At 35.3% G+C, this 144,179-nt stretch overlaps 2 protein-coding genes across 3 annotated transcripts; one reads left to right on the forward strand and one right to left on the reverse strand.

The window, feature by feature from the left end:
• Positions 1-30,749: 30,749 nt before the first annotated feature.
• Positions 30,750-109,012, forward strand: Nts (neurotensin). 2 transcript variants are annotated; one of them, XM_090357484.1, is made up of 4 exons: positions 30,750-30,861; positions 103,882-103,943; positions 106,233-106,457; positions 108,684-109,012. In XM_090357484.1, the coding sequence occupies exons 1-4, from the start codon at positions 30,852-30,854 to the stop codon at positions 108,834-108,836; spliced, it is 450 nt and encodes a 149-aa protein (XP_090213610.1). In that variant the 5' UTR covers positions 30,750-30,851; the 3' UTR covers positions 108,837-109,012. The 2 variants fall into 2 exon arrangements, with proteins under 2 accessions (XP_090213610.1, XP_090213601.1); XM_090357475.1 differs by lacking the exon at positions 30,750-30,861 and adding an exon at positions 101,810-102,003.
• Positions 57,144-83,512, reverse strand: Rassf9 (Ras association domain family member 9). The gene is made up of 3 exons (XM_090357461.1): positions 83,420-83,512; positions 83,301-83,357; positions 57,144-58,788 (listed from the first exon to the last, which is right to left on the reverse strand). Exons 2-3 carry the CDS (start codon positions 83,345-83,347, stop codon positions 57,534-57,536), a joined length of 1,302 nt encoding a protein of 433 aa, XP_090213587.1. The 5' UTR covers positions 83,348-83,357; positions 83,420-83,512; the 3' UTR covers positions 57,144-57,533.
• Positions 109,013-144,179: the final 35,167 nt, after the last annotated feature.

Genomic DNA, 144,179 nt, shown 5'->3' on the forward strand with positions numbered 1-144,179 from the left:
CCATTCAAAGCAAGGCAATGGGAGATATCATAAATTTTAAAACCAAAAAAATGTATTTTCTTACTTATTTGATTAGCCTGTGCTGTCAAAATTTAGATTATGTTAAGTTGATAAGACTCTGATTCCTTGTGCAGATTTCACTCAAAACTCTGTGTGTGTGTGTGTGTGTGTGTGTGTGTGTGTGTGTGTGTGTGTACTTGCATGTGTTTGTATTTGTATTCATCTTACTTTATATCCCTATCTCAAGGTCAAATAATCAAGGTAATTTTCAGGCATAATGCCTTTTTTTGAGAATACCTGACAAGCGATTCACAAAGCAAGTCTACTTAACTACAAATTGTTGTTCTTTTCTCCACTGGATATGAAATCAATTTTCTTTTAAAATTACCATAACCATTTGAGAATAAAAGTGCAGAGTAATGACACAGGCAAAATAATGAAGCAAATAAGTTCTCTAGTTGAATGCAAACATTTTCTTTTCTTTACTTTTTCCTTTTTTCTTTCTTTTTTTTTTTTTTTTTTTTTTGCCAGTCCTGGGCTTGAGCTCAGGGCCTGAGCACTGTCCTTGGACTTTCTCAAGGCCAAAGTTCTACCACTTGAGCATCAGCACTACTTCCGGCTTTTTTCTATGTGTGTGGTACCGCGGAAAGGAACCCGGGTCTTCCTGTATGCTAGGCAAGTACTTGCAAACATTTTCTAAAGAGAGCCCTATGTGTACAAAGAATTAAGGCTGAGGCCAGTACATTTTGAGGGGGAAATTTCTTAATGACCATCTAAATATTCAAAGAGTAATTTTTTTCAAAAATGTAACATCTGTAAGAATAGTGACACTTTCCTTCAGGAAAATACTTACTAAAGTGAAGATCTAACTCAGTATTTCTCAGCGGTGCTACTATTGCTATTTTTGAAGTAGATAGTAATTTCTTTGTTGTTGTGGTACAAAAGTTTCCTATGATTTGGAACTTCCCGGCATACTTAGTCCCTATCCACTGGAAGCCAGTAAAAACAACCCTGTGCTGAGTTGTGACAATCTAACATATATCCTGACATTGTCATAGGGATAAATGTATAATGCCCCCACTCCTGCTCAAAAGGTGTAAGTGTGCATCCTTTGCTACTTTGAGCCTGACTTATTTCATTTAACATGATTTTTTTATCCAGCTCTTTCCACTAATGGTACAATATCATTGTCATGTATGAGTAAATTTTCGTTGTGTGAACATAGTACATTTTCTTGATCTAGTCATCATTGAGACTTAGCTTATAAATGTATAAGCAATATGTTGGGTTACATGCAAGTTGATGTAAATGTATTAACTAAAATATGATAGATTCAAGGAAGTACTTCAAAAAGTATAATTCCTTGAAAGTGATAAGTTGAAAGTACAGCAAAATGAACACCAGGAATTGGAGACTTGAAAGGGGTGCCCGAGGAGTCAAGGGCAAAGTGGTAGACAAATGGGAAGTGGGAGGCTGCTAGTGGAGGCTTGCAATCAAGAATTCAGTCATACACAATTAAGAAGAGTTAGGGAAGGAAGGGAGGTATAGGAAAGGGATAGGTGAAAATGTTATATGCTTATATGCTTATAAACTACTTTGTTAGATGATAAGTAAATAAAGTATTAGTAATTTAGTAATTTTGTTTCTTCTCTTGGTACCAAAGTCAAACATTTTCTGAAAGTCTGCATAATTTCTAAAAATTAAAATTGCACAGTTATAAATGAACTAACACAAGTAGGCATTAAAGGGAGTATGCATTATCATAAAGCATAATGGCAAATGTAATACATTTCTTTAATTCATAAAAAGTTTATACTAGAGCCTTTTTTTCCTTATCAGTACCAATTGTAATTTCTTATACCACAGGATGGCTGTGCAAGAGAATTTACCACCCAGCCAAGCTGCCACCAATACATACATAGTTAGTGAAGTATGATATACAATTATTCCAGCTTCCTTATGCCTTAAGTAGGGTAATTAAAGTATATCAACATTGTCTACCCAGTTGCTAGTATATTTTAACTTTGGTAGCATACTTAAGTCTAATGTACTATACTCAAAGGAAACTCGACTGACAAAAGATTTATTTTTTTTTTATCATTCTTCACTAGATATTTTTCTTGAGTAACACAGTATAGTTCATGTACTCCTAAATTCAAATCTGCCTCTGGATCTGCTTCTTAGAAAACTCAAATTAAAATAAGATCTAAAATTGATAGAGGTTAATAGAAGATATTGTTGATTCAAGAAAGCCCTGAAAAGTCAGGGGCAGTTCAGCTGAGGTAAGAAAGCTCATAATGAGATTGTTCAGAAAAGGCAGGTAATTTGTAGTTATATGGAAGAAAGTTGAGAAAAGGACAGTCCTGTCCAAAGTAAAATTTACTGTCTAGAGTGCAGTGAAAAAGATTCTGAGGATTTGGATAAAAGGAGGCAAAAATTATTAGGTTACTTGTATAACATACAAATCTAACAATCAGGGTTAAGCATTTTTTTGCCAGTCCTGGGCCTTGAACTCAGGTCCTGGGCACTGTCCTTGGGTTTTCTCAGTGCTAGAGCTCTACCACATGAGCCATAGCACCACTTTTAGCTTTGTCTATGTATGTGGTATCAAGGAATTGACCCTTGGTCTTTGGGCATGCTAAGCAAGCACTCTACCAAACTCCCAGCCCTGAGTTAAAATATTTCAAAACAATATCCAATAACAAAGAGTTTTATTTTTTTAATCAGATAGATCTGCATGGGAAATATGGCTTTATCTTACTATGTGTATATCAAAATGATATTGAAGATCTCTAGCCTAATTTTCTGTATCTGTGAAAATAGATATGGTAAGATTCATGAATCAAGTATCCAAAGATGAAATGAAACACATAGGGCTACCTGATGCATGATAAAAAAGAATGAAGAGGATCTGTTGTCTTATTTAAGGGAATCGAGTTAAAATGTTATTGCAAGTGTATATAATGGCAATATTCAACTTAGTATTATGTAAGTTAAAAAAAATGAGAATGATCTTTGTTACCAACATTGTGGAAAAAGAATCATCTCATTCTTCCCAGTTCTTTTCATTTTTTTTTCCTTTCTCAGGAGTTCTACTACACAGGTTCTCTTTCTGTTATCCTACTACATTTTTCTGGACAGGCATTTATAAAAGGTAACAAAAACACAAGTTATTTCACCTTCCATTGTGTGTATGCTTTGCTTGGGTATCATTTCTCATACAATGAATGATATCTGATTAAATCTGAGAAATAATATGTTTGAGATTTCGTTTTTAGTATTTACTTATCAATCCAAACAACACATCAAATAACAAGTTGAGAGGAATTTTTTGAGCACATAACATTTTTATGTAGACAAAAGCTCTAGTCTCAGGTGAACTTTCCTGTTTTTAATACATATTCTAATTTATTTTAATTTTTTAGAACAGGTAGATTTGTCTTGAAACTTTCACATCCTTTCAAAGTGCATTTAAATGTCATTGCTCCAGAAAATGCTACTTTAATGTTATTTCTATAGTTCCTCATTAACAAATCATGTAATTTTTCTGTACATTTTGTACTTTCAACATCATGGGTAAATATTAGCAGAAGAATCTTCAAAGTTTATGAGTCTATTCTACATAGTAGGCACCTACAGAAAATAAGTTATGATGCCTGTAGACATTTAGAATGATCTTTCTTGTATTCTACTTTCAGAATGAAAGTTTCATACCTTTGCAAACCCAGATTAAGGCAATTTCAGTAAAGAACAAAATTAAAAGATTATAAGAAAGCATTTTTGCTTCATTGAATTACATGGAAAATTATATAAAATATGCCAAGATGGCTCTCATATTGGCAATCATAATCGAATCCTTGCCTTCAAGCACTTGTGCTCTTTTAAAATTATTCAGTATTGACTTTTGAAATGTACTCTTTCATATGCTCTGTTTTGGACACAAAAGACATAGAAATTAATAACTGGTATCACTTTCTTTGCCTCAAGGATTTCACCATCCAAGGAGACTATTAATTTATTTCCCTCTAGGGCATGTAATTACAAAGATGAGATTTCTTTGGCAAAGAATTTATTCCTCATTTAAAACCAGGCTGTTTCTTCCTTTGATTGTATCATTTTCACATTTTGGACATCAACCTACTGTTTTTTTTTTCCTCTTTTCTTTTTTTTTCTCTTTTCTGTTTTTGTTGTTGTTGTTGTTGTCGTTGCTTTGTTTTTTTTGTGTGTCCTGGCATTGTCCCTGAGCTCTTCAGCTCAAGGCTACCAAACTACCCTTGAGCCAAGTCCCACTTTTCATTTCTAGAGGTTAATTGGAGATAAGACTCTCAGATCCTTTTGTGCCCAGGCTGGCTTTGAAACTTGACACTCAGATCTCAGCCTCCTGAGAAGCTAAGATTACAGGTGTGAGCTACTGTGCCCAGTTTCAACCTACTGTTTTTGGCTTTCATTGTGTGTATTTCAGAACACCAAATTAAACCTAATTGATCCCCTTAAGGACAAAATTCCAACCATTTTAACTTAACATCATTTTTCCAAAATCTGTTACCCAAGATTTTTTCTACTCAACTAACCAATATGATAAGGATAAAACCTCAGAAGTTATCCTTTGCCTTTCTTTTTTACATTCATCTCACTCAATATTCCAGAAAATCTTAGTTCTGTGATACTATGGTAGATCCATTGCTAGTCTTATTATCACTGCTACATTTGTTTTCTAGAGGTCTTATCTCCATCTTCATTTCCTACATTCACTCAATCACTGCAGTAACTCTCTTCAAACACTCATAGAATTACACACATATTCTGTATATATGCATGTGTATATGTGTATGTATGTGCATTCATATGCATACATATGTATATATACTTGTAAGGTTATATCTGAATACTAATTGTCCCTGAAAATGATTCCAAAGCTTAAATTATAGTAAATTCCTGAAACAAAAATTAGCATGTATATTGAAACTTCTCTGTCAGATGCTTGCTAACAATTTAGTTTAGAAAAAAGAAGCAGAACAACTTCCTCAGACCATCAGTGTATAAAAGTTTGGAACGACACACAAAATGACGCAGAAGCATTGAAGAAGTATCTCAAAATATTCTGATGATTTTCATAAAAATTGTTCTGTTTCCAACATTAAAAAAATAAACTGGCTTATATTAAATAGAAAATACAGTTTAAATTCTGAAATTCTTTGAGATGCTCGAAAATTACATCGTTATTCAAGATGCAAATAATTTCAAGATCATAAGCACAGATTATCAAAGTTGTTTGTCAGTTGATGGAAAATATATTGCTAAGATAAATTCATAAGATTACTTAGACTGATTAAAGTGGGGGAAATGATATAAATTTGGTGACACTATAGATTAAAGTGGTCCATGCTTACAATGGCAAAATTTTTGCAGTTGTATTGTTAAGTGTAGTGATTTGCTTTCCTGCTTCCAGGAAACAGGTTATTATGTCTACAAAAGAAAGGCATATCTATACGTCATAAAACAAAATTCCTGTCTAGTTGCATTTTAGTTTTCAATGTCCTTTAAAAATATGTGAAATCATAATTTCTATTTATAAAGAAGAAAAATTTTCATATCAATATACTACATCTATTTACTTAAGATAACACAAGTAATTATCATGGACAAATCACAGGTAAACTTTTACTGATCTTCATCATTCCCTTATCTTACTAATTCAATAAGGTATTTTATTCACCTACTTTTTCAAATTTGTCTATGTATCTCTAAAGTGATAAGATCTATGTAAAATATTTTCGAGTACTCTATATTATTATTGTGGTAAGGGTAACATTATATTTATTCTAAGCATTTAACTCTAGTAACTTATCCTATGACATGTCACAACATTCATTGCCCTATGCACTACAGATGTATAGTGTTGTCTGTGATTTGAACCCATAAAATGCCAGTAGCAATTTGCCTTCCTCTAACTATGACAAAAAAAAGTCTTTTCAGATATTGGCAAATATTCTCTGGAGAGAAAAATTATACATTTAAAAACTTGTGGCCTATATAGTACTTGAAATTTCTTGAAGAAGCTTACATATAAACCTGCAACTTGAAATACAGTATTCATGAATCAAAGATCACACAAAGTCATACATTGATATAATTGAGGTAAATTGTTGTAGAATAATAGATTTATTTAGAAGACTAATTTATATTTTCTGTATGAAAGAGTTGAATGCAGAATTCAGGGACATATAAGAAAAAGGCCATGTTGAAATATATGTATGTATGTATGCATTATCAATTGAAATAGTCAAGTCATTGTTTACATGTTTTCTTTTCTCTCGTATCTTGCTCATTTCATTCATATTTTAGGCCTAATATACTGCATGGGGACAGAATATTTAGTAATTCTTCATTATTATATATTTGCACATATAAATGGACTTTATGAATCGTACATCCCACCATAATTACACTCAAATTATGTCTATTAGTTTTTGCTTTCATTAGCCATCTTAATTATTATTATTTCCTTTTAACATAATGTATTTCTCTTCATGAACTGACAAATCAAACTTGTTTCTATTTCAGTAGGAAACTAGGTATAGTTTGCATTTTATCATGAAGTAGTCAGAATAACTTAATCCAATCTCTAGTTGTTACTCTCATTAGTCATGAATATCACTCAGTCTTCAATGGCCAGATTTGATTTAAATGCCATGAAATGCTGAGAGCAAGGAAAGTTTATGAATAGGCTACTTCAGTGATCAGAAAACCAGAGCTGAAGGCCTATCTAAATTATGCCTGGATTTTTGTCCCTGTCCATAGGAAAAAGAAGAAATTTCTATAATACTTTTAAAGAAACATTGCAATCAAATGAGCTGCTTTTTATAAATCATTCAATTCTTATTATGATGTTCTTGTCTGCCTACATATCATATAATGGCAATAATTTGATTTTATATTATTTTTATAGTATTAATCCATAGCATGGTATTATATTATATAGTGAGAAAAGATAAATATCTTAGAATTAGTGAAATGTTTAAAAATGCAGTTTGTTACTAATGCAAAGATACTTTATTGTGCAATTTCATTAAATGAAAATAATCATTTAAAAGCTTTGGCTAAGTATATTTTGTCAGTTGTGTGGCTTGAACTCAGGAACTGAGCACTGTCCTTGGACTTTTCTCAAGGCTAGAGCTCTAAAACTTGAGCCACAACACCACTTCCATCTTTTTGCTATGTATGTGGTATCAAGGAATCGAACCTGAGTCTTCATGCAAGCTAGACAAGTACTCTCCCACTAGGCCAAACTCCCGGCCCCAAGTTCTATTTTTTTTTTTTACTGGTGAAAGTAATCAATACAAGGGGCCGGGAATTTGGCCTAGTGGGAGAGTGCTTGCCTAGCATGCACGAACCCAGGTTCAATTCCTTGGTACCACATACATAGAAAAAAGCCAGAAGTGATGCTGAGGCTTCAGTGGTAGAGCTCTGGCCTTGAGAAAGTCCAAGGACAGTGCTCAGGCCCTGAGCTAAAGCCCAGGACTGGCAAAAAAAGAAAAAGAAAGACATCAATACAAGTAAAAATATATGAAGGTGGTTAATTTAATTTGATTCATATAGAAGGATGTGAAATGTCACACTATGAGACATAAAAAGACCGCATAAAAGAGAGCTGTAAGTGCTCACATTGCATAAACCTCATTGCTTCTATTAATAGAAAGTTAAAAATTGGGTCCGTGAGTTTGGCTTAGTGGTAGAGTGCCTACCTAACATGCCTGAAGACCCAGGTTCAATTCATCAGTACCACATACATAGAAAAAAGCTGGAAGTGGTGCTGTCGTTCAAGTGGTAGAGCGCTAGCCTTGAGAAAAACCATGGACACTGCCCAGACCCTGAGTTCAAGTCCCAGGACTGGGGAAAAAAACTAAAAATGACATGACAGAGGAAATGTATTTCATATGTCTCTTTTTTCTCTTGCAAAACAAAACTGAGAGAATGATGTTTTTCAATAGAAACTGACATTATAGTCTTCAAGTGCAAATGCTGTTGTTAAACCATCTTTTTCAACAGCACAGTGATTTATTCCTCATAATTTCACTATAATTATGTAGCTTTCACAAAGTCATGGTCTATGAAGTATGACTATTACTGTACCAATATATACTTAAGAGTACTGTGTCATCATCTTGCCATTAACATTCACACAATGACTGATATATTTTTTCACAGAACACTTACTCACTTTTCCAAAATTTAAAAGTTTTTAAGATTTACTTAGAGACTTTCATGATTGTATAATCCCAATGCTACAAGGATTGATTTCTAGAATTGGAGTAAAAGCTTTGATTTGATAAATGCACAAAACTATATATGTATATGTACATACAACATAACAATGTGTGTAAATACACTTGGTTGTCAAATGTCTATTTGTGGATCAAAATCAAATTTTTAGTAATATACAAAACATTTGGGTTGTTCTAATCATCAAAGAGTTTATTAAAATGTAAATGCATCTGCCCTGGCTATACTTGATTCTGATGACTTTCTAATTTGACAAGTTATGGAAGTCTCACAGAACATATACTGCAGATTCTGCTATTTTTATCAACATTAATCCCAATTCATAGCTCATATTCTATACCACATACCTCATATTAATTATTAATCTAAAATTTATGAGATCAAGATGTCACCCAGGTTACATTCTTACATCTCAAAAAAATCCACGTTCACTCTAGATGATGGCACACGTTATGTCCTTCCTTCTATGAGTATGGATATTAGTGTTTTGTGGACTAATTATTTGTGGAAGCTCTTAAATTCAGAGCCTATCCATAGCTTTTACAGAAGACCTATATAGTTTGCCTGTGGAGTTCTTTATCATGGTTGCAATGAGATTTTTACCAGCTTCAGGTTCTAAGATGGAGTATTTTGTGATAAATGCTCTTATATGTCGTTTTTTTTGCTCTTTACTTACCTTGGAATATTGTTCTTTCTTCATATATTTTTTATTGTAATTAATAGAAAGGTTACATTACATTCCCCAGATAGAAAGCACATCACTTCACATACATTGATACCCTTTCTCATGTCTTGGTCCCCATTTCCTTCCTGCCCACCCCCACCCTTATCTTGTTTTCTCCCCTTTCCTATCCAATTTCAAATAACCAAATACACATGTATCCAATATATCAGATAACAAAGAGAAATCTCCAAAACTAATCTCCAAAGTAACAACCATCCCATTAAAAGATGGGCCAAAGACTTAATCTTCTCTGAAGAAGAAACAAAAAAGGCCTATAGACACATGAAGAAATGCTCGACATCTCTGATCATAAAAGAAATGCAAATCAAAACAACTTTAAGATTCCACCTCACTCCAGTTAGAATGGCCAGGATCAGGAAAACGAATAACAACAGATGCTGGAGGGGATGTGGCCAGGAGGGATCACTACCACACTGTTGGTGGGAGTGCAAACTCGTTCAACCACTATGGAAAGCAGTATGGCAGTTCCTCAAAAGACTAAACATAGAACTCCCCTATGACCCAGCAATTCCACTACTTGGCATTTACCCAATCATCCAGAAACAAGGACATACTAAATCCACTAGCACAACGATGTTCATTGCAGCACTATTTACCATAGCAAAGATATGGAACCAACCCAGATGTCCATCAGTTGATGAGTGGATCAACAAGATGTGGTATTTATACACAATGGAATTCTATGCTGCTGTCAGAAAGAATGACATCTCCCCATTTGTAAGGAAATGGAAATACTTAGAAATAAATCATATTAAGTAAAGTAAGCCACACTCAAAAGAACATAGGCTCAATGGTTTCCCTCATTTGTCATCATCAGTAGAAACCTTAGGTTCTTCTAGCAGAGATTTGCAATAGAGCAAAACCTAGATACATAAGGCCATACAGTCTGATGCTAAATGAAAGGACCTCTAGCATAAGGAAACAAAAGCCATATAATGAGTGATTGTTGTCCTTAATGTTCTATGTTACTCTCATCTCTTTTGCTGTCCCTGGGTTATCCCATATTTTTACGGAATATTGTTCTTATGTTATATTTTTTGGTAATAGAAAATCATTGGCTCCAACAATATTCAAGGAAACTTTCATACAAAAGTACAAGTATCATGAGAAGAAGACTTAGGGCCTCATCTTAGAGCATCTGAAAATATAATGTAAATTGGTTTAATAAAAGAATTTGAGATAAGATAGAATCAAGTAAAAGAATTATTCCAAACCTTAGACTCTATTACAGAGCTATAGTAACCAAAACATCTTGGTACTGGCACAAGAACAGGCCTGAGGACCAATGGAATAGAACTGAAGACCCAGAAATCAACCCACAGACTTATGGCCACCTTAATCTTTGATAAGAGAACAAAAAAATAGGATGTAAGAAAGACAGCCTCTTCAACAAGTGGTGCTGGCAGAACTGGTTAATCACCTGCAGAAAACTAAAGTTGGATCCTTTTTTGTCACCCTGCACCAGAATTAACTCCAAATGGATCAAAGACCTCGAGGTAAAAGCAGAAACCATAAAAGCTTTTTAAGAAGGAATAGGAGATACACTAGGCCTCCTTGGCACAGGTCAAAACTTTCTTAATAAAGACCCAGAAACAGGAAAGGAAGATGGCGCCGAGACAATAGGGATGCGGCCTAGCTCTCTCTGACAAAAAGAGAGAACCAGGGAGTCCCACGAGCCAACTACCTTAAGAAATCCACAACAACAAACTCAAAAAGCAATGGAGAAGGACTCAAACCGGAAAAGAAGGCCAAGTAAAGCTCACATCCAACTTTCTCAAATAATTTGGAACGCGAGGACCCCTCCCCCACCTTTGCCCAAAGCCGCAGAAAGCCTCGAAAAGCAGCAGCTGGCGCCTGACCAAGCCGCGAAAAGCGGCTGCAGGTGCCGGCTCCACGCGGGGAAAGCGGCGGCAGGCTCCGGCTCTAATCCACGAAAAGCGGCGGCAGTGGAGGGCACCAGGCTGGGAGCCCAACGGCTGCAGAAACCAGCACAGAACCGGGCCAGCGAACGGCGGAAGCAGCGGAACCCAGATGCGGAACCAGAACAGCAAGCAGCGGAACCCAGACGCAGAACACAGGCGGTGGCGGAGACCCGAGGGGAGTGAAAGACTCCCCACCACCGTGGAGCACCCACAGACAGACTCAGAGGCGTGAGTAATACAGCGCGTCCCAAACACATCCGGAAAGCGGAGTGGGTGCCAAGCAATAGAAGTTAACTCAGACCCCAACACCCTGCCCGAGAAAGACTGGCGGGAGCAGGGGGGCAAGGAATTTAGAATCCTGTCCCTTCCCTCAACAGCCCCCTCCCTCAGGCCACTGACTGGAGATTGACAGGCGGGCTACCCATAAGACCCAGCACCCCACCAAGGGAGGCGGGCCTGTCCCAACTCCCACCCGCCCAACGGGCTCAACCCCCAGCCCTCTGACTGGAGACTGACAAGCGGGCAGACCCTAAGACTCAGCACCCCACCAGGGGAGGCGGAGCTGTCCCAGCTCCCACCCGCCCACCAGGCTCCTCTCCCAGGCCACTGGATCTGGAGAGTGGAGGGCGTTGGGACCCTGCCTTACAACAGTGGGGAGGGGGTGCGGGTAAATAGGAGCCAGCATCTGCCCCCCCTCAATTCTTGAGCGGGGCATCCTCCAGCTGGGAATCCTGAGCAAGACAGCACCGAGGGGCCCCCCACAGTCACAGACTCTGACAAAGCAGTGGAAACACAGCAGGGATCTGAAGGGCCGACCAGCAGCCAAGTTCCCCTTCTGAGAACCAAAAAGGCAAGGTTGCGCGCTTGGAGCCCACGTCCCCAGCTGGGCCCTGCCCCTGGGAACAGAGGGGTCTCCTGCTGGTCCTGCTGAGAGCCCCTGAAACTCTCAGTCCTCAGACCCTTGGCTTGGGGCCGCCCCTGGAAGCAGCACAGGAAAACGTCCGTAAACCGCGCTCAGACGGAAGCTCGCAGAGCCATCCCATGGTCCACTGTGAGACCACTGGTTGGGCTAAGAGCTAGTCGTGCAGCAACACATAGGTTTTATTCTAATACTTTCCAAACTTTGTACTCAAATACGCTACCTACTTACCCCCTGACCTCTCTCATTCTATTTTTCTATCTCTAGACCTCTGTTCGTCTTTCAACCCTTATACTGCATGGATCTACACTTGATTGCTGTTGAGCAACACTGTATATCTAGGTGTTTAATTATTCTCTAGGCTCAGAGGGACTTAAAGACAATAGAGATTGGATTGAGAGGCTTATTGTTTTGGGTATAAATCGTTTATCAGTGGATTATTAGACTGGTCGGTAACTGCACAAAAAGAAAGAGTGATAACACCAATCAAAACTTGTGAACATCTAGAGTCTGCCAGCTACAGAGGTTTAGGTTGGTTATATCTGAAAAACTATAATCGTGTTTAGTATTAATCTTGCTCCCATTTTCAAATGGGCAGAACAAGAAACTCAAGAAAAATGTCAAATCAAGAAACAACATCCCCTACCCCCCCACCCAATGTAAACAGCCAATGGAACAGTCACTGGCAAATCTAGAGGAGAGTCTTCCAAGTGCTATACAAATGCAATTGATAAACATCATTAATGAAAAATGTGAAAATATAAAGAAAGAGATAAGGGAGGAAGCCATAGCTGAACAAGAGGAAACCATAAACAAGGTGATAAGTGAAAAAGAAGAAGCCGTAAAGGAGGCCATAATAAAGGTTTTTCAAAGAAAGATGGATGAATTCATAGAATCCACAAATAAAAAGGTGACCAAACTCCAGCAAATGTTCAAAGAAAATAAAGCTACTGAGCTAACCACTCAAATGGAAATCAAGGAGCTAAAGAAATCCATACATGATCTAAAAGAAGAGATGCAAGGCATCAAAAATGAGCAATTAGTAGCAAGGGAGATGAAAAATAAAGTAGATAGCTTTGATAGCAGGTTAGACAATGCAGAGGAGAGAATTTCCGGGGCTGAAGATAATTTAGTTATTATAGAGAAAGAACAGAAAATGAGTCAATCCAAATCTAGGAAAAATGAGAGAGCGCTTCAGGAGGTCCAAGATACAATTAGGAAACCTAATTTAAGGCTAATTGGTATTGAGGAGGGCGTGGAGAAAGAGGTCAATGGTATTGGAAATATACTTCAGGGAATCATCTCAGAGAATTTCCCAAATATCCAGAAGGGCAGACCCATCCAAACAGACCCCAAACAGACCTGACCAGAAAAGAACATCCCACCGCCACATTGTAATCCGAACTGGATCAATAGAAACCAAAAAAAGGATCCTAAAGGCAGCCAGGGAAAAGGGTTCAGTAACCTATAAAGGAAAACCAATCAGAATAACGCCAGATTTCTCAGCAGAGACCATGCAAGCAAGAAGTGACTGGAAGCATATATGTCATGCCCTTAAGTCAAATAACTACCAACCAAGAATACTGTACCCAGCTAAGCTCTCATTCATAACTGAGGGAACAATAAAAACATTCCATTCCAGGGAAAAGCTGCAACAATATGTCGCAACAAAACCAACACTACAGAGAATTCTCAAAGATGTTCTATACATAGAAAACCAAAATAAATGCAATATAGGGAAAGAAATGGCACCTAAACAGCATACCATCTAAGGACCACAAGAACTGTCAAGACACAGGCCCAAACAAAAGCTTTTAAAAATGGTAGGACATAATAAATATCTCTCAATCCTAACTCTCAGTATCAATGGACTTAACTCTCCAATTAAACGGCATAGGCTGTCTAGTTGGATCAAAAAGCAAGAGCCATCGTTCTGCTGTCTTCAAGAGACACATCTTACCCAAAAAACAATCATCTTTTGAAAGTGAGAGGTTGGAATACACTCTATCAAGCTAACGGCCCCCATAAACAGGCTGGAGTTGCCATCCTCATATCAGATAAAATAGACTTCAAACTAAAATTAGTAAGAAAAGACAAAGAAGGTTACTACATACTACTAAAGGGATCTTTCCTCCAGGAAGACATAACGATCCTAAATATTTACACACCCAATCCCGGAGCTCCAAACTTCATCAAGCAAACTTTACTTACACTGAAACCATACATAGATCGAAATACAGTGATTGTCAGTGACTTTAACACACCACTCTCACCTATGGACAGATCAACAAGGCAAAAACTCAACAGAGAAACCTGAGAACTGAACAACTATATAGACTAACTAGATTTAACAGACATCTGCAGAATATTCCACCCAGCAACAACACAATATACGTTTTTCTCAGCAGCACATGGAACGTTTTCCAAAATAGATCACATCTTAGGCCATAAAACAAACCTGAACAGTTTCAGAAACACTGAAATTATTCCATGCACACTCTCAGACCACAAAGGCATCAAACTGGAACTGAACACACATCTCCACCAACGAAAACCCTGTAACTCATGGAGACTGAACAACACATTGTTGAATCACCAATGGGTCATTGAAGAGATCAAAACAGAAATCCAACAGTTTATGAAATTTAACAGTAAGGAGCACACAAAATACCAACTCCTTTGGGACACAACAAAGGCAGTACGCAGAGGAAAATTTATAGCGCTGAGTGCCTACAACAACAAGTTGGAAAAATTGCAAACCAACAAGTTTATATCTCACTTTAAGATCCTGGAAAAAGAGCAACAAACCAACCCTAATCCCAATAGAAGAAAGCAAATAATTAAAATCAAAGCAGAATTAAATGATTTGGAATCCAAAAAACTATAGAAAGAATCAACAAAACAAGGAGTTGGTTCTTTGAAAGAATTAACAAAATTGACAAGCCCTTAGCAAATCTTACCAAAAAAAGAAGAGAGCATATCGAAATAAACAAAATCGCAGATGGAAATGGTAATATAACGACAGAAATTACCAAGATCCAGAATATCATGAGGGAATACTTCTCAAATCTTTACGCCAACAAATTTGAGAATCTAGATGAAATGGATGAATTCCTAGCCAATATTAACATACCCACACTGAACCAAGAAGAACTAAGCCAATTCAACAGGCCTATTTCAAGCTCTGCAATAGAAATGGCAATTAGAGAAATTCCACCTAAGAAAAGCCCAGGGCCAGATGGATTCACAGCTGAATTCTATAAGGTCTTCAAAGCAGAGCTTACACCAATACTCCTCAAGCTCTTCAACGAAATTGAAAATGAGGGTTCCTTACCAAACTCATTCTATGAAGCCAGTATAACCCTCATCCCCAAACCAGACAGAGATTCATCAAAGAAACAGAACTATAGACCTATATCTTTGATGAACATCGATGCAAAACTTCTCAACAAAATACTGGCCAACCGTCTACAACAACTCATCAAAAAATTATACATTATGATCAAACTGGATTCATCACAGGGAGGCAAAGCTGGTTCAACATATACGAATCAATTAATATAATTCAACGCATCAACAGGAGCAAGGACAAAAATCACATGATTGTCTCAATAGACGCGGAAAAGGCATTTGACAAGATCCAACACCCCTTTATGTTAAAAGCTCTGGAAAAACTAGGAATCCATGGAACATTCCTCAATGTAATAAAGGCTGTGTATGAGAAACCCACTGCTAGTATTACACTTAATGGTGAAAATCTAAAGCCATTCCCTCTAAAATCAGGAATGAGACAAGGATGCCCACTCTCCCCACTCCTCTTTAACATAGTACTAGAATTCCTAGCCAGTGCAATAAGGCAAGAAGCAAGCATAAAGGGGATCCAAGTAGGGAAAGAGGAAATAAAACTATCCCTCTTTGCAGATGACATGATTCTGTATTTAAAGAATCCTATAGACTCTACTCCCAAGCTCCTTGAGCTGATTCAAAACTTTGGAAGAGTAGCAGGCTATAAAATCAACCCTCAAATATCACCTGCCTTCCTTTAAGCCAACAGTGAGAGGAACGAGGCAATAATCAGGAAAGCAACTCCTTTCACAATAGCCTCAAAGAAAATAAAGTACCTAGGAATTAGCTTAACTAAGAATGTAAAGGACCTTTTTGAGGAAAACTTTAAAACCCTAAAATAAGAAATTAAATCAGAACTAAGGAAATGGAAAAACCTCCCATGCTCCTGGATTGGAAGAATCAACATCGTGAAAATGACAATCTTCCCAAGGGCTATCTAAAAATTCAATGCAATACCCATGAAAATCCCAATGTCATTCTTTAAAGAAATAGAAGAGTCAATCCAAAATTACATATGGAATAATAAAAGACCCCGTATAGCAAAAACACTTCTTAGCAGAAAGAACAACGCTGGAGGAATTTCAATTCCAAACTTTAGACTCTATTACAGAGCTATAATTATCAAAACAGCTTGGTACTGGCACAGGAACAGGCCTGAAGACCAATGGAATAGAACTGAGGACCCAGATATTAAACCACAGACCTATGGCCACCTAATCTTTGACAAGGGAGCCAAAAATATAGAATGGAAGAAAGATAGCCTCTTCAACAAGTTGTGCTGGCAGAACTGGTTAATCACCTGCAGAAAACTAAAGCTGGAACCTTCTCTGTCACCTTGCACTAGAATTAACTCCAAATGGATCAAAGACCTGGAGGTAAAAGCTGACACACTGATAACTTTACAGGAAGGAATAGGAGATACACTAGGCCTCCTTGGCACAGGTTGAAACTTTCTTTATAAGGACCAAGAATCACAACAAATCAGAGAAAGGCTGGATAAGTGGGACTGCATTAAACTGCAGAGCTTTTTTATGGCAAAGGACATAGCTAGTAAATTAATTAGGAAGCCTACAGAGTGGGAGATCTTCAGCAACCATACAACGGACAAAGGCCTCATATGTAAAATATATCAACAACTGAAAAAATTGAATCACTCCAAAACTACTCCCCAAAGTAACAAACATCCCATTCAAAAATGGGCCAAAGACTTAAAGAGAGTCTTCTCTGAATAAGAAACAAAAATGGTCTATAGACACGTGAAGAAATGCTCAACATCTCTGGTCATAAAAGTAATGCAAATCAAAACAACTCTAAGATTCCACTTCACTCCAGTTAGAATGGCCAGGATCAGGAAAACGAATAACAACAGATGCTGGAGGGGATGTGGCCAGGAGGAATCACTACTACACTGTTGGTGGGAGTGCAAACTCAGTCAACCACTATGAAAAGCAGTGTGGCAGTGCCTCAAAAGGCTAAACACAGAACTCCCCTATGACCCAGCAATTCCACTACTTGGCATTTACCCAACCATCCAGAAACAAGGACATACTAAATCCACTAGCACAACAATGTTCACTGCAGCACTATTCACCATAGCAAAGATATGGAACCAACCCAGATGTCCCTCAGTTGATGAGTGGATCAACAAGTTGTGGTATTTGTACACAATGGAATTCTATGCTGCTGTCAGAAAGAATGACATCGCCCCATTTGTTAGGAAATGGAAAGACTTAGAAAAAATCATAATAAGTGAAGTAAGCCAGTCTCAAAGGAAGTTAGGCTCAATGGTTTCCCTCATTCGTCATAATCAGTAGAAACCTTGGGCTCTACTAGCAGAGACCTGCAATAGAGCAAAATCTTGATACAAAAGGCCATATAATGTGAAGCTAATTGAAAGGACCTCCAGGATATTGAAACAAAAGCCATATAATGAATGATTGTTGTCCTTAATGTACTATGTTGTCTCTCCTCTCCTTTGGTATCCCTTGATTATCTCATATTGGTATAGTATCTCACTTTGTTATCTGATATATTGAATTTATTTGTATTTGGATATTTGAAATTTGATAGGGAAGGGGGGAAAATCAAGACAGGTGGGAGGTGGGGGGGGGGAGGGAAATGGGTACCAAGACATGTGAAAGGGTATCAATGTATGTGAATTAATGCACCTTCTATCTGTCAAATATCATGTAACCCTTATACTAATTACAATAAAAAAAAAGAAAAAAAAAGACCCAGAAACACAACAAATTAAAGAAAATTTGGACAAATGGGACTGCATTAAACTGCAGAGCTTCTATATTGCAAAGGACACAGCTAACAAGCTAAAAAGAAAGCCCACAGAATGGGAGATTTTCACTAGCCATACAACAGACAAAACCCTCATATCTAAATATATATCTACAGCTAAATAAAATTGAATCCTTCCAAAACAAATCTTCAAAGAACAACCATCTCATTAAAAGATGGGCCAAAGACTTAGAGAGATTTCTCTGAAGAAGTAAGAATGGCCTATAGACACTTGAAGATATACTCAACATCTCTGGCCATAAAAGAAATGCAAATCAAAAGAATTTGAGATTCCACCTCACTCCAGTTAGAATGGCCATTATCAAGAAATCTAATAACAACAGGTGCTGGTGGGGATGTGGCCAGGAGGGATCACTATTACACTGTTGGTGGGAGTTTAAACACTTCCAACTACTATGGAAAGCAGTATGGTGGTTCCTCAAAAGACTAAACAAGCTGGGAATTTGGCCTAGTGGTAAAGTACTTGCCTAGCATGCACGAAGACCTGGGTTCGATTCCTTGGTACCACATACATAAAAAAAAAAAGCCAAAAGTGTTACTGTGGCTCAAGTGGTAGAGCTCTAGCCTTGAGAAAAACCTAAGGACAATACTCAGGCCCTGAGTTCAAAGCCCAGGACTGGCAAAAAAAAAAAAAAAAAAGAAAACTAAACATAGAGCTCCCCTATGACTCAGCAATTCCACTCCTTGGCATATACCCAATTGTCCAGAAACAAGGACATACCAAAGCCATTATCACAACGATGTTCATTGCAGAACTACTTACCATTGCAAAGATATGGACCCAACCCAGATCCTCTCAGTAGATGACTGGATCAAGAAGATGTGATATTTACAGACAACGAAATTCTATGCTGCCATCAGAAAGAATGACAATTGCCCCATTTGGAAGGAAATGGAAAGACTTGGAAAAAAATCATATGAAGTGAAGAAAGCCAGACCCAGTAGAGCATGGGCTCAATGTTTTCCTTCATTTTTCATAATTAGTACACACCCAGGATTCTCCTAGAAGAGAATTACAAAAGCTCAAAACCTAGATATAGGATGAGGCTAAATGAAAAGATTGCCAGGATATGAAAACAAAAGCTTTGTCCTGTGTGATTCTTGTTCTTTATGTGCTATGTTATTTCTCTTCTCTTTTGTTGCCCTTTGGCTAACCTCATACTGTTACAGTATCTGACTTTGTTACTGGCATATTGTATATACATTTATTTATTTATTTGAAATAGAAAAGGGAAGGGGAGAAAATAAGGTGATGGGGAGGAGAAATGGAGACAAAAACAAGAAGAGGTATCAATGTGTGAGAAGTAATGCACCTATTCTCTGGCAAATATAACTTTCACTCCTCTATACATTACAATAAAAAATTAAAGAAAATAATTAAGTATAATAGTAATGGGACTATGTTGGGGTCCTATACCATGGCTCAAGTAGTAGCTCACTTGCTTAAGAATTATATTCCAAGTTCAAGCCCACTGCTACAAAATAAATCAAATACATGAGACACTTTTTATTTTCTTTTCTTTTTCTCCTCTTGCACTGAGTTTTAAATGCAATATCTCTTGCTTGATAGAAAGGTGTTTTATAATTTGAGACACTCCACTAGCTTTTAGTGTTGTTATTGCTTATAAGATGCAGTTATGAGTTTTTGTAAGGACAGGCCTCAGAACACAGTTCTTCTGTTTTCACCTTTAAGTACCTGGGATTAAAAATACATATCTCCATCCCCAAATTGTTTCTGAGACATAATTTCACTGAGTTTTCACTGGGCTGGCTTTAAATCATAATACTCCAGTGTGTTGCACTTAAATATTTAAGATTTTTAAGAATGAGCTACCAAAAGGACATTTTTACCTTTGTGGAATACTGTATTTCCTGCTGTTTAATTTTCTAATAAAGCCTGTTTACTTAGAAAGTTTACTAACAATTCAAATACGATATCATTCTACTTAAAAAAAAGTACTTTGAAAAAGCCCTGTTCCTCGAGTTACTAATTCAGAAGGGATTTTCAAATTAATTTTGTGACATCAGCCTTTTAAATATCACTCTAACCCATGCAATGCTTTTCATCTAGACTCTCTTGCAACTCTAAGAGTCAGAATTTTTAGAATTTTCCAAACTACTTCACCATAGCTAATATGTTTTTATCTTTGAAACCACCTACTCTTCCCTACATATTTGTAGTAGTCACACAATGTCTTTCTACTTTAACCATCATTGAAATATGTCTTAATATATTATCTCTGAAACAGGCATATCAGAAAATTTTATGACCTTTTATTTCTATGTGAATGTAGGCTTATCTCTGTTTGATAGCTTAATTGGACATGTGACTTGTGTTCCTAATATGTTAGAATCTTGTCAAAATCAATAAAATAAAACCAGTCAAACTTTATATCAAATAATTTTGTATTTTAATGTACTTCCCTTAAGATGATGCAATCTTAATTTTCATGCCTTCAACATTTTCATGTTAGCATTTTTTGTCAGTTGTGGGACTGTCCTTGAGCTCTTCAGCTAAAAGCTAGCACTCTACCACTTGAGCCATAGTGCCACTTCTGGTTTTTGGTGGTTAATTGAAGATAAGAGTCTCATGGAATTTGTGTGTGGGCTGGCTTTGAACACAATCCTCATATCTCAGCCTCCTGAGTAGCTCAGTGTAAGCCCAGCTCAGGAAACATTCATGACTCTTTTTTTAATTAATTTTTTATTGTAATGTATAGAGGGGTTGCAGTTATATTCACTAGGTAATAGGTGCATTAGTTCTCTCACATCGATACTCTTTCTCATGTTTTTTTCGCCATTTCCCATTCCCCATCCTTTCCCAATCATCTTGTTTTCCCCCCTTCCATTAACATTCATGACTCTCTTGTTGTTTCTTCCGAAAATTAAATTTTTCTTGGAGACTTTACTTCAAGTCATAACATTTGCCTTACCCACTATTCTTCTCACTAGTTGGTTTACAATTCCTAATTTGTTTTTAGCCTGGACTATTTTCTTGAATTTCTTTCTGATCTTCCTGATTTTTCTTTCTTGTAACTCCAACTCATCCTACTCATCAAAGTCAAATGACTGCAGCTACACTGGAAAATGACTATATTTAGTTTTAAAATTTGAATTAGAGTTTGTCACTATTCAAAAACAAGACTTATTGGATGCTTGAGTCATTCCCTCAATATTAAGTAGGAAAGAAGCAACTTTCTATTTTATAAAAGTAATTTAATTGGTAGTAGGAATGAGAATTAGACACGTAGATAGTTGGTAGATAGATGATTATATGATGAAACAAAATAACATTCATCCTAAGATGTCATTATAACTCATAGAAGAGAGATGCCATTTGAAGGAAATTCAATGATATTGCAAAAAGAAGGTGCAAAAGAAGAAAAAGAAAAATGATACAGAGAAACAAAAACATATAAAAGGCCCTAGATAGATATATGTCTTATGCATCTATGATACTCAGTAATGGTAAAAGTTTGATTCTTCTAAGAAAATGCATATAAATCTGAATAGTTGGAAACACATCGATAAAGCTTCTAAGATGAAAAAAATGATCTAATGATCTTAATGATCTTATTTATCTCTTTTTCACTTCTTTTTATATCCCACTGTAGGATTCACCAGAGAAACAGAATCATGAGTTGGATGTAGTTAAATATGATTTTTCAGGAACTGGTTCTTCACATGATTACAAAAGTCGGCCAATTCTCTGGCATCTTGTGAAAAAAATCCCTAAAAACTTAATATGTAATGGGCCAAAACTCTGATGAATGGTAGAATTTCTTCCTTTATGTGTGTATTAAATGGTGAAAAGGAATAAGAACGAACTTTCAAAACATACTTCTACTCTTATATCTTTAGCTGTATAAAAATATGTGGTTAACTCCAGTAGAAAATTTCTATGAAATAGACTCCAGCTAAGTCATAATGTATATAAAAATATATTTTCCAAAGAAGAAAAACTTTGTGTAAATACAAGCAACTTTTACCACATTTTCCCTCATTGAAATATGCATATGATAATCTTTATTGAATATTATGAAGTCTTTTAAATCATGGATGAAAGTAGTTTTTTAGAGAGAATGCCCATATTTTGTAAAATGATAAAGAAAAGAGAAACAACAGAGATAAAGGAAGAGAATAAAATGATAACATACAGATGCATGTAAGGGGGAAACATATAAACAGTTAAAATTTAATTGTATTGTAAAGGTGTTGTATAGAGGGTTACATTTGCATATATAAGGCAATGACCATGTTTCTTGTCAAACATTGTTACTCCCTCTCTCAAATTTTTCCCATTTTCCCAACCTCTTGAACATTTCCCCAAATTTCTAAAGTTCATTTCAAACCTAGTGTTTTGTTAGTGTCACTACTGCATTGGTTCAACATTTTTCCTTTGTCTCATAATTTTTTTATTTGCCTTCCCTTCCCTCAATCAGACAAATGTGTATACAAGACACAGGGTACCAAACTCATCAATAGTGACAACAGGGGAAAAGCCAAAGAGAGAAAAAAGACCAAAGAAAAAAGAAATAACTTCACACAGTACACTAAAAAAACAGCAACAAGAAGAAAAATAAACTTTTGTTTCTATATCTTGGATTTCATTTCAATTAGCTTTTTTTACTTCTTAAAATTTAAATTTATTGTTATTTACAGAGGTGATGTACAGAGAGATTACAATGACAAATCACGTAATGAGTACCCTTTTATTTTTTTGTACAGTGTTAGTTGCTTCAAACTCTTCCTTTCCCTCCCTCCCATCTCTCTCCCCACAAGTTCTGTCGTTCACTTTCATCCATGTCCAGTGAGCTCCACTATAGTACTTTTTCACTCTTTTATTTTATTGTATAATAAAATGAAGAAAAGAATCAAGAACTTGCATCCTTACTTCTAAGATATCAATTAGCATGATTTTATATAGTTATATAGCTATAGAGCTATTAATCCTCTAATAGGACTATCCTAGACATATACTAATTATTACAAAGGAAGGAAACCATGGAGCCAATGTTCCTTTGGTTCTGGCATACTTAAGATGATGTTTTTCCAAATTTTTACATTTCCTTACAAATGTGGCAATGTCATTCTTTCGGATGGCAACATAGATTTTCATTGTCTCTAAATACCACATCTTCTTGATCCATTCATTAACTGTGGGGCCTCTGGGTTGACTCCATATCTTAGCTCCAGTAAATAATGCTGTAATGAACACAGTTGTACTTGTAGCTTTAGTATGGCCCTATTTGTGGTCATTTGGATAAATGTCCCTCTCCCAAAATGGGATTGCTGGGTCATAGGGGAGCTCTATGTTTAGTCTTCTTCATTGGGGGGGGGGCAGGGGCATGGAGCTTGAACTCTGGGCCTCGGTGCTGTCCCTGAGCTCTTCAAGGCTATTACCATACTCCTTGAGCCACAGCCCCACCTCCCTTTTTTCTAGTGTCCAGGCTGGCTTTGAATTGCAATCCTCAGATTTCAGTCTCCTGAGTAGCTAGGATTACAGGTATGAGCCACCTTTCCCCGTCATTTAGTCTTTAAAGGAACATCCATACTACTTTCCAGAGTGGTTGAACAAGTTTACACTTCTACCAACAGTGTGGTAGCATTTCCTTTGGACATATTCTTGCCAGCAAATTTCTTGATAATGGCCATTCTAACTGGGGTGAGGTGAAATCTCATTGTTATGTTGGTTCTATGGCCAGAGTTGTTGAGTATTTCTTCATGTGTTCATCAGCCATTCTTATTTCCTTTTCATAAGTCTTTCTTTATGTCTTTGTAGCTATGTACATATGACCATATAAGATGATGCTAAGCAAAATGTACTCCAAGATATTGAAAAAAAAGAGGTTTTCCTTTGTGATGGTTGTTTTTAATGTACTTTGTGAAGTTATTTCTTTTTTCTTTCATTTTCCCCTATGGTTTATTTCCTGTTGTCACTGTATTTGATTCTGTTACCCTGTACAATGTGTACATAATTATTGTAATTAGGGAAGAGAAGGGGAACAACAAATTGAGATAAAGGACAAAGAGTGAACCAATGCAACAAAATACAAAACAAAATGTTGGAAATGAACTGTACAGTTTGAGGGGGTTGTTAGAAAGGAAAGTGGTGGAAAGATAAGGGAGGTTTAACAATGTTCCTATGTAACTGTAATGCCTTTGTATATCACCTAGACAATAAAATTAATTTAAAAACAGAAATAAGAGGTTGACAATGAAAAGAATATTGTATAAATTGATTCCTTGCAATTAAATAACTAATTTTATTGTGTTTTTTTATAACTGGGTTGAAAATATGACTGACATTTCAAGACACACTGATTGAAGTCCATTCAGAATGAAATGTATAAAGATTTCAAAGCTTTGGGCTGGGAATTTGGCCTACAGATAAGAGTACTTGCCTAGCATTCACAAAGACGTGGGTTCAATGCCCTAGTATTACATACATAGAAAAAACAAAAGCCAAAAAAATTCAAAACTTCTATTGTGCCACATAGATTTATGTATGTTCCTTTCTTATTTCCAGTATTTTAATTTGCAATAGTCATACATGAACAAAAGATGAAGAATGAATTATATGAACTTTCAGACTCTTGTACAGAAAGCAAATCTGTAATATACACAAGCATATATTTTCTTATAAGCAGAAGTTGACATTACAAAATAACAAGTAATTGAGAACAGATGGTGTGCTTGGAATACTAACAATCCTTAAAGGAGGGTTAGCACTCAACTGAGAGAGCAGATTTTCTTTTCTGTTAGAGTATCCTGGGTTTGAACATTCCAGATTTTTTCTCAATGGCTCTTTACAAAAGAAATGTTCTGAACCAGGTGAGATAGCAATATATCCATTATTAATGATCAACATAAAAATAATTATTCCCTAAATTGATACTAAAGCCATGTCACCTAATGAAAGTATAATAATTATCATTGGTAATAAGTACAGACTACATGAATGTTGAACCTTTTATATCTTTGTATTACACTTTATATTTTATTCTTGTTTGGAAATTTGTATTCATTTCTGTTACTGAGGAAGCTGAGCATAGCCTTGGTGTGATGATTGCTCAGTATTTCTGATAATTGTAGTGAATCAGATCTGCAAAAGAATAACATTGTGTCTTCATTCTTTTAGTGGTAGTTCCTTCTCAAAGTGTGTGTAAGTACTTATTCAAATTGCTAAAGATGACAACTGAGGGTGGGAAAGAGGAAAGAAGAAAACTCTTAAATCTAACCAGGCAATAGATAATTTTTTTGGATTATCATTTTACATAGTGAACTAATGTCATGTACATTTAAAATGTAACACCAAGACTGCATTTTTCTGTTCCCAGATTGCTTGGACTTTTTTTCCCTTATAAATGAAGAGAAAGTACAACTTATCTCAAATTCTTGGAATGTGCTTAGTTATTTTATGTACAAATGAAAAAAGATTTAAATTATTTTATCTGCAAAAGGCATCTTTGATTTTTTTTAAAGGCTTTCTCATGAATTCAATGTGGAGACCAAGGAGTGTGTATTAACAATGGAATGGATGGAAAATACATGAAAATGTTGAATGAGCATAGCAAATGGGAAGGCAGCTAGGAGAAATCATCAGTAGACCACTCAGGCTGACAGATGATTTTAATCTCTGTTATATTAAAGTCTAATGGAAAGTTAATTTTTTGGTAGGTGATGGGGGGCTTGAACTCTGCCTGGGGACTGTCCCTGAGCTCGTCAGATCAAGGCTACTGCTCAACCCTAGAGACACAGCCACTCTTCCCATTTTCTAGAGGTTAATTGGAGATAAGAGTCTTAGGTCCTTTTGTGCCCAGGCTGGCTTTGCTACTTGATCCTCAGATCTCAGCCTCTTGTGTAGCTAGGATTACAGGCATGAGTTACCACGCCCAGCTTAAAGTGAAAAGTTTTGGACTGTGGAAATTCCAGGACAGATGAAAAAAGAAGTATTGAATTTTGTATCATATTAACAATTTCAGGATATAAGAGATTTCAGGAAAATTAATCTTGCGGGTAGTCAGTAATCATTGGCTGAGAGTAGACTTTGCATCGATTTTTTAGAAGTCCTATTCTTAAGAAGATTTTCCAGGGCTGAGAGAATGGCCTAATGGTAGAGTGCTCACCTAGCATGCAGGAAGCCCTGGGTGCTATTCCCTGGCACTACATACACAGAAAAAGCCAGAAATGGTGCTACAGCTCAAGTGGTAGAATGCTTGCAAGCTTTTAAGGATAATGCCCAGGCTCTGAGTTCAAGCCCCATGACTGGAAAAAGAAAGATTTTTCATAGTAAACAGTATTCTAAGATCTCAGAGATCAGAGGTGTCTAGAAAAAAATCTCTCTGAAAAGGTATTTATAGGTGATGTTGATGAAGCTGCATTGTATTCCTAAACTGACATGTTGAAATCCTTGTGCACAGCCACATAAAATTTTTTTAAATTGTATTAATAATAAAGAATGTATTTAAGGTTGGGTAGGAAAGAGCACCTCAGTGGATTGTTATTGTTACAATAAAGGGAAAAAACTGCCATATCTTAGTTACTTCTGCCTTAACAATAAATTTTTAGTGCCAGTAATTTCTAATAATTCTCATAGAGGAATATTTCTTTCTTTCCTTTTTTAAAAAAAATTTGGTAGGGAGTGGAATGGGATGGTGAAAGTTGTAAATAAAGTTTTTCACATACATAACTCCAATATTCCAGTATTCTGTAGGGGTTATCTTCGGAGAGGTATATTCTATTAAAAAATTCTTCAAAGGGAAGAAACTGGGAATGATTGTTAGGGAGAACTTTGCTTAAAGTTCTAGGGTAAGGGATTACTGATCAAATGGAATCATAATACATGCTTGAAGAGGTTAAAGGAGTACATTATTAATTGTGGAAGAATCAAAAGAAAAAATACTCAATGAAGTATCAGATCATTTCATTATTAGAGAATATATAGAAAACAAAAGTTTGAAAATGCCTACAATGTTACCTGGTGAAACTGGATGAATTCTTAAATCAGAGCAGAACAATTCATAACAGATGAGTTCAAAAAGAGTGGAGATTTACAAATAAAGTGTTAGATGGGCTCTGTCATTACTTACAGATTATACTCAGGAGTACTGTTAGTATCAGTCCACATTGGGCTATGGTGAGATTGTCTCAAAAAGAGTTATAAAATAATAATCAGAAGTATAAATTTATAGCTAAAATAAATTTCTGGTTATTATCAAAATAATGAAATCATAAGTTGTATTCCGATTAACTCTTTAATATGTAAGCTCTTGTACCACCAACAAAAGTAATTTTCATCCAATAGACTGTTATGATTCTTTTAAGAATGTGGTAAAGGTGATTTACCGAGGATTTAGAGTTACACAAGAAAGGTAAAATAACACATTTCTTTTTGAAAATTGTCAGTCTCCCCCTTATTTTCTTCCACTTTTCCCCTCCTATTCCCCCAACCCTACATTGTCTAGTGACTATCGGTGATAAATTGCTTCACCCTTTCTCTCATTGTTTCTTTGCTTATTCTTCCTCTTGCCAAATTAGATAAATTTATGTACAAGTCAAAGTGTACAGAAATAAAATCATCAATAAAAGGGAATAGTGCTACTTTCCCCATCGTGATTTCACATGAATCATTTAAGTATGTAATTTAAGGTATTGTTTGAAATAAGATGAACCTGCAATTATTGACAATATAGAGGAATATCAAACTGTTTGGCTATATTTTAAAAATTCATATATTTGAAAAAAAGACAAACATCTGAGTTTTTTTAATTCATTCATTACACTTAAATCTTTAGTGCATTTTATGCCTATTGCTTACTATTTAGAATTAAACAGTAGTGCCCCATTTTCAGGTCTATTTATCTTTCACTAATATTTTTTGCACATAAAATACAATAAGACATTCTTTTACTTTATGTTGCTACTCAACCACACAAACACTGTGTGAATGTTTATATGATTTTTCCACAGAGTAGTTATAATAGGCTAGTGTCCGTATTCTTTAACAATTTCTCTTACATAATCTATTCTCTTCATGTAAAGATTTTTTTACTTTGAGATTATTCTAAAATTATAGTTTTGCAAGGCTATTTTAAAGTTTTACAGTATGTAATTAAACTAATCAACAGCCATCAGTGTAGTACAGTGAGTTACTTTGCAAGAGTGCTTTAAACACTAGAACTTGATTAATTTTGATTTATAATGCATCTCTGTCAAATAGAGTGGCTAAGCATTAACTGTCATGACTAAAAAAGGAGGAGAAATTTAGAGGAACAAAACTGGAAAGTACATGAAAGATACAATGTGTTCCCATTTATATTTGCATGTCCATACTAGAATTTGTTTTGGTAAAACTTTTGTTCTGTACTTGTAAGTACCTGCATGCAGAAAGTACTTTCTCCCTCTCTGGAAGCTATAATCCTTAGGTGGCAGGGTTCAGGAAGATTCACCCCAATACAGATGTATTAAAGATAACCCTATGTACTACCATACAGAAATTTTTCTTCTATAAAACTATTTTTTTCTAACAAAAATGTTTTTAATAAGAAAAATGATTATATCTGAAGTAATTATACATATAAATTATTGGGATGAATTCATTTATTCTTTCTGATTATATATAAAGGAAAGGCTATGTGTTTAATCTCACTATGGTTTGAGATTGGTAGTTATTGTAAGTAGGTTGCAGATTTCTTCTTTTGAACTGTAATGTCTGGGGTTGAGTGTGTTGCTTAGTGGTAAGAGTGCTTGCCTAGCATGTATGAAGACCAGGGTTTAATTCCTTGGTATCACATGTATAGAAAAAGCCAGAGGTGGTGCTGTGGCTCAAATGGTAGAGCTCTAAGTTTGAGAAAACCCAAGGACATTGCTCATGCCTTGAGTTCAAGCCCCGGGACTGGCAAAAAAAAAAAAAAGAAATGTAATATCTGTCTACTTGATACTAGAAATACCACTCAGTCTCCTAATACTGTCCTTCAAATCATCAATTTTGCCCTCTTCCCTTTTCATGAACTTCATGTTGAATGAGTTCTCAGGGACCTGCTCTATTTGTCACTGAATCTTTTTCCCATTACAAATATTTTTCTATTTGTTTTTCCTTAGTCATATTTCTACTAAGTCATTTCCTATAGGTAGACCATCACTTTAATCTATTTTTTAATTTTAATTTTTCTAACTGTTGCCTATATTGCCAGGAAGTCTAATTTCCTTCCCATTGGATATCCTGAGTGTAGAGATCTGTTGAGTTAGGAGAATGTCACAGAGGATATTTGTATCACAGAGCATCATACAGACATTTCCTGGACTCAGCTTCCTGGCTGCTTCTCTTTGAAGCCTTCACTAGCAGAACTAAAAAGTAGCTGTCATGAAACCTTTGACTTCTGCTGGAATGAGAAAACTATGAAAGTCTTTCTTTCCAGGGAATGTGTTCCACCTCCATATGCAATTTGATTCAGATGCTACAACGGACATTTTAATGATAAGTAGTAATTACTTTGATCACTTATTTTAAGGATTAAATAAAATGAACACATTTTAAAAATTCCTCCCACAGTGTCTAATGCAACAAATGAGATGAATTTATTTACTCTCAGGAACTATTTTGAAAGCCATTGTTGAGCAGGTATATATTAAAGGCCTTCACTTTTTTTGTACAATTTAATAAAGGGATATCTGGGTTGCTCAATTCTGAGATTGTGTGGGATGCACTATATATTTCTAATTATTCTGGTGGGTTTACTGTAATTATTTCTACTGGGTTTTCTGTTATCCTTGCAATATACATACACAATTATACCCCAATTTCTCCTTTGATTTTTAATTTCTCTACAATCTACCTGGAGAATATAGCCACAGAAAGTCCATTAGAAATAAATTGAGCCAGATTTATAAGTTGAACCCACAGTTAAGTCAGTATTTTTTTTTAATTTAGCTGCTTGGCTTTCACATAATTCTAGGAGTTTAATGCCATGTGTCAAATGACAGAACAAAGATTATCAGCCAGAGAAGTACTATTATACAATTTCAAGGTTCTTGGACTATGAACGGAGAGGCATAAAATCATCAGAAGCTGGATTGACACATGCTGTATAGGTAACCTGTAAAAACATGTGCAATCACTCAAGTGAAAAAAAAAGAAACTATAAGTAGTGTCAGTAATGAGATAAAAAAAAGAATATGAATATTCAAACACAAAAGCAAATAATTTGAGAAAAGATCAAAGGATATACAAGAAGTATTTGGAACATCTTGTAGTCCCTGAAGTAGAAACATGCTCAAAGTAGAACACAATGGCAAACTATTTCAATCAAGTTCCTCACTACCAAAGCTGGAGCAGTTTGAACAGCAACAACAGTAGAAAATAGAATTGAGTGATACCCAGAAGTATATAATAAATTCCAATAATTCTATGCTCATATATTGAAATAATTGAATAACTAAGCAATTAGAAGAGAATAGTAAAAGGTTCTAATTTAGTAATATTTTGACTGCAAGGACATGGGACATAAATTTATTATTCTATATTTGGCTATATAAAATAACTTCCTCCCGTGGAGTGTAAAAGAAAATTAAAGAACTTTATAGTAGAGAAAATGGGCATATCTAACAAATACATCTAAGTTATGTCAATCACAGACAGGGACATTCATTTGTTATAGCAAGAATTCTTGAAAGGCTCTGATGAAAAAGCCATTGCATCTCTGTGTTCTTTCTCTAGAGAGCACATCGTTCCAGTCTCCTCGTGAACAAATTAGAGAATGCTGGTTGAAGGATGTTGTACAAGATACCTGATGCTCATGCTTCAAAGCTCTGAAGAACATCAAAAATGAAAAGAGGTTAGTCATTGCCACTGTCAACAGGAAGCTTTACTACTTGATGTCATGTGGTTTCCTACATGAATCCTGGACAGAAAGGGATCATGGATAAAAACATAGCAACTATAAATACAGAATTCATTTCAATTAGTTATATATTAGTAGCAGTTTACAAACAAAAAACTAAGCTAAAGGTCTATTTTAAAACTACACACTATTCTTCTAAGAAAGAATTCTTTAATGCAATTATTTCATTTAACAGATGATCTAAAACATACTGTTTTAAGAGGACAATTTAACAATTATCTTTGTGATTGTTGTTTTTAATGTACTATGTGAAGTCATTTCTTTTCTCTTTTTATCTCCCTTATCGATAATCTCATGTGATTACTGTATCTGACTTTTTTACCTGTTATATTGTATACACATTTATTTGTTTATTTGAAGTAAAGAAGGGATGAGGAAAAACAAGATTGGGAAGGTTGGGGGGAGGGAAATAAGGACAAAAATATGAGAAGGGATATCAACATTCAAGAAGTAATGTACCCACCACCTGACAAATGTAACTGTAACCCCTCTATATATTACCCCAATAATAAGATACAATACAAAATTTTAAAAATGTTTTTCTAAGCAATTTTACCTTGTACTTTTACAACCGCATATACAAAAAGTTATCTAGAACTAAAATACAAATATCAGCCTAATTAATAATAAACTATTCTATATCACTTCATTACTCTGTATTAGTATTTCTTTGGAGAATCATTAAAAGAAAGACATCTTAACTGGGTCTGGCTATCAATTTGCTTATATTCTGTAAGCGAATCCACTTCAATATTTCATGCTTTTTATCCTGAATTTTTCTTTCTTCTCTAAATCATTTCAGCCTACATGCCTTGAAAAAGAGAAATATTTCTAAGATACTTATCCAGTCTTTTGTGTGGAAGAACAACTCTCTTCAGAGTTACATTCCTCTTGCATTATGGTTAAGAGGTAAGCAAGACTTGTCACACTAATTCTATTTATATTCTATTTTTGTCTTTGCATTAATGTGAAAAGGTGACAGTGATCACACCACATCTGTGGGTGACACTCCATCCTTCACCCATAATATCTCTGTTGGCAATAAATTGTAGTGTGGAATACTCATGTGGACACACCCCGTCGTGGACCATGCTGAAGCTGTGGACAAGCACTGATTTTCTTTTCCTTCACCACAGTAACACTAGTATACAGAGTTGTTGGAGAGTTATACTTTTTTGTATGTTTTCTTCTAGTATTTTGCTTTGTATTTAGGACCTTAAGTTTACTAAGTAGGTGCTACATTGCTAAGCGATAACCCAACCTGAAATAAACCGTTTTGAACATTTTAAAGTCACCTTTCAGTGGATGTGCACCTATCTATAGGAAAGAGTAAAGGAAACAGAGGTGAAGGTCAGGGATGGCAGAAGCAAATGTGAAAACAATAGCATTTCTTTAAATTTTTGTGTTGTTAGGTGACTCATAATTCAAAAATATGTATCCTATATACATAAAAGTATGGAAAACTTTTACTTTTAAAAAATATCAAAATTAGGGGCCGGGAGTTTGGCCTAGTGGTAGAGTGCTTGCCTAGCATGCATGAAGACCCGGGTTCAATTCCTCGCTACTACATACAAAGCAAAAAGCAAGAAGTGGTACTGTGGCTCAAGTGGTAGAAACCTAGCCTTGAGAAAATCCAGGGACAGTGCTCAGGCCCTGAGCCCAAGTCCAGGACTGGCGCAAAAACACCCCAAAATATCAAAATTACATTGTAACAGATATGCACTATTTACTTCAAAGATATTGTTATATTTATGAAATTACAATTGACACCAGGAAACTAGATATACTCTATGTCTCAGCTTTTTGAAGAATAATTACAAAAATGGTATAAATACATTTACTCATGAAACCTCTTTCTTTAGTATTCATAAAATGCTAATTTGTGTGAAAAAATGCACAAGGAAGTATGAGAATTTTTACATTTATCAAACTGCTAAAATACATTTATCTTGCAGTGAATGTAATTCATTACATCCAATTGTTTATTTTCAAGGGCACTTAAAATTTTAAATTGGCAAATTACATCAATTGCTTTTGTAATAGAAAGAATCACTTTCTCTTTACTGAAATTACAAAAGAACAATCATTCATCATTGTTCAATATATTATGATAGGGTTCTATCTAAAATGTCTGAAGGATCTAAAGTAGAGCTTGAATTATTTGAAAAATTATAATCTGAAACTCCTACTTATATGTCATCTCATACTTAAGCTAGCTACTTTCTTATATTTGATCATTTAATTACCTTTCAATAAATAATTATTTCTAGAATGAGTCAATAATTGTATCTCAGGTACAGATGATAGAAGAATATATTCCTTAAATCTTTTCATTTTGAAATGTTTTTAATTAAAAAATCATGTAGATGGAACTGTGTTAGACTGCAGAGCTTCTGTATGAACAGTCATAGCTAGCAAGTTAAATAGAAAGCCAATAGAGTGGAAGATCTTCACTAACCATGCAACAGACTAGGGCCTCAAATCTAAAATATACCTGTAGCTTAAAAAATTGAATGGGGACCATGACATGAGAAAGGGTATCAATATATGTGAAGTAATGTACCTTCTATCTGGTGAATACAATGTAACCCTTCTATTAATTACAACAAAAAATATGTGAAAAAAATAGATAAGGGAGCCAAAAATAATGTGGAAGAAACACAGCCTCTTTAACAAATGCTGCTGGCAAAATTGATTAAGCACCTGTAGAAAACTAAAGCTGGAAACTTATCTGTCACCCTGTATGAGAATAAATTCCAAATGGATCAAAGAACTTGAGGTAAAATCAGATACCCTCAAGACTTTATAGGAATGTAAAAGCATTATTTTTGGTGATAATTATTATGATTATAAAAAGTTTTCTTTTCTCATTATTCTCCAAGTGAATTCCATTGTTTGTAATGGAAAGGATAACCACAGAGATGTAAGGTGATCATTATTTGTGTGACCAAAATGTGTCATGCAAATAGTGTACTATATTCTGTAGGATACAGGTAATAGGTTGTTGAGATCATCATAATAGGAAATATTGATTTGCTTACAACAAAGTATATGGCAGAACTGAGTCAACCCTCAAAGAATACTACAGAATGACACCCTATAAAATCTTACAAAGAAAAGGTGCATTGTTTATCTACCTCCAGACAGTCTAGTTTTGCAAGGTGCCTTTAACTGATTTGTATACAGTCAGCTCTCCTTAAGTCAACACAACGTGTTCACAGTGAAGAAATATGTTTTTGTAGCTGCTTTTGTCAGTGAGAGTTCTTTGGGATTCTGAAAACAGATTGCATATTGCAAGATTGGACAATCTACTAAATTAGCACTCCAAAGATAACAGTTCTATGTGATATCGATAAATTGCACAACATGTGAAATCTGGATCAAAGTTTGTATTTAACAAGCCAATCCAAATAAATATGACACACTATGTAAAAGATTTCAAGAAATGTCTCAACTGAACACATGAGATTGGATGATGAATATACCAGATAAGGTAAAAGACAGAATAACTATCCCTATGGAAATAGCACTATTCAAGGTAATTTTTACTGAGTATCTTCAAATGCATTGACTGAAATCAAAATTTCAAAGTTTGAAATGTCTGTATTATAAATAGAAAATTATTGTAAAATAATCCATTAGTTTTATAAGTAAATTTTAGCGTCTTAGTTTGACTATAATGTTTTATATTAAATCTGCCAGTTCTATCACTTTCATACTACATGCAAAACAGCTTTCCTTTCAATAGCACACTTTTAAATATCACCAGAACTTTTAAATAACGATGTAAAGAATAATTGAACTTTAACAGGGAAGTTAAGTTCACATATTATTACAAGTATTGTCATTCACATAACAATCACTGTATAGAAACCTAATTTGAAGCAAAAGCATAAAAGTACAAAAATGATAACACTTTGAGGACAGGTATGAAATAAATATAGGAGTATAGATACAATTCTAATAGAATCTTAGAACTCTCTCGCTCTCTACTTCTCCCTGTACCCTGGCTAATCTTTAAAAGTTCTCTATTACCTGTGTATGCACATAGTATATATGAGGTAACTGTGTCTCTGGGCAAACCAGCCTTTAAAGCAGAGTATTTATGTAAACAGTAATACAATCCCCACACTTGAGAACAGCCCTGTTATGCTAACAGGAGAAAAGTATTAATGTTTCTCCTGAAAACTGGAAAAAATGCAAGCAGAGTTACCTGTTTCACCTTGTAAATATTTCATTGTCAATACATACTTTAAATGATACAATTAGAAGTGTCCTTGTTTATAGAAATCATTTCCATGATTGGAATACTTAGGTTTTATTTAAGCATAACCATCTACTACTGCTTTAAATAGAAAGTATGTATAGAAAAAAAACTCAAGTAGAAAGTTGATGATTTAACAATAAATTCCTTACTAGAATACATTCAACCTATATTTTCTCCTGGCTAAGAGCTGCTCAATAATAAATGCTGCAGTGACTAACATTAGCTCTGTCACCCAAAAGAAAACTTTCTTTAGCCATCCAAGTCAATGGGTATGTTTCCTGAAGCCTCCATTACTTTGTAAAACTCTACTGACATTAAACTCTTTCTTGTCAAGAAGAATACAATTCTAGAGGTGGTTACCAGGATTCCAGCTGTGAATACACTCTACAGCCTGTACAAATTTGGAGAAATATTTATTTATTTAAAGTACCTATCATACGCTGGCTCTCAGTGGCTCATGCCTGTAACCCTAGTTTTCAGTAGGCTGGGAAAGCCAGAAAAGGGAAGAACGTCCATGAGATTCAGATCTCCAATTAGGCAAAAGTAGAGTAGCAGATGAAAGGGGAGCTGTAGATAATAAGTTAGATAATAAGAAAGAGTGTTAACCTTGAACAAAAGAGCACTGCAATGATGTGCATAGGCCCTAAATCCAAGCCCCAACACTGAAGAGCACGCGCGCGCGCACACACACACACACACATGTTGCTCCTCTCTTCTCCGGGGCAGCAACACGGGAACGGGGAGGGACACACAGGGCCAGCCTGTAGTCCCCCGGGAGCCGAGCGAGATGGTAAGTGTCGAAGACCCAGCCCTCCCCCAATCACCGGGGAAGAAAGAACCACGCTGAGTCAGAAACAGTGTTAACCATGAAAGCGCATCAGATCTCTCTGCTGATCTCTGCTGATCTCTGGTTCTCTCTGATGCTCTCCTGATGCTCTCCTAACTTTATTGCGTCACACAATTAGTTACATACTGTTAGGGTAGGAGAAGGTGGGCACTGGGAAGCTAGCCAATAGGAAGAGGGCCCCTGTGCTACCACTAAGGGTCTGGGTGGGCTTTCAGGTAGTGGGCAGGACAGGTGCAGGAAAGCGCGCGAGACTTGAGCTGCTGCGAGACCCGCGAAACTGCGGGGGGTTCAATCGAGTCACGTACACAGCGATGCCTTAAGAGAGGTATGCAAAAGACCGAATGCCTGGACAAAGCCCTTTAATTGCAGCTGAGCCAGAATCAGGCCTCAGAGATGGAGGCTAGGCCCCAACAATTCCCCCTTTTTTGTTTATTAGAACAGGGGGGGACAAGCGCGCAAAACCCCTGTCTTAGGTCGTCCCCTTCAGGGAATCTTACCCGTCATTGAGTGCTCTGCGGCCTTCTGTCCCACTGTACAGATCACCCCCGGGCCTGTCTTAGGTTGTCCCCGCTCCAGAGATCTTACCCGTCATTGGCTCTCGGGGAGACATCTAAGGGGAGTCGAGGGATCCCTCCTTGTCATAGGGCTCTCCTTGGTCATAGGAGTTATTGGCATTGGTAGCAAGCCTCTGGTAATGCACCTGTACGTTCATCAATTGAGTGGATTCGTTCATCAACTGAATGGATTCTATCCTGCTTTGAATGAATTGTAACCTTATTGATAACACAGGGCCCAAAAGTTAAGAGTAAGAAGAAGAGGAGTATAGGGCCAAGAAATGGAAGGACATAGGGTAGCCATCTGTGCAGTCCGGTCCAGAGGAAGTTGATGATGGGTATCTTGACTCCAAGAAGAAACAGGATCAGCACTGTAAGGTCCATTATTTATTCTGAAAAAGAAGAGAGAGAGAGATATCCTCAGGAGGCAGAGAGCCTTCTGGGTCTTCATCAATGTTATTGGGGTCCCTCCATATTTGGGGACAATATTTAAGATCCCTTGTAGGGACCCAAATTGGCTTTGTTTCATCAGTGGGGAAAACACAACCAAATCCTCTTCCAGCTGTAATGAGGGGGTCAGGGCCCCTCCACTCCCCATTAAGGGGGTCCTTCCACCGGACATAGACAGTTCGATAGGGAATAGAAGTTGTCCAATATTTCTGGAAGGGTGAGAGATGTTCCCCTTTGGCAAAATTTAAAATATTGAGAGTAAACAAAGCCATCTTTAGCTGATCATGGGGGGGGAGTGTATTCCCCCTTTTTTGTTTTATTAATTGAGATTTAAGGACATGGTTATATCTTTCTACTATTGCCTGTCCTCTGGGATTATGAGGGATGCCAGTAGTATGGGTAATTTGCCATTGTTTAAAGAAGTCATCAAGAGACTTGCTTACAAAACATGGACCGTTATCGGTTTTTATTTGGTCTGGCAATCCGAGAGTAGCAAAACATTGAAGAAAATGACTGATAGCATGTTTAGCTCTCTCCCCGGAATGGGCTGTAGCCCAACAGGCATGGGAAAAGGTGTCTATTGTTAAAAAAATGTATTTAAGTTTTCCAAAAAAGGGAAAATGTGTAACATCCGTTTGCCACAGATTTTTAGGCCTAAGGCCTCGAGGGTTAACAACACCCATTTGGAGTGGTGGAACCTGTAAGAAAGGGTGGCATGACTTGCAGGTCCTAATAATCTTTTTTAGGTCTTTAATAGCAACTTGGGGAAATCGGTGGTGTAGTCCCCTCCAGTTGGCATGCGTGAGCCGATGGAAAGAGATAGCCTCCTGTAAAGTGTAACATTCAGGATTAGAGGCTAACTGGTCAGCGAGGGCATTGCCTTTGGTCAAAATACTTAGAAGGCTTTGATGTCCCCTCAGATGTTGAATAAACATAGGCGCAATCCTTTGTTTGAGCAAATTTCTAGCTTGAATCATCAAAGGAGTGATGGGGTTACTATCAAGTTTAATATGAGCTTCCATGAGGTTAGGTAACAAATTGACCACATACAGGCTATCTGAGAATAGGTTAAGAGGACCAGTAACCTCATATAGAGCTAAGACCACCGCATAAAGTTCCTTAAATTGCGCTGAACCCTGTATTTCATGAGACAGGGTCACTGCAGGAGAAGAATTGCCTTTACCTGGGGGGAAAATAACAACAGAAGCCCCCTTCTTGCCTCCATCCGTGAATACGGTGGGGAAGGAGGGATCAGCTTCACCTAGAAAAAGTTTTGGAGGTTGCCACTCCAGCTGACTAAAGGAGCGCATCCATTTATGGGGACCATAATGACAATCCACTTTACCTGGAAAGCCTTCCATGGCTATTGCAAGTCTAGCATTATTTCTTTGTAGCCAAGAGAAATCATTAATCCTAAAAGGGACAATAAGAGAGTGGGGTTCACTCCCAAAAAGACGAGTGGATAAGTCTCGTCCTTTGACAATGCAATCTGCCATCTGGTCAATCATGGAGTAAACTCTAGGTGTTCCTCCGACTGACAGATGAATCCAGTGAAGAGGTTCCCCTTCCTGGCCTAAAAGGGCAGTAAAAAGGGTCTGTCCTGATAGGACATAGAGTGTTAGGGGCATAGCAGGATCATACCTCTTTAAGGCTGCTTCATTGATAGCTAATTGAATTTTATTTAGAACCTCTTTATGATCAGCTGACAACGTTACTATAGAGGTCAGATCAAGAGCCTTTAAGAGATCAAAAAGAGGTGTGAGAGTTGCAGTGGTTATGGAGATCCATGGTCTCATCCAATTAATTTCACCAAGAAGTTTTTGAAGTTGGGGCAGGGTATAAGTATCTTGGATAGCTAATTGGGGTTTTAAAGGAGACACAACATCCAGTGTTAGGACAGATCCCAGGATTTTAAAGGGGGGTATCTTTTGGATTTTTTCTGGGGCAATCTGGAAGCCATTAACTTTTAACAGTTGGAGACATTTATTAAAAAGACAATCTAAATGCTGAGTGTCCGGGCTTCCTATAATGATATCATCCATATATACATAGAAAAGTGAGCCTGTCTCCTCGTTAAGAGGGGATAAGACTCTAGACATATAGTCCTGACATATAGGAGGACTATTGGCCATACCTTGAGGTAGAACTGTCCATTCAAAACGTAAATCAGGGCCCTTATAATTTAATGAAGGAAGGGAGAAGGCAAACTTCTCAGTATCTTCCGGGTGGAGAGGAATAGAGAAAAAACAGTCTTTGATGTCTATGACTATGAGATATTGGTCATTAGGAATGGCAGGTATCCAGGGCATCCCCCTTTGGGGGGTCCCAAAAAGTTCCATCCTCTCATTTATTTTTCTCAAATCTTGGAGTAGTCTCCACTTGCCATTAGGCTTTTTAATCATAAATACTGGGGAGTTCCAAGGGCTCAAAGACTTCCTTTTTATGCTTTTCTCAACTCTATCAACAAAAGTAGACAGGTCCTCTACTGGTCTTTGGTTAATTTCTGCTATCGGAGACTCAGAGGGACCCTCCTCCAGTTTTCTCCAGGCCGCTAGGCCCAAAGCTCTAATCTGATCCTGATAGGGAGGGGGTATGGTTGCCTGCTGGACCCCCGTTGAGTACTGATCGGAGGTCCCTGTAAGCATCCCCAAAGTAATGGGGATTACAGGTTGCACGTGTTGGTTCCTCTCCGCCTGTTGGTGGCATTCTTCTATATACAGGGCACACCAGTTAATGAAAAGTGGGCCTGGAAGAACTGCTTTGGCTAGAGCCATCCAATCGGCTGCAGTACATGGTTGATGAGCAAGGCCTTGGAGGATGGTTTCCGTCCAAGAAGCATTAGGGCCAACTTCTAAGACAGCTTTTTTGAGTTCCTTAAGGTCGCCAGGCTCCCAGGGATACCCGGTTGCAGGGCGGTTACCACCCGGGTCAATATTAACAGGGAAAAGCTGGCAGTACTCAGGGCCAGGTTCAAATGGTGCCTCACTAGTGACACTGTCTGTTGGGGTCACGCTCTCCGGCCTTTCTGACACACTTCCATTCAAAGGCTGCAATATCTTGTAGACCTCAGAAGCACCGTGCAGAAGCCTGTCTGGTGAATGGAGCCCTGGCAGGCCCAGACCCTCCTGTGAGACTACTGAGGGTGGATGGAACCCTGGCGCTGTGGGGGTTGGGAAGCTAACAGGGCACACTAGGCCCGGACCCTCCTGTGAGACTACTGAGGGTTCATGGCCTGGGTTTGATGGGGGAGGGGTAAAGGGTGGCTCCTTCTCATCTCCCTGAGGGGAACTTGGCCTTTCAGTAGACAATGAGAGATTAGCATCTCCGCAGGGAGTAAGGGAGGCATCTGGCCTCTCTTTGTTAACTGTGTCCCCAGGAGACTCAGCCCTCTCCTTGGAAAGTTGAGGAGAAAAACTAGACTTTAAGACTGAATAAACTCCTCCTGAAGGAATCTCCCCTAGATTTATCTGGGCTTTTCTGATTAGATGCTCAATTTTTTCCCAAGTATTCCAGTCTACCAAGTTGCTAGTTGGCAGCCACAGGGCGATTTTAACTAAAGTATCCCAAACTTTACATGTCTGTGCAACTAAAATCTCTAACCCTCGACTTTTAAGGAAGAGCTTAAGAGAGTCGAGGGAAGGGTCATTCTTAGAAAGGTTCTTTCCCATATTTGATGGGAGTACACTTACCCGCAGTCCGATTAGCTCGTCGGCGGTGAGTTTCTCGAGCACGTGGAGCCCTCACACGGGGCGGCAGTTTCCTCACACGGGGCACCAGATGTTGCTCCTCTCTTCTCCGGGGCAGCAACACGGGAACGGGGAGGGACACACAGGGCCAGCCTGTAGTCCCCCGGGAGCCGAGCGAGATGGTAAGTGTCGAAGACCCAGCCCTCCCCCAATCACCGGGGAAGAAAGAACCACGCTGAGTCAGAAACAGTGTTAACCATGAAAGCGCATCAGATCTCTCTGCTGATCTCTGCTGATCTCTGGTTCTCTCTGATGCTCTCCTGATGCTCTCCTAACTTTATTGCGTCACACAATTAGTTACATACTGTTAGGGTAGGAGAAGGTGGGCACTGGGAAGCTAGCCAATAGGAAGAGGGCCCCTGTGCTACCACTAAGGGTCTGGGTGGGCTTTCAGGTAGTGGGCAGGACAGGTGCAGGAAAGCGCGCGAGACTTGAGCTGCTGCGAGACCCGCGAAACTGCGGGGGGTTCAATCGAGTCACGTACACAGCGATGCCTTAAGAGAGGTATGCAAAAGACCGAATGCCTGGACAAAGCCCTTTAATTGCAGCTGAGCCAGAATCAGGCCTCAGAGATGGAGGCTAGGCCCCAACACACACACACACACACACACACACACACACCTTTGCATAATGTTTTTTTCAATGAGAGGAATAAGAGATAAAACTTAACTCATAGCATTTCTGCAATATATAGAGGGTTACTATGAATAGATATCTTGAAATAGAGAGAAATTCATAGTGTGATCCCTACAAATGTGAGATTGGATAATTGTGAGTTCCTATTCTAGATATCCACATCATCTTCCTAAAGTGGAAAGTATTTGAGTAAAGACATGAATGTTAAGAATCTAAATAATTTGGGCAATATGTAACCAAACTGAAGAGGATGGAGAAGAAACTACAAGTATTACAACCTGCACAAATTCTAATTCTCCCAGAGTTTGCCTGCAATATTAAATAAAGATGAAAAGACTTACTTTCATTCTCTTTTTTTCTTATTCACAGACTATAGCAGAGTCGAATTCTGTAAGACTAATTTTAGTTTTCTGTCACTCCATGTTCTATCTCTAAGAAAATTCAGAAATATTCTGAACTTAGAAGGTTAACATTTGCTATCATTTTATAGATAAATCTATTTAAGAAAGATTTAGCTGATCTTTCTTAGATCTCACAACAACTCTGTAATAGGCCATCCCATAATGGAAGAATTTAGTCAGGTTACTGATTGCGTTTTTCTCTAAGGGCTTTGCACAATAGAACTCAGAGGCTGAATTACTTCTATTTAGAATCTAACTGATTTGATCACCACAAAAATTTTATTTGACAAAAGACAAACAACAAACAGGATTGTGTTAAGTATGGGGGAAAATAATAGCTGTTAATACAAGAGCTTACTCCATTGTGCAAATGGAAGCCAAAGAGCCTGAAATTATAAACTGACTACCTGAGAAAACCTTGGATGATGAAATCATTATGAACTGCTTTGCTGTTGTTTTTCTGAAATGAATTACATTTCCTCTTCTGTTCTTCAGACTCCCATGATACTGCCATTTTGGTTAAAATGAGTGACACTCTAGAGATTTGTTCTAGATATTTCCTTCTCTCTAGGCCCTATTCCTTCCAAAAAGCTAAATCAATATATTTGAAAACTCATTCTTCCCCTCCTAGAGAGGCCCTCTCAGTCTAAACTCTCACCAGCCTTGGATGGCTTTATGACCTCCTCTCCCATTCATATTCTGAGAATGTCTAACATTTGTCTATCTTGTGCCAGAAGCAAAGACACCCCTTATAATATGACACAACCCATGTCCCTCACCTTATTTTGCTATTCCTCACTTCCACCATACATCTGTGACTACAGCCTAAACAACTCTTCCTGTGGTCTGAACTGATAATATCTGAGCATATTTTATACATTTGAGCATTCTAATCCCTTGGTCTAAATACCCCTACATCCCTTCTATTTTTGTCAATCCCTTAAACTCAGGGTCTCTGCACTGTCCTTGGGCTTCTTCCTCAAGGCTAGCACTCCGCCACTTGTGCCAGGTGCTTCTGCCTTCTTTTTTTTCTACGAATGTGGTACTGAGGAATCAAACCCAGGTCTTGGTGCACGCTAGGCAAGCACTCTACCACTAGGCCAAACTCCCAGCCTATATCCCTTCTCTTTATTTCATAAAATTATGATCACATTTTTTGTCTCCAAAATTTCCAGTAATTTCTGTGTGGTCTATTGCAGTAATCATTATTTGTTGCTGCTTACCTCTTTTTTTTTTTTTGCTTCCCCCAACAGGTGAGAATACTTGACCTAATTTTGCCAGTATTAGTATTACCTCCTCTGTTAATAGCTGTTCATCTAGTATGGGCTTGAGTTGTTCAATAAGTTTTTTTGATTTATTTAAAAATAAATGCCAAAATGAAACAGTTTTCAACACATAGAACAAAAAAACCCATGAATGTGTTGAGCGGGGAAGCTCACGTCTGTAATCCTAGCTATTCAGGAGGCTGAGATCTGAGGATTGCGGTTCAAAGCCAGCCTGCACACTAAAGTCCCTGAGAGTCTTACCTCCAGTTAAGCACTAGAAAATGGGAAGTGGTGCTGGTGTTCCAGGGGGAGGGTGGTAGCCTTGAGCTGAAGAGTTCAGGGACAATGCCCAGGCCCAGGGTTAGGGAGGTACAAGTTCTAATCATAAATTATTCCATCTCCTGTTGTATAATAAGGTTAAAGATTCATTCCTTAGTTTGTAGACTATATGTTTCCACATATTCTGTTGCATCATTTGTAAAAGCAGTTGTTTACCTGTGGAACTTTCCATTTCCTGTGGGTCTTCCAATGTTTCATGATAGTTTACTTTGTTTCTGGGTTTGGCACACCTCTTTGCCTTCAAAATCTCTCACCTACTTTTTGTTTCCTTTGTGACTCACTATTGTTTTCCTTTGATGTACTGAAACTTTTTTTTTCCACAATGATAAATTGAATTTCTCTCTTTTATCTTATTTAAGGAAGACTATGTGCTCCAAGGAAACGTCACCAAATATCCTCGAGTATTTGGGGTTGCTTTATACTTCAGATAAATTAACTTAGTGTATCTATTTATACAACACAGTTATAGATTGCATGAAAAATATGACACTTTGATAACAAAAATATTCTTAAGCATAGTGTTTACCATGGAAATAAATTGACTATGCCTCATATTAATAACATTTAAGACCCACAAGTCAGCATTTTAACCTAGTGGCTGACTCAAGCCCTCATGACAAGAAGTAAATGGACAATAGAAAAAGAAACATAAAATAAAGCATATTTTATTTTGAGACAATGATTAAGACAGCTTTATCTTAGTAGGAAAATGAAACTATACCCATCTCTGCTATTGGTAAAGTGAATTAAATATCTATATAATTGAGAGTTTATGGTAACCTGGATCCACTTGATTTGTGGAGGAAAACTACATATATATGTATATATATATATATATATGCCTATAATTGCAACATGGAGTTTAATTCAGTGTCTTCAATTATTAATCCATAGAAAACCCTACTAATTGTTAGACCATTCAGTGTAAGGAAGTAAGCAATGGAAAATCATTGACTAATTCATATAATACTAAATAGCATAAATAGGTACAATCTTATTTTGATTTATTTTGAGATGAGAACTATCTTTCTACTCAGCAGATTCTATGATAGAGGATCAGCTTCAACATTTTTTTCATATCAACTGAGCTAAGTGATATTACAAATTTTAAAATAGAAAAATATCTTTAAATGGAGGAAATTTATATTGCTTAACCTAGCAGGATATCGGATTCCAAATTATGAAGAAATTTTAACTTGTATTTAGGCTGTTAAACAATTGAATGGAATATTTGCTTCCCACATTGCTTTAAAACTCACTGAAAACCTTTGCCTAGGATATGATTTGTCTTTTGTAAGCTCAGTTATGTTCCCAGGTTGCAGCATATCTCCAGAATTTTGACAACACAATTCTTTGGGTAATACAAACCACATGACCTCTTTGTCTTGGTGTGGGTGTAAAACAATGGCAGATTTGCATTTGTATCTCAGTTTTGTAATTGTACTTACCTATGAGAACACAAATCAGTCTACAGCAATCACTGAACTTTTCTTGACATCAATAGTAAATATGCTTAAAATGATTTAAGAAGTCATTGCAGATAAAATGGGTTTGATCATTATAGCATTCTTTACTAACTTGGGCACATTAAGATTTAAAGAGGCAGAAAAGTCAACAAAGGTGTCAAGGTAGTCAAAGAGAACTCTTAGTAAAATACTTTCATTTAATTATTTTGACAATAGAAAAAGTACATACTTAAAAAGACAATCCCATGACTATTTAATGCTTATATCATTGTGAAAATATTAACATTCTCTTTTTCTGATTACTGAGCTATACCATCCACCCACCAAATTATTCTTATTCTAGTTAACCCTATCAGGCTATATTAATGAAAACTTCAAACTAAAATTGACTCTCACTTAATTTTTGAAACCCAATATTTCATAAATTTCTTTCCAACAGCAAATAAGCATTGCAACAACTCATACAAAATGAAATGTAATAGCACAAGTTAAAAACAAAATAGAGGGGCTAGGAGTGTGGCCTAGTGGTAGAGTGCTTGCCAAGCACAGACAAATCCCTGGGTTTGATTTCTTGGTACCACATATATAGAAAAAAATGCTAGAAGTAGTTCTGTGGCTCAAGTGACAGAGCACTAACCTTGAGAAAGTTCAAGTACAGTGCCTAGGTGCTAAGTTCTAGCCCAGGACTGGTTAAAATAGAAATAGGCAAAATATTTAATCCAATAACCCAAGAACATTGCACCAACTCCCAATCTACCACCACGCCACAGTATCACAGATTGGGATCAAAGCCTTTAACCCAGGGCCTTTGGGATCATTCAAAATGCCAGTTACAGCATTGTTTGTAGTCTAGCTCTGTTGCTTACTTTGTTTGGAAGACTTGACTAATATTTCAATAAATACTTCCTAGACACGCTTGCTTGCTTGAAAATTTCTGAAAATCTTCCTTTGATACTTCACATTTTGTTTCTTGTAGTCGATTCTCTGTAGATGTTTATGTAGATTAAACTATGAGCCTTATACTAAAGTTTCTAATTGCATAGCTTCCTATGCTTTAAACTTTTAAAATATTTATTGTAATGGTGTTATATCTATGCTTTAAACTCTTTAAGTTCTGGGAATGTACTCTCCTTTATCTAACCCACAAGTTATTTTCAGAATAATTTTTTAGCAAAAATTCTGAAGTATTTGTCTTTTATCATCTCTTTTATCTGCCTTCTTTATTTTCTTCATGTTGTCTTCCTCTTTTTTCTTAACTGACTCAACACATTCTTAGATACCGATTATCACAGTATTTCAATGTACTTTCTTTTTACTACTTTGTCTCTATAACTGATTGAACTTCAAACTCAGTCATTTTTGTAAGATTACTATTCTTATAAAATACTTCACAATCTGCAGACTTTTAACATTTCTTTGTCAGTTCCAAAAGTCCATAAGTAACAAAAGAACACAATTAGTCATCCTACTTCTAACTCTCTCTACCCTAATTGAAGACTTATTAAAACATGTATCAAAGCTATGAGGTGCATGATAAAGTTCTGTTAGACAGTCTCACTGACTTCTCACTAATACTCTGAAATATTCTGTGTGTGTGTATATATTTGAGTGTGTGTATGCGTGTGTGTGTGTGTGTGTGTGTGTGAGGAGAAAGTTCTTAATTCTACTCTGAAATCAAGTGGGTGTTGCTGATAAGATTATCACTGTTTGAACACACACTATTTCATCTTTTGATTATCTCTGTTCTAGCTTCTTTTGAAAGAGTGTATCCCATTTTAAAATTTTAAGAAAAAATTTTTGTCTTCTAATTTTCAGAAAATTGTAAATCATTATTACTTAAACCTGTGTGATCTCCAGGCACATAATTCTAGGAATTCCACAGGTCAGATACAGCCAAATAAAAAGCCATAGTAACAGAAAGAGAGAGATTTATTATTTGACAAGACAGGGCAGGAAGTCAGCATTTTACCTTTAGCCATTCTTGTAGAGTCATGATTTTTAGCTTTAAATGGGCAAAGAAAGATAAGGAGGGATGAGATATATGCAAAATAATTAAACAGGTGTGGCCAAGTGGTCAGAGGTGGCAATATATATATATATATATATATATATATATATATATATATATATACTATTTCAGCTCTGGTAACCCATGTTTCGGGAGAATTTATCATTATCAGCACCTTAGGATGACAGTCTTCACAAAATGATTACTGCCTTAATGTGTTAGGTAATCGTTCGTGTTTCTTATGAAGGGAGTTAATCTGTTCTGTCATATTCTATTGTCCTTTAGGGCTAATTTTGGATCCTTATACAGATGTGCTTCTGCCCTGTTCTCTCCTGACCTCTGAGGTGACTGACTAACAACTGGCTAAGAACTAAGGACATAGATACAAAATAGAGAGTTGCTTATAATTAATTCATGGGACTAAACAAATAGCCAGTGCTTTTCAGCAAATCAGCTTCTCTTCTTTGTTCTTGCTTCACTATGCTTTCCAAATCCACAGCTTCTCTTTTGGGGAGAGACTAATATGCAAACATTTTGTTGTTTTGCATCACAGCTTTTTAAAAAAATTCTACTAGTACTGGGGTTTGCTAGTCTTTCCTTTTGAATATCATCTACTTTTAATCTGCATTCCTCTTTTATTTTCCCTCAGTATAAAATATTCCTAGATGTGCCATAAAGTAAAATACCAAATTCTTTCAGTTGATTTTCTTTCTTTCTCAGCTCCCAGAGCAATCTTTGTTCAAAGGTTAGTCAATCTCTATTTTCAACATCCATTTTCTCAATCTATTGCAATAAGATCTTACCCACATTTTTGAAAATTATTTTCTGGTCAGAATTAACTTATCTAATCTATAGACATGAAGCCTTTCAGTCTTCATCTTAATTGTACCTGAAAAGTCAGACCATTGTATATCTTTTCTTACATGAATTTTTTCTTAAATTCACTAGATTTTCTGACCCATCTGGCATTTCTTCTTAGCCTAATTTACTGATTCACCCTTCTGATGGGTGTATACTCTACTAAGTGCTGACCATAATGTATGCATGAATACAAATCTCATCCACGATGACACTGTTTCTCAGTCTTATACACTGGAAAGATTTTTGTAAATTTTTTGGTAACTAGATCTACCTTACATTACCCCCAATTTAAGTGATGGGAGTATAATTTGGATATTGGGATCTTTATAATTTATTTTTGTGTGTTTGAACAGGGTCTTACAACATAGGACAAATTACCCTGAAATTTTCCAATTCTTCTGCCTCCCAAATTATATCATTACAAGCATGTGCCCCCACACCTTATTATATTTTACTTAAAGTCATTATATTGAATAGAAAAGATTTAAGGCCATTTCACTGTGGATTTTCTCTTAATTATAACAACTGATTTTACCATTCTAACACTGTCTCAAAATCACAAGACCATTATATTTTTTCTTTGTTTATGCTACTTAAACTCAAGATAATTTATAATATTATCTTCTTCTTTGGTAGTAGTCTTTAAAAAGAAATTATGACTGAAGATGTAATTTAGGGGTAAGTATACACTCAGAATGGGCAAGGATCTGGGTTCTCTCTTCCCCAGAAATTTAAAAAGAAAAGAGAAAAAAAGGAAAATGAACAATAGAAATGATTCCACCAGGTCTAAATGGTTATGTAACTCAAGATCAGATAGTCTAGAAAAACAAATTTCCATAGGCCTAAAATTATAATCCTATAGAAATTCTGGGGGAAAAGTAACTAGTCTTGTAGTCCTAAATTTTAACATTTGTAAAGTGTAGGTCAGTTTCATTACTTCATTTTCCATAATTTGTAGATGTTGTTTTTAATTCTTCCATTTTTTCATATAATTTTACTTTCATTAAAGCAAACAAAGTGTAGCTATGCCATCACTTTTTATACAAATAGATGGGTCATGGTATGCCAATTCCTACTTCTAGAAAGGACTCCTAAGAATCACTCTCTTGGATTACACACAAAAAAAGCCATCAGTTAGTTTGCATAATCACAAGACACAAAAGTTGAAGAGTTTCCAGAGAATTAGTACTGACTCATATGGAAGTGTTTTGCTGTTTTCTCACCAAGGGTAATGTTCACATTGAAGTACAGCTGTTTTGGAAAAGTATAGAAATCCAAATAATAAATTTAGGCTTCCATCACTTATTTAGCTATAACCTTGCTAAGATGAAGGCATCTTATAATTCTTAGGGAATCAGAATACGCATAACCTGTTTCGGAACCCAGTAGTATAACATGCAAGCTATGTTCGTCATAAAGTTCTCTTGGGATTTGAACTTGTGATCAACACAAGATAATGTTTTATTATAGTCAAAATGACAAGCTTCTTGTACATACAGGAGAAATTTGTTCTATCATCTGCTCAGTGCTTACCACCGAAACTTCAGCTTGGATACTTTAACATGGAAGATAAGATTGTCTTACTTTCACTCAAACTGGGTAAAATAAGAAGAGAGGAAAAGAAATGCATGGTACACACAGTGGAGGCTCTTTAATGGCCAGCCTGCTACTGACGCCTATAATTTCTTATTAGTCATGTTTTTGTTTTCATATCAGTTAGTACATGGCTATTACCTACTCACTCTCTGTCTGCTTTTCTTTGCTGAATGAGCTGCCTGAAGTTCAGGCCTATCTAAGTTCAACTTCCTTACCCATCCCTAGAATTGCATGCATTACCTTTCAGATTCCAACTCAAGATGTCTTTACATAATTAGAGTCCCGTCAACTCTCAATTACCAATGATAACAGGTTACTGGAAAAGCCTGAATAAACAAATTTATTTGCAGATTTGTTTCCTTGCATGAACTCTTCCATGTTGTCTCATGGGAGTGGCATAAAAGGTAGAACAGAGGGAAATGGGCAAGCTGACTCCACCCAATGACTCAAAGAAGGTAACTTTGTGGAGAACCTCTGGAGCAGCCCAGTGCCATTTCACTCTGGACAAAGCTGAGAGCTTGTAACAACAGACATTTGTTGATTACAAGAATGAATGCGTAATAAACCAGATGTGATTCTAGAAATGAAATCTCTTCTTTTTTCTTATCCTAGAGTTTGGAATGAATTATAGTTACTAGAAAATACTGTGATAGTGCAAACTCTTAATTAGGGAGGTGTATACTTAAATGGTTATCATTTCTATCAGATGTTCATAAATCATGGGTGACCTTCACTTCAAAATGCTCTCACTATGATAAAAGTCAACATATAGTAAATAAGTATTTAAAAACCCATTCTATGTATAGAATAATGCTTCAATAAAGTAACCTCCTATGTAAAACCTTCAGAAACCATTATTCTGCTCCTTTAGAGACAGTCCTCATTTCCTCTAGTATTTGTATGAAGTATTACATGCCATTCAGACAGGTCATAAAGTATCTGTCTCCTAATTAGGGAATCTGCTTTCAAATGGAAGATACATAATTTGAATTCACTAGATATCTATAAATTACTTGTCTATTATTAGCATATTTCTAATGATTGAGGATCTCTATTTTTTTCTTATACTGTAGTATGGGTTCAAAATCTCTTTGGGACATATGCTACTTTTGTATTAACTCTGTTGATCTTTTCCTTTTTCTTTTTTTCAAAGATGAAAATCATACTAAGGAAAACATTGTAATTACTCTGAAGAAGTACATATTTTTTTCAGAGTTAGTACATCAAGGGTGCCTGTCAGATATTTCCTTTCCAAGTTATAGCACTTGGAAAGATGGAGAAGAGCACAAGATTGGGACTTTAAAGACCTGCTATATAAAAATAATTCTTTTCTATATCTACAAGGTTCAATAGGATTCTTTTTACACTTTCAAATTGTGAGGTTTTAAATATATGAACTTTGAATTTTCTCTCAGATCCAACCAAAAAGATTACAATCAAAGAAAGATGGATTTTAAAAGAAACTACATGGATGTTAAGGTTACTGGGTCCTAGAGACCCTGAATATAAATCCTGGTAAGCTGAGTAGGTTAAGGGCAGACTGAGAACTCTAATTAGGATAACTAGTTGATAGTTCTAGAAAAGTTGATAGTGGATTCTCTAAAATTTCAGGCAAAGGGAGGAAAAAGCAGTACCCATGGTAGCTGAGTACTATCTGAGGAAACTATGACCAAGTTTCCCAGACTTGTACGTTCTTGTGAAGACTGTCTAAAAAAGTCCTTTGGCATTATGAACAAAATGTCATTACTAGGCATAAAGAAAATATACTCTTCAAACTTCATTTAATTTCTATCTACAAGGAATGATGAATGCTAAGCTTGGTCTCTAATTATGAACTTAAGATAGCAGAGGGAAGCTTAAAGCAGTGACCACCCATGATCCTAGCTAATAGTTGTGTTAAATGCAATGAGCTGGAGAGCAGACTAACAGAGCAGGTTTTTGGCTGAGCTGCCACTGGTGATGGAAGTGTTTACAAAATAGAGTTTATTGGCATGACACATCCATGTATCAAGGCTTTGGGAATTTAATTCCTATGTGGACTGTGTATGGGAAATTATTTATTTGTACAAGTATGGAAATCTTGAAATAACTTTTAAGAATAGATTCTTTAAAACAAATCTTTTGATAGTAATTTGGGATTTTTTTCATTCTGAATCATTTTAACTCATACTCTTCATGATATAATAACCATATTATAGTCTTGCTATAGTTAAGCTAGATTAATTTGCTCTAAATTTTTCTCTGTACATAGCATGTTGTAACCTAACTTTATTTGTAAATGAACTGCAGCCAAAGTTCAGAGAATAATCTTGCAATAAGTAACCAAATTTTGGCCAATCACAAACTAAACTTCCATCTATTTATACGCAGCACACAGCTTTGATGTATCCAATAAGACCAATGTTTAGCTACACTTATTTATATATGCCATTTTGTTCCTTTATCTACAAGCACTAACTGCTCAAGTTCAATAATACTCTCTCAACACTTATTATTTCAGAGTGCTGTCCAGACCATAATCCCTTTGTTTGTCCTAATAAACTCTGCCACGTAGGTCTTTTTCCTATTTTTAAATCTCATATCTACTACATATTGGTTACTAAAATACTCCTTTAAAATTTAGATCATTGATGTAAATATCAGATCTTTGTTCTTTCTGGCTATACAATATCCCAAATATAATTTGTTGAATATAACATTTTAATCACAAATTACTTCACATCTTGATCAACTGAGCTGAAGCACTATTACAACATGATCCAATGTCCATGGGTAATCATTCACAGGTAAGAGGAAAAACTGTAAGAAGCTACCCTGAAGGCTGTAAGAAATAATTAATGCATTAGGACAAAACAAGTATATCTTGATTTAACTGTCACTTGTACTGTATTACTTCTCAATTCTATTCTTGCTTTCTTTTTACTCAAATATGACTTTGTTTTCATCTGTATATGCAGTACAATATTAAGTAAAGTTTTGTTTTGATTTGGTAAACCATAGCCTCCCATGTTACCCTTCCACTGAACTACAGCTTGTGGTAAACTGTATACATACTCACTTGAAGCAACAATAGACTAAACAAATAGATACTATAAATGACCTGGAAAAGCCAATCACAAAAACTGCAAATTAACTTACCATCCAGCCTTATGGGCCTTTGTATTTCTTTTGGCATTTTATAATGCTTCATCCTACTTATATTATTATTCACATAGTAAAAGATTTTAAAAATGTCATAGCAATAGTAGCAGCCATAATAATGGAAGCATACTCAGTAGAATAAAAAAATCCAAGTGAAATGTAATTTTTCATACTACATCAATCTTCTTTTAAGCATTTCAAAAACTCAAGTATTATTATCATCTCCATTTTCCAAAAAAATGTTCTAGTGTGGAAGAGCTGAATAATATAATTAAAATAATGAAAATAAGGCTGGAGACTAAGTTTGAACTGGTTCTATCTACATTCATGAAGGAAATTTAGCTATTTTTGTGGACTAAATTTCATGTAATTAATACAAAAAAAAGTTTATAAATTACTCTTAATATTCAAGCTCTCTTGATGACAATTTGGAGGAATAAAGTATATAAGTTGATGATTGGATCAACAAGATGTGGTACTTATACACAATGGCATTCTATGCTGAAATTAGAAAGATGGCATTTGTAAGGAAATGGAAAGACTTAGGAAAAATCATACTAAGTGAAGTAAGCCAGACTCAAAGGAACATAGGCTCAATGCTTTCCCACATTTGTCATAATTAGCATAAACCTTGGACTCTCCAAGCAGAGGTTTACAATAGGGCAAAATCTAGATACATAAGGCCATATAGGATGAGGCTAAATGAAAGGACCTCCAGGATATAGAAACAGGAGTGATTTTTGTTCTTAATGTACTTTGTTACTTCTCATCTGTTTTTCTGTCTCTTGGTCATCTCATATTGTTACAGTATCTTGCCTTGTTATCTGATATATTGTATATATGTTTATTTGTTTATTTGAAATAAGATAGGGAAAGGGAGAAACAAGATGAGGAGAGTGGGTGGGGGGACAGAAGTGGGGACAAAAACAGGAGAAAGGGTAGCAATGTTTGTGAGGTAATGCACCTACTATCTAGCAAATATAACATAAACCTTCTATTAATTACAATAAAAAATTTTTTTAAAGTATATAACACATGATAAATACCTTTAATACCTATTTCACAGTAGGAGTTTGTAAAATGACCTAATTTCTTCTAGCATTTTCACTTTAAATTAACTCAGAAAATAAACCTTCTGTTCTTAAGCACCTGGTGTCTCTGGAGTAGAGTTTCTGCTTTCAGATCACCTTTAATTTAGGACCTTGGAATCTTTTATGTGTTATTTATTTATTTATATTTTTTAATTCAAGCCAATGAACTCTTAGTCATATTAAGAATGCTTGTTCTCATATGCTTTCCTTTCAGCTTTAGTCTTCAGTCATCTACTTTGCTAGAACTAATAAAGAGCATTCTATTACCTTTGTTTCGCAATCATTAAGGTTGCTATTTAAAAAGAAAAAAAAATGAGGCATGCAACCCAGACTCCTGTCAGAATCTCCAGAGTGAAGTTCAGGAATGTTTGTACTAGTACTCTCTTTGTGATTCTGTTGTGGATACAGGTTTGGGAATTACTCAGAAAGAGCATGGCTCTGATTGGCTTAAAATTTGGTGTTCAAACCAAGGCATTTCCCTCTCTTGTCAGTCCTACTTGTTAGCTATAAATCTCAGTGAGCATTATAATCCCTTTCCTAAGTGAAATTGCTGTTTCTTTCAGTATCTGATATTAGTGAATTTTTAAATTCTTTGGAAAATAGTCTCTAGTTTGATATGAGCAGACACTGAAAAAGGATAAATGATACTGTTTTCCATATTTGGGCTCTTTATTTTAAATACAATTTAAAGTGGTTTAAGTATAAAAATTATGAACTACCACAGTGTCAGAGATTTGTACTTAATAGAGCATGTTCATGCCAATTTCACATCTACAAAAGTCGTGAACAAACATTTCAATGTTTCCAATTCTTTCACAGGTAGTACTAGGGTTTGAACCCACAACCTTGCATTTGGGGAGAAGGTACATTACTACTTAAAACATATCTCTAGACATTTTTGTTCTTGTTGCTTTTGAGATATGGTCTTACATTTTGTCCAGGCCATCTTGAAAAGTGATTCATCATACATAATATCATCACAAAAGCCAGAACTTTCTTTCACAAAATTTGGGAAATATAGGAAATGTACTATAAAGTTTGGTTATATTTTTTTGCTATAGTTGATAGCATCCTGCAACAGTAACTGATATAAAGTAAGTCATTAATTTTCTGGAATGTAACTGGAATGAATATGTAATTTATTTTTAATATAACCAATTGAAACACCCAGAAAGACAATGTTATTTGGAGTGGAACAATAATTTCCTTTATTAGTAATGGATCAGTCACAACTAGAATAAATTATACACTCTTTACATTTGTTATTCAGTCATATAGGCATTATCAAAAAAGAGGTCTAACACTTAAAAAAGTCTGTAAGGATGAAAATTTATTCCTTTGTCATTAGGAAAAATTGTTAAATGGAACAATAACTCCACTTTGAAAAATTATAAAATTCAGCCACACAAATATATTTTGCCACATACAGTAGACATATAAATAAATATAAAAATAAAATGTATTAGAGTAGCTTTTACACACTAAATATGGGATGTTTATCTTCATGATTAAGAAAAATAATTATTTAGACTATTTCAAAGATCCTTTGTATGTCTATCATTTCAATCTCAACTCTATGGTGTATCTTTCTTGTAAGCATATATGCTAAGAACAATCTTGTAATTTTGCTATAAACTGACTTAAGGAAGTAATATTTATGTTGTTTAAAATTTCAGTGAATTAACAACAAAATTAAAAGTTGAACCTAAGGCCATTGGTATAAATATAATACAGTAAAAATTCAGTTTTAAAGATTAGATATAAACATCTCTCAGATATAAACATTATCCAATATATCCATGTGTGGAAGCATTTTATAGTACCCAATAATTACACATCATTTTTGTCAATAAAATGACTCCCTTTTGAAAAAAAATCATACTTACTCCCCCCAAATCTATGCTTTAAGTGTGTTAACAGGCATAATTATATTCAAAATTCAAAGGCATTATTTATTGTGTTTTAAAATGCACAAGTAATGTTTCAATCAATCCTCTAAAATTTAGCTATTTAATTTGGAAAAATTGAGTGAGGCAAAGAAGTTGGTAGTAAGTGAAGGTGGAAAGACATATGACAAAGCAATGTAAAAATCTATTGGAAGAGGGGAGTTAGATAAATGAATAAATAAATACTTCCCATGGTAGAATACAAATGATGAATTAAATGATAGGGCTACAGAATATACTTGTAGAATCTAAAATAATAACAATTGGTTGAGTGGATTAAATATCTGTACTGTTTGTCTTAATTCTTCCATAAAACAGAAATTCCTGTTTTTCTTCCCAATCAGCTTCAAAGAGGGTCTAAAAATGTCCTCATGCAGGAAATAATAAGAGATGCTTCACCAAAATATAACAAGAAAGAGATGGAAAATGTCCTCCTAAAAACAATTGAATAAGATTGATTGAAAAGGTAAATTAAGAAAATTTAAAAAATAGTAACTTAAGAAACTTGCATTAACAATAAGGTTACATTTGTAAGATATATGCATTTACACTTTAAGAGTAAAAGGAAAGAAAACTGAGATAAAACATGCATAGCAATATGCATAAAAGGAAGAAGCAAGAAATACTAGAAACCTGAGTCAGTATCCATATAATATGACTATATTATATTGCATTTCTACTTCCTATCCTGACATACAGTGAAAGTGTCAGTCACAGAGGTGGAAGGGGCTTGAGTGAACTAACTGCAACAACATTAAGACTCCAAGGAAAATGATAAAGATAATTGCTTGAGTTCAGTTCCATACTGAGAGGGAAGGAAGAGAAAGAGACCATCAATGGAATAAATGAATGAAAAGCATGATAGATAGAAGCTCATAGTAAAGAAATTCAAAATGTGGTCTATCAAGATAGGACCTAAATAATCTAATTCAATCTCTTGAACTTTAGGAGAATGTTTGAGATAGAGTTAGAACATTTTAAAGTACTAAGCTTCTTTGATGTACCTCAGATGAAACACCAAGACAACTGGTTTAACAATACCACAAAAGAAACCTTTCATCCAGGAGTGTTTCACTTTGGAAGTTCAGAGGCAGCATATTAATGATGACTGAACACAGAACACCACTGAATAGGCAAGAGAAGCCATAAGTTTCATCCCTTCAACTGAGATTACTAGGGTATAAGTGAACAAAGCTATGACATATTAATATTTTTGTATACTTTGCAGTTCACACCAAAAATGAACCTGCATAGAGTATAAGTTTGATCCAAAGATCTCCATTGACAAATACCAAAACCCTATGTATACCTTTCAATCATTTCAATCTTCTTTGGAAGCAATTGTGCCTGTATGCAGCACTTATTTGTCCATCTATACCCTGTTTGTTCCATTCTGGAGATTTACACAAGTCCCGACAGCCACTTGTCCTATAGGCTTAACCAGATTGCTGTGGTCAGAAAGTGATAGGTGCAATAGGGTTTTGAAATGGAAGCATTAAATGAGGCAAGATTTGCATCGAAGGAGATACAACATTACTGCCCTCATATACTTTGTAGCTTGAAAAATTCTAATGATACAATGTTGATTTGCTTGTTAGTATATTTTAATTTTTTCTTTCTGCTTGTGTACAGCTTCAATATTTTTAAGAAGATAACAATGCGATTGCTATTTTTTTGTTTATGTATCTCCTTTCTAGCAGAAGCTATGGAAGATTATCAAATAATCCGCACTGATTATCTCTGCGTTATATAACGATAAGCAAGTTCTGCTGCATTCCTATCAAATAGCTCACTGCTTGAACCTGTAATAAATCAAAGCCATACTGGAAAACGCACACCAGAAATCAACAAGATTTACTAGCTTTTATTTAACGACTACATGCTTTATCATGAGTTACATTGACTCAGAAGGCTACGCTTGAGACATTCTTCCCTATTATATTACAGTAAGACAAACACCACGGAAAGCGGGTCAGAAAGGAGTTCCTGGAATTAGGTGGACAATAATACAACATCCCCCACTGTAGTTTCAGAGTCTTGACTGTGGTTAGAGCTGATACCAGTGTCTGAATCGGTGTCGTTTACATAGCTGTTCAATACCCTTTGTGTCAAGGGACCAACCTCTCCACTACCACTGGGAGCCTCAGATACCTTCCCTCTGTTCTCCTTTAGCTGGCATCCATCGTTGTGGCTCATGTGAAATGAATTGAGCTCCTGGGTTAGTCGTTCGTATTCCTTGGCTTTCATCAGAAGCAAGGAGTCACTGTATTTGATCTCTTTCTGGATGCCACTCAAGTGAGAGTGGATTTTCAGGCCAGCTTGCATACTTTTCTCCAAATCACACTTGACACTTTCTAGATGCGAACTCTCCACTTCACTGACCACTGGGCCTTCGGAATTGTCACTGGCGTCGAGGCACACACTCTGGACCTCCTTCTCTATTTCTGCGGAGAGTTGATCAATGAGCACTCGGTAATATTTCAGCTGTTCCTCCAACTGCCCAATGCCCTCGCTTTCGTTCTGCTCCCCCAGAATCTGATTTTCCTCCGATTGCAGGTCCAGCTCCACCTGACTGAGACTGGACATTAAGTAGGCATCCTGCACGTAACTTTCCCCATCCTTCTCCACCCGATCCAGGTGGAATTTTGCCTCGCACTTTTCAATTTCCAGATCCAGCTCTTTCATCCGCTGCACTTGCTGATGGATGGTGTGATCCTGAGAAATAATCAGATGAACTAATGTCTCCATGTGCTCTCGGTCGTGAGAAACCGTGTCCTGCTTAATTTTAGCCAGCTTCCGGAACGTTTTTCTCACGATTCTCTTTTGTTTGTCTGGAGGTAAGGTCTTCATGTAAGTTGCTGGGCTGAGCTCCCAGGGTTTTTCTGTGTTTTGGATGGGTTTGGTTTCCGCTGTCCTCCACAAAGGCACTGGAAGGAAAGCGTCTGCTTTAACCAACACAAACTGCATATTGGGCTGCTCTTCTCCCCATGCTCGCCAGAGCTTAAGGATTCTGGTGAGCGGAGGAAGGGCCCGTTCTGAGCCTCTCCACTTCTCTAGGATGCAGTAATCACTGGGCTTTCCCAGAAGGAATCGTTTGTCCCCGAAGGTCGTCTCGTGTTCCTCCAGCAAAGCCTGGATTACATCAGCAGAGGTGGTGCGCTTCGTTAACCCACAGACAATCTTCTCTTCTTGGCAGACCCACACCACGATTTCCTTCTCTTCCGAATCCATGTCTTTAGTTGGAGATCTGAAAGGAAAATGAAAACATCAACAAAAAACAAAGTCCATGGAATGCCTCTCTTCACTGGGGTGTCAACTGGGAAAGAGGGGTTCGCTAGCATGAATCTGCTTTCTTGATTTTATTGTTTTTCTCATATATATTTTTTTTTTTGCCAGTCCTGGGCTTTGGCCCAGGGCTTGAGCACTGTCCTTGGATTTCTCAAGGCTAGCACTCTACCACTTGAGCCTCAGGGCTACTTCCGGCTTTTCGCTATGTATGTGGGGTACCGAGGAATCAAACCCAGGTCTTCATGCATGCTAGGCAAGCACTCTACCACTAGGCCAAACTCCCGGCCCCATGTTTTTTCATATATTTTTTATTGTAATTAATAGAAGGGTTACATTATATTTGCCAGATAGGAGGTGCATTACTTCACATACATTGATACCCTTTCTCATGTCTTGGTCCCCATTTCCCTCCCCCCCACCCTTACCCCTCATCTTGTTTTCCCTCCATTCCCTATCCAATTTCAAATAACCAAATACAAAATATATCCAATATATCAGATAACAAAGTGAGATACTGTAACAATATGAGATAACCAAGAGACAGCAAAAGAGATGAGATATAACATAGTACATTAAGGACAACAATCACTCATTATATGGCTTTTGTTTCTATATCCTAGAGGTCCTTTCATGTTTTTTGAGTAAGAGATACATTACTTTGAGGTGGTGAGAGTCTATGAATCAGAAGATCTAATTCCAGGGGGGGGGCACACACACCTGTGCACACCTGTAGATAGTGTCCTAATTTCCTTTTCATACTCGACCTAGAGGTCAAGGAGAAAAATGATCCTAAAACAAAAAAAATATCATCAAAGACAACTGAAAGAACTCTCTATTTTGCTTTAGAAGTGCTATGATGCATACACAGAACTCTTAAGATTCTGAAAATAAACAGAGAGCAGTTGAATAAGAAAAATCAGAAAATGAGGGGGGTTTATTGGGGTTTTTTGAGAGAGAGAACTCTGACACTGGAGAAAAGATCATGGTAAGAATGGTGAGATGGTACTGGAGTTACAGAGTTTAAAATTATTTAGGACTGGAAACAGCACATTTTTTATTCGTTTAGTATTTACCATCTGCCAACTGGGTGACAGATCTATCTGAATACATTAATATATTAAAGAACTCACACAAAAAGCACAAACATAGATATGTAATCAATATAGTAATCAAATGGTAATAAATGCAATGAAGAAGGTAAGTTAGGTGAAGGGGGTAGAAAGTGTCTTGGAAGGAGAAAAGGTATCTTTTTACTGTTTAGGAGAGATCTTTGGACAGAAACAAAAATGAAGTAAAATGAGATCTATATTGAGATTTAAGAATAAGAACAGAAATACATGGATCATAAAGTATATTCAAGAGAATATTCATGTACTTTGAGTGTAAAATAGTTATGTAGAGGGTTTCTGATGTTAGGGAAAAGGTCACATAGTAAGCAATTGGGTCCAAGTTAAACCTTGCAGAACATAATAAGGAATTTGCATTTTGTTATGATTTTAGTGGCAAGCTCCTGGAATTTTTAGGTGATTATGATATGATTTATGCTTTTCATGTATCTGGCTTGTGTTTGTGGACTATCCAGTAGAGAAGGAAAAAGGAAAGGAAAGGTGGCTGACTGTGAAACCTTCTGGAGATAGTACTATGAACTAGAGATATTTGGAAGTGGTGCATGTATATACAAAGTTCATTTGTTCATTTGCTTATGTAGCACTGGGACTCAAGCACAGTAAACAACACTCTGCTCTACCTTTGGGATATGCTCTCAGCCCTGACAAATACAGTCTGAGAGTACTTGTTCTTATAGTACGGAGGGTCCAAGTGTTCAAGTCTCTTTTCCATCACTATAACAAAATACCATAGCAGGTACAGAGGAATCGAACCCAGGCCTTTGGGCATAGGTAAGCACTCTACCACTAGGCAAAACTCCCAGCCCCCAAAGACCTAATTTCTAAAGACTATAGTCAGATATAATTAAAGTTGCACTCCTTTAAAAATATCAATGCATGACTTAGAGACTTAAACACATGCATGAATTCTAGGAGATATGACAAATTTGAAGGAGATTATTAGGGGTGGTAATCCAAGAAATAGATATCTAGAGAGTAAAAAAACAGCTTTCATAAAGAAAAGGAAAAAGCTACAAGATGTCTAATATATATTTTAAAGAACTTTGAGGTTGTATTTTCTCTCATGAATATAAATTCATGAGAGTGTTTCATATTACTCTTGTAAAAGAATGCAAAGAAACAAATTATCTAAAATGAATTATTCCAATATTATTTATGATGACATGTGACTTTTGAAGTAGAAACTGGTTGTTGTGTAAGTTAAATCAAACTCATTTATCATTTACTTATACTGTATATTCAAAGCATGTTGAGTCCATGAATCACAAACTAAAGAATTCTCCCATAGTTTCTAAAATCCTCTAGCAATTAAAATTTATAGTGTTCTTGTGTTTAAAGCAAACGTGGCTCATCCTGTGCTATCAAGTTAACTTTAGGTGAACTAATTTTCACACTTTGCCTATTGGCCCTACTAAGATGGAAAGATAATTAGCAAAGATATAAGAATAAATCAGTGACAAGATGTGATATGAAAGGTTAGGTCTATTTCCTAAAAAATAATATACAAAGAATATTCAGCTCTAGCAAGTATATTTTTACAAATGATTATTAAAAATCTACAGAGGTGCGATATTTCTATTATAAAATATTTACATGACATAATTTAGCATTGAATAATGTTATTTAGATATGCACAGCATCTTAACAATGCTATAATTGTTAATTTGATCATTCTATATAGCAAAAAGTAGATTCAAATTTAAGGTAGTAAATTATTTTTTTGCAAACTAACTGATGGAGAACTAATATGAAGACAAGTGGATATTCAATGTAACTGATACCAATTATTGCCTAAGTTATGGATAAATTGCACAAACTATCCCATACACACAGATACAGACAGACAGACAGACAGACAGACAGACAGACACACACACACACACACACACACACACACACACACACACACCTACTTTTCTGGCTGCGTGCCAGAATGGCATTGATTAATCACCAAAAATAGGCCAAAAGTGGAGCTTTGGCTTAAATGATAGAGCTCCAGAACTGAGCAAAAACAGACCCTGAGACAGTGTTCAGGCTCTGTGTTCAAGCCACAGTACCAACAAACACATACATATAGACACACGTAAAGACATATACGTACACACACACACACCAACAACATTTGCTTACTCTGACATGAATACCACACTCAAAATTATTTAACAAAACATTATGAAGTGGAGTCTTCATTATGAAGACTTAATTTGTATTATTTGAAGAGCAGTATTTATATTCTTGTGCATTCGCTGAATGTACAATTTCAATATGGTGTTTAAATAAATAATGTTATCTACAATAACTGATAGGTTTTATCAATGTAAAGTTTAGGTGACATTACTAATAGCTATCATGTTTACCGTGGGATGTGCAGTCCAATTGAAAACAATGAACATTGAAGATTAAAATTGTCAAACATGAAAAATATTACACACACTGTTCTAAACTCTGACAGATATTACATCATTGTTATGATTATGTAAGGACTGTGGTAAACTTAATGTCCTTTTATAGATAAAGAAATACTACTTGAAATATAAAACAAAAAAGTGCTGAAGTGGTAAAATTCTTGCCTAGTAAATGTAAGGTTCTGTTTTTTTGCCTCTATCAAAACTAAAAATAATGAACCAAAGAAAATAATTTCTGCATTACATGATAGAGTAAGTACATTTGCTTAATAACTTACATTTCTAAGAAAAAGAATCAGTCATTTAATTCTTGCCATTTTAAGCTTGAAATTTTAGATTAATTCAGTAACTATCCTCCCTACAGTCTGAATGTAGATAGAAGAATCCACCAACCAGAATCTAATCAGGTAATCATGTCAAAGACAGTACTTAGCATTTCTATTACATTATAATTATGAAGTGTTTTGATTAAATTATATAACCAGAAAGAACTGAACCAGTTATCTGCATTATCACAGAAATAAATGTAATTTACTACATGTCAACTTAAGCAAGTACTTTAAAACAATGACAAAAATGTGCAATTTGCTTTCTATTATGCTCAAAAGGGTAGCTCCCATTTAAGTTCTGATTAGAAAACTATAATTAATAAATTTTAAAGAATATAAGGATTTTTTATTCTTTTAATTAATTAATTTTAAAGAATATAAGAATTTACTGTTATTTCTGTATTTCTTGAAAAAAAGAGCAAAATCAACAGTTTTATTGACTTGATTGGAACTAGTTTGTCTACTTCCAGAATCACTAGTAACAAAAGGAAAATACATTTAAACATCTTTAAGGTATCTATCTCATTATGACATAAGTGGTTCACACAAAATAATATTGTAATTTTACTAGTTAGTTTTACAAAATTGTCCATTTCCTGGAATAAAAACAATTTTAAAGAATTTTTTAAAATATAATGAACCATAGCATCCTTTAAAAGCTTTTCTGTGGTATAGTATTTCCACACAGGACATAATTGAAATAGCAAATTGAATTATAACTATAATTAGTTGACATTTTTGTATTCTCATAAGTAATTTTGTCTAATCATTTAGATCCTTTAATGAAATGATGCATTCTACATATCTGCCTTACATGGTTCAAAATATTAATATCAAGAGAAATCAGAGAACTTTTCCAATTGTAAAAACTGTGCTATGTAAATATACATTATTAACAACAATAACAAAGTACACTACTATATTTTTACAATAAAAAGACTCGTGTTTTTGTGTATTTTTACTCACTGTCTTGTTAAACTAGTTTCTAAAGTTAACGATATTATTTTACAAATATTTTCTTACATTTCCCACAATATTATTTCATCTGTTTCAACTTGTTTTGAATGTCACTACCAATATTCCATCACATTCAATAACAAAGAACTGTGAAACTTTGGATGTATATTTGAGTACTGGATGTTTATCTAAGAATAAAGTCCCTATTTTGCTTTTATTAACATTAATTATTTTTGAGCTATTTCTTTTTCTTTTCTTTTTTTCTTTTTCTTTTTTCCCAGTCCCAGGACATGAACTCAGGGCCTGGGCAGTATCCTTGAGCTTTCTCAAGGCTAGAGTCCTAACATTTGAGCCTTAGTCACCATTTCAAGCTTTTGCTGTGTATTGAACCCAGGTCTATGCGCATGCTAGGTAAGCACTCTGCCATTACACCACACTCCTGGACCCGGGCTTACTATTCTTTTTGGTTTTCTAATTGGAAAAAAATTTCCCCTCCTGGAGATATTTGTCACTGTGGCACAATGTTAGTTTTTACTGCTGACACTATTGGGTAGAGGACAGTAACATAAGTATCAATGCAGAAAATAGTCAACTGTGTCAATAGTGACACATTTAAGAATCTTATTGCAGATTTAAAACAAGATATTCTTTCATCAGAGCTTCACTTCAGCACATATTTTTTACATGTTCTTACAATAAAATGTATGAAAAAATAAAAATCTCAAATACTGCAGCATATAAGACAAAAGTTGACATTCTGATCAATAAAATAAGAAGTAACTTTAGTTTGCTTTTTTCATCCCATAACCAAAGAGTTATGCTGGATATTATTCATCTTTCCCAAAGAGATTTCCTGTTAATTCCATAGCCAATAATTGTCATTCTACAATTTGATGCTGTAAAAATACAAACATCTAGAATAGAGGCTATTTTAGTTCCAGAAAAACTTAAGTTTACAACATTTAAATCTTCTTCCATAATTAATAAGCAATATTCAGCCATTAAATCTGGGGTGTAGGTTATGGAATGGGGAAAGAAGATTTTAGATGAAGAGATGTGTTAGAAATGAACCAAGCAACTGCACTGAAAAATTGTGGTAGGTGCCAGGAATCAGAAGAGTACATTATCATTGCATTTCCCTCTTCTTCCTCACACTCACTTTCTCTGGACACATGGATCAAAGAAAGATTTCTAGGCACTCAGAAACTGAGGAAGAAGTAGAATGAGAATACTGGCATTATTTATGGAATTAATGGACACAGCTCTGGAAAATGATGGCGACATGTCTATGTTGTTAACTTCTTGTTCCTGGTAAGAGACAGGCATGGAAGAATGGATGTCAGATAAACTTTAGAAACACTTGAGTAGCAAATCTTTAACACATAAAACATTATCTTCCTTTTGTCCCTCAGAAGAAACCTGGAATCTTATTCTCTCTTAAATCCATATTACTCAAACGAGTTATGAACAAAATGGTATACTTCCAGTAAGAAAATTCAAAATGACCAGCTCATTCTAATACTTAGAACTATTTGCCTTTTGTGGCCTTTACTCATGTATGTGGAAACAGTAATGTCAAGACATAGAATAACAATATTCATAAGCATTTTAATTGATACTTAAAGCTCTTCCTTATTTTAAGTGATTTCTGTAATAAATTATGTTCCCTATGATTGACAGCCTTTAAGAACTGGAAATAATAATTTCATTTAGTGTTTCCTTCTTGAATATGCTAGCTACATGTTACATCACTGAGTAACATCCCCCTGTCTGTTTAATAGATCTGGCTATATCATTTCTAAGTGCAAGCACATATATTCAGAAATATAAAATAACACTTCAGCTATTAAAATGAATAAATCAATCACTGAGGAAACTTTGGCTCACAAACTTAACTCAATGTATGGGAAAAATATAACTTTAAAGTAACAATTTTTTTCATCAAAATACTGCAGTCCTAAGAAGTGATAAGCATAATATTTTTGCCATAAACAACTTGTCTTTTCAAAGACCATTGGAAAAACTTGAGTCATAGTTTTGGTAGACAAAGGATAGAAAATTAGTGATTTCAAACAGTTCCTCCAAATAAAAATAACATATTTCTTAATTTTTTGAAGGTTGGATTCCTTAAGATAATTGATGTTTTTATGACAAAGAAAAATAGATCATTAATAAAGATAAATGTTAAAAAAAATTCTCAAAACCTTAATTTTATGAGCATCTAGGTATGCCTTTACTAGTTTTATGCTCTAGTAATATAACTTTAATTTCTTATAAAGTGATACTATAAACCAGCCATGCAGCCAGGCCAGCCAGCCCTGGACATTCCACACCTGCAAAGTAGCTGTGTACATAATTCCCATAAACAGAGAAAGGGAAGGGAATATGTGAAGAATGTGTATGAAAGACTACTGGGGGTTAAGTAAACTAGACTGATAGTTCACATTCCGGAAATTGATTATAATCAAAATGTCAATATTTAACATGTAGTTTTCACCAAGTCAACTGCTGAGAAAATCACTAATCTCCTTGGAAATTCTAGTGTTTACTGCCAAGGTTTACATGTTCCTGTGCCTGATAAAATATCTGATGTTTCCTTATTGATTTCTCTTTTGTAAAGAAATATTTCGCAACAATATCTGTTTATTAAAAGGAAAGTTCCCTGGCCCACAATATTGTACTTAATAACATTGCAGTTATTACTACAATGAGCATTAATTTTCCATGTTTTTGGCTTGGATGCACTGATATTTTTTATTAGATGCATATTCTAGTTTAAAAATGTCAGTCACTTATTATGTTAACAAAGAATGCACTGACTATTGTACATATCTAAAACTGGAGATAAACTGAAAATTTTGCAAAAGAAGTGATTTCTTCTTGAGATATATAAACTTTCAGGAGTGTTATGGCTGATACACTTAGCTGCTGGACACTGGGTTATTTTTGTTTGTTTGTTATGTTTTTGTTTTCTTTGTAGCTGTTTCTGATTCTGTACCTTTTAGCTTGTATGTCAGTTTATCTGTTTGGGAGAGTGTAAGAGGTAGCATAGAAACTGTGGGACAAAAGGTGAGCAAATGCAGCAGTGATACTCACTAAAATCTATGTTACAAATGAACTACACACCTTGTGCGGGAGCAAAATCAGAAGAAGAAGAAAACTGGGAGAAAATGAGAGAAGAGGTGATATTCTTTTAAAAAATGTAACCATTACCTGACCTGTATAACTGTAACCCCTCTGCATACATTGTTTAAAGAAGCAAAGGAAAGTCAAGAAAGTACATATTTATGTATATATATGAATATATACACACATATATATTTATTTATAAACAAGAACCACCACCTGTGAGCAGGCAAATAATTTCTTCAAGTCTGAGTTCATTAGTTTTTCTTTCACTCTTTTATAAAATTGTATTTTCTTGTCAGGATAATGTATAGAGGGGTTATAGCTACATTGGTTAGGTAATGGGTACATTACTTCTCCAGCCTTGATACTCCTTCTCAGATTTTGGCCCCCTTTAACTCCCCCCCCCGCCTCCTCCCAATCATCTTATTTTCCCTCTTCCCTTCCCTATTTAAAATACACAAATAAACATATATACACTATACCAGGTAACAAAATCAGATACAGTAACAACATGAGATTAACCATAAGTGGAAAAAGAGACAAGAAATAAGTTCACATAGTACATTATCATGGACTTGAACTCTGGGCCTGGGCCCTGTCCCTGAGCTCTTCAGCTCAAAGCTACTGCCCTACTCCTTGAGCCACAGCACCACTTCTTTTGTCGTTCACTCTTACTGCCACTAAGCATTTCTTTACTTTCCTGTTAGCCAGTATGAGATGTGTAAAATGTAATTTCAATATCTCAGTGCCCTTATACCCACAGTCTTCCATTCCTCCTTTCTAGGAATAGAGGCTTGATGTAACTGTCTTCGATAAAATAGTACAAATGTATTAACTTTTTCTTCATGGAGTTAAATAGGTAGGTTTTAAAAAGTAAAATCTGATGAGATTTTTGGTAGGTGACTATCAGAATAATTATAGTTTAAGAAAAAATTAATTAATCGAATAGTAACCTCTTTGCGCAACTTTTTCTTTAATGGCCAAGACCAAAAATGCCTTTGCATTTTCAGTGAAAGGTATTTCCCAATATATGTTTGTATCTGCCTGTAGTTAGTCATCTATATTGAGACTACTTTTATTTCTGCTTTTAATTTTTCTGTAACATTATGAACAGCAATAAGCATGGCTTCCAATTAGAAGCTTTATTGAAAATAATTACCTTTCTTGGCACTGGTGGCTCATACCTATATTCTTAGTTTCTCAAGAAGCTGGGATCTGAGGTTTGCAATTCAAGCTGAGACTCTCATCACCAATTAACTGCCAGACAAGTGGAAGTGGGCCTGTGCCTCAAAGTGATAGAGCATGAGTCTTCAGTGAAAGAGCTTAGGGACAGTGCCCAAGCTCTGAGTTCAAACTCTGCGCTGACCAGAAAAAGAAAAAGAAAATAACTAGCTTTTCACATGAAGCTCCAACAAATTACTTAAAGGACATTTACAAACTAATAGCTTGCAGAGACAAGGAAATTCAAGTTCTGTCTTGTCCTTCTGGTAAGGGAAAACAGAGGCACAGGAAAGCATGGTTGATTAGGGAACCCACCAGTTTTGTGAATCAAAACTATTCCATGTCCAGTTTTTAATATGCTTTGATTTTTTTCACTTTCCTAATCTCTACAATCTCAATTTATACACCTTAAGCTATTTTATATTCCCAATCTCCTTTTCTTCCATTTCTTTCATTTCCCCAACATATTATAAGAACTCTTATTTCACCGTACAATCCAATTCAATGATCTTTCCTTTATAAGCCTTGAATACCACCTGTAGTCACTCTTCTCAGGCTCATCAGAAAGCTCCAATGACGAAACCCAGTAGCTTTTCTTCATAACTCTTGTGATGTAGTCACTTCATACTACAATGTTCTGTGATCTCTTCATCCTCTTCTGGCAACCTTCTGGTTCTACAATGATACTTTTGTGTAGTTTCCCCTTACTTTTCCAAGTCATCCTTCTACTTTCCCACATGGACTTTAATTTTTACACATATTTATTAGATGTGGTGTCATGGAAGACAAATATTTACATGGCCAATAACTCTTTGTAGTTTACCCATTAGTAAAGGTGGTTATATCTTAACCATTTGAATAGGTTTGAAGATGTACTGTAACCAAAAGACCATGAAATTTTGTCATTTGCAGATAAATAGGTAGAACTGAAGATCACATCAATTGAAATAAACCGGGCTCTAATAGTCAAAACCCATAATTTTACTTATGATGATGATGTCACGAGTGAAAGAGAAGAGTACTAAGGGAGGAGATAGGAAGGAATCAGTGGGATGGGGAAGGAAGAAAGAAAAAGTATTGCAGGGTTAACAGAATCAATGTACATTGCATATATGTATAATAGCATAAAGAAACTCTGAGACAGTGTTTGAGAAATAGAAAGGGGGATAGATTAAGGAAATATAAAAGAGGGGATAAACTTGGCCAAAGTATCCTGTACATATCTATAGAATTATTACAATGAGATCACGTTGTCTATTAATGTATTCTGGTAATAAAAAAATACATTTTCAGAAGTTATCAGACTGATGTATGAAATCTCAAATCCACTTTTGTACCTCCCATTACTGAAAGCATGAAGTGAGTAAAAGTCCTTCGTTTGAAGTCTCTCTCTTCTCCTTTCCCACCCTCAATCTCTCTACCCTTCCATTCCACCCTCCATTTTCCTTTTCTTCTTTCCCCTCTTGTATGTTTCTAAGATTCCTTCCACTATCAGATCACTCCAATTCATAGCCAAGCATTCTTTAACATGAACCTTGAGACAAGCATTCCTAACCTCTTGCTGAACTCTGGCATATGTAGTATGCTAGCACATGATTAATTTTAATAACTCCTAGACCGGATTGAACCACAGCTGCTATGCTTATATATTGATTGGCTTTTCTGTTTTCTTGTCTTCAGATATGTCTTCCCCATTTTTCCATGTAAACCTTTCTCTGCTTCAGTTATTTTCTCTTGGAAAATTTCCTGACTGTCTTTGTGAAGGAAATGAGAGTGTCCTTTTGGTTTCCTTTGGGGCAATCTTGAGTTTTGAACCTCAGGAATACTGTCTTCCAATTAAGCCACACTTCATTCCAGCCCAATGTTGGTATCTCCACAGGCTCCAAGGGACATTGAATAATGGCACTTCCTATTTACCTAACAAGTCTGCTGTTTGTCTAGTTATCTATTCAGAGCTGAAACTGAATGCTTCACCTTGGCAATGTAAAAGCCAAATGAATAGATGCTACATTTTTCTCTTTAGAAGTTGGAGAGAGAGACAAAAGAGGGGGTTGAGGGGTGAGAATGATGAATATTCCTTAGTTGCCAACCTACCTAAATCAGGAGGCCTAAATAGAAAATTGGGGATTGTAATCTCCCTGCCCACAACTTGCTGTAATGAAGTTTATCGAAACACATCTATCTCTGTCCATTTCATTACACATTGTCTATGGCAATTTTCACACTGCAGTGACATAGAGATTCATTGGGATGCTGGCGCTATGGCAAGAAAAATGTCAAATAATTTTCATGCATAGCCTTTCATATGAAGATTTTTCCATCTTATAACCTCAATAATATAATTGCATCAAAAAACTAAACTTTATTTATAATTTTTCAGTGTTGGCAGTTCTGAGGTTTGAATTCAGGATTTGTGATTGCTAGAGAAATCACATCTACAGTCAGTTTGCTTGAGTCATATCTACAGTAAGTTTGACTTAGGTTTTTTTTTTTGTTCAGGGAGAGTCACTTGTTTTTGCCTGGGACAACAGAAACTGAAATTCTCTAAGTCTCCTTTATAGCGAGACTTGAGGCATGTATTACCAGTTTGTTTATTGCAATCACTAAGTTTTTGCCCCTACTGAACTTGAGCTGCAATCTTTTGTATATATACCTCCCAAACAGCTGGGATTGCAGGGAGGGTCTCTGTTTCTGTCCTTACATTTACTGTTATTATTAATAAAAAAAAGTATTCCTGGAATTTCAATATCTTCACATGTACTCTTCATAAGGTTCCCTAGGAGATAAGTAGGTAAAGAATAACACAAAGGAAACCTACAATCTAGTGGAAGTCATGGTAGACTTTGAAAGCAATTTCAGCCGAAGGTAATAATTAAAGCATCATTATAAAGGGAGCTACTTCATGTAGGATTAACATAGGATTAGTCAACCTGAAGGGCCTGACTGGAACCAGTGAGCTTTGCTTTGAAAGCAGCACTCCAGGTGCAGTGTGCTCCAAATCAATCAGTCTCACATGGCTGAGCAGGGACTAGAGTAGGCTGGATGAATGGAAGTGTTCACAGCCCCTTCTCAGGTGCAGTGTGTCCAAACACCAGGTGTTTGGAGGTGGAATATTTGGTAACGTGTGTCACCTTGACTATTTTACCATTCACGGAAATTATTCCCTCCTTAAAATTGCCCTTCTGCTCCCTATCATGGCATATCTACACCCTATATGTTACTCGGGCCCCTTGATTCTTTCTGCTCTCTTTCCATCCTATCCACTGCTCCTGTCCAATAAATTATTGGAAATTGTGTCTCTGTAGGGACTCATGTCTCATTCTTTTCTTTTTAGATAAAAGAACGCCTTAGCTAGGATTCGGTGGCTCAAGACTGTATTCTTAGCTAGTCAGGACATTCTGATCTGTGAATCACAGTTCAGAGCCAACGCGGGCAAGAAAGTCCACCAGATTCTTATCTCCAACAAACTACTCAACGAAACTGGAAGTGGCATTGTTGCTCAAGAGGTACACAAAAGACGACTGGGGACAAAGCCTGGGCATAGAATGGCAAAAAACAACTAAATAAGCAATTTCTTGACCTCCCCTTTAATAAATACATCTATGTTCATTTTCTGATGCTTCCTGTTAATCTTTATGGTGCATAATAACCATGTTAGTTGCTTCCTCACAGATTTTCAGTGGTCCCCAGAACATACCTAGTACATAACAAAATGCAAGGATATTATAATGTCAAAGCCTTTGTTTCCTCTAATTCTTCTTTACCTGCCATGTTCTTTTCCGCACTTATCAAACTACTTTCCATTCTTCATTGCTGTACTCTGTTTTTCTTCATTCTCACCTCCAATATCACCGGACATTTCTTATCAAGTACTTGATTTTATGTTTTGCCACCAATTTATTACTTCTGCATGCAGAAATATATTCCTACTAGTTCATCCCTAAAATCTAAAATAATATATAGCATTTATTGCAAGGTTAATAAATGTTGATTAGATGGATTTAGTAGTTCATTTTTAACCCTTTTTTCCCAGTCCTGGGGATTGAACTCATGGTGTGCTGACTGTCCTCAAAATTTTTTCCCATATATTTTTATTGTAATTAATAAAAGGGTTACATTATATTCACCAGATAGAAGATGCATTACTTCACAAACATTGATATCCTTTGGAATGGGGATCAAAATTTTTTTTTATAATGCTCACCAAGATACAGGGTTCACTTACTATTGTTAGACTCATTAATCACCATTCATCATCTTGAATTACAAAAATAAGAAATAGACACAAACATATACATATGCATAGAAACACATAACTACTCATGTAAATCAAAAATCTGATATACCATGACAGCTCATGAATGATTTTTTTTTTTGTTTGGCCAGGCATGGGGTTTGAATTCAGGGCCCAGGCAGTCCTTGAGCTTTCTCAAGGGTAGCACTCTACCACTTGAGCCACAGCACTTCTTCTGGCTTTTTCTGTATATGTGGAATCAAACCCAGGACTTCATGCATGCTAATCAATCATTCTGCCAATGATAGGCCAAGCTCCCAGCTCCTCATGAAGAAGATTTTTCATGTGCTAATTTTAAAACAATATTATAAAGTATACAGCTTATGGAAATCATATTTCAGAAAGTACCTTTCTACTTAATCTTCTTAATCTTTTAAATTGTGATTAGAATAAGTTCTCTTAATTCACCTCAGAACCAGTGGAGTGCAGGCTGATTCTACCTGCAATCCAAGGTAATCAGGAAGCCAAAATCATAGCATTATGGTTCAAAGCTAATCCAAACATGAAAGTCTATGAAATTCATATCTCCAACTAACCACCAGGAAAACAGAAGTGGAGTAGTGGCTTAAAGTTGTAGAGTGCTAGCCTTGAACTTAATACTTAGGGACAGCTTGCAGCCCATGAGTTCAAGCCCTTCAACTGACAAACAAACAAAAAAACCCCAGCAGAATAATTAAAAATTGTCACAGTTTTATATGTGAGTTGAGTGGCTCCTGTCTGTTATCTTAGCTACTCAGGAGGCTAATATCCAGAAGAACATGGTTCCATACCATCCAGAACATAAAGTTCTGTGAAACTTCATCTCCAAAATAACTAGCAAAAAGAAGCTGGCAAAAAAAAAAGACTGGCTCAGCTAATCAAGCAGACTAAGCAAGCAAGAAATCCTCAGTACAAACCCTAAGGCCTGGAAATAAATCCATTCTTACTTAATTTCTTAATTTTTACTATTAGAATAGAAAACAAGCAAGGAAGAAATGAGGACAAATATTTTCTTGCTTACTGCTGGAATGTGCCTGTCTTCCTGTTCTATGAATAATAATCCATCTTAGAGGTCTGCTATAGTTTCTGCAGTGTTTCTAATTGTGCATACTCAATTCATCCCTTCCCTTGTGAATGTACTTACTATAGTTCTGCCTCATAAAAGCTACCATGGGGTAACAATATTCCACAAGAAACATACTCATTGTCTTCATAACAAAATTAAATTATTTTTTAAAAATATGGATTTTCAATAACATCTCTCATGGATTCCATTCAAATGTAAAATATTTATTTTTGGAACTGAAAGTATCTTTGCATTCTATTATAAGAGACTACCTTCTCTAATGTTCTCTTACAGGGTGTTGAATGTTCTTAGGGAACTATAATTTAAGAAAATCCCAGTATGGTTGGAAGAGATATGCGTATCAGGAGCCCTGGAGTAGATAAAGGTTGCTAAGGTACATACAAAGTATTTTCGTTATTCGTTGAGGGAAACTAATTTAGACCATGGCATATATTAACTTTTAGACACCAAGTTTCTATTAAGGTGTACCCATAATTAGCAGATATAAAAATTTGCTAAAAGTGGATCATTATCCATAGTAATAAAAATAAAACTTCTAAAAGTCATACATGCATAGAATAGCTAACTTACACAATCAGCAAAATGTCCAATTTAATATGGTTTTTAGAATAAACAGTAGTTAATTATGACTAAATCTAAATTCACAGTTATATATAAAGATTCTTTTCTTTTTTTCTAAACACTTCTATTGTAACTTTGTAAAATATTGTCTGCTACCAACTCAACCAGGATAATGGGTTCTTGTCAGAGTGACCATCTTGCTGCTCGATTTTTAGATGCTTCTCTTGAATTCTGTATCTGCGTAAGTCTTAGCTGTCAAATGATTCAGCCCCCTCCTACATCTATTGTGCATCTTATTGTGTTCCTTTGTCTTGTCCAAACCTGTCATGGTGGGAGTATAATACATGCTATTTAATTATGATGATGCTCTTTTTATTTCTCTTTATTTCCATTCACTCCTCTCTCATGTACTTCTTTAGTCAGGCATCAATAAGTTACCAGAAATCTATTTTACAGAGTAAATTTCCACAACTCCAAAATATTTTACTGTCATTTTAAAAATTGTATTGCTAAGATTGTGATTTTCTCTATCCTGGCAAAGATGTTTTGCCATGAAAGAGTAATTTAAAAAATGTTCATGTATGAATTATTTAACTAATGTGCTATTTTCTCCATTTAGGGACTTAATCAACCTAGGAAGGAAGTTGTTTTTCCATGTCAAGTACAGAACCAAATACAGAGTTCAGACATTCTACAAAATATTCTTCATATAAGAATCCTTTTTCATATAAGAACTATAAAAATATGGAAACATTCTTTAAACTATCTTATGTTACAGTTTGTGCTACATTGTGTAAAAATTTTAAGCATGAAATTTAACTAAAAAGTTGTAATAATTGTGAAAAGCTGTTGAAATTCAAAAGTTTTATCAAGATTCTTCAGATTTTGACTCTTTTCTAATCGTGTTCAATGTTGTATGATCTCTTTTGGCCTCTTTGAAAAAGAAATCAGTAGTTATGCAGAAGCTGTAGTGAATGAAAGATAAAGCCCAAAGCATCACCTTTTACTGACACAGTGAAAACATCCTGGGTTGGAATGTAATCCACTAGCAAAGTATATGCATAGTAAATGCAGTGTCCTTGGTTCAATCCTCAGTACAGAAAAGAAAAGAAAATATACAATTAAAATAAACAAACCAAAAACCAACATGAGATAACTTTCATACACAGGTTTGAACAATGCCAGAATATTTGAACAATGCCAGAATATTAAGTGGACCTACCACATTTTATATCTCCTATTTATAGTCAGATTTAATACAAACAATTAATGGTTAAGGATTAATGGTTTAGGATTATGTTTTAAATTTTATAAAAAGTAAGTCCTAAGCAGACCACCCCATGGGTAGATAATCTCCAGGCCACAGGTTGTACCATTTGGGATAGACTTGTTGGGATATGCTCATACCATTCTAAGTTTCTCAAAGACTGCTCATTACCATCTGCAGTCAAGATTTCAAATGGCTGTGAATAACATTAAAATATAAAATGACTCTTGGCTGTAAAAAGTTCCTCATCTGTAGTTGAATTCTGAGTTTGTCTCCATGCACGAATTAGGACAGTTTTTTGTGTCTTTATTGCCTCATGTGTAGACAAGGGAAAGTAATAATAGATTCTTCATAGCATTATTTTAAGTTGCATCATTTTTTTTTTGCCAATCCTGGACTTGAACTCAGGACCTGAGCACTGTTTGTGGACTTTTCTCAGGCTAGAGCTCTATCCTTGAGCCACAGGACCACTTCCAGCTTTTTTATATGTATGTGGTGCTAAGGAATCGAACCTGGGTCTTGGAGCATACGAGGCAAGCACTCTACCACTAGGCCAAACTCCTAGCCCAAGTTGTATTATTTTAAATAGGCTGATTTTACAGTCCACTAGGATCAGTACATGGTTTGCCATGAATGTTACAAGAAATATTAATGGAGGCAGATTTACTCTGAAAGCAATGAAGGTTAAGTATCAGGGTTTCTTCTTCTTCTTCCTCTCCTTTTTTCTTTCCCCCCAGCCCTGGGGTTTAAAGTCAGAGCCTGGGTACTGTCCCTGAACACTTTTTGCTCAAGGCAAGCACTCTGCCATTTGAGCCACAGTACCACTTCTGTTTTTTTGTTGTTTTTTTTTTTTTTTCCTGTGTATGTGGTATCAAGGAATCGAACCCAGGATTTAATGCATGCTAGTCAAGAACTCTACTTCTAGGCCACACTTAAAGCCTGGGTTTCTTCATTTTCATAAACACTTTCTAAAAATCAGATTGAACTTCGCAATTTTTAAATAAATTATTTCTATTTTCCTTCATAAACAGGGATTCCTCTAAAATACACAATATGGTGAAAATTTGTGATTGGTCAGTGCATGTTACTGTTAATGTTATCATATTAGGAAGATTAAATATTTGCCCTGAAGCACACGACTAGCAGTGACACTGCTGGGAAATGTTCTTAACACTGTGTCTAGAGAGCACAAATCCTTAGCCAAACTCCTATTCTATTTCCAGTAGTTTCCCTTTGTTGCCTGAACAGTAATTATCTAACACAAAGAACAGAAGTCCTCCATTTTTGTTAAAGAAAAAATAATTCCTAAATCTGTAGTGGTAATCCACTACCACCCCCAAATTTGTCAAGGGCCAGAAGGTGAGGGAAGAGCTTTCCTAAATAAATAGTAAAAAACAAAAACAAAAAAAAAAACCTCTTTGTTTTGTTTCACCTTGTTAACCAAAAGCAAAAGTCTACTATGGTAACATTGTGTCAGATATGGCTGTCACTATCTGAAGGGAAGGTGGAGTTGATTAGGTGCACAGGGATGAGGAAATGTTAAGATTGCATCTTCACATTACATTTTTGCATTCCTGCTTCATCCATTCAACCAAAATGTATCGGTCTTGTGCTCAGATCCAAGTATTGAATTGGGGGCCAGCTATAATTTGAGATTATGCATTTAATTCCGTTGGCCATCAACAAATATTTATTTCACATTCAATTGTTGCTTATTTCACAAGAAACATAAAACGTCCTATCTTCATACTCACTGTACCTATATTTAAGAATTTAAAAAAAATAGAAATAGTGTCACTTAACTTACAAAAACAAGTACAAGAATTGCAGTTTGGCCTAGTAGTAAAAGTGTTTGCCTAGAATTCATGAAGACCTGGGTTCGATTCCTTGGTACAGCATACATAGAAAAAAACGGAAGTGGCGCTGTGGCTCAAGTGTTAGAGCATTAGTCTTGACAAAGCCCAAGGACAATACTCAGGCCCTGAGGACTGGAAAAACAAAACAAAACAAACAAACAGAAAAGTACATTCTAGCCTGTAGGTATAAATTTTGAGGATATTTTTGCCAGCCTATTTAACAACCATTGTTCATTTTTACTCTTTCCTATCACTACAGTGATTATTATTACAAATGGTTGCTTTTTAAAATTAGTAATGCTTGCAATTGTATCCAGTAAGTAAAGAAACTTTCTTTTTACAACACTGGGTTACCAGAAGTAACACTGGAAAGGACTGAAAACTAGTAAATGATTAACTTTTAAGAAATCTGTGGTGCTTTGTTGATATTGTGTTTGGATGTCTTTAAAGAACTCCCTTAACCAAATATATATTGTAGAATGTGAATACTCAAATGTGTGTTGAACTTTTCCCTTTGCATAGTTTAGATATTATGAGCATACATTTCAAAAGGTCAGTATGCTAAAACCAGTTTTTCTTTTCTTTCTTTCTTTTTTTTTTTGTCAAGAATTGCTACTCATACACACCTATAAGAGGAAACACAACAGCATACTGAAAGTTCTTTTCATTTGTAGAATAAATCTTATTTTTAAAAGAGCAACATTCTTCCTTTTTGTCTTGAAGTATTTAGAGCAATCATTGGACTGAAATATGTAATAACTTCAAATCTTTCCAACTTATACAGTCCAGCTAATCAAGACATACTATATGCTAAATTCTTAACTAATTTAGAAGCTTTTAGGACTTCTTTCCAAAACTTCCATTTACCAACCGTCCACACTGACAGACATTATGTATACTCTGATGCGCGAAGAACTTTGTACACAGCAGACATTATGTTGGTTTAGGTGGTTCTGAGTAGCAAGTGATACTCTTGCTAGTCATAACTTGCTGTTTTTAAGTGGCCAAATATGTTCTAATTGTTCAAAAGCAAATCTGAGTGCTAATGTTATGAACAATTATCAACAACAGCATTATACTAAAACATTTTCCATTTTGGTAGAGCATTTCTTTTAAGATTGACATTTTGTGGATGACTGCTGTAAATTGTTCCTGTCTACATATGGGTTATATGTGTCTAAATATGCATGTTCATATATTTAGAAGAGGGAAAGACCATAAATAATTCAAACAAAAGCTAAGAGAAGCTAAAAAGTGCTTTAAAATAGTTATAACAAAGCTTTATCCAGATTTAATATTTTCACCATCAGGTTTTCTAGTATATAAATTACCTCACAGGAAACATTATAATCTATATTTCTGACAAATCCAAGGAACATGGCTTCACTATGGAAATGTTTGCTTCCTAGAAAGATTTGGCAAAAGTTTCACCAATTCTCTGCCTTCCAAATACTGTTAATTGAGTCCTTAGATTTTTTTTTTTTTAATCAAGATCAAGTAGCACGTGTCTACAGTCCTAGCACTCCACAGCTGAGGCAGGAGGATATTGAAATCATGATCAGCTTGGGCTACATAGAGACAATCTCAGAAAAAATGTCAGCAAGAAGGAAAGAAAAGAGAAAAAGGAAATAAAAACTAAAAATATACTACTCATATCTGAAAACCGAGAGGAATAGGAATATTCTGTGTCTGAGCTTTGAGAAATGTTCCCAAATATTATTTATAAACATTAAACTGTAGGCCAATCATTAGCTTCAAAATAAAAAACTTATAATAACACTCAAAAATGGAAACTGTATGAACAGCTAAGTTAACAATGTCAATTCCATTGTTGAATACTCACAGGAATATCAAATCCAGCTGAGTGCTGGTGGCTCACATCTGTGTTTCTAGCTACTCAAGAGGCTGAAATCTAGGTATCACATTTCAAAGTCACCCTGGGCATGAAAATATGTGAGACACTTATCTCCAATTAACCACCAGAAAACTGGCAGTGGCACAGAGCAGTAGAGTGCTAGCCTTCAGCTGAGAATCTCAGGGACAATACCCAGGCCCTGAGTTCAAGCCCCACAACAAACAAAAACAAAGAATATAAAATGAATCAGTGTTTTGTTACTAATCATTTGAGTTTTACATAAGAAGCAATAGCTGCTTTAGTTACTAAAGGAACAACACATGTATAAATTTGAATAACTTATTGAACTAAATAGCTATACTGTCCACTACTCTTTTTTTTTTTTTTTTTTGTCCGTCTTGGGATTAAACTCAGGGCCTGGACACTGTCCTTGAGCTATCTCAAGTCTAGTGCTTCTATTACTTGAGCCACAGCACCACTTTCAGCTTTTTCTGTGTGCATGGTACCAAAGAATCCAAGCCAGAGCTTCATGCATGCTAGGCAAGCACTCTACCACTAGGCCACACTCCCAGCTTGCTCTTCTTGGTACTTCAGGGGCTTGAAGTTAGGCCTGGGCACTGTCCTTGGACACTTTTTGCTCCAGGCTAGCCCTCTGCCACTTGAGCCACACTGCCACTTCTGGCTTTGTCTGTGTATGTGGCACTGAGGAGTCGAACCCAGGGCTTCCTGCATGCTAGGTGAGCAGTCTACCACTATGCTATTCTCCCAGATCCTGTCCACTATTTTTATTTTTCATGTTGAACAAAACTCATATTAATACAATATACATCAGTCTTCAGGTTCATTGTTCTGGAACCAAAATAAACAATATATTGTCTAAGACCAAGAGACTTTGAAAACTGTATTCTAGTTAAGCATTACTATAATCAGAACCTTTAAAAGATTTACCCTGAGGGGCCAGGAGTTTGGCCTAGTGGTAGAGGTCTTGCCTAGCATGCACAAAGACCCGGGTTCAATTCCTCGGTACCCCACATACATAGCAAAAAGCCGGAAGTGGTGCTAAGGCTCAAGAGCTGAGGCTCAAGAGCTCTAGCCTTGAGAAAACCCAAGGACAGTGCTCAAGCCCAGGACAGGCAAAAAAAAAAAAAAGATTTACCCTGAATATAAACATTAAAAGCTTTACATTGCCATTATGTAGTTTCACTTCTATGAAAGTATGAGATAAATGCCTAAACATTGGTATGATAAAATTTAATTATTTTGTGATAGACGAAGTATTGGAAATTTCTGAAGAATATTCTCTCAACTTTTATTTCAGTTGTTTTATAAATTATCTGGCAAAGAAGTATTAGCTTCCTGTCAAAAGCCATACAATCATGTGACTATATCCTTAGGTTTGGATGATACATCATTCAATCCCTTAAAAGATAGCGAGTTTTATAAGACAGCAACTGACATCACCTGTTGAATAAGGAATAAAATAATTATTGTGTTTCTCGTTTGGATAGAAATTATACTTTAGTTTACAAAATGTAATGAACTGCTGAATTACAGGTCAACATCACGCAGGCGGGCACTGTCTAAGGCATGAAAACATGATGGTGTCTAGACACATGTTGCCCCACCCTCTTCCAGCTTTACAGCTATGTTTTATAAAAGCTCTTCTGCCTTTACCCTTTGAAGTTTCATTTGCATCCTGTTTACCTCTAGAACGCTCACAAGTCCATTACTCTAAGAACAATTGCCCACAGCTCCCCAGTCAGGTTCAGCCCAGAGCGATCAAAGGTAAATGCATGGAGAAAATTTCTCAAATCCTCACACTCCTTTCCGTGCTGATAAAGATGTAGTTATGCTCAAGTTGTTCTTTTCATTAAGGTACATGACACAAGACATAGAAATTTCTTACTCAAATTCTTATTTTGTGCTCCATAGCAAATATATACATAACAATGGATATATGTTCATGTATTCCATAGAGTATGGTCATAGACATTTTAATATATATAATGTATATGAATATATTCCTATAAATGAACTACCCCATTTCACTTGTCTTATCCAGAGATTTGCCTAGCATGTAAGAAGACCTAGGCTTGATTCCTTGGTACCATATACACAGAAAAAACCAGAAGTGGTGCTGTGGCTTAAGTGGTACAGTGCTAGTCATGAGAAAGCTCAACGACAGTGTCCAGGCCCTGATTTCAAGCCCCAGGACTGGAAAAAAAAAATGCTGTATGTTGAAGTGAATGCATTCTAACTACTCTGGATCCTGAAATATCAAGTGGATTAACTTATTCGTGTGACTAATATTCACTGATTTCCTTTTTAAGAAGCTCAAACAAGAGAAAACACAAAGGCCTCATATAAACAAGAATAAATGCCCACAGCAAAGTCCATTTGAATAAATCATGATTCATTCGCAAATTGTTTGGAATTGTCATATTTCAATGTTTTCCACCACTACTGTGATTCACTTCTTTTTTCTTTTTGAGTAATAAAAGAGAAATCTGCAGAGAAAAGCAGTCATTTATTAGAGATGCCTACACATTTTCTTATTTTTACTACTATGGCCAAGATTCTTCCTCTCATAATAAAGCATCATCTTCAGAAACACATTTATATTTTCTCAAAAGAAACCTGAAACATTACTAAATGCTCTCTGTACTTCTGCTTCTTCCATTTCTTCAAAACCTTTTCAAAACTGAAAATGTACTACAGAAATGTGTTTGTTCTTACTTTGAATGACGGTTACTTTTAATGGATACAGAAGATGGGAGTGTTGGCAAAACTGTTGTCATGAAAGTGAGGATATACTTTCCTGGGAAATATCCCTAGGTTCATGGAAATTTTTATGGGGCCGCTGCTTGGCATAACAATGATGGAATTTTGCTTAAAATACACATAAAACAAACAAAATGACAAACCTGTAATCTACATTATGTTTGCCAGAAACACAGTTTAGTTTAAGAATACAATAAACTTCCCCAGAGCAAATTTTTAGATATTTTCATAGCATTTAACAATTGCCAATAGTATAATGACTATGCTATAAAAACCATTCTAAAAACAGAACTTAGGAAGGGGTGGAGGTGCTTTTCTGGATTTTTTTCTAAAACGTTGACACTTTTGAAACACAATCCAACTTTTGATAACTATCAACCATCTTTTGAAAAAATATCCAAACCATTGTATTAAAATATACATAGAAAAACATACTTCTTTCATAAATATCATTGTATATTTTCAAATGATTAGTGTTTTTTATTATGTTTTTTTTTTAGTTTCTTAAGTAAAATCATTACTATGTTTAGAATGGATTAAAAGTAGAATATTTGAAGTAGAAATTTCTATACAAAGAAAAGTATGGCTATTTACTTGAGCTGTTTTACTTTATTGTCATCTAGACACTTGGAAATGATTATATCATTTCCTACTATGTAATTGTATCTGTTTAAATTTATGCTAAGCAAATTATGACAAGCAGAAACAGGCATGATTGTGAGACAGAGGTTGAAAAGTCTCTGTGCCAAAACAAATACATTAAAAAATATAAAGTCTTTCTAAAATCATGCTCATTTTTGACATGAAAATATAGCGTTTGAGTTGTGAATAATTTATTTAATAAATCTGAAGCACATGTACAGCCTAAGAAAATCTGTGCATGTGTATGTGCGTGTGTATGTGTGTGTGTGTGTGTGTGTGTGTGGTGTGCATATTTTAAGTACATGTATTTAAACATGGCAAGCTTAACATATCAAATCAAATCAAAGTAACTAGTAAAAATAAGACTTAAAGGGAGCTCCTTGAGTCCTTTTTTAGTGTCTGAGCCACCTAAAATTCTCTAAGATTTCCCAGTGAACTATTTCATGAAAAGCTTCTTTGCAAAGTATTTTTTCCCTTTAGTTCCAGTGGCCACTTCCCTAATGTTTCAATTTTCAAGAATATCCACTCAGGAGAAGCAAAACCTATTAGCAGCTGTGTTTCCTTTTGTTTTGTTTTTCATTCCAACAGGTGGCTCTGAATTCTAGCTAACTTTCACCAAACTGTAAATATGTTAACCTTCTCTGGTTTCTGTTGGAACTAAATGAAGCCAGGCATGCCACCGCGTTCTTAAAACGCTCAGGGCAACAAAGAGGGAGATGTTGCTACTAGTTGTGGAATCAGATGAACCAAAAGGGAAGAATGAGAGTCAAAGTTAATCATTCATTATTTTCCTCCATCCTTGCGCTCGCTCCCTTCAGCTGCAGCACTAAAACTTGGACGAAACACCGAACTCCCTAAGACTTTTTGCCCACAAAGCAAAGCAGTTGTTCATCAGAAAATCTTAATGTAACAAAGCACAAATTTCCATATTTAGGGCACAAACACACACACAAGCACGCACGCACGCACACTTAAATTTACCTGTTTTTATGCCGAGTCTTTAACAAGTTTCTTCCAAAAGGAGCCATGGTGTTTGTCCTGTGAAAGGAGAACAAGAACTGGATCTCTCGAAGGGACCTGGGACTAAGGGCGGGGGATACCTGGGTTTCTAGGGTGAAAGGAGGAGATGTGAAAGCTTCCTCTTCACCTCCTCCAAGGTTCCTGGCCTTCAGCTCATTAGCAGCCTGCTGAGAGAGTTACTGCAAGTTGTGTAACTGCAGGGTTTGTTGTGGCTGCTGCACCTCTGGAGACCTGCCCAGCTTCAGCCTCTAAGAAGGCGCTTGGAAGCAGGAAAAGAAAAGAGAGAGAGACAGAAAGGAAGGGGGTGGGGGACCTCTATTGTGTTCTGTAGTTATTTGCAGACTAGCTAAACTTTTAATGCTGCCAAATCTACAGGCACAGTAATACCCATGGAATGAGAATTTCACTCCATTGGGAACCCCCCTCTCCCTCGCCTTTTTTCCCCTGGCTCTTCACACCCAACAACACAAGGTGAGCACACATAGAAGGTTTAAAAGTAAAATCACAACCCCTCCACTCCCACTTACCCTCGCCCTCCTGTCCTCTACCTCCCTGGCCAGCTCTAGTTGGTGAAAAGTAATTTGATCATGGCAGGCAGGAACCAGGGACTTAAGCATAAATACACCTATTTGACTAGCTACAGAATTCCTCTCTCCCAAGTGCCAGTGATTTAAACTATTTTCATGGGAATAGACACTGGAGACTAGCTCCAGTCAGGTTGTACAGACCCCTGGGAGAATAAAGGCCCTGAGTTCATGACCACAGGATTCTCTCAACTGCACACCTCCACACTCAAGTTATCTTCCAGAAATGAGTTATCAAGCTACCACAGGGCTCCACATTACTGCCTCTGGTGGGAATCGCTGGGGAATTCTTCTGACTCCTTCAGTGTTTACACTCACCCCCCAGTATCCTGCCTGGCCTCTACTGAGTCTCTAGGAGCCTTGAGGGTTTCAGAGGAAAATGCAAGTGTTTCCTCCCACACTAACTACAAGAGAGAAAGAGCTCACCTAGTTTACAGAAGAGCTCGACCCCATGATCTTTAGATCTGTGTACTGGTGGACACAACATGGCAGACCTAGAGTACAGGCAGCCCTACTGTGGGAAAACACTGTCTTGGGCACACAGAGACAATTCCCAAGGATTTCTAATATTGTGCCCCAACTCTAACCACATCTCCATTGCCTGCCCCCCCATCAAGCCACGCCTCAACATGCCACGCCCCTCTACTAGTCACAACTCTTTTATAGGACTCCTCCTCTACCCCTTCTGCCCAATCCAGGGTTTCTCTGGAGCAGGGTAGGAGGGAGGTCAATGGGCTATAGCTCCAAATCTCACTGTAGGTTGGGGCTGTCTAGGACATGGTAAAGTCAGCAAGGTTCTCAAGTGAATGCAAATCTACAGGAAGCTGCTTCTTTCCCAACAGCACCTAAAAAAGATATCTCATTGTTTTTGCACTATACATGCAATAAAAGTCATATAGCCCTGGCTGTGTTTCTGTTTGAATTACCTGGCAAACAAATACACACACACACACACACACACACACACACACACACACACACACACAAACAACATAACTGAAGTCCACAAAAAGTAACACTACTTAGTTATTAATGAAACGTTTTCAGTCAATTCCAACAAAATTTAGCTTTACAAGTATTTCTGTGAATGCTGTAGTTGCTTCCACCCTTGTTAACATATGAAGTACATGTACTACATTTTTAAGTATAAAACTTTTAGTAAAGAGGAAAAATTACAAATTTATTAGCATAATCATAGGCCGACTTTCAAGTTATCATAAATGAGTTTCGTTTAGGATGTTATGATTTCTCACATAAAATGCCCTATTAATACTTTTCATGACAAGCTCTTTGATGTACAAGAATTAAGTACAGACAGGTTTGTATATATTATATATACATGTTTTTAATTTGTCAATTACACATCAGTAATGGTCAGAGAAAAGCACAAAGTTTTATTGTTAAAAGCAAAGAAGTATAGAACATGAGTATTAAAAATACCTAAATGAAGAATAAAAAAGCAAAGTGACAGCTACACAACAAAATAAGAAACCATGTTTCAAAATTCATTTTCTGGGCCTAGCTTCACTGGTTACTACTTGTAATCCTAGGTACACAAGTATCTGAAATCTGAGGATCACAGTTCAAAGCTATCCAGGACCACATGTTTTTGAGATTCTTCCAGTTAATCATCAAAAAACCAGAAATGAATCTGTAACTTAAGTGGTAGAGCACTATCCTTGAGCAAAATCCTCAGAAACAGAATCTAGGCCTGAATTCAAGTCCCACAACCGATATAGGAACACACAAAAAGTTACATTCTGGGACTAGGAGTATGGCCTAATTTTAGAGGGCTTGCCTAGTATGCATGAAGCCCTGGATTTGATTCCTCCGTACCACATACACAGAAAAAGCTGTAAGTGTTGCTAAGGCTCAAGTGCTAGAGCACTAACCTTGAGAAAGATCAAAGACAGTGCCTAAGCCATGAATTCAAGCCACCGGACTGAAAAAAAAAAGTTACATTAGTTATATTCTCTAGTAATAAGACCCTAAATAGTTAATTATAGAAATTATATTTTGAATCTACAAAATTATCTGAATTTAAAATTAATGCTTTCTGTTCTGTGATGTAGACTATATATAATGTGTCTTGTAGACTACATATAATATTAATTATATGTGAAGTACTGTAATACTCCACCTAAGTATTAGTGTGTTGTTTTTTTTTAATTTAGAAATGAATGTGGGGGACCAGGAGTTTGGCCTAGTGGTTAAAGTGCTTGCCTAGCATGCCTGAAGACCCAGGTTCGATTCCTCGGTACCACATATAGAAAGAAGCCGGAAGTGGTGCCGAGGCTCAAGTGGTAGAGCTCTAGACTTGAGAAAGTCCAAGGACAGTGCTCAGGCCCTGAGCTCAAGCCCAGGACTGGCAAAAAAAAAAGAAAAAAAAGAAATGAATGTGGGTATCTACAGCAGTTTATTATGTGTAGTGTTATTAGTTATATTCAAATTGTTTGAACTTGTTTTTTTGTTTTGTTTTGTTTTTTATTTGTCAGTCGACGGGCTTGAACTTCGGGCCTGAACGCTTCCCCTGAGCTCTTCAACTCAAAGCTACCACTCTACCACTTGAGCCAGAACACCACTTCTGGTTTTCTGGTGGTTAATTGGAGATAAGGACTTTAGTGCCCGGGCTGGCTTTGAACCTCAATCCTCAGATCTCAGCCACTGGTGCTCTGCTTACTCGAAATTCTTTAAAAAATATTTCTCAGAAAGTTTTTCCTAAAAACCAGCTTTATAATACAATGTATGCTCAGTAATATAAGTATAAATGCAAGATGAAATAATATATACTAAGTCCTGAGATTTTCTAGTAAAGAGCTAATTTTGTTACAAGACACACAAAGTCAGAAAGTTGGTTCAAAAAGTTTTAGTTTCTTAGCCAGGTGTGGTGGCTCCTGCCTGTAATCCTAGCTACTCAGGAGGCTGAGATTTAAGGATCAAGGTCAAAGCCAACCTGGACACAGCAGGACCTGAGACTCATCTCCAATTGACCTCTAGAAAAACGGGAGGTGGGTCTCAAGGGTGAGCTGAAGAGCTCAGGGACAATGACCAGGTCCAGGGGTATGCTGACTAGAAGAGTAAGCCCAAAACTTGGATGTCAGTCATTGGATAATCTGGATGCAATTTTTTTAAAAAGGCACTGTGCAAAACAGAATTGTTTATGGCAGAAGGTACAAACATCACCCCAAAAGTGATCAGTAAAGAATTAAAATCAATGACGAGTTAAAAGACATTGGCTATTAGTCTTACGTACAGTGAGTGCTTTACCTTTTATAGCTGTATAGAAGATAAAGCTTTTTTCCTTCTTAAATTTGTTTGTGGTATTGGAAATCATTTCTGAAAACTGATATGGATGTAGCTTTTTTTTTTCACAAAGCTTTTCAAGTGCTAGATATAAGTGCCATGAGTTGTGACATAATGTAAAAAGTTTTAAGCATGGAAGAAATAAGAAGTACCAATCCAGGATGGTTTTGTAAGGCCTAGACACAGAATATTATTTCAGAGATTCGATGGTAGCAATGTTCTTTTGATTTTCTACAAAAGTAAAGAATGACACTCCTAAGCTTTATAGGACTTATATAGCCTTTGCATCTAATTACTCATCCTCCTTCAATGGGTGGTTCCATTAAAAATAACTTTTAATTAATTAAACTTACTATTTGAGTAGTTGGCTGATTGGGTGTTGGCCAGATTTCTGTGACCTAAATAAGAGGCCAAATTTCAACACTTAGAAGTTATGGATGTTATTAGCACTAATGAGATAAAGTAACAAATCTATATAATGCTGGCTACTAAGAGAAATGACTCAACTTCAAAGAAAGTACAGAAGGTATGAAATACACTTTAATAAAGTTAAAAATGGGCATGTTATCATATAAACACCTCAAAATATATATCAGTCTACAATCATAAGTGATAGCATATCATGTTCTATTTATTATATATATATTTGCCAGTCCTGGGGCTTGAACTCAGAGCCTGAGCACTGTCCTTGGGCTTTTTCCTCAAGGCTAGTGCCCTGCCACTTGAGCCACGGCACCACTTCTAGACTTTCTATATATGTGGTACCAAAGAATCGAACCCAGGTCTTTGTGCATGCTAAGCAAGCACTCTACCACTAGGCCAAATTCCCGGCCCCATCTACTTATTTTATATATTTCCTGTTCACTCTATCACAGTATGCGTTGTAGTAGAAGAAGTGTTATTACAATTTTACAGTTGAGAAAACAGATTGAAAGCAATCAGATAATTGAATAATTACTCAGAATAGAAAAGGGGCAAATCTAGAATCAAGGTATTTTGTATTGATAATAAGCATGAATACCTTCTATGTCAAATCTCTTAATATAAAGGCGGTCATGAGGAAGAAAGACAATCTCTTCAACAAGTGGTGCTGGCAGAACTGGTTAAGAACCTATAGAAAACTAAAGTTCGATCCTTCTTTGTCATCCTGCACCAGGATTAATTCCAAATGGATCAAAGACCTCAAGGTAAAAGCAGATACCCTGAAAACTTTACAAGAAGGAATAGGAGATACACTAGGCCTCCTTGGCACAGGTCGAAACTCTCTTAATAAGGAGCAAGAAACACAACAAATCAGAGAAAGGCTGGATAAGTAGGACTGCATTAAACTGCAGAGTTTCTGTATGGCAAAGGACATAGCTAGCAATTTAACTAGAAAGCCTACAGAGTGGGAGAAGATCTTCACTAACCACACAACAGACAAAGGCCTCATATCTAAAATATAACAACAGCTCAAAAAATTGAATCACTCCAAAACTAATCTCCAAAGAAACAACCATCCCATTTAAAGATGGGCCAAAGAGAGTCGTCTCTGAAGATGAAATAAGAATGACCTACAGACACATGAAGAAATGCTCGACATCTCTGGCCGTAAAAGAAATGCAAATCAAAACACTTAAGATTCCACTTCACTCCAGTTAGAATGGCCATGATCAAGAAATCTAATAACAACAGATGCTGGAAGGGATGTGGCCAGGAGGGATCACTACTACACTGTTGGTGGGACTGCAAACTCATTCAACCACTCTGGAAAGCAGTATGGCAGTTCCTCAAAAGACTAACATAGAACTCCCCTATGAACCAGCAATACCACTACTTGGAATTTACCCAATTTTCCAGAAATAAGGACATCAATCCACTAGCACAGTGATGTTCATTGCAGCACTATTTACCATAGTAACGATATGGAAATAACCCAGATGCCCCTCAGTTGATGAGTGGATCAACAAGATGTGGTATTTATACACAATGGAATTCTATGTTGCTGTCAGAAAGAATGACATCGCCCCATTTGTAAGGAAATGGAAGGACTTAGAGAAAATCATATTAAGTGAAGTAAGCCAGTCTCAAAGGAACATAGGCTCAATGGTTTTCCTCATTTGACATAATCAGTAGAAACCTTGGACTCTCCTAGCAGAGATTTACAATAGAACAAAACCTAGACACATAAGGCCATATAGTATGACGCTAAATGGAAGGACCTCCAGGATATAGAAACAAAAGCCATATAATGAATGATCGTTGTCCTTAATGTACTATGTTATCTGTCATCTCTTTTGCTGTCCCTTGGTTATCTTATATTGTTATAGTATTTCACCTGGTTAGCTGATATATTGTATATATGCGTATTTGGTTATTTGAAGTCAGATAGGGATGAGAGGAAAACAAGATGAGGTGTGGGGGAGGGGTAGGAGGGAAATGGGGACCAAGACATGGGAAAGGGTATCAATGTTTGTGAAGTAATGCACTTTCTATTTGGTGAATGTAATGTAACACTTCTATTAATTACAATAAAAATATATGAAAAAAATAAAGGAAGTCATGGCCAGGGATAAATACTCACTCAAGATTATGTGTTTGAATAGGGATGAATTAAGACTAGTTTATGTAGTAGTTCATATTACTTCTCTTCTGTAAATAAATCATTTAAAGTTTATGTTCAATTGATAAATTGAATGAAATAAATATCTCAGTATTAAAATAGACTTTAGTATTTATGCATATAAGGCCTTGTGTTTCTTCTAAGAATTTTCAATCCATAAATTGTTAAATACATTTCTAAACTTCACATAGTTTTAGTATTAGAACCCTAACTCCACTATTGTATGAACAACCACAACTGAAGAAGTGTTCTTTTTAAATTGAAAAGTGCATTAATTCACGTACATTGATACCTTTTCACATGTCTTGGTACCCATTACCCTCCCCCCCACCCCCCCATTTTCTTTTCCCCTCTTCCCTATCAAATTTCAAATAACCAAATACAAATAAATTAAATATATCAAATAACAAAGTGAGATACTATAACAATATGAGATACCCAAGGGACAGCAAAGGAGATGAGAGATAACATAGTACATTAAGGACAACAATCATTCATTATATGGCTTTTGTTTCAATATCCTGGAGGTCCTTTCAATTAGCTTCATACTATATGGCCTTATGTATCAAGGTTTTGCTCTATTGCAGATCTCTGCTAGTAGAGCCCAAGGTTTCTACTGATTATGACAAATGAGGGAAACCATTGAGCCTAAGTTCCTTTGAGTCTGGCTTACTTCACTTAACATGATCTTTTCTAAGTCTTTCCATTTCCTAACAAATGGGTCGATGTCATTTTTTCTGACAGCAGCATAGAATTCCATTGTGTACAAATACCACAACTTGTTGATCCACTCATCAACTGAGGGACACCTAGGTTGGTTCCATATCTTTGCTATGGTGAATAATGCTGCAATGGACATTGCTGTGCTAGTGGATTTAGTATGCCCTAGATTCTGGATGGTTGAGTAAATGCCAAGTAGTGGAATTGCTGCGTGCTTTATCTATTTGAAAGGATTTAAATGCCTATGATAAAAATGTCATTAGAGCTTGTAGTTTATAAAGACACAAAATTCACTTTTGTTTTAATTCAATGTCAAGAAATTGCCTTATAGGATACAAGGTCATATTTTGAAATATGTATATACTGTGGAATGAATAAAACAAGTTAGTTAATATATCTATCAGCTCATTTACCTGTTTTCAGGGTGAGACATGTTGAATCTACTCTCAATTACTTTGAAATTATGATCAATCAAATTAATTTTCATTATAAAAGAAGTGTATGAAGTCATGAAGCTCTTGTGAAAGTTTTATAAAAATAACAAATGGGGCTGGGAATGTGGCTTAGTGGTAGAGTGCTTGCCCAGCATGCATGAAGCCTTGGGTTCAATTCCTCAGTGCCACATAAAACAGAAAAACTGGGCAGTGGCACTGTGGCTCAAGTGGTAGAGTGCTAACCTTGAGCAAAAGAGGCTCAGGGACAGTTCCTAGGCCCTCATTTCAAGAACCAGGACTGGCAAAACAAAAGAAAAAATGCTATACTTGATAAAATAAACTAATATTTTTAAATACCAAAAATAGTTTTAAGCTCTAGCACTCTTTTAAAACATACAGGGTAAATATGGGAAAGAAGGAAGATATCAAATGCTTCCCACCATGACATGATTAATTTTAGTGTGTCTTTTGAGACAGGGTCTCAGTATTCAGCGCAGGATATCGAGAACTCACTGCAAATATCCTCCCCTCTCAAGCTTTTGAGAACAGAAATTATATGCATATGTGTCACCACACATGATTTTCAGTAAGGATTTACATGCTACATTAGGTGGATCACACTGAGAAAATGCCACAGGGAATCCAATAAGAAAGGTCAAAAATGCCAGCTGCTGAATGCTGGTAACTGTGGAGTGGGAAATAACTCAAATACTCTTCAATTAAAGGTATTCAAAAATAGCACAAAGAATAATCATTTATTGGCTTGAAGCTCTGAGATGTGCTTTAAATATTCGCACTAAAATAAATCCCTTACATTTCATCAGTTTCTTTGAAAAGCTTTATACTAGTTGGAATTTGAAGTATAATCTGATGAATTTAAAGAAAATATTATACAAAGAAAAGTATTGTTAACAATGGTTATTAATTAACTTGCTAATATTCAAAAGATACAAACAGAATCTTAGTAAATAAATTTGTCGATAACATTTATATTGATTTAGTTAATGTTTAACAGAAACACTGAATCAATATAAATTTATTCTTTTATACAATCAAAGTTTATTACACAACTAAAATCTTTAAGGCAAAATAAGTTAAAAGCCTACTATTTCAAAGACAAGAGAGAACATTTCTGATTTTCCAAATTCTTAATTGAATAGGGAGAAAGTCTATTATCTCAAAGATTATTTCTTGAGTTCAGTTTTAGACAAAGTATAGTGGTGATATAAATGTAAGGTTGAGAAACAAATCAGTCACAAAGTATGGAGGAAAATAATATTACTTAGAAGTTATTATTATGGTCATTTTATAGATGTCAGAACAATACAACAAGTAATACACCCTTTGAAAAGTGTTCCTAAATTGATACTTAGCTCCAATTAACTAGACAGGAATATACTTTCTTTTTAAAACTCATTAAAGATGTGAATGGATTTGACTTCACTACTGCATCAGTGTTCTTAATATTGATGCAGAAAATACATTAGCTTTATTTGTTCCAATTCCAAGTGTTATCTGCTGGATTGTGTCATGGTGCTAATTCCTTTGCTGAAGTCGTAATGTCCACATGACTATGTTTGGAGAAAATGCATTTAGTATAGTCACTAAGACCAAATAATATATATTATTGGGCTCTAGTAATACAGGACTCCTGTCCTGTATCTTCAGAGGATGAAGGACACCCAAGTTTCCATGTGTCACCACTCAAGATAGAAACCAAAGCTACTAGGATTCAGTCACATATCTACAAGAATTAATCAATGAAGCTGGAGTAATGCCACATGCCTATCATCCTAACTACTTGAGAGGCTGGGATTGGGAAGATGGTAGTTTAAGTCCATCCCAAGCAGTAAAGTTCATAAATTTCAAGAATTTAAAAATTTCCCATTCTTATAGTTGCTCTTGATTCTCACTAGAAATCTGGATAAAAGAATTCCAGAACATCCACAATGAAACCTACATGATGTCTTCAAATCTTCTCCACCAGAGCACTTTACTTCTAAACTCATCCTCTCATAATATCTCTGCATAGACAAAATATAGAAAAGTTCTTTGCCCAAATGTAACATGAGTGGTCTCCATTGCAATTCCCAGGAGTCCTTATTTTCATAAGCATCCAGCCTTTAAATTCCACATTGCAATCATTTTTTCCTAAATCTGAGCTCTTACCCAAATTTCCTTTTAAATACTGTGTACATCATTCTCGATAACTGTATCCTGCTTCCAATGAATAACAATTATTCCGGAGAATTATTCAAAGCCGCTTAATACATTTTACTGCAACATCATCAATTACATTTATCCTATGTGAAGGATACAAGCAATAGTCATTTTTTTCAGTCATAGAAAAGAAGAAAGACAGAAATGACCCGCTCAAAGAGTTTTAAGTATTTTCCACCTCGAGATTTCACACTCAGTTATGATTATGTTTGATTATGCCCAAGCCATTAGCAGTATGATTAGCAGGATTCTGAGTCAGAGTCTGTGATGTAATCCCCACTGTACTAGTAGAATCCAAAGTTACTCATAGTCTCCATTCCCCTGGTTCTCTCCTGGAGAAAGAGATAATTGTATCTCACATAGATCCTGTGAGAAACTAACAGCTCAATAATATTAGCTCTTATTACTGTGAAGATGTAGCATTAGATTACTAGAGTCTGGTGCCAGAAGCCATTCTTATCACTTAACAGTCTCCATGCTGACTTCATTCTCACAAAAACAATTCCTGATTATAAAAGACTGGGGACAATGAATGAATACCTTGCTTGGCCTGAAGGTGTGAGAACATTGTTCAGGATCTTAGCATAAATTAACAATTTCTTCATGTTCTGTTAAAACTTGAACTGTAAAATGGAGTGTGTTTGTAAATCATGCCATTTGCAAATATCCATACATTATGGAATAACTAAATCTAGTTAATGAGCATGCACATGACCTCACATAATTATCATGAATAATAAGGCCACCTCCACATCTACTATTTCAGCAAGATTCAGGAATAGCATATGTTGTTACATATGGCTTTCATGTTATACCTTAGCTTTGAACATACTACTATTAATTGGAATTTTGCATCTGCTGACAAACATATCTCTACCTCCATATCATGACTACCAGTGTGTTCTGAAGTCCTACGAGTTAACTATTTCAGATTCTACAGGTGAATGAAATAATTCATCATTTCCTTTTCCCTGCTTTGTTTAGTTCACACAGAGTATCATCAGATTTCTTGCATAGTGTGTAATTCTCAAGAGATTGTAGAAGATGTGATGGGAACATATTGCATGTTGTATATGCATAGCATTTTCCTTGCTCATTTTTTTCTCTTGGTGAACACTGTTTCAATTTCATTCTCTTCCTCCTCCTCCTCCTCCTCCTCCTCCTCCTCCTCCTCCTCCTCCTCCTCCTCCTCCTCCTCCTCCTCCTCCTCCTTGAGCACTGTCCTTGGGTTTTCTCAAGGCTAGAGTTCTACTACTTGAGCCTCAGCACCACTTCTGGCTTCCTTCTATGTATGTGGTACTAAAGAATCGAACCCTGGTCTTCGTGCATGCTAGGCAAGCACTCTACCACTAGACCAAACTCCTGGCCCTCAATTTCTTAATTCTTATGGAGAGTACTCTAATAAACATGCAATGCAGAGATATTCTCAATATATTGCTAGATCATAAGATTTACTCTTACACATTGAGATACCTCCATTTTTATTCTCTCCAATGGCTAATCTAACACAAACAGTGTGCAAGGGATCCCATGTCTTCACATCCATATTATAACTAGGCATTCTTACTAGAGTGAAGAAATTCCTTATTGCAATTTTGACTCATAGGTCTTTTAATTTTCAAAAAATTTATTTTGTTGTACATTCCTAGTCCATATAGTTGTGATTGGAATGATTCTTCATGTGGTGTCAGTCAATATTAATGATAATGAAAACAAATACAAGTTACTCAGATTAGTGAAAAGTAGCAATAATTAGGGTTTGGAAAAAAAGTATAGATTGAAAGTGTTCATTACTAAAACGAATTCAATGCTCTAATTTTAACCCAAGATGGAAAGGATGGGTAATTTCAAACAAAACTGACTAGATGGAAAAATATTGATATGAATAATGAAAATTAATAGAAGAGAAAAAAGTAACAAAAGTCAGTAAAGATCAAAAGATGAATAAAAACCTTCAAATTTCTAACAGCAATTGATCAAGAAAAAGTGCTAAAGATTCTATGAAGAAGCACATAATAAATACTCAACTAAAATATTACATTCCACTGAATGGCAACAAGTTTAATGATATACATTAATGTAGATAATACAAGAAAACAATATAAAAATATGAATACCTAGCAAAATCTTTTATCCATTTAACCCCTCCCCCTCAGTGAGGTGTTTAATGAGGCAATATCTCAACTGATGTGATTACGTTATCACTGTGAAAGTTTCCTAGAGTGCTCACATGTGAAGGTAAACCCTAAGATGTTTGTGCTTATTCTTGTGAAGAACTGATTATTCATAACTTAGGTAATTTTGCAGTGCACCATGTCATAAGTACAGATCCTTCCATCATTGTTCTGAAAACCCTGGCGATATCTCATCACAGCTTTATATTTTTCCATGGGAAAAATTAATCTGATTTTTAGTAGCAAGTAGGTGGTCTTCTTAATTAACTAGAATTAATGTGCAGATTACCTGCCTGGGACATGTAGGCATGTAAGTACATTTCCAAATCACTTACATGTTGTTTTGATCATGTTATTATGTACCAGAGAGGAAAAAGTATTATAGAAATAAAGGAAAACATAAACTGAGCAGAGAATCCATGGCCTAAGAAGTTAAAGGATTTATGTATCCTGGAAGATAGTAATGGAACTAAGTATATCAAATGTAATGCATTGTTTATAATAAAGATAAAGAGGCAGATCCAGCCAAAAGGTAAGACTCAATTTATAGTGATAAATACTTTTTGGATTAGTTTCAACCACATATGAGGATGCTGGAATAATAAAAGAAAGAAACCTAGTGACAATAAATTAACTTCTCAAAATATCTCTATGATGCTGGAGAATAACTTTCCCTTGGGAACAGGTATTCAATCAGACCTTTGTTATCAGGGACAGTTGGACTGATCAAGCTTACAAGGAAAATTCATTGTTATTAACAGCATCTGAACTGATATTTCTTTCTCTGTGAAAGGAATGTATAAGCCTAACACCAAAGACTCTTCTAAAATTTTGCATTCTTTGGGTCAATGGATTCTGAAGACATTAAAATATAGTCTAGTAATACAAGAATTCCTTTCTAGTATACATACTAATGCCTCCACCTAGAGTACAAAATGAGAAATGCCTCTTACCCCACACGGAATAATCTCACTCTTGTCCTGATCCTTCTATATATACTTCTACCCAGTTGAAACACCTCAAAGTATATGGAGGCTCACTAGCTCTCTATGTCAGAATAACAGTCAATGTGTTGGTTTAAGATGGATGAACACATCTCAGCCTGTAAAGGGAGAAAATTTGGTTACAATGATGAGTTAGATTCAAAACTGTCATGTTTATTTACTAAATGTACTTAATACAAATTAAAAGCACTAGTCTTTTATTAGGCATGAAGTTTTCCAGTATATTAATTTGAACTTTTCTTTGAGTTGCTCATTAAGTATCTTGTAGTATTTAATATCTGAAGCTGTGGCTTTGGAAGTGAAAGCACCTTTTGTCTTATACACATCCTATGCAAAGTCTACTTGGCCCTTACTCATGTTTGCTTTATCCTTATATTTTACCTCATCCATTGGAAATAATACCATCTTGTAAATCCTGCTTCACAGAATACTATATTATGTGATAGAGAAATCTAACATAAATAGATTCACCACAGGCTTCTACTGTTGGTTACAGTGCTGTTTCTAAGATCAGGTAGCTACATTCTTTATTAGCATTTTCTACTTCTGACTTACTTGCTATCTCACTTTCTCTCTACAAACTGACTCAAATCAGAGGTTCTAATATGTACTGTGAGCATCACAGTACTCACTCTTTGTCTCAATGACAGCATACAAAATGTCAATGGTTATTTAAAATAATACTCAGGAATCATTAAAAGAAACGTTTTCTCATATTATCTCATTGGATAGAAAAATTTGCTTTCTAGTTTTCATTCATCTCAGGTTGAAGAATAGATAGTTCCATATGAGAAGTAAAGGAGAAATGACTATCCTCAATCTATTAAGAAGGACTGTTTATAATTTAATTACTAATTCACTGAATTATCACTATTTACTAAATGCTTAATGTTGATGAAAAGAAAAGATTCACAGCTAGAAGATAAAATAGCTCAGAGAAAAGCAAGTATAATTTCACAGTACTGTTACAGGACTATGAAATAGAAGTCATTATTCCTCAGATTCCATATCTAATACGTTACAAAAGAAAGAAAACCCATTTGTCTGATACTTGAGGGTACAGTTCAGTGAAGAAGCACTGTCTAGTGTGCAGAGAGTTCTGAGTTTGATTCTAGGTTCTGGAGAGCAGTGGGGATGGGTGGAATTCTACAAAGCTGTTATTGCTAAATGATGCCCCATGTACATATGTTCTGTTTCTGATATGATAGATGTGATAGAAGTATTTTAGATTTTACAACAGATTTAAGAAAGGCAGGAAGCTTTAATGCAGTGCAAAGTTATCTCTAATTTTTGCTAATTATACTAATTTGTAAAACTCAGAAACTAAACATGGAAGAAGATGTCAGGATTTTTTTTTTCCGTTTTGATTTTATTCAGAGGTTCATGTGGATACTTATCTGATCATGGTACATGATAGGTAGATTTTTGTGGCTGTTATTTTCTTAGAAACAAGATTATGTGAGGTGAGCAGTACAGAAATATGGAAGAACCATAGTTAACCATGCCAACTCATTAACATATGGGTGCTATGCAAAACATGTGCTGTGATTAGTGTAAGTTGTAAAATATGCTTTGACTACAGAAATCCAATATCAATTTTCCATGCTAATTACCTATAAAGATGCATGCAGCAGCAGAGGCAGGAAGAATCAAAGGGAAATGAGAGAGGAATTTGTACGGATTATGGGAACCAAGTATGGCTACACTTAAATTGGGAAATTGAATATTTGGTTTCCATTTGCCCAAATCTCCCAGGTCTGAATTACATTCATTTAGTGTGTGAGGCATTGCGCATGTGGGTGTGGGTGTGTTAATGTGCATATCTCTCAGGAGACCTCGAATATGATATTTAATTGAACAGAAAAATCAATTGAGCTTACAGACTCGACATCATTGTTTGTTTAGATGAATCAGAGTTGCAGTTTTAAACCAAAGATTTATTTATAGAAGCCCAATAAACCTACAGTGTAATCTAAACACTCAGCCAATGTGTGCAAATGGTTTTAGGATGATTTTCTTCAATATTTTTTAACTTGACTTTTCTAAGGGGGATAGAAAAGGCTAATAAAAGAAGTTTCCTCTTGGTAAAATGAAAAAAAAATATGAAGAGTAACATTATCAAGGCAGATTTAAAAAGTGTGGTGGAATGGATTTAAAAAATAAAAATGCAGAAATAATACATAATTTACCCAAAGCAGTGCAAGTTTAATTAGTTTTAAATATAAGTTAGCTAATTATGGATTGTGAAACTTGAAGGAATAGAGAACATTCTTTCCTACTCATATGTTTATCACATATAATACAAGAAATGAATGATATTCATTTGAGAGGAACAAAGGCAGAGTAGAAGCAGACCAGCATGCTTTCAGGATTCCACACAGATTAAGCATGACACAGAGAAAGACTATAAATATAGTCAAAGTAAGATGGAAGTTAGTTTCCAAATAGAAACATGACAGGCTACAGTGTAGTTATTAAGGAGGGAAATATTAAAGAGCTCAGAAAGCTGCTAATGAGGTTGTCAGTTCTATAGCCATAACATAAAGTCTCAGGGATGTGAATAATTATTGGTTATAGGCGGCTTTGAAGCCTTTTTTGTCCCCTAATAAAAAAATCTTATACAATACTCTTTGTAATGGTCAGTTCTTCTGGTATCTCTAGTGATTATTTTGAGCCATTATCTTGTGACTGGCAAGCCACAGTGGAAACTTGGGAATTATAGTCTGCAGAGAACTTTCTATTAGTCACTACCTGGATAAATCAACTTCAAGGTCACTTAAAGTTATTGGCCTTAGATTGTGAGACTTATACAGGAAGACTGTCAAAAGACAGTGTTCAAACTCCTGTGATTTCCCTTTAAAAACTCAGTGAATGTCAGAAGGATTTCACAGAACAGTACTAAATTACAAAAAGTACCTTACTCATCTCAAGGAAAAAGTGTTTAAAATGCTGCTTTAAAGACCTCACAGTGTTTAAAAACAAATGTGTTCATTGCATTTTTTATGTAAGTGTAACCACCCTGTTGATCTCATTTTCAATAAAAAGGCTTCAATGGTGATTATTAGGATATTTTAATACATAAATATCCCTAATCTCCTCTTCTAAGGCAAGTTGTTTAAGGATTTTCTGTAGCCTTAGGAAGTTAGGGAAAAAAATATCAGATTTTGAAAATACCAACTGGATATCAAAGTCCATTGCATCATGATTTTAAATAGAAAAAGTGTCAAATCATTCTATCCACCCAAAGGAAATATAACACATCTATTTAATTTTTAATCACGACATCATTTTTTAAAAGTTCCTTGATTCTTTTGGATTTAGTATAGATCCCCCCCAAAACTGACATTAGCAGTTAATATTCAGGCTATATAGTTAACACACATTACCTTTATTCTGTCCTCTTTTTATGTTAATGAAGAATACATTTTATCGACATTTTCCTGAGCTTCTCTTCTTGAAAAACTCATTCCTTTATTCAAAATACAAAGGAATCACACTTTCTTTTTACTATTAGGTGGCTATCACACATTTTAAAATATTATTTTTTTGTGCTTGCAACTCTAGCAGAGGAAAAAACAGCTAATTTAAATATTATGCAAAGAATGTGTATTTTTATTACTCCATCAAACTAGCTTTGAAAGAATTCTGCCATCAAGATGCTGTGACAGAGAAGTATAAGCAATCCTAGACTAATCGGAAACAAATGTTTTAAACTTCCATTTGCCCTCTGGTGGTGGGAAATAAAAGATATTCTAGACATGTTTCGTGGTTCTTTGATGAGTGAGTACTATTCATTTTAGTAAAGTTTTCCCAAGTAATATTCAATGTCTTGCTTTATATAAAATACAACATGAACTGAAAATAACAAAATATCATCCATTATTTAATTTTTAAATATTAATTTCGAGGAATGAGGGTTGGTTGTTAAAATGACTATTAAATGGTTGGAATTATCACCTTTCCTTAGTTTTAGAAATTAAAAGAGAAGTAGGGAGTGGTGGCTCACACATGTGATCCTAGCTACTCAGGAGGCTGAGATCTGAGGATCAAGGTTCAAAGCCAGCCTGGGTTTTCTTCTAGAAAACTGGAAGTGAGGCTTGGCTCAAGGGTAGGGTGGTAGCCTGTAGCCTTGAGCTGAATTGCTCAGGGACAGTGTCCAGGCCAAGTTCAAGGCCTATGATAATGCTATATAATATAAATCTTTATCATAATCATTCTAGATTTTTTTCTCTTAATGATTCCTACCTTGAATTCTTTACCAATTATGCAAATTTCAGTTAGCTTGAGTTACCCTCTTCTTGTAGCTCTTGCCCCTCAGAATCAGTGTTCAGAAAGCTTTGCCCCAAAATGCAGCTTTAGTAATCTTCTTCGAGAACCGAGAGAAGGAATGAGTATGATGTAATTTCATTAAGTACATGAAGACTCTGTCTTAGAAATAACTTTGGCTTTGTAGGATTTTCCTCTTTGTGAAAGCAGTCTTGTTTCTATAATAAAAGCCAGATTAGACCAGGTCAGAAAGTTAATGAAATGGTGGAAATGTACAGGTGACACTAGACAAAATAAAACGTGTGTGTGTGTGTGCACGTGTGTGTATGTGTGTGTGTGTGTGTGTGTGTGTGTGAACTGGAAGCATTATATCAATTTAGAATCCAGAAAGAAATAAGCAATGAAGAAAGAATAAGAGTGAAGATTTAGAAAAAGATCAGTAATAAACATTCAAGCATATAGACATGAAATTGTTTTCCTCAGACATTCATGCAAACTTAGCCCATATAATTCAGTAATTTTCATAATTTCAGATTATAGAAATTTCTCTGGCTTATGAAATAGCAATCCTATTAATTGGAGCAACTATTCTTCCTTTTATAATGATGTTCTTTCATCTAAATTCTTTTGTGCACATCCAATATTATACCCAATTTTCTGCCTCTCCTAGCAGGTAGTATCTAAAATTTGCATTAGTTTAGAAACCACACATGTAATCAGAAGTTTGAGACACCAGTAAATTAAATCATTAAAGACTTCTAAGATTAAGAAACTACTAGCATCATCTTGAAGATTTAGCCTAAGTATTCAAAAGAGCAGGTCCCATATTTCACCAAATGACAAATGCTTGGAGAAAGAAAGGAAATGGGGAAAGAATGAAGTTGTTGCTTTTTTTTTTTTCTCTCCAGCATCCAGCAAGCTGTATATGGCAGTGCTTTTGAAAGATTCCTGTGAGTCAGAAATCCTGAGCAACAATGGCAATTAGAGAAGATATGTCACTTTCACTAAAGGTTCAAGAGAGGGGGAGGAGGTGAGGGGCAGAGGGGAGGGGAGGAGGAAGTAGGGAGAGCAGAGGATGGAGATGAAAGCAGGGTACATCCTGAGAAAATAATCCTCCTGGTTATGACATAATCACTCTGCTGGTACATATATAGAGAGGATGGCCAGACATTTCTCACTGTTCACTCACTTGCAAAGCCCGCTGAAAGCAAGAGACAGCACTTGAGAGAGCTCTCTCTGGGTCTCTCTGACTTTTGCTTGGCTTGTTGTGCCAGAAAGCTGCAGAGGATGGCAGGAATGAAAATCCAGCTTGTATGCATGATGCTCCTAGCTTTCAGCTCCTGGAGTCTGGGCTCAGGTAAGTCTAACTGCTTTTCTTGACTCCCTGAAGTGAGTTCTTTTGCACTGCCTTGCTACTTAGGCTGATGTTGCCAAGAGAATGGTGTTTCCTTTACTGCCTTTTTGTAAGAGCAGCTGTGTGTACCATTTTTTCCCTCTGTCTTTATAAGAACTGAATTGTCTGTTATCTTTTAAATCTCTAAAGCAATAAAAAAGAATCTCATGCCACTAGATGGGGGGAGGGGAGATAGAGAACAAAGAAGATACTTAGAATTACACTACTAATTAACTAATGAGAAATGTAGAGGAGATGCCTGTCAAGGTAGAAACTAATTACTAAAGCTCATTCTATTCAAATGCTTTATTCTCTTGCTCAGGTCCTCTATTAGGCAGGGCTGTCTTTCCCTCACTTAACTTTGTCCTTGCCCTCAAATTAATTATCTAACTCTGTGAGATGCAATGCTGAAGAAAATGATGAATAAATGTCAAATCTAATTTGTGGAAGTTTATATCCAGGAAAATGAAATGTTTCAAGTCCATTCTCAAAGTGTTATTTATCTAAAAATAAATGGATGTCAACATATTAGGGATTTTGCATTTTTATTAAGTTAATACAAAAGATAATTGGAAAATTGGTATTTTCATATTAGTAGGAATATTTGACTTTTAAGTGTTTGCATATGTTAGTTTAAAGAAAGCAGCAAAAATATATAAACTATTTTATCCTATTATAGAATTTTACTTCATAATTGCAGAATAGGAAGGATTAATTCAAACTCATGATTTTTTAGATGTAATTAAAATCTTCTAGCATGTAAAATTATAATTTGTTTAAAATACTTGCTTTATTTGATTAGAGAGGACGAGAGAATACCAACTTGTCTACAATTGCAGTTCTATATATTAGGCACAGAGGATTTGGAAGTATAGAATATCTGACAAAATGGGTTATCAGTTAAATAGGTGTCTATTAGCTCTTGGAACTGCTTTCTGTGATAAATCAAAATGTGTGGGGATTTTGGCACATACAGTTCATACATTGCTGTTGAAAAATACATCCATCTTTACCAAACACAGAGAAAACATTTCCAGCATAACTTGATTCCTTGGTGTGTTTTTCAAGCTGTTTTCCCAAGTGTGATTTTTTTGACTTTTCCTATGAGTTAGAAGATAAGAAATGTAAAAAATTTTAGTGTCACTTCGCTTTATCAGAAGTAATCATCTATTATAATATTCCATAACTTGATTCTATTATGTTGTGTATTTTCTAAATGTTACTGCTGTATAAAATATTCATTGATGGAAAAATATTGCAAAAGGATCAGAAGCTCATTTTCAATACTATGTTACATGCATTTGAAAGTGAATTATAATTCTGCTGAAAGAATTCCTTGTATGCTGTGATAAAATTGTGAATTGTACAAAATTCAAAATTCTTGTTTAAAGCAGAAAACAATTCCTTCAAAGTGATTTACAAAAGTAACTTCTCAAGTGGAATAAATCTCAGTGTATTTTATTCTAAAAGTACCAGTAAGCAATCGCCTTTTATTTTGTCTTAAAAATGTCTCACTGTATTTAGTAAAAGCAATATAATTTAATCTGTAAGCTACTATATTTGATTAAAGCTATGAGACTACATATTTTGCTGATAAAGATAAAAACTCAAAATCTTAAATATATCTGTTAGCAAAAGATTATGCACTTTTTTCTCATAGATAGTTCTTCTAGTCTAGGTTTCAGCATATAATTAATAATTTTTTCTGGAAACTATTTTAAGTAAAGTAAATGTATAGACAAGATAAGACTTTTAATTCCTAGATTCATTTCAAATGTGCAGATTTCAATACCATTGCATGTCATAATTATATTGTAATCCTGTGCTTTCAATCTTCCTCAGATTCAGAAGAAGAAATGAAAGCATTAGAAGCCGACATATTGACCAATATGCGTACAACGAAGGTGATATTTTTTTCCTTAATCTAGTGTTGGAGAGTAGATGAATTATCTCTTAAAATATGGTATACTCTTCTTGTAATAATAACTCCCTATCACAATTGCAAAACTCTCTTGGAGAGGTTTCCCTTATTTGGGGAAATTTATAGTTTTCATAGACTTAAGGGTGTTAACATGAGAGGAAAATTGCCATATTTCAACCTTCACTAAAGAGCCACATGTGATTATATGGGAATACATGCATGGTGTTTATAAGAACATGTTCCTGTCTTTGTTATATTGTACATGATGGAAGGTATTTAAATATTCAAGTTAAATACCAAAATGAAACCTAACTGAACTTTTGGCTATTTTTCTCTTCAATCTTGGAAAATAAATTGGGTCGCCTAAATTTTAAAAAAAGCAAGATTACCTATAAAGAAATGTGATAGAGATGAAACCAAGATGAAAATCACATATTTCTTTCTTATGCCTCCTTGATGAATGATTTCATGACTTTCTTGTTCATATCACCTACACAATTTTAAAATATTTTTAGTGTTTCTCTATGCTAGTGATTGTTATTTTCTTCTTAAAAGTCTCATTTTAAATTAAGAAGGTTAGCATTTTGTAAAATATTTTGTTTGTTTATTTGTTTAGCCTAAGCCGGCTTCGAGTTGATGGACTCCCTGCCTTAGACTTGAGTGCAGGAAGTACAGGAATACATAACAACATTCAGAATTTTATATATAGCTTACTTTTGATTTTGGTTCAGGATGTTATCAATACATATACAATATCCATACATGTCCAAATAAATTTTACAAATATGTAAAAGATAATTTTTATATTCACCTACTTAAAATTTCTTTTGTTTCTTTTTATGGCCTCTACTATGTCCAGATTTAGAAAAACTAATGACAACAGATTTAGAAAAGTATTCTTCTGGGTGTTTTCATCACATTAATTTATTTTCCTTTATATCTAACACTTCTCAATATTGTTCAGCTTGATGTGCCATAAGATGTTATAAATATACATGTAGTTATGCCTGCAAATTTCTTCATAGATAGATGTCCCTAAATATTTTAAAAGCAATTTTTATTGCATGTTGCACAGCTATATACACTCAGATAACATTATCTTGTATTTTCTCTTTTTGGATCTTTTGCTCATTCCCTTGATTGCTATAACTTTAAATACACTTTAGTATTTACCAATGTTCTTCTTTATTACTTGGTCATGTCCACATTCATTCTTCCAAATTAACTTTAGAATTATTTTATTTTAATACTTTTTGGCAACTTTTATTCTCCTCATATTTTTAAAATTGGGATAATTATTGACAATTGCATAAAATTTGGAGAGAAATGTATACAAAATTGTTAGCTGGTTCCATTTCCATTATATCTTATTTCCTATCATTTCTTTGTAGTAATTTAAATATTTTAAGTCCTTAAGAAAAATATTCCTTCATTAATATCATTTAATACAATTAGATATACTTTCATGATCATTTTACAATCCAATTCTCCTAACTAATCTCTTTTTATTTTCTTAATGATTGTTTTTCACAAGTAGAGAAGGTGCTGATTATGTTCATTATGAGTTTAGGCAAAATCTCATCAAAGAAGGAATAATTCTGCATAATGGAATTTTTTTGCCAGTCCTGGCTTGAACTCAGGGCCTGAGCACCCTCCTAGATCTTTCTAAATGCTAGAGCTCTACCACTTGAGCCACAGCATCATTTCCAGCTTTTTTCAATATATGTGGTATTGAGGAATCGAACCTGGGTCTTAGTGCATAGTAGGCAACATTCTGCCACTAGGCCAATCTCCCAGCCCTAAAATAAAAAAGTTTGAACTAAGGCAATATACTGGTCAGTTGTGATAACCCCATGACAGGTACTAATGTGAAATATTCAATGGTCTCACATTACATTACACACATATAATTTCTCAAAATGATTATCATTTCAGTTTCTCATTTATTAGGCAGAGCTGAAATTTAATAGCAAATGGATACCTCTACATATTAATCACACTACACGCATATGTTTGTCTTTTTACACTTCCTTATCTTTTTGCTCTTCATATGTGTATGTAGAGCTTTATTGCATTGTACTAAATAAAGGCTACAAAGTAATAATACTATGCTGATATGTGACATGAAGTTTCACAAGGAGACTACAATTATTAGAGTAGGATAACAATGACACCCAATATATAACAGATTTTTTTAGCCCAATAAAATTCTTTCTTATTATGTTTTAATCACAGAAGGTTTAATTGTGCCCTTTCATTTTTTAAATTTCAGATCAGTAAAGGAAATGCTCCCTCTTGGAGAATGACCCTCCTCAATGTTTGCAGTCTTATCAATAACCTGAATGGCCAAACTGAGGAAACAGGAGAGGCTCCTGAAGAAGAAATTGTCATCAGAAGGAAACCCCCTATGGTTTTAGATGGCTTCAGCTTGGAAGCAATGTTGACTATATACCAGCTCCAAAAGATCTGTCACAGCAGGGCTTTTCAACACTGGGAGGTAAAACAGAGTATAATTATCATTATACCATTTAGCTCTCATTTGCATTGATATTTATGTCTTGATCATACCATAACAGGAAGACTTACACATATTAAGAAGGAATAAACCATGTGTAGAGGTTACTATTCTTTCAGATCTTCAAAGTGTCCCACAAATATTTGGACTTGGTCAAAATATTTTTTTCCTTAATCTAAAAAAGAGGGCATATCTGAAGGCAGATTTGATCCATATGTTTTGTTTGTGTTTAAATGGATGATATACTTATGGAAGTTTTGTTTCTGGTGCTGGTCATGGAAGCATGTTTAAGAAATTTAAGTAAACCAAAACCTTTTCCTAAGATCACTGTAAAGTGTACTTATCTATAAACAAAGAGAATGCAAAAACATTCCCATATAAAATGAGGCAAAAATGAAAAAAATTAATGAGTGCTAGTTCTAACATCACATCCATCAAGAAATAAGCAAGTGAGACAATACTAAAAGGATAAACCTTAAATTTTAAATGTTATCTCATCTTTAGAAGCAAAACAATTCTGTACAAATTTAAGTAATTTGATACTTATTAGATAAATATGCTTTCAGAGGACTATATTTTATATTGTATTGATATAAAAGATAAACCACTGTAAGATCACTGTAAAGTGTACTTATCTATAAACAAAGAGAATGCAAAAACATTCCCATATAAAATGTGGGAAAAATGAAAAAAATTAATGAGTGCTAGTTCTAACATCACATCCATCAAGAAATAAGCAAGTGAGACAATACTAAAAGGATAAACCTTAAATTTTAAATGTTATCTCATCTTTAGAAGCAAAACAATTCTGTACAAATTTAAGTAATTTGATACTTATTAGATAAATATGCTTTCAGAGGACTATATTTTATATTGTATTGATATAAAAGATAAACCAGAGAAATGTAAAGATGAGGAAATATTGAAGATATTTAAATTTTTAAATATTTTCTAATAGGAGAAATTTTTTTCAGATTAATCTGCAAGAAAAGTTTGCTTAAATATTGCATATGCTTTTTTATACCAGGACTGAAAATCTGAGGTTACCCTTTCAGCTAATGTAACAAACTCTTATCACACAGACATCCTTGGGGAAGACTATTTATTCTAACTGATAAACAAAAAGATGCTTACCAGATGAACTAAACAAGAACTACAACTTTGATTTTACTCAAAGTACCATTCATCCTTTAATTTTAATTTCAGCAAAATTGTTTATTCATCCAAATATTGTTTAGGTCAATAAAACTTGAAAATACAAATCTTAACATAGAGAAATGTCAATTACATGTTATTTAATCCAGAAAAGAAAGAAACCTTCAATATCCTATTATGCAAATACGTAAAGGCCACCTAAAATTGGAACTTTTTGTAGTTTAAGTGTTCAGTAATTTAAAAGTAATATGGTAATATCATTCTGAACATAGTACAGGTAATTATAGGTTGTGCACAAAGAAACTGAAGATTAAGAAGCTAGATTTCTGACAGTATATACTTTTCCTTCACTGAAATCAAATAGCTGGGGTTTTAAATAGAATATGTGATGATAAGATGTCATGTGAATATACTATAAGTGTCAGTGTTAGGTGTAAGGGACCTCTAAGTTTAAAAGGCAATCATAAACTAAACAAGTTGCAGACCTATAAATAAGACCTTTGCATATGATGATATGTACAAAAATTGAGTTAGGTAGTAGGGCAAGCATTTCTCTTCCTCCTCAGAGAAATGGTCAAGACAGCAATTGGCTGAATTAAATCTTATTACCTTTACAGTCAAACTTGATTTTTCAGATTCTATACCATATTGGCTACGATATATCACACATATAATTCATTTTACGCTTGCCATCTGAAATTCAAGCATAAAAAATATTCATAGCTCTTCTTGGTGTGCATATGAAGTTAGAAGGATTCATGATAGGTCTGGAAGAATATGGAGTGTTTCTAAAAAGATCCAGTCAGATAAACTAGGAAAGATACTGAACCCAGAATACTAAAGATCATGTTGTGATCTTTTCTCACCTCAACCGACCAATAGTCATCACTCACAAAATTTCTATGTTCATAGATACATTTATTTTTAAACAAAATATTTATTTTAAACAAAATATATATTTATTTTAAACAAAACAGAATAAAATGAAGAGACATGGCATGAAATGAACAATTTTACATGTTTATATTTTTATCTGTCCTCTCCAATTCACAGATAATTCAGGAAGATATTCTTGATAATGGAAATGACAAAAACGAAAAGGAAGAAGTCATAAAGAGAAAAATTCCTTACATTCTGAAAAGGCAGCTGTATGAGAGTAAGCCCAGGAGACCCTACATACTCAAAAGGGGTTCTTATTACTACTGAGAAGATAGTTTACTTACATGTGCTTGGGATTCTTAGTGTTTTACTAAATATCTAATTGTACTATGTGAAAATGTGACAAAAATGCTTACTTTGTCTCTTCTACAACTGTGGTTCAGTTGATGTGAAGTTTTCCTGCATTAATATAAACTTGGCTAAATATTTACAAATAAATCTAAATTTTGAGCATGATGTGTTATGTATAATTGGAGTAGGTGTTTTTCACCATACACACAAACTATTTTGTAATTTTACAAAGCACAGTATGGGTATATCAAATATTTGGCATTTTTATATGAAACTAAGATTTTAACAAAGTCTGGGATATGTTATCACTGACCCCAAACAGAGTAATGACACCCCTTCTATTATTTCATTATGAGAAATGCACCCTTCTTTTTAAGACTTAACCATATATATATGTATATATATATATATATATATATGGAGAGAATATTGTGAAAGTAGGACCATCTGCAACAATGATAAGTGAAAATGTTAATTATTCCCATTTTAGTGAATTGTCTTTCAGTGAAATTTGCAGTGAATATTTTAACTGATAACTGGATGAGATAGCTAATAAAAGGACACTAACTCATGAGAATTACATGCTTCCCTGAAGATTTACTTCCCCTAGAAATTTTTGGTCATTGTTGGTAGTGGGGCTTGAACTCTGGGCTTGGTGTTGTCCCTGAGCTCTTCAGCTCAAGGCTAGCACTCTACCACTGAGCCATAGTGCCACTTCGTTTTCTGGTGGTTGATTGGAGATAAGAGTCTCAAGGACTTTTTGTGCCTCGGCTGGCTTTGAACAATGATCCTCAGATCTCAGCATCCTAAGTAGCTAGGTTAACAGGCATGAACCACAGGCACCTGGCCAAAAACTTTAAAATCTTGTTTAATCCCACATCCTTGCCCCTTTTCACTCTTCATCTTCTGAATATCCCTTTATCTTTTTTTTTGATTTGCACTGTAAGTCCAAAAATGTAATGACTCCCTTTTTACACTTATCTCATCCTCTTAGGAGCGCAAGGAAGAACTCCTACTTAAATTCAAGGCACCTTGTTTCTGTCTCTTCCTGAGAAACAGTACCGCTGAAGAAAAGCACCACACTTTCTGAACTGCACTTAAAATTTTTGATCAGGCATCTTAGTGTTTACAGAATTTTGCAATTCCTTAAAAAAATTACACTCTGAATGTCACTGATGTTGGTTCCTATCTTTTCATTTCTTTAGCTAAGACACCCTTAATTCTATATTTTCAGAATTATTTAACCCAAACTTAATGAGGAAAGTAATCGCATCACTCCTATCCTTTCCTTCCACCAGAAAGAACAGCCAGACTGCATCCAGATGCTACTACAGTGGGGGATTTGTCCCTTCTCTTCTTGGTGTCTTTCCTCCCTTGCTACAGGAAATATCTGTCCCACAAGCCCTAGAGGGTTGTGTCTTGAAACCAGCCCAGGTAGAAAAGTTTGTCTTTAACTGTCTTCAAAGTTCCAACAAAAATCAGGGTTTGAAGCATGGCTCCTAGTGACAGTTGAGCAAGCCAGCAGAGCAGATCAGAGTGATATCATGACATCCTAAATTCAAACCATGATACTGTCAACACAGAAGCAAAGTGTAAATAAATAATCAACTATTAAGCCATAAAACTGATAACAGAAGCTTAAAAGCACGTTCTAAGTAAGAGAAAGAAAGTAATATTAAAAGCCATGCATAGTCTAATTCCAACTACATCACATTGCATAAATGGAGGAAGTGTATAAATAATGAAAGCATCAGAGATTTTCAGGGATTGTTTGTATTGGGAAGGATGAATAGACTAAGCACTGAGGATTGCAGCCTATGTCATTCATATATTTGTTCAAGTTCAGAAAATATACAGTCAAGGGTCAAAACAGGTATAAACCATGAAAATTTTCATGCCGATATATTTTTTTAAAATATTTTTTATTGTATTTAATAAAAGGGTTACATGATATTTGCCAGATAGAAGGTGCATTAATTCACATACATTGATACCCTTCCACATGTCTTGGTCCCCATTACCCTCCCCCCCACCCTCCCTCTTGGTTTTCCCCCCTTCCCTGTCCAATTTCAAGTAACCAAATACAAATGTATACAATATATCAGATAACAAAGTGAGATATTGTGACAATATGAGATAACAAAGGAACAGCAAAAGAGATAAGAGATAACATAGCACCTAAAGCACAGCAATCATTTGTTATATGGCTTTTGTTTCAATATCCTCTCATGCCGATATATTGTGTGGGGTGAATGTTCTTAATGGAGGGAGGCCCGGCACGTTTTGGGAAAGACCTGGAAGGGAAATCTCTGTATCTTCTCTTACTTTTGCTGTGAACCTAAAATTATTACAAAGAAAGCTGGGGCAGGGAGGTGTGTAAAACAATACTTTTCATTTCACTTGATCTAAAATCCAAATTTTTCTCCTTCAAAAGCCTCCAATAATCTGCAATTTGCCTCCTTTTTGTACTCATTTTCATTCCTTTATCCCAGACACACTGGTATTCTGGTTCCTTCATTGTTGCTGCTTTGCTTCTGCTTGGCTTTGTGATTGGGGAACCTCTGTTTCTCAAACATGTCTGGAAGAACATCTTTTCTTTTTTTTAAGCACATACAATACGTGGTTGGTTACCACAGTGCCAGTATCTCTTTCACCCAGGAATCACTGAATTGAAGTTGAGGACTTGTGGAGCAAAGCTGCTTCACCAGCCAGCGTCACTAAGATCATTACCTAAACGCTAGCATTCAAGAAACACACCTCTTCAGCCTTAACTGTTGTAAAGTTAACAGCCACCCTAGTATCAGTTATGTCTTCTTCTAGACCTACCTCACCCGCAGTTTGTTCTCTACATACTTTTCCACAGCAGGTCTTTTCAAAACATCCATCTTGGACTGGGATGTAGCTCTTGCCTACAATGTGCAACATGCTTGCTTCAAACCACAGTACCAAAAAAAACCCCAAAAGACAATGTCTATGTGCCTCTAGTCATATCAAGTAGTAGTTACTTAATTAAACTCCAGGAAATTGAAACAAGAGGATTTATTGTTGTTTTTGTTTTCTTTTATTTTCATATTATTTGTTCATTTCTCTGTCTTTAGGAAGGACAGGGGTAGACACAGAGGTGGAAGGACAAAGGGTGAATGAATGCAGCACTACCTCTCATTATGTTAAAAATGAACTATACAACTTGCAAGTGGGCATGGGAAGAAGAAAACAGAGAGAGTAAAGGAAGGAGTGACAACCCCAAAAATGAAATGGATTCATTACCTAACTTACAAAATGGTAACTCCTCTGCACACTGCCTTTTTTTTTTTTTGCCAGTCCTGGGCTTGAGCTCAGGGCCTGAGCACTGTCCTTGGACTTTCTCAAGGCTAGAGCTCTACCACTTGAGCCTCAGCACCACTTCCAGCTTTTTTCTATGTACCAAGGAATCGAACCCGGGTCTTCGTGCATGCTAGGCAAGCACTATAACCACTAGGCCAAACTCCCGGCCTCATGAACACTGCCTTTTAATAACAATAAAAAGTATAGTTAAAAAAACAAAACAAACCATCCACCTTAATCTTTCTAAGTCAATATGTATTCATTTAATATTCATTTTATTTAAATAGATAAAAGAGAAAACAACTAATTTTCAATAGCTATCAGCTAGAAATTGATCTGTCATAGAGCATTATGTTTTATCTCTTTAAACATCAACAATCCCAGAAAACAATACTTTCAGAGCAAATCTGTCATGGTAAAGACATAAACAGGAGCACACCAAAATACAAAGCAACACTATAAATGACAAAAGTGATTAACTATATTCCTCTCTCATCAAATTTGAATGACTGCTATTTCTTCATGCAGTACAGTCTTCCAACCTCCTGCATAAACTTAACCACCAAAATACTCAGTTGCTCTACTTGAGATGTTGAGATTCCCTTCAAGGCACATGCATTAAAGAGTGAGTTCCCGGGACAGGCTACTGGAAGTTGGTAAAAATCTTTAGGAGATGCATCCTTGTGGAAGGTCCTTTGTTCACTGGGGATATATACTCAAAGGGGATTAGGGATTTTGCCCATTCCTCCCTTTCTTTATTGCTTGGATATAGGGAAGGCAATTTGCTCGGCCATTCCCTTGCTAGAAGCCACTGCCATTTGTAACACCCACTAGAGACCCAAGGTTTCTAACAAACTTTGTACTAGAACTTCTAGAAACATGTTCCAAAATATATTTTTTCTTTACATATTTATTATCTCAGGTAATTTGTTGTAATGATAATGAAGTGACTAAGACACACGTAACAGAATTATCTACACTTTCTGAAATTAGCCAAGCCAGAACAAAACTAAATTTCTCTGGCCAATTTCAAACAGCTCAAATCCTACAAAGTATACCTGTTTATCTTCAAATTCCCCACACTGAAATGTCAACAAAATTCTTTTTCCTATTTTTAAACTTAGAAAATAATGAGGATGGAATTCATTTAACTTTTTTAACAACCAAAAAGGTTAGTAACTATTCATTTCCACTTATTTGCATATGAAAAAACATTTAGTTTTTCATTTAATGCCAAAAAAACCTCTTTAAAAGAAAAGCATCCACTTCCTGAAAGTATGAACACTTTTGTTTCACTAAAAATAATACAAAATTATGCTGCCTAACTTTTAGTAATCTTTGGGGAAATGTAATGTTTGGTAATGATTGGTAAAATACATCTATTTCAAAATGTTGGATTTTAAGCACGCATTAAGATGTTTTTCAAAAATGTGATTACTCATATTTGCCTTGTTTTTCTTTCCTGCTGAAATGTGCCTTGCAAGAAAAGAAAAGTGATTCTTTTTAGAAGAATGACTGAAGAATGTGAAGGGCATCTTGCTCTGTACACAGATGCTGGCCAGACCATGAGAGTCCTGGGCCTTGAACTCAGAGCCTGAACACTGTCCTTGGGCTCTTCTCAAGGCTAGCATCCTATCCTCTGAGCCATAGCAGCACTTCCAGGTTTTCTGTGTATGTGGTACTGAGGAATCAAACCCAGCGCTTCCTGCATACTAGGCAAGCACTCAAACACTAAGCCATGGTCCTGGCCTGTCAATTCTGCATCTTAAAGTAATTGTGCAAAGGAGTTGCCATTTAACAAAGCAGTTTACAAGTTATCTCGATCAATATCCCCCCTTTCAATATTCACACAGTGATGCGTTCTTACATACCTATCTTCCTCTATCTAATTTACCCCATTCTTTCCTCTTCAATGTGATTACCTTTCTTTAGGGCTGTCAAACCTCACCCATCTGCAGAGTGAACAGATAAACACGATTTTAATAACTCTATGTTGGAATCGACATTTAATGAATAGGAAAAAAATCTCGATTTCAAAATTATTAGTAGCAGCTAAAGAAATATTAGAATACACTTGCCTTATTCATTTATTTACAAACATTTACTGAGCTTATGCTACAGACCACATATTTGATAGTAGTACTATGAATAAGACTATATATAAAACAAGGAGTTCACAATGTGTACATTGTCCAGTCTTTTAGTTTCTACTTTTCTTTTTGATCATGTATCAATAGAACCTCTGATGAACTTTCCTCCAAGGAAGCTTCTCCATAATCCCCTTATTGACTATTTAGCTGGAAAGAAGAGCCCTGTGACTCCATTAATAATATATTAGCTATTTGTCAAGATGTATGTTTGAAAGCTTTTTTTAGAACTCTAGCCACCAACTCAAATGAGGTCATGGGTGAAGGAATCCAAGAAATGCATAGATGATTAGGTGATGATTTGCAGAAACAAGAAAGTGAGTCTCTCGAGTAGAGACTTGACTTGACAGGTGGTAGCAGTTCTAGGGAACTTTCATCATGACAGCAAGCCTTACACCCATCTTTTCAACTGTTTCTTTTTTTTTTGATGCTTAACGGTTTTATTATTTTTATTTATTTATTTATTTTTATTGTAATTAGTAAAAGGGTTACATGATATTTGCCAGATAGAAGGTGCATTAATTCACATACATTGATACCCTTTCACATGTCTTGGTACCCGTTTCCCTCCCCCCCACACTCCTCACCTGTCTTGGTTTTCCCCCCTTCCCTATAAAATTTCAAATATCCAAATACAAATAAATTCAATATATCAGATAACAAAGTGAGATACTATACCAATATGAGATAACAAAGTGAGATACTATACCAATATGAGATAACAAAGTGAGATACTATACCAATATGAGATAACCAAGGGACAGCAAAGGAGATGAGAGACAACATAGTACATTAAGGACAGCAATCATTCATTGTATGACTTTTGTTTCAATATCCTGGAGGTCCTTTCAATTAGCTTCACATTATATGGCCTTATGTATCAAGATTTTGCTCTATTGCAAATCTCTGCTAATAGAGCCCAAGGTTTCTACTGATTATGACGAATGAGGGAAACCATTGAGCCTTAGTTCCTTTGAGTCTGGCTTACTTAATATGATTTTTTCTAAGTCTTTCCATTTCCTAACAAATGGGGCGATGTCATTCTTTCTGACAGCACCATAGAATTCCATTGTGTACAAATACCACAACTTGTTGATCCACTCATCAACTGAGGGACATCTACGTTGGTTCCATATCTTTGCTATGGTGAATAGTGCTGCAATGAACATTGTTGTGCTAGTGGATTTAGTATGTCCTTGTTTCTGGATGGTTGGGTAAATGCCAAGTAGTGCAATTGCTGGGTCATAGGGGAGTTCTATGTTTAGCCTTTTGAGGCACTGCCACACTGCTTTCCATAGTGGTTGAATGAGTTTGCACTCCCACCAACAGTGTAGTAGTGATCCCTCCTGGCCACATCCCCTCCAGCATCTGTTGTTATTAGTTTTCTTGATCCTGGCCATTCTAACTGGAGTGAGGTGGAATCTTAGAGTCGTTTTGATTTGCATTTCTTTTATGACCAGAGATGTTGAGCATTTCTTTATGTGTCTATAGGCCATTTTTGTTTCTTCTTCAGAGAAGACTCTCTTTAAGTCTTTGGCCCATTTTTTAATGGGATGGTTGTTACTTTGGGGGTTAGTTTTGGAGTGATTCAATTTTTTGAGTTGTTGATATATTTTAGATATGAGGCCTTTGTCCGTTGTTTGGTTGGTGAAGATCTTCTCCCACTCTGTAGGCTTCCTGATTAGTTTACTAGCTATGTCCTTTGCCATACAAAAGCTCTGCAGTTTAATGCAGTCCCACTTATCCAGCCTTTCTCTGATTTGTTGTGATTCTTGGTCCTTATTAAGAAAGTTTAAAAATTTAATGTTTATCATCAATGTGATATACAGAGGTGTACAGTTACATGGATTAGGTAGTGAGTATATTTCTTGCCCAACATTATTATCCCTTCCCAGGTTTACCTCCCACTTTCCCTCCCCCCAATCACTCCCAAGTTCTAAAGTTCATTCCAGCATATTATCTTTTGAGTGTTCCCCTTGCATTAGTTCGTCCTATGTCCTTAGTCTCGCCATTTTGTTGTGCCCCTTTCCTTCCCTAATTCAAATAAATGTGTATACAATACACCAGGCGCTAAAATGAAATATAGTGACAACAGGAGATTAACTATAGGAGAATTGGACCTTTTCCTTTCACATACCACACAGACATATACCACATGTATGCCCCCCAGATCAGCTCTTATGATTTATCCATATCTAATGAAGGCAAAATTATTATTCTGATGCCTCAAGTCAAGAGCCTTGCACAATACCTTTCATTAATTTTTCACATCTGTAGTCAGTCTCTTCTCCAGAGTATTGCCACCAACAAAGTTGCTTTTCCTCCTAAGGTTTCTTTAGTCTTCTCTCTCACTTCTAACCAACACTTCTAGCCACTGTGTTTGGGTTCTTCCATTGTTATTGGTCCCCGATACTTAACCTCATTTCCTTATAATCAACCACACTTTCATTCAATTCACTATTCATGTATTAAGCTATTCATTTTAAGAGGCCCTGTTATGGTCTTGCTTTATTATTAGCATGTATGAGCTGTGTAAGGTGGCTTCTGTGGTATCATTTTCATGTATGTGAACATTGTATTCCCATCCAACTCACTATCACCCATTCTCCCTTATCCTCCTCCACTCTTCTTAAAATTACTTGAAGAAATTTCTTGTCTTCTTTTTATGCATACAAGTAAACTACTTGGACAAGGTTGATCCATCATTTACACACTTACTCTTCCACCTTTTGCTGCCATGACCCTACCCCTATCCAACAGAGTATTTTAGTTTTTGCCATATATCTGTATGCGTGTGTGTGCATTTAAATATTTGAATATATTTTGATCAGTGTAACACTATTTTGTTATTCATGTCAAATGAGTTATTTAAAAAATGCACATCACGTCATTCCATTGCTAATTTTTTGATTCCCTTTTTACTTTAATGTGCAGAGCTAAGACACATGCTTAGCATGTAGTAAATTTTGTATTTCACGAGCTTATTAGTTTTATATTATCTTCTGCTGTACCAAGGATGGATTAATTCATTAAATGTCTCCAATTTCACTATCCTTTAGAATTCTTTCGTCTCATGATAATTATTTTTTCTAAGTCTAACATGTTACTCTATAATTCACCTCAAGCTCATCATTCAGGTTGCTCTTGATTAACCTCACTGTGCGAAACATAGAGTGCTCTTTCTCTGGACACTTGGCATTCAGTTTATGATTTTGACAAGACATTTCATCTTATTTTATTGTCACATTTTCGTGATTCTAAATTTGCTGAATGCTGATTTTATTGACAGTCTCATCCTCTCATACATTCCTAGTAAGCAGCATTATACTTATATATATACCAGTTGATTAGTTAGGTGCTTAAAAAACTTACTCAAATTTAAGTGTATATCTGCTTTATTCACTTAGATTTGGATTTGTAAGTAATTTTTAATTGCAATTTTTTGTCAGGGTGATATAAAGAGTGATTATAGTAACACTCATCTGGTAATGGGTACATTATTTCTTGAACATTGATACCCCTTCCAGTGTTTTTCTCCCAGTTTCCCTTCCTCCACCCCCTTCCAATCATCTTGTGTTTCCCCTTCCCTTCCCTATTTCAAATAAATAAATATTTACAACATACCAGGTACCAAAGTCAAATATAGTGACAACTTGAGAGAAAACAGAAGAAGAGAAACAACATAACAAAAGAAGAAGAAGAAGAAGAAGAAGAAGAAGAAGAAGAAGAAGAAGAGAGAAAGAAATAACCTCACAGTAAATTGAGAACAACAAACAAAAACAAACAAACAAAAACAAAACTCTTGTTTCCATATTCTGGAGTTCCTTTCAGTTATCCTCATCCTGTATGGCCATGTCCTCACAGCTATTGAACTACTGTGATCCTCTGCTAGGAGAATCCTGGATGTGTTCTACTTATTGCAAATGAGGCAACAATGGAGTCTGTGTTTCTTTGGGTCTGGCTTACTTCAGTTAATATGATTTTAATAATTTTAACTCATTTCCTACATAAGAGATTTTTTCATATGTTCTCAAGTACATGATCACAATATACACACAAATAGCAGTACATCATATATCTTAAGTGATAACTCATCACATTATGAAAATGACTTTCATTTGTGGAAATGTAATTGACATTATAATTTGTTCACTTTATTTCTGATTATTCTACCTAAGGACTAAGAAGACAATTCGAACCTCTTCTGCATGAAATCCTCTCAGATTTATGTCCCATTTAAGACTTTAATTTTTCTTTGATTCCTTATGACACATTTTAAAAGCTGTATTATTATTCTTGTCTGCTCATGTTTTATAAAAGATCTTAATTTGATAGCATGTCAGTAGTCATATGAAGTGTACTTACAGTGCTATCAAGTCAAACAAGTGGAAATACTAACTCTGAAAATGGTTGCAACATGAACCTTATTAGAGATATGAGAAGGATATTATTTGAATTGGTGCCAATTTGGGATCTTTCAATGATCAGGTCTTATTAGTTTTTTTGTGGAGTTGCTTCAAAAGAACATTTATGGAATAAATGTTTTTATATAACTTAATACTTTTAAATTTAAAACTCATGAACAAAACTTTTCAAATTTTTCAGGTCATTTAATTTTTAAAGATTGATAAAAATATTGACAAACATCAAATCTCTATTTGTTGTCTATTTTACCTATAAAATGTTGAATCATGCATACCATTAGTTTGAACTTTTGTCACTATCGTAGGGACTAAAGTCCAAGATGAATGTGTCGACAGGTTTATTTACTCCTAAGGCCTTTTTTCTTTTTCATATATATCAGGTAGCTAAGGTAATTTCATAAGTCAGAATGTATGTAAGGAACTGTGCAAATGATACAGATACACATAAGGTAGGATATTTAACATAATAAGCTTTGAGCTATCTCCAAAGACACATGGATCCTATTATTACTCCATGTACCAATGTGGGGAAACACAAATCACAATACTGTAACAGAAAGTGTGGAATTATACCTGAGAGGGGAAAAAAACCTCCAAACACTCAGAGCTCCTCTTTGTCGCAAGCAAATGGAAAAGGATCACTTAGTCTGGGAAGTAAATTACTTTTATGTAGAAGAAAGAGCTTGAAAGAGCAGATGTGAAACAAAGAGTACAAGTAACAATCACTGTAGATGAACAGCATGTGATAATATTGGGATATGAAATTAGAGAGTGTGATAAATATGTGTATGCATATACATGTTATGTCAGTTCTGTAACATATTTAAATGTATCTTGATATTTAAGCTAATGAGTAAAGTTAAAATTTAGGCTCATTTTCAAAATTTTATTTTTTCATTTCATTATTGAAATGACAGTATGAAAACAGGAAATAAATTAGTAACATTCCTATTTCAGTGTTGGGTAGAGTGTTTGTTAGCAAGATAAGTTAAAAAACAAACATCAATAGCACATTCGCTCACTGCTGTGGCAGAATGAGAATATATCTATAGTGCTGGTGAAAAATGAAAAGTGGTGTTACTAGGTTGGAACACATTTTATCAATTTTCCTATGATTAAGCATATTGTAAAAATTATAAACTAACAATTATAATGCTTGTGTTCACCCAGATAAAAACAAAAGCCTTATATCAACAAATACAAACACACCAACTTTCATACAGGAGCTAATAGTACCTTTATTTGCAAATATTCCAATTCCAGGTTCCTATGCTCATACATACCTTTTATAGCATAATAAAAAAATGAGGAATTTAGCTCTATTTGCAATTACATGTTTCCTTGTCTGACTCAAAATTAATTAAGCTAAATTGAAGAAAAACAAAATCATTGTAACTAGCACATGGATTATGTACAGAAAAATAGAATTTTCAAAAGCTATAATGAAGACTGTTCCATGACTGACTAGAGATCCACATATTATGAATAAATCATGCTTTACTCTCAGAAGTTCTGGGATACTAAGAGACATATTTTTTTGTTTTTCCAGTCCCGGGCCTTGAGCTCAGGTCTGAGCACTGTACTTAGGCTTTCACAAGCCTAAAGCCCTATCATTTGAGCCACAGCACCACCTCTGGCTTTTTTCTGTGTTTGTGGCACCAAGGAATTGAGCCTGGGTCTTCCTGAATGCTAGGCAAGCACTCTTAACACTAGGCAAAATTCCCCACCTCTGCAAGAGACATCTTTAATTTGTAACTCAGATAAAGAAAATAATCTTCAATTGACTAAAAAAAATAATGCCTAATTAGGAAGCCTACAGAGTGGGAGAAAATCTTCACCAACCAAACAACAGACAAAGGCCTCATATCTAAAATATATCAACAGCTCAAAAAATTGAATCATTCCAAAACTAATCCCCAAAGTAACAACCATCTCATTAAAAAATGGGCCAAAGACTTAAAGAGAGTCTTCTCTGAAGAAGAAACAAAAATGGCCTATAGACACATAAAGAAATGCTCAACATCTCTGGTCATAAAAGAAATGCAAATCAAAACAACTCTAAGATTCCACCTCACTCCAGTTAGAATGGCCAGAATCAAGAAAACTAATAACAACAGATGCTGGAGGGGATGTGGCCAGGAGGGATCACTACTACACTGTTGGTGGGAGTGCAAACTCGTTCAACCACTATGGAAAGCAGTGTGGCAGTGCCTCAAAAGGCTAAACATAGAGCTCCCCTATGACCCAGCAATTCCACTACTTGGCATTTACCCAGTCATCCAGAAACTAGGGCATACTAAATCCACTACCACAACAATGTTCATTGCAGCATTATTCACCATAGCAAAAATATGGAGCCAACGTAGATGTCCCTCAGTTGATGAGTGGATCAACAAGTTGTGGTATTTGTACACAATGGAATTCTATGCTGCTGTCAGAAAAAACAGCATCACCCCATTTGTTAGAAAATGGAAAGTCTTAGAAAAGATCATATTAAGTGAAGTAAGCCAGACTCAAAGGAAATTAGGCTCAATGTTCCCCTCATTTGTCAAAATTAGTAGAAACCTTGGGCTCTCCTAGCAGAGATTTGCAATAGAGCAAAACCTTGATACATAAAGCCTTATAATATGAAGCTAATTGAAAAGATCTCCAGGATATTGAAACAAAAGCCATACAATGAATGATTGTTGTCCTTAATGTACTATGTTATCACTCATCTCTTTTGCTGTCCCTTGGTTATCTCATATTGTTACAGTATCTCACTGTGTTATCTGATATATTGGATTTATTTGTATTTGGTTATTTGAAATTGGATAGGGAAGGGGGAAAACCAAGATGGGGGGTGTGGAGGGGAGGGTAATGGTACCAAGACATGTGAAAGCGTATCAATATATGTGAATTAATGCACCTTCTATCTGGCAAATATCATGTAACCCTTTTATTAATTACAATAACAAAAATAATGCCTACTTTTTTCTCCTCCTTGGGATTCTGCTCTCCATTTGTAAGATACTTCAGTTGGCAAAATTGTTTGATAGTCTCTAAGTTTTCCAATTTATTTGCTCCAGGACACCAAATATAGCAGATACATCGATGAATGTGTCTGTAAGAAAGAATAATAACCAGGATTTGTATCTAATCGTATATGTCTAAAAAGTTACTTATGGTACCTTACAGTGTCAATGCTCCAATATTCTCAACCCTGTTAGACCCACTTTTCTGAATTTTGTTGCATATACAATGAATTCTTGAGTATATCGTCTCACCTTCCCTTTTTCATTGGTTGATTCTCTCCCCTTGGCTATATCCTTTTCTTATAGATATCCATTTCTTGGTGTTAATTTTCAGAGGCTTTGACCTAATCATTCTAAAAGATTATACTATTTGAACTCTCTGTAGAAATATATTATAATTGAGCTGATCAATTTTTTTAATTTTTTGCATATATTTGTATTTTAATTAATAAAAGGGTTACCTTATATTCACCAGATAAAAGGTGCATTATTTCACAAACATTGATACCCTTTCTCATGTCTTGTTCCCCATTTCCCTTCCTCCACTCTGGCTCTTCATCTTGTTTTCCCCCTTTCCCTATCCTATTTCAAATAACAAAATAAGCATATACACAATATATCAGATAACAAGGTGAAATATTGTAACAATATGAGATAACCAAGGGACAGCAAAAGAGATGAGAGATAACATAGTACATTAAGGACAGCCATCACTAATTATAGGGCTTATATTTCTATATCCTGGAGGTCCTTTCATTTAGCGTCATATTATATAGACTTTGTATCTAGGTTTTGCTTTATTGTAAATCTCTGCTAGGAGAGCCCAAGTTTTCTACTGATTATGACAAATGAAGGAAACCATTGAGCCTATGCTCCTTTGAGTCTGGCTTACTCCACTTTATAGGATTTTTTTTAAGTCTTTCCATTTCCTTACAAATGGGGCGATGTTCTTTTTGACACTAGCATAGAATTCCATTGTGTATAAATACCTCATATTGTTGATCTTGAGCTAATCAATTTGCATACCACCCTTTACTTGCATACATCCCTGTTTACTTATACATTTATAGATCAATAAAATGTTTTGTGGTTGCATATATATACGTAGATATTATTATAATATATATAATTATATACATAATTCTAATGTGTACTAAAATTTAACTGATCTGTTAGAAAGAATGACAATGCATCATTTGTAAGGAAGTATTAAAGAATTAAAAAATAGTTATTCACATTAAATGAAGAAAGTCAAACAGAGAAATAAGGGTGGCATGGTTCCTTTCATTTGTGGGTAGGTAGAATGGGTCTATTATTTTTTCAGTGCATAAAGGTACATCCATTTGTACAGGGATTGGTTATGAACTTGTAGCCGTAACTATTCCCTTGTTTCTCTACACTTTATAAGACAAATTCCAGTCAAAATACAAAATGCCTTGCACATCATTTCCCTATAATCAACTTGTTATTAAATATTATCACATATCTTACTTCAAACTTTAAGCTAAGTAATTCAGTCATTATAGTAAGTAATCAAAATGATAGCACTGCATAGATTTAATGAGGGTAGGTGCCCATCATTATTTCAGTAAAAAATTATAAATAAACTTAAAAATCATAGTAATTATGTTCCTTGAAAATACTGAACAAGCACTCTTAGAACAAACTACCACAAATTTAGCAGCAGGAATTTATTGTCTTATTTCCTCAGAGATTAATGTCTGAAAGCAATCCTGTGTAGTCAGCCTTCTCTGAGGACTCTGAAAGTCTATTATTTGTATTTCCCCTAGTTTCTGGAAGCTCACAGACAGAATCTTTGATATCCGTGGCTTATAGAAGCATCAATCTATTGCAATCTGTTTTCATCCTCATGTAGCATTGTGTGTGTGTGTGTGTGTGTGTGTGTGTGTGTGTGTATGTGTGTGTGTGTGCATGTATGTATGTGTGTAAACAAATGGCCATTTTGGAGATAAGGGAACACAATTATACTGGGTTAGGATCCATCCTAACCCTGTCTAATTCCATCTTAACTAATTACATCTACCAGAACCTTTATTCACAACTCATTTTATAGCCTAAGGTGAAAGGAATTCAATATGACTTTTACCGTGACACAGTTCAGCCCATAATAGAAAAGAAATCATAGTTCACAAGGTGCTATTGTCTCACATTGAGCTTCATATATACTTAAGACACTCTTTGATATTCTCCAGAATAAACTGTTTGTCAAGAGGGTGCACAGTGTTTAAAGTTAACATTGAGCTGGGAAAAAGCAAATTATATTCATACTAATAGTCACTTAATATTAAATGAATTCTTGGTATTAATTAGGAAAACATAGTGAAGAAAAAATGATTGTACATGGAGTTATGTTTTAAAAACAAGACTCCAATTAATGAAAATATTCAACTGTTTTTTTAAAGTATATAAAAATACCTATATGGAAGCCAGAAATAGGAAACTAATAGAAATACTAAATTATAATAAAGAGGAAATGAATTTTCCTACTATATTGTCATAGCATTGTCTCTCATCTCAGTTTCAATCCGTTTAGAAATCCATTTCCTGTATTAGTATGTGTAATTCTGTGCCAGAGAGTTACAGTATAAAGTTAAAAAATTGGGATAAAATTGTTTTTAATGCAAACTTCTTAAAGAAAACTTTAGGCTGGAGAAATGCTCAATTTCCAGACAGTCATTCACTGATAATGTTTTCACTTTTAGATTATTTTTTTAATCTTAATTTGGAACATAAGGTAATAAAATAAACATGTTGAGACCAGAGTCAGAATCCCTACAGATTTCTGATTGGAGAATCAAAATTTATTCTGGGCATTTATATAAATTTATAAAAAACATAACTTTGAAAACAAATCCATGATTTGATGCAAGGAGCATATGGGGAATCTTATTCTTTTTCAAGCAACTCTGAACAGTCTTTGAAGTAAGAATATAGTCATACTCAGATCCTTCAGCAGGAAGCAGGGATAAAAAAATTTTGAAATGTACCATTGTTGTGCATTCCTTTGAAGGAATCTCTTCATGTTTTTGTGGCATGAGTGATGATCCAGACCTAAGCCATCCTCCCCCTTCTGGTAGTAGGTGATTTATGGGAATCATTCTGACTTCAGGTTTGCTGAAACACTCAGGATGCTGCATTGAATCAGATGTGTGATCAGTAAGGATGCAAAGCCTGTAATCATCCTGTTTGTTTCTGAAAGAGAGGATGCACAATTCAACAAGATCACACTTATTAATGGAGAAAGGGGCAGGATTCCACCTTTAAAGAAATTCCTGGCACATGTGTGGGAACAGTTCCTGTAAAAATATGAAAAGGAGTCCTTGATTTTTATAAAAAAAATAGGAAACTATTCCAATTTAAGAGTAAAGGAAAATATTTTCTTCGTTTTACAGTTTAGTGACAAAGAACTCTGCAGTTCAAATTTATGAGATCTGAAGGAAAATTGTGCACACAATGGAATTTAGTATTTTGAAGGGTTTTTATATAAAATAAAAATAACAAATCCATTTTATAACGTGTTGTAACTTGAAAAAATATATTATCTGACAGTTATTAAATCAATGTTTAAGCTGAGTACAATGGATCATGGCTGTAATTGTAGATAATTGAGTGACTGAGATCACAAGGATCATAATTCAAGATCATTCTGGGTAAATGTATCAAAGACTCCACCTAAAACAATATAAAGGTGGACACAGTGGCACGTATCTTTAAGCTAATAAAAAAGCATAAAAAGAATTATAGTCTTGGATGGATTTGTGTGTGTGTGTGTGTGTGTGTGTGTGTGTGTGTGTGAGAGAGAGAGAGAGAGAGAGAGAGAGAGACAGAGACAGAGACAGAGACAGAGAGACAGAGAGAGACAGAGACAGAGACAGAGAGAGAGGGAGAGAGAGGGGGGGGAGAGAGAGAAAGAGAGAGAAGAGAGAGACCTTGTAGGAATTTTTTTAAAAAAGGGGGCAAGTTATATGGCTCAAGTGGTAGAGTGCCTGACAAGCACAATGCCTTGTATATAAACCTCAACTGCATCATCCCTTCTTAAATCTAAGTTTATAAACCCTATCTCAATGAATTAACCTCTATCAATCTTTGAAATATTTTAGTAAGATATTAGGTAAATCTGTTTACCCCAGTGAAACTAATTAGCATTATTGAAGTGAGAATACATACAGTTTTTGTTTGTAAAAATTATATTTGAAATTTGATAGGGAAGGGGGGAAAACCAAGACGGGTGGAGGGTGTGGGGGGAGGGAAATGGGTACCAAAACATGTGAAAGGGTATCAATGTATGTGAATTAATGCACCTTCTGTCTGGCAAATATCATGTAACCCTTTTACTAATTACAATAAAAAAATAAATAAATAAATGATATTGAGAAATAGGGCATGCAAACATCCATTCAACCTGAATATAAACTTCAAGATTTGCTATTGTATAAAACAACCTGTAAAACTATGATCCAGTTAAGTAAATGGTAAGTAAAACACTGCTAGAATGTAAAAGTCTCTAGTTATGAGCTTTGCTTAAATGGAACCACTCTTCAGAGACGTCTAGAAACAACATCCACATTTGTCTTGCTATTTTCATTGTCAAATTCTATTTTGCTAAACCTTTGCTACACTTCAGCTTTGCTTTTCCTACACATGTGCTCATGAGCAATGTATTCCTGTTTTGTGCCTCCTATGACCTACTCCACTTGTAGCATGGAAATTCTCCAACATACTGTTTCTTAAAAAAATGAAACGAATAATTACAATAAAATCATCACCACAAACTCTCCCCAAACAACCTTTAACTACTTCATGTTAACACACAATTAATAGTGATTGAAAATTCAGTTTGAACATTTACAGATGGGTCTAGTGGTAGAGTGCTTGCCTAGCATGTACAAAGCCCTTGGTTTGATTCCTCATTATACTGAAAAAGCCAGAAGGGATGCTGTGCCTCAAGTGGGGAAGCACTTGCCTTGAAAAAGCTCAAACACAGTGCCCAGATTCTGAGTTCAAGCCCCAGGACTGGAAAAAAGAAAGTTACAGAAAGAAAAGTTGATTCACATATACTGTAGTATAATTGATCTCTCTTAAAATATATCACCCAGGAGTTAATGGATTTCCAATAAACTCCCATGCCTCATGAGGATCTCACCACGTTTTGTAGAGACATATAATAGTATCGAGACCAGCCACTAATTTGCCTTCTTAGTTTCTTAAACAATGATGATACTGAAAACAGAAAACTCATAAATGCAGTCTTACCTTTAAGAACTTTGAACCACAGATAAACAATCTTTGTAGTTCTTAGTGAAATTAACATTTACTTTTAACTCTACAGGAAGGAATAGGAGATACACTAAGCCTCCTTGGCACAGGTCGAAACTTTCTTAATAAGGACCAAGAATCACAACAAATCAGAGAAAGGCTGGATAAGTGGGACTGCATTAAACTGCAGAGCTTTTGTATGGCAAAGGACATAGCTAGTAAACTAATCAGGAAGCCTACAGAGTGGGAGAAGATCTTCACCAACCAAACAACGGACAAAGGCCTCATATCTAAAATATATCAACAACTCAAAAAATTGAATCACTCCAAAACTAACCTTCAAAGTAACAACCATCCCATTAAAAAATGGGCCAAAGACTTAAAGAGAGTCTTCTCTGAAGAAGAAACAAAAATGGCCTATAGACACATGAAGAAATGCTCAACATCTCTGGTCATAAAAGAAATGCAAATCAAAACAACTCTAAGATTCCACCTCACTCCAGCTAGAATGGCCAGGATTAGGAAAACGAATGACAACAGATGCTGGAGGGGATGTGGCCAGGAGGGATCACTACTACACTGTTGGTGGGAGTGCAAACTCGTTCAACCACTATGGAAAGCAGTGTGGCAGTGCCTCAAAAGGCTAAACATAGAACTCCCCTATGACCCAGCAATTCCACTACTTGGCATTTACCCAACCATCCAGAAACAAGGACATACTAAACCCACTAGCACAACAATGTTCATTGCAGCACTATTCACCATAGCAAAGATATGGAACCAACGTAGATGTCCCTCAGTTGATGAGTGGATCAACAAGTTGTGGTATTTGTACACAATGGAATTCTATGCTGCTGTCAGAAAGAATGACATCGCCCCATTTGTTAGGAAATGGAAAGTCTTAGAAAAAATCATATTAAGTGAAGTAAGCCAGACTCAAAGGAACTTAGGCTCAATGGTTTCCCTCATTTGTCATAATCAGTAGAAACCTTGGGCTCTACTAGCAGAGATTTGCAATAGAGCAAAATCTTGATACATAAGGACATATAATGTGAAGCTAATTAAAAGGACCTCCAGGATAGTGAAACAAAAGCCATATAATGAATGATTGTTGTCCTTAATGTACTATGTTGTCTCTCATCTCCTTTGCTGTCCCTTGTTATCTCATATTGGTATAGTATCTCACTTTGTTATCTAATATATTGAATTTATTTGTATTTGGATATTTGAAATTTGATAGGGAAGGGGGGAAAACCAAGACGGGTGGGGGGTGTGGGGGGGGAGGGAAATGGGTACCAAGACATGTGAAAGGGTATCAATGTATGTGAATTAACGCACCTTCTATCTGGCAAATATCATGTAACCCTTTTACTAATTACAATAAAAAAAACATTTACTTTTAAACACAGAAAATCTATCTTAAATAAAAAATTAAATTAAAATAAAGAAAAGTTAACATAGAAGATATACTTAAAGTTTATAACTTAGTAAACAAAAGTCATCTGATTACTCTTAAAAATTAAAAATACACAAACACATTTCCTTATCTTGCTGAAAGGAGAACATATAGTCATCTGTGTACATCCCAGCTATGTAACAATATTCTTATTGTATTGTTTAAAATTTCATTTTAATGTTAGATTAGCATAGTTTCCCTATTGTTATAGATACATATACATATATATGCAATGTCATGTGTCTGCAAGTGTTTTTTTATTTCTTATACATTTCATAGATTTTAGAATATAGTTAGGAGAAAAACAATGCAAAGATGAGCACCAGTTTTTAGGATTTGATGCAGAGAAAGAATGAAATAATAAAACTCTTATTTAGGAAAAAGCAAATCACAACCTAATACCATTTTTATTTTTGCATTATGTTGCCACCTACTGGTTACATTTGATATGAAACTAATGGAATGAAAAATCAGAAAGTCAGTAAATATTGGATTACAGGCTTAAAGTCAGACCTGAATGTACAACATTACAAGAAAAGCATACAGACTGAATAACTGTGAAGTGGGTAAGATCTTTTGTACAAAATATATCATGACCAAAAAAACCCCCAAAGCATAAAAAATGTAATTGGACTACACCAAACCCAAATTTTCTATAAAGCAGAGAAAACAGTGGGCAGAGAAGAGACAACAGCAATGCTAAGCAAGTTCAGAAAGACCCATGAAAATGGATGGTCTCTTTATTTTCTCTCTCATACAAAATTCATATCAAGAATTCCACTGAATTTTTTAAATCTCTCCAGCATCTTTATAAGAACATCTCCTTTCAAAAGAATGTGATTTTCATGTCTTTTGTAGGTGCTTGCATATAACTTAATATTTCTTTTTCTTCTTTCTTTTACTGTTCATCTTCTTACAGCTGTGAATCCTGTCATATCACAGAAGAGGGAGAGGAAATGGCTTAGCACCATTTATCAGCAATGAAGAGAGATATTTAGTTTATTGAGATAAGCAGTCCCTCATTGCTTACAATGACTTATCCAGACAGTGCTTAATAAGAAATATGTCTTATTAAATAATAGCATGGCGTAGGGTTTACTTAGCAGTCCTGCTACATGCTAAGTTTACATGCTGAGTAAAAGGACAGCCTCAATATCCCAGCCTGTGGGTCATAGTTCTATTTTAAACCTTTATTATTATGTTATCATTTCTTTATAATTTTATGTTTTTATTATTTCTATTGCTATATATAAGTTACAGAATTTAAGTTTACACTGTAATATTTTATTCATATTTATACTGTAATTTGACCATACTAATAATCCCTTTTGTTACCATTCTTTATCCTCACTAGGCCAATTATCATTACATTATTATCCTTATATTACCAATACACTTTCTCACACACTTATATTCTTTTAATTTTGTTAAATTTAAATTTTCATTACATCTTTTTAATATGTGTGCACAACGTACTTAAATAATTTTCTTCAACACTTCCCCTTCTCTCTCCCCATCTCAAGTATCATGGCTTCTGCTCAAAAAGCTTTCCTTTTTGTTCATATATCTTTTATTAGATCTTTGCCACCTATGAGAGTTCAGCACTAAGCTCAGATTCTCTCATTGAGGAAACATCTCTTCTTGCCTGTCTCTGGGTAGGAATTCCCCTGGAGGAAATTATTTTTTAATATATATTTTATTGTAATTAATAGAAGGGTTACATGATATTTGCCAGATAGATGGTGCATTAATTCCCATACATTGATACCCTTTCACATGTCTTGGTCCCCATTTCCCTCCCCCCCACACCCACCCCCTATCTTGTTTTCCCCCCTTCCCTATCCAATTTCAAATAACCAAATACAAATATATCTGATATATCAGGTAACAAAGTGAGATACTGTAACAATATGACATAAGCAAGGGAAAGCAAAAGAGATGAGAGATAACATAGTACCTTAAGAACAACAATCATTCATTATATGGCTTATGCTTCTATATCTTAGAGATCCTTTCATTTAGCGTCCTACTATATGGCCTTTTGTATCAAGGTTTTGCTCTATTGCAAATCTCTGCTAGAAGAGCCCAAGATTTCTACTGATTATGACAAATGAGGGAAACCATTGAGCCTAAGTTCCTTTGAGTCTGGATTATTTCACTTAATATGATCTTTTCTACGTCTTTCCATTTCCTAACAAATGGGGAAATGTCATTCTTTCTGACAGCAGCATAGAATTCCATTGTGTACAAATACCATATCTTGTTGATCCACTCATCAACTGAGGGACATCTAGGTTGATTCCATATCTTTGCTATGGTAAATAGTGCTGCAATGAACATCGTTGTGCTGGTGGATTTAGTATGTCCTTGTTTCTGGATGATTGGGTAAATGCCAAGTAGTGGAATTGCTGGGTCATAGGGGAGCTCTATGTTTAGTCTTTTGAGGAACTGCCATACTGCTTTCCATAGTGGTTGAATGAGTTTGCACTCCCACCAACAGTGTAGTAGGGATCCCTCCTGGCCGCATCCCCTCCAGCATCTGTTGTTATTAGTTTTCTTGATCCTGGCCATTCTAACTGGAGTGAGGTGGAATCTTAGAGTTGTTTTGATTTGCATTTCTTTTATGACCAGAGATGTTGGGCATTTCTTCATGTGTCTATAGGCTATTCTTTTTTCCTCTTCAGAGAAGAGTCCCTTTAGTCTTTGGCCCATCTTTTAATGGGATGGTTGTTACTTTGGAGATAGTTTTGGTTTGATTCAATTTTCTATCAATTTCATTCTGTTAATATAAGACATTCTCCCTGTCTCCCATAATTACTCACGTCACCAAAATCAGCTTTTCTGTAGCTACCATATGCTAAGTTCTTGCCAAGAGAACACAGAGGCATTAATTTCTATTGCGTGAAATGCCTTTCATATCTATGACAGCCAAATAAGCATGTAAAGCATGGACCAGATAGAAGGCCATGTTTGGGGGTAAGTTAGAAATTTATTTCAATTAATAAAATTTTGTCATACCAGGGATGAAACTTAAAACCACTGAACTACAGCCTTCGCCAGTTAGTCACAGCTTTAAATACAAAGATATGAGAATGGATAATGATCAATGCCAGTTGGGTTCATATATTAAAATTGCCAAATAACAGATAGTGAATATCTTTTTCAAATCTCTAGTCTCTTTCATATTTCATTTTTATTTCAGACGTTTGTTACACTATTCCAAAACACCAATTTAAACTATGCTGTTATTTTCTTTTTTTCATATTTTTATTGTAATTAATAGAAGGGTTACATTATATTTGCCAGATAGAAGGTGCATTAATTCACATACATTGATACCATTTTTCATGTCTTGGTTCCTATTTCTCCCTTTGGAGATTAGTTTCGGAGTGATTCAATTTTTTGAGCTGTTGATATATTTTAGATATGAGGCCTTTGTCCGTTGTATGGTTAATGAAGATCTTCTCCCATTCTGTAGGCTTCTTAATTAATTTACTAGCTATATCCTTTGCCATACATATATTCCTAGCAAGTTCTTTTGGAGTAAATAGGCTCATGTGAACTTAAACTCATTTTACTCTCAGAACATGAAGCTCTGAACCTACAAAGAGAACAATAGTCTCAAGGAGAGTATAATGAATAAGAAATAGCAGATATAAGAAATCCTAATGAGGATCAATTAAGCATCATAAATATTTCTGACCAATTGGCAGAATTTCTATCCACAGAACTGCAATAAAACAAAACCCTAGATTTTTAAAATACAGTCATTTTGTAATTCTTTACCTGATTTTCACCATAATATTTTAATTGATAGGTTAAATCAATATTTTAATATAGAATTTCCAGTTTCCACCTCTACAGCTCCCCCGCATCAAAAATAACAACAACAACGACGACGACAGGAAGAAAGCAAAATGATTTTTAGCTTCTAAACTGTGAAAGAAAGATCAATGAGGTGGCTGGGAGTTTGGCCTAGTGGTTAAAGTGCTTGCCTAGCATGCATGAAGACCAGGGTTTGATTCCTGGGTACCACATACATAGCAAAAAGCCAGAAGTGGTGCTGAGGCTCAAGTGGTAGAGCTCTAGCCTTGAGAAAGTCCAAGGACAGTGCTCAGGCCCTGAGCTCAAGCCCAGGACTGGCAAAAAAAAAAAAAAAAAAAAAAGATCAATGAGGAATCACAATCATTTTCTACTAAAATACCTTTTCTGGCTTTTCGGTCCATGTGAACATGTAAGTTTCAGTTAACCCAGTAAACCTCAATATGTGACACTATCAAGGAATTTTAAAACTAGATTTTTTTCCTCTTTATGTTGCATACAAAAGAGAAATCTAGTGCCAAGTCTCTTTCTAGATCTGTCTCTTGAACATACAAAAATAAACAACTTAATGTGATTCACAATGCATTTAAGTTCAAGACCAAACCTTCCAACATGTTTCCCTATAAGTAATAATGTAAAGAGAGTTTTAAATCATTGATGCAAGTAAATAAACTATAATTCAGTAATAATGGAACACATGTTTCATAAAAATTTGAGAATTCATATACTGTGTTTTCTGGTTCAGTTTTATCTTTTAACTTTAGAATGTTTCTAGCTAACCTCAAAGGCAAATGAGGGAATTATGACCAAATCCTCACTTAATATAGCTTTTATAGCAGCATGAGATCCAAAATATCCAATATTTCAGTTCATGAAACAAAGATTCCAATTTAAAACTATGTGATTTTTCTGGACATTGAAGGCTGAAGATGTGATCTTAGCTACTCTGGAAACTGGGATCTGAGGATTATAGTTCCAAGCCAGAACTGTCAGGAAATTCTATAACAATTTTATTTACAATTAAACACCAAAAAAGGTGGATATTAAGCTGTGCCTCATGTGTTAAAACACTAGCCCTGAAAAAAAAAAACCCAGGGACAATACCCAGGCCCCGAGTTCAATCACTTGGGCTGGTACCAAAAAAATAAAAATTAAAATTTTTTAAAGGCCAGGTGCCAGTGGCTCAAGCCTGTAATCCTAACTACACAGTAGTCTGAGATGTGAGGATGGCGGCTGAAAAAGAGCCATCTGGGTATCAATATATGTGAAGTAATGCACATTCTATCTGGCAAATATAATGTAACCCTTCTATTAATTACAATAAAAATATATGAAAAAAAGCCAGCTTGAGCATGAAAGTCCATGAGACTCTTTTTTTTGTTGAAAACAGTATTTTTTTTTATTATTGTCAGGATAATGTATAGAGGAGTTACAGTTATATTCCTCCGGTAGTGGGTGCATTACTTCTCCAACCTTGATGATCCCTTTTCATGTTTTTGTCTCCGTTTTTCTTTTTCCCTTCCGTGAGACTCTTATCTCCAATTTATTGCCAGAAAATCAGGAGTTATGCTCTTGCTCAAGGGTCCTTGAGCTGAAGAGCTTAGGTATAGTGCTTAGGTCCAGAGTTCAAGCCCGATGTCCATCAGGAAAAACAAAAACAGAAAAAAAAAAAAAACAACACCACCAAAAAAACTCATTGTGATAAATCAGAATAGACTAACAAGTGAATATTGTAATTGAATAAAGGGAAATTATAAACTAAAATTCTGGATTTTATTTGCTCATTGTTATAGTTTACTGTCTAATGTGAACAATTATAGTTTGCCATTTCCTATTTCTTAATGTGATGTGGATGTATTGAAATCAATAGAAATATATGAAAGAATTTATTTGTGTAATAGAAGTTTTAGTAATTGAAGGCAATAATAACTGGATCCAGTTTATTTGCATATTTCTTTTCTTGATATGCAGATAATTAAATATGGGGTTCTAATTTACATGTCATTTCCTCTACTAATGAATTTGTCTTTTGTTGAAAATTGCAAAGAAAGGTTTTGGAAAGAGTACAAGTTGAACAGTGGTATCAGAAGTATTTTAGCTTCAATTATCTACACTTTCAGAATAAATGTAGAGTAAAGGAGTCTGGCTTTTTGTAAAAAAAAAAAAATCATGGAAAATAGAATGAATTCTCACCGAACAAGGGGAGTAGTATCCTGGGATGCTGTTCTGCTGTTTATTACCATAAACCACAGCCACTGCTGCTCTGTTTACTGTTATAAAATACCTCATTGTTTTTTTATATCCAGAACGATAGACTCCATAAGTTGAACTCTTTTCAGTAAATACTAAAGGGAGAAATGATATTCAAAAGCAAATATAAATGTTTAATCTTTTATAGTTTTGTGGATACTTTTGCAGTAGTCAGAAGATAAATTCTGTTTTTTTAATATTCATATTTTAAAATTGCATAAAGGCATGCCTTATGGTCAGTGTACTGTCATTAAGGGAAATGTTCTAGTATTAAGGAAAGTCACGGTTTGACCTTTTTAATGGAAAATTTATTATTATAATCATAGTTTGAAAGCAAAAAGATGAAATTTTCTGGGCCTGGATGTAAAGAATTAAATTCCAACATAAAGTATAAAGCTACAAGATGACATCAGTAGCTATGTTTTTCCATTTCTTGATTTTTAGAATTGTACAAGTGAGGAAATATGCAACACAACACGATGGTGGACATGTTGTGGACCACACACTTTCTCTTCTCATGTATTTAGATTTTTAGACTCTTAACTGTATGTTTCAAATGTAGTTATTTATTGTTCTTAATATTTAACAATAACATGTAACATATCTCTTTAAATATTTTTGTCAACACCATTAACTTAAGGATGTCACTATTGAATATATAGACTTTTTTTAGCCTCTGATACCCTTTAACTTCAGAATTAGAGATTAAAATGATAAAAATGCTTGTGTGATGAATTTCTAAATGCATATTCAGGCTGTCCTTATAACCTATAACTAGATTTCTTTATACATACATGTATGTGTATATGGTAGATAATTGCTAAAAAGAGACCAATTTTTAAAGGAATAAGTTCATTTGACTTCATATTGACCTTCTTATAAAAGGAGTCCTGAGGTATTTTTCCTCATTTTGGGGAAAACATTCTAACAAATAAAAAACTTCTGTCCTCAATTCTCAGTTGCATGTTGCTAGAATCTACAAAATTGACTTTTCTCTGTTAGCCTTATGGTCTAAGACCTTGATAGAGTCATCTATGTTACATAAATTTGTGTGTGTGTGTGTGTCTGTGTGTGTGTGTGTGTCTGTGTCTGTGTCTGTGTGTCTGTGTCTGTGTATCTGTGTGTTTTGCCAGTTCTGGGGCTTGAACTCAGGACATGAGCACTGGGCTTTTCTCAAGGCTAGAGCTCTACCACTTGAGCCACAGCACCACTTCTGGGTTTTCTATGTATATGGTACTGAGGAATCCAACTCAGGGCTTTGTGTATGCTAGGCAAGCACTCTACCATTAGGCCAAACTCCTGGCCCCAACTTTGTGTGGTTTTGAGAATTCTTGAATATCTTACATCTACAGCTAAGGCAACTCAGTGAAAATGCATATCTATCTTCAATCTCACAGGGTCATTTGAACCTTGGAAATGTCTGTCCTGGGTGACAAATGCTTGCTTTTCTGTCCTGAAGAGATATTTTTTCTTCTATTAAATGTAGAAGCAGTGTCTGTTTGCCTATGTATTCGTGGCAGGATAGCTGGGACTTACCCCAAGTTGTAAGAAGGAAGTTTGCTTCTCAAGAGGCTGAGATGTGAGTATCACAGTTTGAGGGCAAGTAGGAGAGAATAGTCTGTCTCCAAATAACCAGCGATCAAACCATCCATAGAAGCTAAAGCCAAGAAGTAAAACAGAATTATAAGGATATTTTGGAAGATTTAATCATTCAATCCAACGTGAGGCTGCACTATAGTTTACATGCTACCTACTTTTTGATGTCTATAATTGTTTTTTTTTTTCAGGATCGTTATAGCTACACACTGATGGATGTAGAGCCATGTCATTTCACTTGTTATTGGCAAAACAACATTAAGACATTGAAGCAAGCTCAAACTGGCTTTGGATGGAACATTTTAAAGACATATGTGAACTTTGAAGAATGTGTGTGGGGAACTAGAATAGCAGTCCAGCCTTTTTCACATGCAGCAGGTGGTTGAAGGTGCATCCTAAAAGTCTTGAGCCCTTTCTCCCAGATTCAGAGCCTCTTATCTCTGTCTACTACAGGGGTCAAATCTGTTCATGATGGAGCACTTGTATCTTTGCAAGTTCCTTCAGAGCCAGCAAATATGAAATAACATTTAGTAGGTCCTTAGGAATACTCATTATCTTTTTTATTTTAAAGTGGACTTTCTATGAAATTTATAAAAGTTGAATTGACTTAAACCAGGCTCTGAAGGCTCATGCTTATAATCTTAACTACTTAGGATGTTGAGAATTAAGGATCAAAGTTTGAAGCAAGTCTGAGCAATGAGAATCTTCTCTCCCATAAACTGTCAAATATCTACCAGTGGAATTGTGAATCAAGTGGTGGAACATGAGCCTTGAGCAAAGAATGCTTAGAGACAGTAACCAGTACCTGAGTTCAAACCCCGGGACTGGCACACAAACAGGCACACAAAGGCTGGTGAGAGGCTGAGAACTGACAATCATGATTTAAAGCCAGCTTGGGCAGAAGACAGACATTATTACCTCCAATTAACCATCTCAAAGCTGAAAGTCGAATTGTGGCTCAAGTGATAGAGAGATTGGCTTGAGAAAAAACATTCAGAGACAGTACCTGAGCACGCAGGCCAGTTCAAGTCTAGGATTGGCATAAGAAAATAAAATAAAATAAACAAATAAAGAAAAAGAAAGAAAGAAAAAAGGAAATAAAAGAAAAAGGAAAAAATCTTGCAAAATGTGATGTAATATGACACATTTTTTCTAATTTTAACAATACACATTTATGCTTTTATTATATTCAACACTGGATTTTAAAGTTACAAATAGTAGATTCCTATTGTGACTTAACCTAACAGACTTGAAGAGAGGATGTTGAAGCATCTACGTGTTTGAACATTTATTTGGTGAGGAAGATACAGCTAAAGAAACAGAAAATTATCAAATGAAATTAACCTTTTTTTGGCTGGTTCATTATTTGCATTGCACTGACATCTTGTGGTCAAAGCCAATATTAAATTCAAAAGTTTTTTTTTCATATATTTTTTTACTGTAATTAATGGAAGGTTACATTATATTCACCAGATAGAAGGTGCATTACTTCACAAACATTGATACCTTTTCTCATGTCTTGGTCCCCATTTCCCTCCCCCCACCCCGTCCCTCATCTTGTTTTCCTCCCTTCCCTATTCGACTTCAAATAACCAAATACACATACATACAATATATCAGATAACCGGGTGAAATACTATAAAAATATGAGATAACCAAGGGACAGCAAAAGAGATGAGAGATAACACAGTATATTAAGGACAACAATCACTCGTTATATGGCTTTGTTTCTATATCCTGGAGGTCCTTTCATTTATTGTCATCCTATATGATCTTATGTATCTAGGAATTGTTCTATTGTAAATCTCTGCTAGGAGAGTCCAAGGTTTCTACTGATTGTGACAAATGAGGGAAACCATTGAGCCTGTGTTCCTTTGAGTCTGGCTTACTTCACTTAATATGATTTTCTCTAAGTCTTTCCATTTCCTTATAAATGGGGCGATGTCATTCTTTCTGACAGCAGCATAGAATTACATTGTGTACAAATGCCACATCTTGTTGATCCACTCATCCCTTAGGGGCATCTGGGTTGGTTCCATATCTTTGCTATGGTAAATAGCCCTGCAATGAACATCATTGTGCTAGTGGCTTTAGTATGTCCTTGTTTCTGGACGATTGGGTAAATGCCAAGTAGTGAAATTGCTGGGTCATAGAGGAGCTCTATGTTTAGTCTTTTGAAAAACTGCCATACTGCTTTCCATAGTGGTTGAACGAGTTTGCACCAACAGTGTAGTAGTGATCCCTCCTGGCTACATCCCCTCCAGCATCTGTGGTTATTAGTTTTCCTGATCCTGGCCATTCTAACTGGAGTGAGGTGGAATCTTAGAGTGGTTTTGATTTGCATTTATTTTATAGTCAGAGATGTCAAATATTTCTTCATGTGTCTGTAGGCCATTCTTATTTCTTCTTGAGAGAGGACTCTTTTTAGGTCCTTGTCCCATCTTTTAATGGGATGGTTGTTACTTTGGAGATTAGTTTTGATATGATTCAATTTTTTGAGCTGTTATATATTTTAGATCTGAGGCCTTTGTCTATTGTATGGTTAGTGAAGTTAATTTGCTAGGTATGTCCTTTGCCATACAGAAGCTCTGCAGTTTAATGCAATCCCACTTATCCAGATTGTCTCTGATTTGTTATGTTTCTGAGTCCTCATTAATAAAGTTTCAACCTGTTCCAAGGAGACCCAATGTATCTCTTATTCCTTCTTGTAAAGTTTTCAGTGCATCTGTTTTTTTCTCGAGGTCTTTGATCCATTTGGATCCCTGGTGCAGGGAGACAAAGAAGGATCCAACTTTAATTTTCTGTAGGTGCTTAACCAGTTCTGCCAGTACCACTTGTTGAAGTTTTAAACGCCATCCAGAGTTTGCAGTCAGATACAGAGATTTACAGCAAGAATTAAGAACATCACATCTGAGATTGTTTTCAAGCCTAGGATACTACAAAATAATATGAAGAAATGCCTGACACGAACCTTAGAGGCCAAAATAATCACCTTAATCAGTGTACTACTGAGCTACACATCTGCTCATTCTCTGCTAGTCTCAACGCTTCTTGTTTCTCTTGCGTACATGGATTAGAGCTTGTTACATGGCTGTATAAGTCAGGGTGTTCCAGAAACTTAGAATTAACAGAATTTATTTGCAGTGCCTCTTATCTGAGAGTACTTTATGAACTTTCCATACCCTAGGGGAAACTGCAGTTCAAAATTATTAAAGTAAACTTTTAGAATGAATCAATCTATAAGCTTTAAATTGTGAGCCATTCCAAGTAGTATGAGTAAATGTCCCACTGTCTCTTATACCCTTCCATCCAGAGTACAGAACATCTCCTTGTCCAGAGAAACCATACTATCTACTGCCCCTGCCTTAGCCACAGAGTAGCGAGATGGGGTCCAGAACTATGATCATTATATCAAAGAGTGTGTTCATGTGTGCATGTGAGTGTGTCTTTAAGTACAAGGACAGTTTTACTTCACAGTGCCCCAGTGCATAAGAAGTGTGATGATGATAATTTGGACATGGAAGAAACTATAAGGTATTTTTCTTAAGTGAAAAAGTCAACCATCTTTGGGGCCAGGAGTTTGGCCTAGTGGTTAAAGTGCTTGCCTAGCATGCACGAAGACCTGGGTTCCATTCCTTGGTACCACATATATAGAAAAACTATCTTGGCTTATGTAATGAAGAAACAACAACAAAATACTCTCAGGTTTCTAAGATTTACCTGTCGAGCAGATCTCCTGTCCATGAAATGTAAAAGAAGAAAAAATCCTCGTGCTAGTTTTGTACCTCAGAAAGCAAGATTTATGGCCACAATGTATAATACGTGCTAAAGTATGATAGGAAGACATGGGAAAAGGAGAGTATTCTGACAGATGGCAACACAATGTGGCAGAAAGCATTGAATTCATACAATGGTTTGCGATTGCCATTCTCCTACTACGTTTAATTTCTAAATTAATTACTCATGTATACCGGTGTCAGGGAAAACGTATTTTCAACTATGGTTTTTAGTATCCATTGGGGATATTGGAATACATTTCTACAGGGAACTAATATGTATAATAGAAAATTTATTATAGAATTTACTGACATGAGTATGTGGTCCAGGAAGTCTGGAAGTCCTACAAGTAACATGGGAATACAAAGAGACACTACAAGAATATTCAGCTTCAACTATGTGTGTATGTGTGTGCGTCTCTCTCTGTGTGTGTGTGTGTGTGTGTGTGTGTGTGTGTGTAAGAAGTCTGTTGGCTTTACTTAACAGGACATATTTTTAGACACAATATGAGAAGAATAAAAATAATTGTACCTAACGTTTCTTAGGTAGACTGTAAAACACTGGTCTACTTATTTTTAGAGTGTACTAGGAAAGGGAGTAGAAGATGAGTGGAATTTCAAATTGGAAAACTCAGCTAAATTCTAGACAGATAGTAACTTTTAAATCTAGGATAATAGTAATGTAATTTGATGTTATTTACAAAGAAAATACTATTACAATATCATATTAATATTTGTCGGCAAGCAAACACATATACACGGAGCTCTTTTACTTCCCACAAAGCCTCACAGCTTTACAAATTCATGATTTATAAGAAATGTCAACTGGGCACCAATGGCCAGCTCTCGTAGGAAAGTGTTTTACATCCTTAACTTCATTTAATCACCACAAAACCAGAATTGGCACTGTGGCTCTGAGTGGTGGAGTGCTAACCATACCAAAAAGAATTTCAGGGCCAGAGGCCAGTTTCTGAATTAAAGCCCCCTGAATGACAGAAAATGAAGTCTCTTTGTAGCATATGTAAGTTTCTTCTGCACTATTAGGTAGAGAAAAGTGCTTACTAGGTGAACTTACTTTTTCTTTAGGCAGAGTTACTTTTATGGAATTTGATAAATAATATTTGAATATCTTATTAATATTTTACCTTTGCTCTCAATAGAATTGACAATTATGTGTGCTTCTAAGATATGTCATATTTTTTCTTTAGATCATATTCTTTTTTTACTTTTTCCCCTTTACTATAGCAAAATGGTAAAGATGGAAATGAAACAAAAATTGTTTTTCATACATTATTCTCTATGTTTGATCAATTTATTTTTAGCCTTCATGCTAAATAAACATTTGTTTATATGTTTGACATTCTTCTAGAGAGTTTTATTCATTAGGAAATTCATAACTTTTGAAATAACACTTTAAAGGCGTAAATTCAAAGTAAAGCATAAGGGAAACTCATGGGCATTTTTTTGTAAGTCAGCCGCTAGAGGGCAAACTGCATCCAGGTATTCGTAGTCCAGCGGGCCTCACAGCTCTTCCTTTGATGTTTGGAAGATGGTTCATTTGTATTATTTTTGAGCCAACTTTTGCCTTTTATTTACTATAACATTCAGTTCAAAATACTAGCCATTTTTGGTTATGTTCTTCATCAAGTTAACTTTCAGTCATGAATGTTTTGATTTATATGTTCACATGATTTAAAGTGAAATAACTGAGAACAAAACATTTCAGTGATTTCAATTCATAAGCTTCTCTCATTATCACCTTTGAAGTTATGCTCAAAATAAATGTCAGCTTGTTTCTTTCCTTTGGGCACAAGTACAAAGACTGAGACAATGAAAGCAAATATTTATAAAAAAAGAAATTGGATGTTGGTAGGCAATTTTGCATTCACAGTTTTGGATAATTCTTAATTTGTTGCTACATGTGGATTTAAAAAATGCATACACCATTATTAAAACCCATCAAACATCATACTTTAACCATAGAGCAATCTTGTTAGGGACAAAGTTTTATGGTAACTATTTTTCCTACTCATTAAGGATATATCCAGATCGGACATCCTTTATGCATTTCATATACTATCCATTTAAATTAGAAAATTTCCATCACAAGGTTAGTGCAATTACACATTTTAGGGGATAGTACATATTACTTTTTATGAAATTAAGTTCATAAGAAAATATTGCATTGGGAGGCCTCATATTTATAAAACTAGATTAATGAAAAGGCACAATTTAAATCATTCTATCAAGTGACAAGGAACGCAAATAAAGAGTACGTAATTCTGCTTGAGTATTTTTTTAATTTTGAACATAATCTTCAACTTTGTATAGGAAACTTTGAGAATTATAACACCTATCTCAAAATGAAACCTGTGGCCATTTTTTTGCTATGTAAACAAGCAAACAGCAAATTTTCCATCAAACCAATCGTCTGCCATCTGTGACACTGGCAGAAATCTGAAATTGGAAAATTGTTTTTGCAGGAAACTCTAGATGAGCCATTTATTCTGACATTGGAATCCATTGTCAATTCCTTTGCTGTTTTATTTGTTTTGAGACAACACAGACAATGGGTATGGGATATATTTGCATTCTGATTCCCTCATGGTTACATATTTTAAGTTTTCTGTAGTGATTTGATAAGCTGAATGAAAAGAGATTCGGAGCTAGCTGCTTTGATGTTTGAGAATATTCAGAGAACACTGGGTTATATTTTGAAAAGATTTAAGTACAGCAGTTGATATAACAGTGAGCAAACAAAAGTGCCTTTATAATTTTCAATTTTCAGCTTGTTGTGTACGACTTAACCCAAACCACAGGGAAGATGCTGTGTAATTAGACAGTGAATCATGGTGCCCAGTTTGAGCTTCTGCAGATGCTAATGATATACATATAAAGGCAAAAGCTAGGAAAACACATTTCATGACAGGAGATGGAAGCTAGTTCTGACCTGAGGAATTTCACTTTTTTTCCTATTATAGTTCAAATTGTATTTGGAATAACCTTAGTTGCAAAGTTTTTCATAATTAGAACAAACTCAGAAAAGATACCAATAATTAAAAAGCCAAGTAAATAATGAAATGACTTAGATAAATGATCAGTGGTGGTCTTCCTATTTTAAAGCTATTTTCATGTTATAGGCTCTATAAGTGTTTATTGGTCCAATAAAATGATCAAATCCAGGTGACAGCACTTCACCAGTGTCAAAGCTTTAAAAGATGCATATTACTACCTCTATTACCTTATCAACATCTACTCATAAAGATAAGCCATATTAGCCAGGATACAATTATGTATGAGACACATTAATAAATATTTCTCATGGCAGAGAAATAAGCTGATAGATGCAATTTTTTTATTTAAATTTTGGAAAAAAAACATTTTTACCATGCTTCAGATATTGGTCAGCATATGTCAAGGCAAAAGAATAATGGGCTTTGACCATATAATGAGTGATTGTTGTCCTTAATGTACTATGTTATCTCTCATCTCTTTTGCTGTCCCTTGGTTATCTCATATTGTTACAGTATTTCACTTTGTTATCTGATATATTGGATAAATGCATATTTGCTAATTTGAAATTAGCTAGGGAACAGGGGGAAACAAGATGAGGGGTGGGGGTGGAGGGAGGGAAATAGGGAGCAAGACATGAGAACAATGTATGTGAAGTAATGCACCTTCTATCCGGTGACTATAAAGTAATCCTTCTATTAATTACAATAAAAATATATAAAAAAAGGAAAAATGTGCTTTGATTCTAGGTTCTTTCTATAAGAAAGATAGGTGAAAGTATAGCTAAAGAAAAGATTCTTCTTCAGAGAAGACTCTCTTTAAATCTTTGGCCCATCTTTTAATGGGATGGCTGTTACTTTGGAGATTAGTTTTGAATTGATTCAATTCTTTGAGTTGTTGATATATTTTAGATATGAGGCCTTTGTCTGTTGTATGGTTGGTGAAGATCTTCTCCCACTCTGCAGGCTTCCTAATTAACTTACTAGCTATATCCTTTGCCATACACAAGCTCTGCAGTTTAATGCAGTCCCACTTATCCAGCCTTTCCCTGATTTGTTGTGATTCTTGGTCCTTATTAAGAAAGTTTCAACCTGTGCCCAGGAGGTCTAGTGTATCTCCTATTCCTTCTTGTAAAGTTTTCAGAGTGTCAGCTTTTACCTCCAAGTCTTTGATCCATTTGGAGTTAATTGTAGTACAGGGTGACAAAGAGGATCCAACTTT

This window comes from Megascapheus bottae, chromosome 2 (genome assembly GCF_031878675.1).
Source record: "Megascapheus bottae isolate mThoBot1 chromosome 2, mThoBot2.hap1, whole genome shotgun sequence".
Lineage (NCBI taxonomy): Eukaryota > Metazoa > Chordata > Mammalia > Rodentia > Geomyidae > Megascapheus > Megascapheus bottae.

Bases quoted from the DNA above. Each gene is read 5' to 3' on its own strand.
- Rassf9 (XM_090357461.1), bottom strand. From the start codon at position 83,347: ATGGCTCCTTTTGGAAGAAACTTGTTAAAGACTCGGCATAAAAACAG. The intron at 58,789-83,300 runs GTAAATTTAAGT...TTTTCCTTTCAG, and splicing joins AAGACTCGGCATAAAAACAG to ATCTCCAACTAAAGACATGG.
- Nts (XM_090357475.1), top strand. From the start codon at position 101,934: ATGGCAGGAATGAAAATCCAGCTTGTATGCATGATGCTCCTAGCTTTC. The intron at 102,004-103,881 runs GTAAGTCTAACT...AATCTTCCTCAG, and splicing joins CTCCTGGAGTCTGGGCTCAG to ATTCAGAAGAAGAAATGAAA. The intron at 103,944-106,232 runs GTGATATTTTTT...TTTAAATTTCAG, and splicing joins CCAATATGCGTACAACGAAG to ATCAGTAAAGGAAATGCTCC.